This window comes from Patagioenas fasciata, chromosome 24 (assembly GCF_037038585.1).
Source record: "Patagioenas fasciata isolate bPatFas1 chromosome 24, bPatFas1.hap1, whole genome shotgun sequence".
NCBI lineage: Eukaryota > Metazoa > Chordata > Aves > Columbiformes > Columbidae > Patagioenas > Patagioenas fasciata.
This window is the reverse complement of record NC_092543.1, coordinates 5105706-5247753: the sequence shown is the minus strand read 5'-3', so window position 1 is coordinate 5247753 and position 142048 is coordinate 5105706. Positions and strand designations below refer to the sequence as shown.

At 45.1% G+C, this 142048-nt stretch overlaps 4 protein-coding genes, 1 long non-coding RNA gene and 1 pseudogene across 21 annotated transcripts; 3 read left to right on the top strand and 3 right to left on the bottom strand.

Annotated features, from left to right (window-relative positions):
- Positions 1–14091: 14091 nt before the first annotated feature.
- Positions 14092–28419, top strand: LOC136111482 (transmembrane protein 45B-like). Its single transcript, XM_071798766.1, is given in 10 exon segments — positions 14092–14113; positions 14116–14287; positions 14574–14689; positions 14692–14733; positions 15258–15328; positions 24424–24625; positions 24930–25142; positions 25884–26068; positions 26924–27069; positions 27751–28419. Coding segments are annotated over 10 exon segments (1287 nt in total). The 3' UTR covers positions 27869–28419.
- Positions 16881–21856, bottom strand: LOC139825548 (uncharacterized). Its single transcript, XR_011735644.1, has 3 exons — positions 21786–21856; positions 18443–18501; positions 16881–17103 (listed from the first exon to the last, which is right to left on the bottom strand). It is a non-coding gene; the product is annotated as an uncharacterized lncRNA (long non-coding RNA).
- A 7598-nt stretch (positions 28420–36017) lies between the features above and the next one.
- LOC136111524 (transmembrane protein 45B-like) lies at positions 36018–37871 on the top strand. Its single transcript, XM_065855783.2, has 5 exons — positions 36018–36228; positions 36426–36638; positions 36717–36901; positions 37133–37278; positions 37368–37871. The coding sequence occupies exons 1-5, from the start codon at positions 36042–36044 to the stop codon at positions 37492–37494; spliced, it is 858 nt and encodes a 285-aa protein (XP_065711855.2). The 5' UTR covers positions 36018–36041; the 3' UTR covers positions 37495–37871.
- Positions 37872–49892: 12021 nt separating this feature from the next.
- APLP2 (amyloid beta precursor like protein 2) lies at positions 49893–92802 on the bottom strand. 5 transcript variants are annotated; one of them, XM_065855795.2, is made up of 18 exons: positions 92645–92802; positions 71226–71399; positions 70166–70295; positions 68203–68315; positions 66512–66687; positions 66152–66372; positions 64367–64534; positions 62249–62364; positions 61810–61884; positions 60458–60616; positions 59929–60057; positions 57552–57651; positions 56846–57016; positions 56219–56254; positions 53348–53430; positions 52487–52561; positions 52223–52378; positions 49893–51497 (listed from the first exon to the last, which is right to left on the bottom strand). In XM_065855795.2, the coding sequence occupies exons 1-18, from the start codon at positions 92717–92719 to the stop codon at positions 51396–51398; spliced, it is 2259 nt and encodes a 752-aa protein (XP_065711867.1). In that variant the 5' UTR covers positions 92720–92802; the 3' UTR covers positions 49893–51395. The 5 variants fall into 5 exon arrangements, with proteins under 5 accessions (XP_065711867.1, XP_065711868.1, XP_065711869.1 ...); XM_065855796.2 differs by having other exon boundaries at positions 53351–53430; XM_065855797.2 differs by lacking the exon at positions 56219–56254.
- Positions 92803–95007: 2205 nt separating this feature from the next.
- LOC136111386 (uncharacterized) lies at positions 95008–106741 on the bottom strand (annotated as a pseudogene).
- On the top strand, positions 105848–139998 carry PRDM10 (PR/SET domain 10). 13 transcript variants are annotated; one of them, XM_071798894.1, is made up of 25 exons: positions 106840–108706; positions 109060–109182; positions 110480–110633; positions 112749–112935; positions 114707–114871; positions 116017–116076; positions 117778–117909; positions 118765–118972; positions 119349–119590; positions 120639–120842; positions 121650–121722; positions 122380–122497; positions 123253–123382; positions 124823–125050; positions 129824–130171; positions 131981–132136; positions 132869–133048; positions 133785–133895; positions 134958–135158; positions 135582–135725; positions 135914–136084; positions 137168–137308; positions 137934–138102; positions 138705–138817; positions 139403–139998. In XM_071798894.1, exons 4-25 carry the CDS (start codon positions 112846–112848, stop codon positions 139637–139639), a joined length of 3621 nt encoding a protein of 1206 aa, XP_071654995.1. In that variant the 5' UTR covers positions 106840–108706; positions 109060–109182; positions 110480–110633; positions 112749–112845; the 3' UTR covers positions 139640–139998. The 13 variants fall into 13 exon arrangements, with proteins under 13 accessions (XP_071654994.1, XP_065711652.1, XP_071654999.1 ...); XM_071798893.1 differs by lacking the exons at positions 106840–108706; positions 109060–109182 and adding an exon at positions 105848–105956; XM_071798898.1 differs by lacking the exons at positions 106840–108706; positions 109060–109182 and adding an exon at positions 105954–106039 and having other exon boundaries at positions 112749–112896.
- Positions 139999–142048: the final 2050 nt, after the last annotated feature.

Below are 142048 nucleotides of genomic sequence, written 5' to 3'. Positions count from 1 at the left end.
CCCATCTTCACCAACGCCCAGAAGATGAACTCAAGGCTTTGCAATTTAGGAAAGGCTTTAGCAGCCCACCGTGCTCTAGTTTAGCAAGGTGGGTTCCTCCTCATCCTCCTCACCCCTCCCAAACATTGGCACGTTTGCAGAGCAGGGATGAAGGTCAGCAGCCTGCGATCCAGCACGGTGTATCATCGCTGCACCACGATGGACAAGGGATTATGGGCATGCCTCCTAATTCTGCACAGGGAAAATGCTGTTTGTAAGTGTAATTGAGAGGCTGGCTTTAGAGCCCATGACTCTTAAGCTCGTGTTGTCGATGGATCGTGTTTCACCTCGTTTTGAAGCGTTTACGAGCTTACCAGAAAAACAAATGTCATTGCTCAATCTGCAAAGTGTCTACAATGCCACTTGCTCTCTCAGTTCCTCCCCTCCAAGACACAGTGGAAACAGATTTATTAATATTTCACTTTTCGCGCTCTCTGAATGTTACAGTTGCCCTCTCCTTCAGTGCTGGTGCCTATATTTGTATTTATGTACATGTGTAAAGCGATAGCAAGTATGCAGGCAAGTCGTAGGTTACAGGTGCTTTCATCCCCTCTCCAAGTATTCCTGGTGAAAGAAATATTTAGTCCTAGCTGTTTGCAGGAAACCTTTAATCTTGGCTTTGCAATACGTGTGCTCCTGTGAATTGCACAAGGACAGCTTCTCCAACAGCGCGAAGGAACAGATGCTCGGTGCAGCTGAACATCAGTCTGCAGAGCGGTTTTTTCCCCCACCTTGATATTTAGTTATTATTAGCTGAATCCTGATTATTTGCATTTTGGCTTTGCAGCTTGCAAGAATTAAACGGGGATTCAGGGACATGGGGGCCAAACACCTCAAACTGGATGCTGAATTTGCTGCTTGAAGACCATTTGCAAAATTTGGAGGTGAATACATCTCCAGCAAAGGGTAGCACTTCCCGCTAAGACCTTTTTCTGTTCTTTGCACGCATTTGGAAGTAGAAGAGCCCTGATCCAACAGCAAGTTTATCGCGGGTGTCCCTCTTGCACACGCTGCTCTGCATCCAGGGCGAGCTTTGCACACCCAGCACCGCCCTCCCTGCTCCGTCATTACCTCCCTTAATGAAAGAGCACTTTGCTGGCATGCAAATCATCAGGTGAAGCACCCCTGGAGCGGGAGGAATAACAATTGTGAAATAGCACGGAAGGTAAGCAGATAGCAAGCAAAGAGCTTCGCTAATGCTCCCCGGCGTGCCAACAAAAATACATTTTCTACAGTAATACCCCGCGTTTTGCTCGCACATTTCGCCGTGCCTCTCACGACGTTCTGCAAACGCTAATTAATTACAGTCTCATTACGTCTCTGTTAGATCCATTTATTTATTTACGGAGAACTTTCCATCCCCAAGCGCTCTGGAATCTGTTAATCACCTCAAGGCAAACAGCGCGCCGGAGCGGGGAAGCTGCTGGGGATGAGCACAAAGAGGCTCTCATGAGCGAGGCTTTGGGTTGAGATTTCACTCGGGGTTTGATTCCTGCTTCTGTGTTTCTGCAGAGCAAACTTGAACCTGGCCGTGGCATCAACAGCGTGTTTTTTTGGAACGGGGTGTAGAGGATGGAGATGCTTTGTCCCACCTGCTGTCCGAGGCGCTGCGGTGTGTGCTCCTGATATGCACAGATTAAAACAGATTGTTTTAAACCACAACCAGGAAGATTAACTGCCCGAGCATCTGCCTCTGGCTTAGCCCTGGGGTGATGGTTGGTGTGAAAACATCCCTCTTCTCCCCCCATCTCTCGCTTTCCTATTTGCACCTTTTGGGATGGGAAGGGGCCATTTCTCATCCTGTGCTTGCACAACATGGAAAATCGCTTTGATTTGGTTTTATTGTGGTGCTGTTTGCAGCTTTAACCTACCAACTTCAGCACTGGCGGTGGGGAATATCAGCAGGAGAAATGTTTGGATGAAAAGATGCTATGAGGCACCACACAGGAGCAATTAGCTCCCATGAAACGTTCCACCTTTAGGAACAATGGCTGGCTTAGTTCTCATCTGATTCAATTAATGATATTCTAACAAGGGACGTTTTTTTTTTTTTCCTTTTAATATTTTCTCATTTGGAAGGAATTGCTCGTCGTAAATTACGCGTATAAAAATTAGGCCGGTACTTTGTATTGTTTACAACAAGCACTTCAGGGCTATGGATGTTACTCATTGATTTATAATGTTTAATTCTTCTCCCCTCCCCATTCAAGCTCTCCATAAATCAAGCAGAGACGTCAACCCTGTGTCAACATTTCACTCAGCCGGCAAGTTGCGGGCAAGTCGGGACAGCAGATTTGATGGAGAAGGTTGACTCTTCTTCACTGTCTTTCCCATTTGGGTGAAACAATGAGAAGGTGAGGCTGGTGCTTGTCAGTTATTTCTGAGTCACATTTCGTAAGGGCCTCTTTTTTTTTTTAACCACTCCGGAGAACAATGTTGGAGACGAGCGATCCAAACAACTCATGTTCCCGCTTGTGCACTTGTGAGTTAGAGCAGCAGCTGCCATGGAATTATCCTGGGAGGCTCAGCAGGTGTCTGATGGTCCTGGACCGGGTCCGGATGATGTCAGGCAGTTCTCGTCTTGGCAGGCACCTCTTTCCCCCAACCCCAGTGAGCTCCTGGGGTCATCGTTTTGAAAGCTTGAAGAAGTTTTTGGCTTTTATTTTATTGTTTTAAACTTCTTGCGTTTCCCAAGAAGTGCTGGGGCTTCCAGAGCATCCACAGCAAGTTGGGTGCAGCTGGGTAGAGTCACTGGGGATCTGCTGGTTAAAACCCAGAAGAAAGAGGATTTCAGGGGTTTTGATGAGCAATGTAGCACAAGTCTGCAGTGTAAGGGGCTGAGCTGTGAAATTAGTGGGAATTAGGGACCTAAGGATCTCTGAAAGCCTCTGTCAACACCTTTCTTCATCACAGGGTAAGTCATTCCCTTTGGAAAATTGGGAAAAAAAACGTCCTTTCCCCAGCGATTTTACTAAGAAATACCATAAGTCTGGCAAAGAATACCCACAGATGTGGATGGCTCAAAGAGTTCCCTGTGTCACATCAAAACTGAGCGTTTTTTGGACCCTTTGAGGTCAAATGAGCACGGAGCTGCTGAGCCCTCAGCATCGCTGTGCCAGTGTGAGGATTCCCAGCGTCTGCTCACGAGATTGGTGATGGTGCCCCATGGAATCCATCCTATGAGGCTGAACATCCCCGTTTCTGGAAATGAGGTCTTGGGCTGAGCTTAAAATGAACAATGAAGTCACCAGAAATGGTAGCCCTGCATTTTTCTGTACCTGCATCACCAGCAGGCGCTTTAGGAGGAGCCAGGCTTTACATTAAAACGCAAGCGCCTGGTCGATGCAGGTATGTGTGTGTGGGGCTAGCTCACCTAATTCTATAATTCCTGCCTACGCCATGCCCACACTAGGTGTTCTTATCACCCTGCCACTTTCCTAAGCAATAGGGCTCGCCCAGTTGTAATAACAAAAGTAAATAAATACATTTTAATGAACCAATGCTGGTAATTAACCCTGCTGAAAAACAGATGTCTCCCTGAAGAGCTCACAAGGCAGCCGATTGCATAAGCTGGCCCATTATGTGGGTATGAGTTGATTATTAAAAGAAAACATTTAGCAAATGCAGAGCAGGATATTCATCTGCTGTTACATAATGGTAATAAGCATTTGAATTTAAGCAGCGATAGAGTCTTCTTGCCCTTACCAAACGCCGAGTGAAGTGTATTTATGGCCCCCGATGTGAAACAGTCCTCCTTGTTTTTCCAAGAGGAGGAGAGATCTTTCAGGAGATAATAAATAAAATAGACTCTGGTTGCTTTAACATGAAGCAAGATGAGTCCTCCGGATTAGTTTGGATTAGTCTGTTGCTAGTGGCACGGAGGTTTGGCGCTCGGCCATTTATTCACCTAGAATACGTACAGCTAATTGGAAAAGCACCTGCGATGAGATGTAGCTCACCACCTGCACTTTGCTGAAATAAAATAAGCCTACATAATTGACTACATTACCTATTAATGTTATGAAATCACCCCCAGGCATTTTTATGATGATGATTATTATACTCTCCTCCCGTGCCCCCCCTGCCCTCCCCTCCTTCCCCAAGTTTTTATGAATCAAACTTTTGTCTCTTGCTTTGCCGTGGAAGCTCCAGGACTGTGGGGCTGTCTCAGGACCAGGACCGCTCTGACAGCCTCGCTTTTCCCTGCAGGCGAAATCTAGGAAATTAATCCTTCTTGCTGGGGAGGAGAAAGAGCTTGACATTTACTTCCTTGTTCTCATGGGACGCAGCCTCCTCCTGGTCGCTTCTTTCCCCCCCCCCCCCCCCAAAAAAAAGAGTCTTATGATAAAAACCTCTGTTTCTGCCCAGTTTCTGGGGAAATTAAGACAGAGATTGGAAGACTCATGCAGAAAAGCCATAGGAAATTCCTCCTGTTTTATCTTCTCCCCCTTCCACCCCTCCGGGCATCTTAGCCCCAAACTTGAACTGAGCTCAAATCAAACCACCCCCAAAAGAAACCAGCTTAAGAATTTCAGGGCATTTCCTTGGCTTTTGCACATCCTGATTGGAGTGGAAAGAAACCCTGAGCTCCTGTGGTCAGAGACACCACACCAAAATTACCCCATTTCCAAAAGGCCCAAAGTGAGCGGCAGGATGGGGAACAAAATCCAGGAGCCAAGTTCCCAAGTTAGTGCTTAATTATTGTGCCTGGTTTGTAATCACTGCTGCTCCCTGTCGATAATTACTGACGTGACCGCACAAATGATTGCGTCGCTTTTGGATTAAATGACCCTGCTAAAACTACCAATGTGCCTAAAATAATCGGGATCAATGGGAGGATGGATTAAGCCCTTTCAGGCAGCAAAAGAGCAGCAGACGGAGTTTTTCTGCTCATAGTGGTGAGGGGATGTGGTCAGGCCTGAGGTTGGCAAGCAAGGGAAGATGCTGAGGGTGGGATTTGAGTTGAAAACGTAACAAATAGGTCTCAGCAGAGACCTGAGCGCTTTTGAGCACTGATCTTGCCGAAGTGGCCCCACTGGTGCCTGAGCAAAGGAATCTGAAGTTTTTCTTCCCTTGCATTAGAAATAACAGTTACAAGACATCCCTTTGCACAAGTTTGGTACGCGTTTATACCCAAGGGTAAAGCCCAGGCCCAGCTTTAAGGGTTGTAGCCGCAATTTCTCATCGGGGCATCATTTCCACCCCTTTCTGGGAATAGCTCTGGTGGGGAAAAGCCTCCGAATCCAGCAGCCACCTGGAGAGAACTCTTGCCACATAGCCCAAGAGGGCCCCTCTGCCGATGAAATGTGCCTGGGTGCACTCACAGGAGACCTGTTCGGACTTGTTGTTCTCTTCTCTCTTGTTCCCAGTCGCTGCCGTGACGGCCGCGGCTTGGCTGCGCTGCCTGCTCTCCTCCCGATGGGGACATTCATGGGCAATGTGCCACCAGGGATGGAGTTTGGAGTGTCCCTGGGCACAGGCACAAGCTGCAATCTGGAGCTGCATCAAAAAATAGTCCACTTCTTGCATCCCTTTGGGTTTGCATTTCAAGGCTTGCACCTAGGTATACCAGGCAAGGATATCATCCCAAAGCATAGCTAGTCCTGTCCCAGATACTTAGGCAGGACTCAACCCTGGACCTTTTTCCCAGGCAAGGGCTATAAGCTCAGGACCTGCAAAGGACCAGGAGGTCCCGCGGCTCCCGCAGCCAGAGCCTTGGTGTCCTCTGCCGGTCCAGCTACAGTCTCATTCAGCCACAGCAACTCAGTTTCCAGCTTGGTCAAGATTGTTTATTTTTTCTACTTTCCAGGCAAAACAGGAAATCGTTGTTTTTGTCTGCTTGTCCTTGTTTTGAATGCCAGTGAAGTGTTTGTGTGTGTAAGGGAAATCAGGTGCATATCTCAAGAACATATGAGCCAAATACAAGTTTCTCACGATCAAAGCCCATTAAAGCTGCACCTTGCAGACATTGTATGTGCCATGAACCTGAGCGGAGTGTCCTCTGTACAAGACACCAGCGGCGTCTCAGGGTGCATCCAGGCAGGAATCAGAGGTGACGAGGTTTTTGCAGTGCTGAATTACCGAGGTTTAGCACATTACCAGCAAGAAGGTGGCTTCAGCAAATATATTTAATCCTGCATTTGCATCCCGTTGCTGGGATAGAGATGCACACGGCCCGTGTGTGCGTGGCGGCTGATTTATGGGGTCTTGTTGAGCTGCTGTAGCTCTTCCCCATCACTGATGATGCTCTCCTGCATCCCAGGGCAGATCCACAGCTCAGATAAATTCACTTTACTCAGACACACTGAAGCACAGCAATTCACACCAGGGTCTCCCTGCAGCTCACACCCCTGACATTACTGTGGTATTTTGTTTCTTACTGAGGCTCCTAAGTATTTTCACTCTTATTATTTTAATTGACCTCTGAGAAAAGAGCAGTATCAAAACAGGAGCTCAGAGTTATTATCCTATTGTGTACAATGAGTGATTATTTTATATGTATATAGATATGTATAAACTCCTTCTTTTCTGCAAAGGCAGCAGTTCAATAAATAATGAATGCTTCTTAATCCTGTAGCTATTTCTCTTGCTGTAAAAAAGAATTAATTGGTTTTCCATCATCTGTTTCCCTCTGACCCGGAGGTATCTGGCACGGCATTGGTGCCCCTGCTTAAACACGCTCCTTGTAATCTTTGTCATGCCCATGGTACGGAATCTGGGGGATAAACAAACTAATCAGAGATATTAGAGGCACCTCCAGGAAGATTTAGTCATCGTAACACTTTGCGCTTATGCAGCATCCATCCGTCTGGGAATAATTAAGCCTCTCAACCCCTGATGAGGTAAATGCTGCGCTCATCGGAGTGCCGACTGGTAAACAGTGTCACCGGGAGGTTACACGGTTTGCCCCGGACCACACAGTCAGGCAGTGGCACTGCTGGAAAGGGAAGTGTTCCCCATTTTCTCTGTCGCTGTGCAGTCCCGTCACCTCTGAGACGTGCTAGAAATTCAGCGATGAGCATGAAAGGGGCTGTGGTTCATCCACAAGTCCCACAGGAGCGCCTGATGAGTATGAGATGGAAAAATCTTGGCCATGCTAGATTTGGCTCAGGTGAAAGGCGAGGGGCTTGTTTGAGCTTCACATCTGCAGCTCGCTGCTGCTTAATTCTCTTCCCCTTAGCCCCGGTCCTACACCACAGCAACCCCGTGCACGGCCCCAGATCCATCACCAGCAAGAACGCTGGCAGAAAGGTAATATTTACCTAACAACAAGCACATTTGCCATAAAGAGGTGTTTTACAGGAGGGAAACGGGCTTATTCTCGCTGCCTGTCGACTCCTTTTGATGCTTCATGGCTGTGCATCTCTGGTCCCTGCTCTTCTTTTCTAAACACCTCATCCTTTTGGTCTTGTGCATCCTCCAACCTTCGCCCTTTCGGCCCCAGATTTTGCAGGTTGGTGAGAAAAACGCAAAGCCCTTAAAGCTTCTCTGACAACCCTCAGGTGTTTGCTGCGGGGTGACTTTGAGACATGGGGTTTTTTTCCCCTGTTTATTTCTCCTCTCAGCTGTGTGCAGATGCTGAGCATCCCCTTCACCAGGAGAGCGTACGGATCTCATAAATCATCCCCGAGCGCTCTCCCGCAACAGCGGTGCTTTTCCTTAAGCTCTTGCTTTCCCCTGGAGCACATGGGTGAGAGAACAGATTGCTGCAGCAATGAGCTGCTGCCCCCTTTTAACGGGGAAAAACGTGGAACTGCAGAGAGAAACTAACAGCCAGTATGCTGGAAAATGTGACTTTTGCACCTACGATTTCATGCCCTGGCTGCTTTCTGTGGACTGCAGGGAGTTAGACTTGTGGGGTTGTGTGTCCCTTATGTCTTAGTCACTGGTGGTGGCTGAAGCCATCACTGCTGTTGCTTTAGTGGTGTCACAGAGCTGAAAATTGCCACAAAATCTGCTATTTCAGGCTCTCGTGATCTTGCATTTACTTGTGCTCTTGCTCCCATTTTGTGCAGGAGACTGGCAGACCAAGCCAGCTCACTCTGCTTTGCTGGGGGGGATTTAATGGTTGTTTGTGCACAGATTGTGCCCGAAAGAGTTAACTGATGGGGAACAAGAGCCAGTTCAGCCTAGGGGAGCCAGCAAGTACAAGCATTTTCCTAATACGAAGCTTTGTTTAATTGCATCTGATGAAGGCTTCGGCGGGAGCCGTCGTTGCCATTGCATTTTTTTCTGGAGCAAATTCTTTCCCTTTGATTCGTACTCTGCAAACATCCCCACTGGCCAATCTTCCCGAGCAGCCTCCCGGGCTGTACAATCAAATGGAAAATGTGGACTCGCATGGCACAGCTTAAAGTCTGAGCCGAAAGGGTGTGACGGGGAGGCTGGGAGGTTACCAGGTAAAGATTCGCGCTCCAAATTATTTCTGCACATGTCCGGGCTCAACTCTCCCAGATGTCTAGAGATCAGGTCCTGAAGTGTTCCCATGGTTGGCCCCAGTGTCCCCATGGGCAGCTCCAGCACCAGACTTCACAAATGCTTCTTGTCACCCCCGTGCACCAAGCGCACGTTTCTCGGCCGAAGGAAGGCAGACAAGCCTAAAGTTTTGAAAGCCAAAGTGCACAGATTATTTAAGTGCAGCAGCCTCTGCAAACTGCAGATGCCTTTGCCATCCAGTCTGCTCTAAGTGATTAATAGAGTCACAGTGATTTTACAGCCAGAAGCAGATGTAACCACCACCCAGAGTGGATCTTTGCTAAGCCCGGTCCAGTAAGAAAACATATTAATTCCTACATCAAGCCAATAACTTTGGGCTCATTTATAGCACCACGTTTGTAGAGAAGGCTTGTCTGGGAAACCGGAAGAATACCTCTCACTACATGAACTCTTGATCCAGTGGTTAATTATCTCTTCCCGCTTACATCTTACTGCTAATTTTACTAACCCTGCTTTGTGTTGTGTCCTCAGGGGACCCGGATCACGATCCTGCACTGGGTACCGTGCAGAGACGGCAGCATTTCCCGGTAGGAGCCGAGAGATCACAGCATCTCCCCCATGGGAAAACAGGTCTAGGAGACTTCACCAAGATATGGACTTCATAGAATCATCCCTGATATATTTATATATTAAAAAGTAGCAGAAATGACATACGCTGGCATAAATAACTGCAATTACTCATGCTTTGCTTTTGGAATTTTTCTTCTTTTATTGCCGTTTTACAATAGCAGCAGTTAGAGTGGTAGCAGGAAAACTACAGAGCATCTGTCTAATTGTATCTCAATTTAATTATCCTCCTTCTTCATGGCTCTGCTCTAATGAAGTCTCCAGGTTGCCACAGCTGATGATGAACTGGCTGTAGAGGTGTTATGTGCTCTTTGCCTGAATAAAAGCATTCAAGGCAGAGACCAGAAAAGGGCCCTTGAAAGGGCTCAGCCTCGCTCGTTCTGCTTGGTACACAAAACAATCCAGATTGTGAAACGCCTGTTGGAAAGGCAGATAAAAATATTAAACAGCCACAGGGCACCCAGGTTGGTGGATGGGTTCCAAAAACATTAGGTCATAGATTCATTTTTTTCCCCCCTCTCTCCTAAAATACACTCCGGCACTTTTCCAGCAATTATCAAAAGTCACTTTTTATAGCGAGGGTGTCTTCTACGGCACAGTTCTCCAGATTCTCTTCCACTGGCTTCATTCTCGTCCGATTTCAAAGCTTTTCTTTATTTATTTTACATTAAGGTGGAACGGGTCTAGAGGCAGGAACTCAGATTTTCCTCCAGATGATCCCAGCATAAATGACAAGGAACATCTCTGAGGTCGGTAGGTGTCTGCCACAACAAATTGTTCTCCTTGCAAGTGGGGCAGGGACTTCGCTTGCCTTGTGTTCTGGCCTCTGCCACTTGGGACTTGGTTTTTGTTGACATCCTACAGGCTGAAGAGCAACCTGCTCCTTCTCATTTTAATAATTATTTCCCTGGAAAAGTGTGGGCCTGATTAACAGTCATTGCAACAAAATAGCAGGATTTGCTCATGGTGCATTACCGCACCGAGCAAAAAATCTGTGGCAAATTTAGAGCAATCAAGCCTGTCTTACCCAGGCTTCCTTTAGATGTCGTGTTTCCTACACTGCTCATCAATCCTGCTGCTTATTCTGTTGCATAAAACAGACAGACAGTTGTCCTCAATCCACAAACTGAAATTCATTTAAACCTAAGCAGATAATTGAGGCTTGCCAGATCAATATCAGGTGATGATCTAGTATATTGACTAGAGATCCCTATCGGGATAGTAATGGGTTAGTCATCAATATGTGCATAAGTGACAGGGCATCTGTGGCCAGATGAGACCTGGCCTTACAACACCCAATCCAGGTCATCCATGTGCGTGATTTGGGTTCCTTGTGAATCTGAAAACAGTGGCCCAATGATGGGGGATGAACCAAAACCTGACAAATCCTCACGACTCTTCATGGCTTGAACGACAGATCCAGTCGTGCAGCAATTCCGCACTCACGTCATCCGTCATCAGCCCCAAAAGCTGTGGATTTTCACAGTGAAAATCTCCAAAAGTCCCTATTATTTCCATCCTGAGTCCAGGCTGGGCTAAGTTCGTCAAGCACCTTTCCAGAAAAGTTGTGTTGCACGCTTAAAACACCAAATTTAGGTGCTCACAAACCACAAGGTATCTTCTGCCACCTTAAGAAGGTGGTGAGCCATGGGAATCTGAACACGACCCAAATAGCCTGAGATATATCTTATACAGTGACGCGGATTTAAAAGAAAGGGGGAAAAAAATATATTAGCACACAAAATATTAAGTCATTCATATTTTCTGCAATTAATGTATCTGTCATCAATAGGCTCATAAACTATTTGACTCCGTGACAGCTTGGAAAGAGAAGATGCCAACTTTTCCTGCAGGTGTGCATCTGGTTGGGAAGACATCAGCAGTGGTACGTGCAGGGAGGGAGGGTGATAGGAGGGAGGCAGAGGGGTTGTGAAATAGGATGGGAGGGAAAGGGTTGGCAAAAATGCTGGCTAGCTGCGTTTGTCCTCTTCAGAGACGTGAAGAAAGGTTTGCAAAGCCCCGGCTTCCAGCAGCGTTCCCAAAAGTACATTGAGAGCCCTTTGCTGCACGTTTTTATTGGTCTGGCTCCAGGCGATGCACCCGTAAAATGAGCCCAGGGTGCTGTAGAAATGGTTCAGCACGTTTCCAATATTCAGTATGAATCCAGAGCCTGCTATCAGGTGCTTACAGGCCAGTGTGATCATAAATCCTCCTGATTTCACTAGGATGTAGTTTCCATTATGGTTTTTGCACAGCTGCGAGAGAGACCTTGGTGTTTCCAAGTACCTTCAGGTGAAACCCCTCCTATTAAAATGTGCATCAGCACCAGGTTTCTTTTCCTAACAGGGTCAGCTCTACTGCCAGGAAGCTGAAAAAAACTGGTGGAAAAGTGGTTTCTGCCACCAATTTCTAGTATTTAATGAAACCTGGACGAAGCTGTTGCCCAAGAGATTGGTAAAGAGCTGCTGTCTGCTCACCTTGTGCGAAAAGGGGAGAAGCAAAGTCGTTACAGCCACAGAAACAAATAACGTGCGTGGAAATGTGGACAAGTCCTGATTGGAAAGCTTTGATGAGAAAAGAAGCAGGTAAGGAGTCTCAAGGGCTAAGAAAAAGCTGGTAGTAAATAGTCCTGGCCACCTTTTTGCCTGCCTTTTGGCAGAAAATAAAGTGGGGGGGAGATAAGGGCAAAGGACGCTGCTGTGGTTTGGGTACCAGGGGGGAAGGCAGGAAAAAGCGGCAGCGAGAAAAAGTGCAATTAAGATTTGGGCTTGTTAAATAATGAGGATGCTTAAATTCTCCTGAAGTACCAACAAAGCTGAGGATGCTTTAAACCAAAGCCTTTAAAGAATATCAGTCTGCACAAAGTGCTGGCTCTACCATGCACATATATATTATATGTTTGATATGTTGCAGGGTTGTTGCCACCCCCCTCCCTCGCGTGAAGGTTTAATTTTATATGTTAAGTGAGTTTATATCCTTCTGGACCAGAAAACAGTCAGGGATGCAGCCAGGCGGACTCGTGCTGCGCTCTAGTCCCAGCTTTAGCCCTGTTTGTCACCAGGTGTGATGCCATCCCAGCTCCTATCGCAGCACACAGGGACATCTAACGGCCCCGAGACATATTGCAGATGATGATATAGCAATGCATGATGTCATGATGCTACAGGCGAAGCCCAGGTGGGATGGGCAAACGTGTCGCATCGACCGCAGGAACCTGGAGCCAACGGCGGCTTCGTTCGCCCGCTCAGCTCCAGTGGCGCATCCCAAGCAAGAAACTAATTACATTAAATCAAAATGGGGCGAAAGGGGGAAAAAGCGAAGAACAAGCACAAGGAATTTTGCTTCACAAAGAAGGGAAACATCTTGAACGTGCCGCTGGCGTGTTGCTGCAGACAGCTTAAGCCCAGGGAAAATTCTTTGGCAGTGACATCAATTCAGCAATAAGCAATGCATTTGCTAGGGCCGAGATTCAATTTAAGGTCTCTCCAGTGAGTGGAATGATTGAATGGTACTTAAAAAGAAAAAAAAGAAACCAACAAATGAGATTCCTTTTGTTAAGCTCTCATCAGCCCATAATTTCAAAGAGGTTTTTCCCCCCCTTTTTTCCACTTGAACTGTGGTTTATGCACTGAAGTCTGCGAGAGCTGCCTTGAACTTGGCTTTCTCCAGAAATCACACCCCCCGTCCGCCCAATCTAGAAGCTGGCAATGATGGTTTTACATTCTGAGTGATTCAGCCAAGGTTTGAGGATCTTTAGCCCCTCCACACTCACGCTTTTTACCTACAACAGAAACCACAGATTCACAGCAGCGAAGGAGAGCAAGAAAAGGGCAGTTTTGAGCTGAGCATCCTTGAGAAATACGGCACAGATCCATCTTTTTCCTTTCCCCCCCGCCCCTAGTAAATTATGCAACCTTCAGCATTCAGTACTTTATAATCTCCTTAAACCAAAACCTGCCCCCAGACCACTGGGTTTAATAACCCCTAACAAATCTCATCTCCAGAAATTGTCGTATTTTTTTCCCCTCTCCAATGAAAAACAAATTAGAAATATCCATAAGTTCATAGGGAGCTCTCACCGCCTAGGAATTTAAACCTAGCCTGGATAATGCTCTGGTGGAAAGGCAGTAAAGAATAGTTTTAGACCAGCAAGGGAAGGGCTTAAAAGTTTATTTTCTCGCTGAGTGACCGGCAAAACCCATCCCCAAAGGCTCCATTGCTGGTGATGCAGCTGTAGGGATTGCCAAATACATACTCAACAGTGGACTAGTTTTCTAAAAATACTGATTAGATCGTTAACTCCATCTCTCTCTTGATCCAAGTGAAGTCCGAGGGCAGACCCGGGGCTGGTTTGAAGGGAAGGGGGTGCCACTGGCTCAGCACGTTCCACCAGCTCTGTCCTCTCCTGCACACCAGGACTAGGAGGAAACCTCTGTGGTGACACCACCAGATGTCCGTCTTGAAATCTGATGTGGTTTAGGCCAAGGCACTGGTTCATGCTGGGGGAAAGCGGGGAGAACCTCAAATTTGGGTTGTTTTGGGGTTTCCTTCCCTTCTTTGCCTCGCTGGTGACTGCTGAACTTAAAACCCGATAAATGGTAATTCTTGGGGGACAAAAAACGTTACAGTAATACTCCTGCCAGGATTAGGGCAAAAATAAAGTAGGAAAACCCTATTTAGAAGTCAACCACCACTAAATAATTCACCTCTCTCCCATGGACCCCGTTTTCCTGCCTTGGGCTTCAACAATTAAACTTTTTGGTTTGTGGAGTAGTTTGGAAATAAAAGGGTGGAGGGAGAGAAAGATTTGCTCAAAAAGTAAGTCAAAGGCTCCAACATGTGTTCTTGCTGGTTGAATTCAAGATGAGGGTTTTAGGCTTCCCGTGGGAGCTCCCTTTCACAGCTCTCCCCTAATCCTCTGGAAATCGCCTGTTCCCTACAGCTGTTGGTTCACCAGATCAACTATTTGTTCAATTATTCTTGGCCGGGATGGCACGGGCTGCCTCAAAGGCTGCGGCTCCATCCCTCGGCCCGCTTCAATCGCCTTCCGAGGAGCCCCGGCCCCTTTGAAGCCCACGGTCCTCCTCTCAAGACCATCTCCATCCTGCCCCCGCATCCTTTTTTTATCCCGGACGATGCTCCGGAGCGGCTGCCGGTTGGACGGCTCCGGTGTCGGAGCGCCTGGGCGAGAAAATAATTACAAATGAAAAGAGAGATTAGCGAGAAGCCGTCGCGACAAATGCTGCCGAGATGGTTCCTGGAGCGGCGGCAGCCACTTCTGTAACAGGAGAAGTCGGCTGCAGCTGCCACGGCCATGGGGAGAAACACGGGTCCTGCTGGGATCCCCGCATGAAAGCCTGAAACCCGACAAACCGCGGCTGGAGGGGACGAGATGATGGACCGGGGCAGCTTCACGTCATCCAAATGGACTGGTAATTAACAGAATTTCTTTTGTTTTTTCTTTTTTTCAGGCTCAGCTTTTGCAGAAGTGTTCAAACCCATCTAATAAATGGCTCACAGCTGCTGAGAGACGGATATTGCCTGGTGCTGGAAATCATTCTGGGTTCACCTTGTGAGGAGCTCAAGCCTCTCCAAAACATGCAGGTCCTAAATGGTTTATCCTGGCTTTAGGTAAGGCCCTATTTTAGTTTGCAAAACACCCTCCCATTCAACTGAAAGGTCAGGATAACACATTGTGGTCATCCAGAGATGTCTGTTGTACAGGACATGTGGGAAAACCCTCAACGATCTTTGCATGAGACCTTAAATAGGTGATGGAGCCAAGGTCTGAGCAGGATGGATGTCGTTTGACAGCACATGATGAAATACTGCTTTCCTTAATCACATTTTCTTTAGTCACACGGTGGTAGAAGAGCTAATTCAGGCTCAGCAATAGGTGACTGGCAGGACAGTCCTGCTCGCTTGCAGAGTATGAACAAGAGGCCAAGATGGACCCAGCATCCCTGTCTTCTCCCAGCCATCTAGCATCACGCTAACCAAAGGGAACGACAGGCTGGGTTTTGCTTAGGGCTGCCAAGCACAGATAATGCTTTAACCACTCTAGGCAGCAGAAATAGTATTGTTTTTTGGCTACCCAAGGCACGGTCAAAGCTTGGTAGCCCCATGGGATTATATGTGTTTCTCTTTCCCTTCAGACCCTGAGTTTTGTCCTGGCGAGAGGAGATACCGGCTGCATTGCTGGTATGGGACAAGGATAAAAGCTACGGTGAGATCCACGTCTCTTTGGGCTCCCACCTGTTTACCCCTCTGCTTTGGTGTTTTCCCCCTATTTCTAAAATTGAATAGGATGCGCAACCTCTCCGTGGCTGAATCCTTCTCCCAACCTCCCTCTTAACCCCCCAAACCTTCCCCAATCCTCCCTCCATCACTGCCAGGTCCCTCTCAGCTGCTCCCCACATCTCCCCAGCAATTGCTCTTGAAGCCACACGTCAAAACACCATTAGCTGGTCCCAGCCTGGCTCCGCTCCCTGGCCGTGGCGAGGACAGGCTGGCGCTCAAGCATCTCGCTGGGGACTTTGAAGCTCCCGCCCGCGCTCGGCGGGGACAGCTGGGCCTTTGGGCTAAGCCGGGTGTTTTAAAATAGTCCCGTCCCCCCCCCACCTTCCCCTACCCAAGGGTGACAACTGCGCAATTATTTTAGATGCTCTTTAGGGACCCGCGGTGTAACCAGAGCCTGGGGTGGTGGGGAGGAATGGGAGGTGGTGGGTGAAGCGGGAGGGGGGTCTCCCTGAGTGGGTTTCACCCTAATTAGCAGCCCCCTTGTTTCTCAGAGGGGAGGCTGAGTGTGCTGGAAAACCCGTCTGTGCATCCACACAGCAGCACCAAAGAGATCGGTGGCTGAAAACAGGCGCTTTGCTGCAGTTCTCTTTTATTTTAAGGAGGGTTTGAACCCCTTCGTGTTTGTTTTAGGGCTCACCACAACACAGGAGCACCTCCGCGCTGCAAAAGTGATGGTGTTGGGTAGTTTGGGACAGCAAGTGGGCATGGAAACTGCCCTAAGTGATGCCTCACCTTGTGCCTCAGTTTCCCCACTGGTGAAACAGGGATGTGATGTCCAGTACAACCCTAGAAAAGGAGGGGAAGGGCTTGAGTTAGAACCGGTCTTCCTAAAACCAGTGCCACAGCTCAGCTGCTGCAAAGTGCCTTTAGCAGAGGGAGGTGACAAAGTGACACAAGGAGCTTCTCACCAGTAGTGCAGGGCTGGTGGCGAACCAACCCCGAAATGGGGATGCAACCCCGGTCCCGCACCCCTGAGCATCCCTCGGCGGGGATGCAGGAGCCTTTCTGCAGGCCCTCAGCTCCACCTAGTGTTCCCACATTTTTCTGGGGTTCGTTTCTGCACATCGCAGACACGTCTGATCACGTCGTGTGGCATCTGGTCCACAAGACTGGGACAGCAGCACCTGCAGAGATGCTGGTTTGCAGCACATTTGGGCTGGATTTCTATTGCTAAGGTCAATAATTATCAGGGTTTGAATTGGCTCTTGTCGCTGGGTGTGGGATTTTGATGAAACGCAACTTTTAGGGCTGGATGGGATGCTGAGTATTCGCAGAAATTGCCAATCTTTGCTCAGGGAAGAGAGGTGGAGCTGGAGTGCTGGGCAGGCAAAAATTGATGACAAATATGGGAAAGGAGAAAAAGTAAATACCAGTATTAACAATGATACCTCCCAAACCTTCTTTAAAGCCTTTAGCCTGGTGTCAAGACAACAAGTTAATTTTCCCTCTCTCTTTTCAGATGAAAGCACCCACCACATCTGATCCTGCCGGTCCCTCGCAGTTTCACGTCCCCAAAATCCTCCCCAGCAGTCAGAGACATTTAATCCAGCTCCAGATGTTGACGATCAGGGAATCCCCAAAGAAATGCCGCTTGTTTTAATAGGTGAGACGTGGGTATGAACTGCAAGGGTCGGGTGGCTGGGGAGGTGACATTCCTCCCTCTGCCACCGAGGTGTGCCCTTGCTCCACTCTCAATGGCAGCTTGGAGGAGGAAGGAAAAAGGAAAAGAAATAATATATCAAACTCTGGGAAGGTTTATTTATTTGGTGTTCCTCCCTCTGCCTGCAGCAGCTCCCTTTAAATGGGCCTGGGGAAAAAGAAAGGTGATTTATTTAGCCGAGAAGAGCTGCAGTTGTGCAGAGAAATCAGAGCTGACTTTGGTTTTCGACGTGGTTTATTGCAAAATGGTTGCTATGGACCACGTGGAAGTTTTGCTGAGGTTGGGTTCTGTTTCACCTCCAGCTCAGGGATGGTCTTCACTACAATATATACACACCAAGAGGTTATTTGTTCCCTTATAGTAAGATCCACACCCCGTGGTTTGGTTCTGCAAATATTTGATGGTGCAAATTTCCTGGTAGCTGAAAAACACTAACACGATGCAGGAGAGCATATGGTGGGGGCAAATTTCCATTCCAGAGTCAGCTTTAGCCAAAGTTTTCAGTTTATTTAGCTAAACTCAGGCTTTTGAGATGAAAGGAGCTGTGGGATTTATGTACCAAGTCCAGCAACTTCATCAGCAGTGACCAAGAATTTTACATGGCATTTTTGGTGCTCCAGTTGCATTTTTTAACATGCTCTGTTGTTTTGGGGTTTTTTTCCATGGGCTTACACAAAGGCAGCAACTAATTCCTCATGTTTTAAGGTCCTCCATCTCACTACTTGTTTTCCTCCCATTTATTTATCAACCTCAACTTCAGGTGTAGGATTTTGGGGAGGGTAAAGCCTCCCATGTAACCTGCAGCATCCTGATTTATTCCAGGGCTTGCATGACACGCATTAAAATGGCAGCAGGCACCAAGGACGTTCATTAAACCATTGAATGGAGGAGCTGCCTGGCTGGAGAAAAATGCCCACAGCTTTTGCTCTTGGAAAACTTTAATTCCCCCACCTGAATTAAACATGCATGGGTTGGGCATCCAACCCCATGGCTGAATTGAGGATCCCCTCCAGGAGCACTGAGAAAAGATGAATGAATGGATCATTATTTTTACAAGAAGTCACCTGTTCAAGCATCATTTGCAGAAGAGGGTGAGGGAATGGATTTGGTTTTAAATACATCAAAATAATAATAATAATAATTCTAAAAGACAGGGGATTGCCAGACAGCGTTTCTAACCGTGCAGCCATTTATAAACCAGGGTGGATCTATCTAAAACATTAAAATTCAGCTTTCTTACTAGAAATTCCCTGCGGCGGGTGTATTTGCTCTCAGTGATGTAAGTACCTGCGCTGCTCTGTAAAAGTGAGTTAAACCCAGGGCTATTGCACAGGAGGCTTTGTCAGTGCTTCCCTTACAAATAGCGATAATAACACTTACCTCTCTCCCAAGGGCGTCGTGGGGGTTAATTATTGAACATTTGTAAAGCACTTGCAGGCCTGGAGATGAAAGTGGAAAGTATTATTAAGAATAAACCATGTTTTATAGGAGGCCTGGTCAGAAAATTGCGTTCGGAGCTGAAATACGGGCGATGAGACGGGGAATCCCGGAGGATCATCCATCACGACCTGGGAGGCGCAGAAAACGAAGCGCTCGGAAGACATTGTTGTGTTCTGCGGCCAAGGGGTGCGGGGAGCTGGGGTGGGGGTGTCCCCACATGAGGTGGGCGATGGGGGAAACCAATAGAAAGAAATTCAATCGTAATGAATGTGAGAAAATAGATTTTGGGGGGGAGGGGAAAAAAAGGTTGAAATAGTTGTTTCAACACAAGAAGTTGCAGGTGGGGTTTGGGGGAGAAAAATGGTGAATTGGAGCAGGTGGTGCGTGCAGGGGTGGTGTTTTCTTAGGGGTTTGGGGGGTTTGGAGCAGCCGGGGCTGGCAGGGAGGAGGGAGGAGGAGGCAGGAGCTGCGGGCAGGGAGGAGCCCGGCTCACCTGGGCACAGGTGAGCGGCAGCGGGATCAGCGGGGCAGGTAAAGCTCCTCTGGCTGGGGTCGGGAGGGGGTTTCGTGTTGGGAAGGAGGGGAAAAATCGTCCTGCATCATGGGACTCACCCCCCATGGTTTGGGGAGGAAGGGGCTCCACCTGCCCACCCTTCGGGTGGATAAAGGGCGAGGGGACCCCTAAATTGGACATGCAAGCCCTGTAGGGAGGGAGGAGAGGGGTTGGGGTGTCCCGCCACCCTGGGGTCCCGGTGGGGCAGAGCAGAGGAGGGTTTGTTACTGGGAGGTGATGGGGGCAGCCCAGCAACCTTTTTCCAAGGAGGAAGTTGAAAAACAAACAAGATATTGTGGGGCCCAAGAGCAGGTGGAGGGGAAAGCAGGGCAGGCCGGGGGGCCAGGGGTTCCCCCAAAACCCCTCAAACCCCTTGCCAGCTCCCTGCTGCCCAGTGAAATGCCAAAGCTCTGCCCAACAGCCCAAACGAAATCCCTGCTGCGTGCGCTGAACCAGAAACTCCCTCCCTGCCCTCCCTGCCCTCCCCTCCTTGTAAAATTACCCAGAAAAGTCTCTTTTCCCACCCCAAAAATGTGCAGATTAGGAGGAAATCAGAGTTTCCCAGCGCAGGGTGCTGCTGGAGAAGGGCTTCTTAATTTTCCTGCTAGCTTCTCACTTAATAATGAATAATAATGTCTTGCTTTTCCAGCGCTCGTAGCGATTGCTGGGGTTTGTGTCGGCCAGCCACAGTTATCTCATAAACCAAGGGCTGGCTGCAGCACTCAACAGGTTCAGCTTTACGGGTTTAAGCTGAATAACTGAATCTATCTGAGCTGTATTGCAATGCAAATGGTTTCTTTAGTAGTTTGTCTTGGGCAGTTTTCCTCGAGGGCTGTTGAAGGAAGCAGGGTGGGTTGCTTAGCCTGTTGTCACGGGGTAATTGGGACAATTTTAGGGCGAGCAATCATCTCACCTTTGGAAAATAGTGAGTTTTGCAGCATTGCTGGTGGCAGTAATGCCATTTTTGAGTCACTGTGTTGTGCCGGTACCGGTGAGGTAGTAGGGGTTGGTGGAGTCAGGGCTATTCCATCATCACCCATCACAGCAGCGCCCAGTCCCATGGCAACCAGCACCTTTTCAAAGCGCTTTAGTCCCTTGGGCATCACGCAGAGGCAAAGAAAAATGGCTTTTACGGTGGTAAACGCGCGTTTCCCAAAACAGATCATTCTTAAAGTCAGACCTCGTCGCCTCAAAACCACAAATAAACAAATGCAGGTCGTAAAGGGAAGCAAAAGGATGACGAAGCGCCTGCTCTGAGCCCCTGTAATTAAGATGGATTTGGTTAATTTGTTTCATTTCTCTGCTGGGCTGGAGCTTAGAGCTGCTTCTTGCTGCTGCCCTGATGGTGGGGATGGAGAGTCCAAAGCAGAGATTTATAAAATAGGAGCCAAAAAGAGGCAGAGACTGATATAACCCCTCCATCACCAGCTTTTTGGTCCTTCTCTCCCCTGGCGTCTCTTTTCGAGTAGGTCCATTGTGTCTATTAGAAAGATCTGAGGTCCAGCATCTCAAGTTTGAAGCTTTCATCCCAGTTTGAACTTTCCATGGTGAATTTTCCCATCACAGTGGGATTCATGTGTCAATCAGCACAAGCTCCTGCAGCACCTGATGGTCCTTTAGATATTCCCCGGCAATTGAGCCTAATAGGTTCCAATGATGATGATAATTTTAAACCTGAGCCTAAACCCCCTAAGGATCTTTCAGAGGCAGGAAAGTTGCTTTCCTGGTTTGGCAGACACTGCTGGGCTCACGGGTATTAATAACAAATAACACGATTGCTCAGTGTCACCCTCCCCGGTGCAGATGGAGACAGAGAGAGAAGAAAAAACTACGATAATGGGACGAAATGGTTGAGAGTGGGGTTTTAAGCCTGACATTAATGCATTAGGGATCCAGCTCCTACGGGAGGTAATGGAAGTGCTGTTAGGATTCGAAGCGCCTCTGCAGACAAACGCTGGTAATGGAGAGAGGCAGAGCTGATGTTTTTAGGAGATGCCTCTCCTGACGTCTCTTGGGCATCTCCTTTGCCATCTTTCTGGCTGCGGAGCTGCAGATATTTCTACGTCTTCTCCTCGGGTTTTTGGACCTCTGCCTTCCCACATGGGGTATTTGTGCTGTGGGCTTATGCTGGATTCAGAGATGCTCATAGAGAGTGTGAAAAGGGCTGATGGAAGATGGCTTTTTTCGGCCAAAGCTGCTGTCAGCCTGTAGGTCGGGGTTTGGCGCCCTCCTGCAGTCCCAAATTCAGCACGAGGACACCCAAACCACCTCTAGAAGGTTGGAAATAGCTTCATTATTTCCAGACATGCACCTCAGTGGCATTGCCCAGCTCAGACCTTTTACTTTTTGCGCAAGCCAAGCCACTTCCCTTGCTCACTGAGTCAGCCTTTCCCCGGGGCCTGTCCCTGCCACCCACAGACGCTCCAAGGGTCGGGCAGCAGGTCCCAAGGCGAGCAAAACAGCTCTGCTGTGGTGAACTGCCTGATTTGCAGAGATCCAGGGGCAAAGGTATTTGCAGGGGGAGGGACGGCTGCAAAGGGTGAACTTCAGACTGTCATTTCCAACCTGGGGAAAAAACAGAAGCGATGCCCCAATAAATGATGCGCTAATAAAACCTTTACAAAATAAAACCCTTGATAAAGCAAACGAGAGCTTTGGAAAACTCAAAGGGCCCAGGGTTTGGCTGTAAGGAGATTATTTGTGGCTGCAAGAGGAAAAATCTGTCCTTACCATCCTCTCCGCTGCTCCTGGGGTGGTTGGGTGCATTAGTACAAACCCAGAAGAAACCAGCTCCTTCAGGGCTTGATAAGAGCAGAAGAAACAGTAAATCATTAAGCCGGCGCGGTGCCCGGCGTCGTAATAAACAGGGGGCGAAGTGCATTAATTACAAGCCAGCAGGGACGCGGGTGCGTTAGCTGACGTGCAGGTTAGAGGAGAAGGGAACGGGGCAAAGTCAGGGTTTGCAGGGATGCCCAGGAATAGTGGTGCTTGCTGCCAACCCCAGCATCAGCTGGACCTCCAGCTTTTTCTTCTCCCCAGTGCGGTGGATTGTAAAGTCTCGTTGCATTTGGTGCTGTAGGATTAAATGAAGGCTACATTTGCCCCAGGGTACTCACAGTTGAAAACATTTTCCCCCCACGCTCACCTTTTGCATGTTTTCGGAGGAGGAAGAGAAGCAGGAGGAATGGTTTTGCTGAGCGCACATCCCAGATAAACTGCTCTGCTTCCTGCTTGTGAGCAACCGGGAGGGTACAGGCAGCAGGAATGGTCCCTGTCACCCCACCAAGCTCGCCCCGTCCCACATAATTTGACACACATCACTGTGGTAGCGTTATAGTTGTGGCATGAATGTGGCGTGATGTGGCTGCAGTACTTCTGCAGCTGGTTTAGTTCTGCTTTCACTCATTTTCCTGATATTCTGCCATTGCACACACGTGATGGGGTTTGCTGCTCACCCAGAAAATGCAGATTTTGCAGCCATCGCCCTGGCTCAGGTATCTGCTCCCTCAATCACAGGATACAGGTGGACACTGATTCCCCAATTGTCTTTTTCAAAGGACTAAATAAACTATTGTGTTAGCCCACTGGGCTGTGCGAGCATGGCTGGTAAGCGGCGTCTTGCTTTGATTTCATGTTTAATTACCCACTGTCAATAAACCTCTCCTTTTAAGTCGTGAAATAAGGCAGAGCCTTGCAGCGCTGCTGACAGCTGCCTGCAAAGCTGCAAGCCAATATGCTAGAAAATAATATTTCCATGTTTTTCCATCCTTGGATTAAATCCCCTCCTAAATTGTTTTTTGCATGAAAGCCACAACAGCAGCTCATAGGTAAAGGCAGAATAAGCCTGGATTAAACTGCAAGGACATCAGCTGTGCCTGTCGCCGCATGGAGCTGCAGGCACTGTTTGCTTAGTTTGAGTTGCTGGTTTGGTTAAACCAGGTCTGATCTAACCCAGTGGATTTTCCTGCCTGGGGACGGACGCCTCTGGGAGATGGTATCAGACTTCATGGGGTGAAACAAGGTGTCCTGGGGACAAACTGACCTGAAATCAGGTATTTATAAAGCCAAAGCATCCGCTATCCCATCTCAAAGGCTGGCAGCAGCAGGTCACGTCCAACCTTTTGCACAAATTATCATTTATACTTCTGCAAAAGCGGAATAAAAGCATTTTAGGGGGACTGAAGCCCAAAATGGGGAAGGTGGTTTAAGGATAAGAGGGTTGTGGATGTCTGGAATGGGGAGGTCAGGTCCAGCACCAAATTACGGAGCCCCTTGCTACGTGGATGGATGGCACCCACACCATGAGACAGCTGATTTCTGCCCAGCGTTAAGCTCAGCTCAGCATGGAAAGGGGCTTTGCTAAACAGACAAGAAAGTCCCGGATGCCGGCAGCAGAACCATTGCTATCAATTAAAAGAAATCCTAATTGATCAGCCTGCCACAGCAGACCTGCCACTCTGCCAAGGCCAGGCCCCCAAACATATGCTCCAGCCCAGATCAAAGAGCTAATTGTTTCTCCCCACTAATTAAGCAAACCAGCAAATGGCAAACAGGAGCTGGCTGGGGTTTAATTGCTGTAATTCTCCTAGGAAATGTGTCCCCTGGCTCTCCTATGAACCAGGCAGTGTCTGCTCCAGCACGAAGGGGCACGGAGGCTTGAGCAGCTCTGCTGGGATCCCCAGGCTCTGTGTGGAGTAAAGCCCGGCTTAGTGATGCTCTGGAGAGAGAAGGGGTGGGAGGAGGTGGTGAAGCAGGGAGAGAGTTGGTTTCTTTGCCCAGAACCAAAATGGTTTGTTTCCAGCAGCTTTCGGGGGAAGTTGGAAGGTATATTTTTAGCAAAATGCTTTGGCTTTGCAAAATGGGGTGGGTTTGTTGTGGGTTCTTTTTTCAGCAGGCTGAAAACATTCCAGGAATTTAAAAAATGTTTGGACCTGTGGCTGTTTGAGGAGCTAAAGAAACCCACTGACATTTACCCCTAGACCTTACTGTTTTCCCTGTGTATTTTCTGTCCTGCCTGGTTCCGAAAAGCCCATGGTCCGTGGCGGATGCTCTTGCTTGGACCTGCAGAAGGGTCAGAAAAGCCGGAGCTACTGCTGGGAGGGATTGCGGGGGATGCAAAGTTCAGGCTGGGAAGTCTCAGAGATTGCAGCAGATACGGGGCCTCTGCTGAACTAGTCCAGACTCTGGCTTTTTTGGGTATTTCCTACTTTCAGACAGGTCCCAGATGCCCCCACCTCTCAGCCTTGGAGGGTTTCTCAGTGCTCCTCCCCATTTCTATGTGTGTCAAGGGAAACCCCATTTTTTTCCAGCGTTACATCAAATAACCGGTGTAAGTTGTAAAACGACGTTGTTTTTCTTTGCCTCGTAGTCAGAGGAGGTTGTCAGGATGGCGAATTTCAAGGGCCACGCGCTTCCTGGCAGTTTTTTCCTGCTCTTCGGGCTCTGGTGGTCTGTGAAATACCCACTGCAGTATCTCAGCCAGAAAGCCAACAAGAAAGCCAGCAGGATTTATTGTTTCCAGCGTGCGGATGCCATTGAAGGGGGAATCAAAATCACCTTTGCTCTGATAGGTAAGGGCTATATTTTATTAACTGTGCTGGGAATTTCACAGCCTGTAGTGATGTAGTGATGACCTTGCTCCAGATAAACTGGTCCAGATGGATGTTCATCTTGTCTTGAGCTCTAATAGATTTTGATGTGAAAAGCCCAAGTCTCGTACCCCTTCCCAGAGCTGGGAATAGAGTCAGGCCTGACTTTTATATCCAGTTCTCCCTCTTTAACACAAAACCATCAGTTCTTGCTTCCCAACCCGCCCCGCAGAGATGGGTAGCGTCACCCATCGTTCCGTACAAACCACCCCGTGTGTCTGTGCAGGGATGCTGGCCGAGCAGTTCGTCCCGGATGGTCCCCACTTGTACCTGTACAGCGGGGAGAACCGCGACTGGGTGAAGCTGATGAACTGGCAGCACACCACCATGTACCTGTTCTACGGGCTCTCCGGGGTGGTGGACGTCCTCACCTACATCTCCCCGGTGGTTCCACAGGGGCTGGACCGCCTCATGCTCTCCGTGGCCGTGTTTGTGGAAGGTCGGTTGAGGGTGATGCTGAATTTGATGGGGGATGTTGGAGGGTGAGTCAGAGCGGGACCCAAAATTTGCCAGAGTGAGATATTGCTCCGAACGCCCCCAAAGACGGGAGATGTCGATGATGTGTTATCGCAGGGTGGTCTGTAGCAAGATACAGGCATCACTAGGTCCTGGCTTTGGGATTTTGGGGGTGAGTGCAAAGCAGCAGACTGAGATTCCTCGTTATGACAAATGGCCGGTGGATGCTGCATTTATCTTCCATCTGCAGAACTGTTTGCGTGCCCCACGTCCCCCCTCGAGGGCCATTAATTGCACTGCAGGCACCGTCATCCTCATCTGCTTGCATTGCACGTGGCAAATTGGAGCGACTTATTCCGACTTCGGCACATTGTAGATGTCGTTTTGGCTTCAGGCTGTCTCACAAGCCAGGATTTCAGGACCCTCTGGGATCACACAGGGAAAAGGCACTAGGAAACACAGTTCTTGCTTATATAGAAAGCCCTTTAATGAAAGCACATTTGTTATTTTCCCTTCCACAGTATCAAAGTTTTTTAAAGTGGCAGGGGCAGCTCAACAGGCACAATTTGGCTTGTAAGAAAAGGGAAAAAATATCATTTCCAGCTCCAAATAAAATGGTGAAGTTTAGCAATAATGAAGCAGGAGCCTGGCTATGAGAGGAGGGTGATCTGAAAGAGACACCAGCATGGGAAGAGAACTCTAAGCATGGTGCGTATCTCGGCAGGCTGTCTCTTCTATTACCACGTCCTCCACCGCCCGATGTTGGATCAGCACATCCACTCCCTGCTCCTCATCGTCGTCTTCTTGGGGGCCTGCAGCACCATGCTGGAGATCTTCCTCCGTGACAACATCGTCCTGGAGATGTTCCGAGCCGGCGCCACCATCGTCCAAGGCACCTGGTTCTGGCAGGTCGGTTCTACCTCCTCTTGAGGAGCAATGGGGAAAAAAGCGACAACAAGAAGGAAGAAAATGAGCCGTACATCACGTTATCAATCGCTCGTCTCTGAAGGATAATTTCGCCAGGCGTGCTTCATAAATAGATCATAACCCAGGATGAAAATTTACTGATCGCAGGTCACCGCTGCCGACTGCTCCTGCTGAAAGAGCTGTTTGTCTTGGCTTATTGCTTCTCTGGGGGGAACAACAAAAGCGAGCGCTTGCAATGTTTTACAGGAGCTAACGACCAAGTACTAATTGCTTAATGTGTCTAATGCACCCTGCAGCACTCCCTCTGGGTTAGTGGAAAGAGGGAGGCAAACCCCACCAAGCAATAAAATGGTTGAGTAAAAATGCAGCCAGCGATTGCTTTGGTAGGTAGTGGGAGAAGCAAAGAAATCAGTGGATCACCACTCCCAAACTAGGCTGCCGAAAAGAAATGTGAGTTCCCTTCCTCGTTCCCAACCCCTGCGTTAACTCAAATGGAGACGAAAAACTGGGCTGAGCTCATAAAATGCTAAATTTGGGGTGTTTAAAGGATGGCTGGGGGGCTGCAATGCAGAGGGAATATCTGGATATTGTACAGGAAAGAAGAGACTGCAAAATGCAGACTTGCTTTGTGCAGCCTCTGATTGCAAGGCTGGACTTTAATGAGACCAGCACTATCTCAGCAAAACCCCGCTATCCCGGTCAGGGCTCAAGTCGCTTGGTCACCACACGTGTCATGGTGATAACTGAGATGGACAGAGGGACGCTGGAGGCCTTCACTACATTGATTTCTGTTTTCTTCTTTTCCCCTCGAGGTAATAAATTGCTTGTTCCACCCAGATTGGGGTCGTGCTGTTCCAACCCTTCGGAGGTCCTGCATGGGATGAGAAGGACCACAGCAACATCATGTTCCTCACCATGTGCTTCTTCTGGCACTGGGCAGCCGCTGTGGCCATCCTGGCTGTAAACTTCGCCTTCGCTTACTGGTACGGCTGGGGAATCAATCAAAGAGCAGCAGAGAGGGCTGGGGATGGCTGGGGTGAGGTGCAGATGTACTTGAGTTGATCCTGGAGCACAAAGTCGCGGCTGAATAAGCAGCCCCTGCCCGCTGTGAGTTTCAGGGCACGGCGAGAAGCGTGCGCGATATTTGCCGAGTGCACAGAATGCAAAGCAGTGTCAGCCAGAGGCATGGGCATTAAATATGGAGAAGGCAAATAACTGAGCCCCTGGAGCTGCTCCTGCAAGTCACACCACTTCTTTTTTTCCCTCTCTGCATTATTTAATGGCTGGAAGTCAAACTTTAATTTGATAGAGAAATCAAAGCATTACCAGGACCGTCTGACACTGCGTCCCCTCCCTTGCAAGGGTTTCGGAGCGGCTGACAGTCACCGAGTTATTAGAGGTACAACAGCCCCAAGGGGATCTTATCCCACTTTTAAGGGTGCTCCTGCAGCCTGCAAGCATCTCAGGGATGCTGAGACACAGGCTATGGAAGAGCTAGTCCAGCCTCTGCAAGCAAATAGATTTTATACACAATAAAAAACCCCAAACCCCCAGCATTTTAGAACCTTTATAACACTTTATTCCCCTCCGCGTATTCATTCTAAGTGCATTTCACTAGTGTAGGGTTTTGTTAAAGGTGATTTCTTGCTCCTTTGGTGTCCCAGGTGTATCCAGAGGTGCCGGAGGGGCAGCGGGGACCCCTACATCGGGCTGGGCGTCCGGCAGCAGAAGCGCGACACGAGCTCCCAAGCCGCCTTCTTGAACGGGTCCGATGAAGAGTGAGGAAGGTGCAACCTCCTTCTCCAAATACACGAAGAATCTGTTGTCTAGAAGAAAAATAAATAGAGTCTAATGAAATATTTATGTTTTGGAAGAGTGAAGAGAGGTCGCCGTTCTGCTGCTGGGACACACGTTGGGCTCGTGCCCTCCAGAATATCGCCGTCTCTGAAACAAGCACAAAAAAGTGATTTTTAGCAGCAAAATTAAATGCAGAAACTCAGCGTGATGAGATCACTTCGTCCCCCGTGTGTTTCCATAGCGATGGAGGGCGTCCTTTGGCCAGATGACTTTGCCAAGAGCCTGGAGGCTTTGAAATCAGGGAAAGCTCCAGGCTTGAGGTCCCGACCAAGGTGTCATCCCAAGGAGGAAGAGCAAAAGAATGTTAAATGTGAGATTATGTCAAATTTGCAACATCACGGCTTGATTGTGCACAGTACAAATTTTATTAGCGGAGCTTTGAAGAAGGGTTTTGTTACGAGGTTTCATGTTCACTTAAAGGCTGGAAGAGTGAATAAATGTGAAATAAAAATCCTCGCTGAGCCAATATCCTTAAATTTAAGTCTGATAAATTATAGAGTGTGTAATAATAGCTTAGACAAATCCATCCTTCAGACCTGCAAAGCCTGAAGGGCTGTGAGATGCACGGCTGAGCAGCAGGGATTCACAGAACGGCCCAGTTTTCCCTTGAAAATAAACCCCTTGGCTTGGAAAGCGAGATGAAACAGGCACCAGTTTTGTTGTTAGCCTGCCTTTGCCAGCTCATTTCTTGCAAAAAAGTGACTGGAAATGTCACCTAGATAGAAGGGAAATGTGCCGGTAGTGAGTACAGGGACTAAAAAAATATCTATCATCTATCTATCTATCTATCTATCTATCTATCTATCTATCTATCTATCTATCTATCTATCCATCTATCTATTCATTTATCTATCCACCATCTATCCACCATCTATCCACCATCTATCCATCTATCTATCCATCATCTATCTATCTATCCATCTATCTATCCATCATCTATCTATCTATCCATCCATCCATCTATCTATTCATTTATCTATCCATCCATCTATCTATTCATTTATCTATCCACCATCTATCCACCATCTATCCATCTATCTATCTATCCATCATCTATCTATCTATCCATCCATCCATCTATCTATTCATTTATCTATCCACCATCTATCCACCACCTATCCATCTATCTATCCATCCATCTATCTATCCATCCATCTATCTATCCATCATCTATCTATCTATCTATCTATCTATCTATCTATCTATCATCTATCTACTTACCTACCTATCTCTCTCTCTCCCTATCATCTATCATCATCTATCTATGTATCTATGTATCTGTCTATCTATCTATCTATCTACTTACCTACCTATCTCTCTCTCTCTCTCTCTATCATCTATCATCATCTATCTATGTATCTATGTATGTATCTATCTATCTATCTGTCATCTATATCTATCTATCTATATCTATTTATCATCTCTCTCTCTATATATATATAGATATATGTATATGTATCTCACCTTTTAACACCCTTTCTCCTTGTGCAAAGAGCCTGTTGCACACTGAAGGGGCTACACCTGGATTTTATTGCTCATTAACAGCTCTATAAAGATTCTCCTTGAACGCCGCTCCTACATCTCCATCACAGGGCTGGATATCAGGGGTGCAAACAGGCTCGGTTGAGGAGAATTAAGCAGCGCAGCCAAACACCTCCATAAATCCATCTGATAAACACTGCACAATTACACTTCATGAGTTGTAACTGCAGAACACGGCGAGCGTTTTGCAGATATTTCTTTTCTGCCAAGTGGAATAGTTTTGTGAAAAGGCACCAATTCCCCTCGAAAAAGCACTTTTGCGGAGAAAACCCTGTTTGCAAGGTGACAAGCTGAGTTACCTACTGTGCTGTGCGACAGAAATCAGCTTAATTAAACAGTACAAAGGCCTTGCGTGGTGCTCTGAATTATATCTGCATTATTTTCTTGTGGAAAACCACCCAAGCATCGCTATTTCCATTAAACAACCACACGAGGGCAGCACCAGGTGGCAAAGCTGGATGTGCAGGAACCTGCTCCAGGTTGCAGCCACCCCCAAAAATCAGAGGTTATTTCCAGCCGAGATTAGAGCTGACCTTGGTTTATAAAATCACCCCTTGCTTTTGAAGGCGGGAGGGGGTTTATTTAATTCCACACGGTTGCCCTTCATCGAGTCGCCGTCTCCTTTCACCCTGAGGTTTTGCTTTGGCCCCTGTTGTGGCCACAAAACGCTGTTCCCCTCGGTGGCCCGTGGTGTCTGGAATAGTTTCATTCCACCTCATTAACTCCCCGCTCCTACAAACATCCCAGGATCGTCAATATAGCGCTCGCTAATTTGTTTTCCGACTGGGGAGCACATTCTTTCCCCAGGTATGAAGGTCAGTGAAGGAGGAGAGATCCAGCCTGTGATTAAGGGAGAAAACACAGGTGCTGGGATTTCTGGGGGAGAATTAGGGATTTCCGTTGCAGCTAAAACCCACATTTGTAAACAGCTCAGGGACCCAAGCGAGGGTGTGAAGGTTGCTCGGTGAGTTGTGCAGAGATGGTTTATTATAATATATAGTGAGGTGCAATCACAAGCCGCCCTCACGTTTATTCTTGTGTGATAGACATGTCAGGATAGTCCTAAAGGTGTGATAGACATGTCAGGATAGTCCTAAAGGCAGTATTGCCTTTAGCATAACTTTAATAGCCACCAGTCGGCTCGGGTTACGTTTTTCACCCTATAAACTGCATTATTAGATAGCGTCTCGAAACTGGCGGTGCAGCTGGGCTGTACTTGTCACCATATTCACAGCTGGATTTAAATGGATATGGTGACATTTCAGGGGTGGATTTTGTTTTGTGTTCAGCCTGATGTTTTTGGGCGCTGTTGCTCAAGGCGGGGGCTGCCGGCGTTCCCAAAATAAGTGAGGGAGGCAGGAAGGAGCTGCCGACCCTCCCGATGCTCATACCCAACCTGTTCCTGCACAGGAACCCAGCCAAATACCTTGGCAGCCGGCTCTTCCTCCAGACAAGCCCTTCATCAAGGATTCTGGCACAGCCTGACCACAAGCTTGAGCGGAGATAGGATCTCGGATCCGTCCTTGCCACCCTTCCCGGGTTTATGTAAGGCTCAAAGGATGGTGTGGGCAGCAGAACAAGCCCAGCCTGTGCTCATCCCGCCTGCTTCACCTCCTCTTGCTGCCTGTTGATGAAAGCCGGTGTTAGCATTTGTCATAATAATAACAATAATAATAATAATCCTTTGCACTTCCCGAACAACCATCCATCTGCAGCGCTTGAGCTGCTGGCAAACCTTTAATTAGATTGGGCCTCCCACCACCCCCAGGAAGCAGGCGAACATTATCGCGTTTGCTCATTAGCGCCGAGGCCGATGATGCTCTTCAGGGAGAGGATGCTGCAGGTACAGCTGGAGAAAAAAGTGAAAAATAATGAAAAAAAAAAAGAAATCATATACAACAGAGGGTTTAGGGCACAGATCTCAGTCTCTCTGGGAGGAAGACCAAGGCGGGTGTGTGTCGGTACAATCCCATCATACTCCAAACCTCAGCTAAGGATCTGTAATGGAGTCTCATAGCGCAGTGATTTTAGTGACTTTGTGTGTGACTTGGGGGGGTTGCCATTCTCAGGGTACCCCCCATCGGGCTGTTGTTCCCCACAACTTGTCACAGTTTCACCCTCGTTTTTATTGTGGGGGCGGTTTAAGATGCTTGGAAACTCCCTTTCTTCAAGTATTTCACATGCTTAAAACTTTTTTCCACTGTTTGATTAGCAGGTATTTTAATATAAGTTGCCCTTTTAATATAAAACATTCTCTTTGGGCTTTATTTTTTGCTGGCCCTTTAAAGCGCAGGGGAAAAGGCCCCTGCAGCCCCTGAGCAGATGGGGTTCACCTGGGCCTCGTTTCCTCCTCTCCCTTTTCAGCTGCTGCCCTTCCGCTTTGTGTTTGCCCATTTGCCTTAAGAATTTGGCTCATGCTCCTTGGGAAGCAGCTTTGTGCTAAGTTGCCTTTTGGGGTAAAGGTTTGGAGAGAGCTGGGTGGCTGCAGAAAGGCAAACTGAGCTGCTAAGAAGTCCCTGGTGGTGCTTCTGCTCTTTTCCCAGCAAGGTACATACTTTTTGGTTTTCTATATTGTTTTTTAGGGTAGATCTGCAATGAAGAGCTCCTATGGGGGTTGCATTTCTCTCTCTGTGCTTGGGATTCATGTGGTAGCAAGCTCCTAGAGCTTTAGTTTGGGTGAAACTGCCTTTGTTTGTGGAAGTCCCTTTGTTAATGGTGTTACAGAAACTTTTTGCACATGTGCAAATGCATTTTGCTCCCTGAGTGCCTTTGGAGGTGAGCAACGGGTGTACAGCACGGCTGCATGCCAGCTTCGTGTTTTCCTTCCTTCCTCCTACTTGCTGATATGGAGATAATGGGAAGGAAAATAGAAAGCTCCTGGCTATGGCTTGGTGGCTTTGGCTGTGCTGGAGAACAGCCCATCACCTTGGGGAGGGTTGTGCAGGCTGGTTTGCTTCGGTGTTAATCCAGCCTTGGGGTGCTGGCTTGTGTATGGCTCTTGGCAAGGCTGGGCACGGCTTATCCTGTGGTCCTGCTGGGGTTGCTGTTTGGTTGCATGAGGAGTTACGTGCGTGTGGTTGCAACCTGGAGTTGGGAATGCACCGAGAGGTTATTAATGGTCCTCAGGTGGCTGGAGGGTTGAGTGGGGCTCCAGAGTGTTTCTGCATCATCGACTCAGTGCTTTGGAGGGGACATATTTATTTGCAAAGAGGGACTTGTGTTGCTCATCTATGCAGCTGGAGAGGTGCTGAGGATGGGTGTGCAGCAGGTCTGGAGTGCTTGTGTTTGTGGGTGCTTGTTAGATTGGTGAAAAGGAGCAGAAACAGGCTGCTGTGTCCTGCCAACCCCTGTATTTTGGGGGCGCTGGGTCATCGTCCCCCTCCTCTTGGCTGCGGTGGGCTCGGAGATGGCGCTCACAAGGGATTTGATCTGGTTTGCAAGCTCCTGGTCCCAAATACTCCTGCCTGCAGTCACGTTGTGTATAAGACACCCCTAAAAGGTTTGTTGCCTACTTCTCAGCCCAGTTTGGAGATGGCAGAGCCCAGCCACATCGGGTGATGCTGTAGCCTTGTCTCTTCTTGGCTCCTTCCCCAAAAACAGCCAACATAATAACTGAATACACCTTGTTGCCATAGGAACGGGAGTTGGCTGCTCTTCCTGATTTTTGTGGCAAACTCCAGGAGTTTTTTTTTTGGTTAATAGCAGACACGAGGTGTCCCGGGTTGTGAAAGCCGGTTGACTCAGCACCACTTTGAACCGGCCCGCAGGGTGTTTGGCTCTAAACATCCTGTCCGAGGGCCACCTCCCTGGGGTGGCTTCTCCCTTTATCTGCCTCTCCTCAGCAATAACTGCTCCTTTTTGCCACATCTGGAGCCGGGAGAAGGACGGGCAGGAGCCGTAGGTGAACTCTTCATAGAGAGAAATACATTGGTGAGCAGCTGCGATGGGATGGACATGGCTGCTTGAGCTTGGGAAGAGGGGACGTAGGGAGAGTCCGTCTCTGCAAGACAAAGGTTTAGTGTGGTGATGGGGAAGTGCTGCATTCTGCTGGCAATCTGTATTTTTAGCTCCTTTTTGGGGACTTGTGAGGTTTGGAAGTGCATTGATGGCAGAGGATTGGCAGGAGATGGAGCTTGTGCCTTTTCTGTTGGGTGAAGGCTGTTGGTACAAGAGAGATGCGCCTGGGTACCAAGGAGAAACAAAGAGAAGACCCTTCAAATGTGCATGGCCTGGTGCTGAGCTTGTCTTGGGATGATGCTCTCCCTGCCAGGCAGGTGGTTGCACCCATGGGTGCTCATAGGGGATGCTCCAGCATCCGCGCAGCATCCTTCTGGCAGCACCTGTATCAGCAGAAACAAGTCCCCACATGGAGCTAAAAGCTGGATCTGTGATGGCTCTGGGGGGAAAAGCCTGGAAATCGGGTAGAAACAAGGCTGCTGAGGGGCCGTACGGAGAGATGGCAGCTCCCGTGTGGTTATTAAGCAAAAGCATTGCAGGGTGGAAGCTGCGGAGGGAGAAGGGCGGCTGGGGTAATAACTCCTGACTGCAGCCGTATTTCAAGTCCTCTGACAGACAAACCGGCTCGCAGGAAAAATAAATAACCCGGCTGCGGCTCACTTGGAGCTTCATCAGCTTTTATGTGAGTGCGGGCTCGGATGCTGGGGCTGGGGAGAGGTACCAGGTTTGGGCTGTGTGGACGTGGGGAGGTTGTTTTTCTGTCTCTGGAATATGCGAGCTGTGTGAGTGGACTGTTGCTTGGAAACGTGGCTGTTTTTTTGCGAAATAGTGGCTGTTTTTAAAAATAAGGTGTGGGTTTTTTTGAGTGGGCCTTATCCAAGCTGCTGTTTGACAGAAGGGTGGGTTTGGGGCATCTCTGTGAAGTGGGAGATGCCCCAGGATGCCGGGTGGATGCAGAGTGATAAACCTCTGGATGCTGCTGTGGCTTGGGGCTGCAGGTGGGTTGTGTCACTTGTCATTTCTGGTCACCGGGATGTCTCTATTCCTTTTACACACAGAATCACAGAACGTTAGGGATAAGATGTCAAGTTAATGTTCCCGATGTGTATCTTGATCAGGGTGTGCTCCTGACCCCAGCTTCGGGCTGTTGCCCTTGCAGTCACAGTCCCTATAGGACAATGGTTAAATCTGATTATACATCATGCAATTGTGCGTTTGTTCTCAGTCACTTCAGCGTGTGGATGTCTGTGCAGGGAAGATATGTGCCCTGGACTGGGTGTCCAGGCTATAATCAGGGAAGACATGGGGCAGGAGCCATCTCACCCTGATGTAGGCATCCAAAATAGAGCAGAAATCCACCAGTGAGCCCTGAATCAGCGCCTGGGATGGGGCGTTTCTCACTGCACAAAAGGCTATGTAGGAACTTCCCTCCTGAAAGGAAACCTTAATGCGGTGTAAACAGTTCTGAGCGGAGCTCTCCCTCACCTGAGGCGCTTGCTGTGCCGCATCCGACCCCTATTTTTGCAGCACCTAATTACTTTCTAGTGTGGGAGGACTTGGAGAACGTGCTGGAGTTGTTCGTCCAGCCTCCTGCAATTCGCTTTGGTATTTATAAACACAGCGAGGATGTGATTTGTGACGCAAGGGCAGGTTGGTGTGGTAGCTTGGGGATGAGTAATGTCTTTTTCTGTGGACATCTGAGCTGTAGAAAAGGACCAGAAAGAGTGAGACCTCCTTAGGTGGTAGATGCCTACAGAGAGCAAGGAGAGAGGTCTTGCTGGAGGAAACAAGACCATCGCAAGGTGATATCAAAAGCTCGTCGTTATAAGCGTTTAGATTGTGACTTATTCCCTTCTGCGTTTGCTGCTCTGTGTATGGGCTGAAACACTTAGTAGGATATAAATTTGCTCCTCTCCATCCTCACTGGTACTCGGTGGCATTGGTCCAGCTTAGCTCAAAGGCCATTTTCATGCCTTTAGTCCTTGAGCTCTTCCTACTGGAGATGAAATGTCTTTCCCTTGTGTCAAATTGCTGCTCATGTGCGACTCGGAGGTTGTGTGGAATGTGCGTGAGACTCCTTTTGGGGATGTTAAGTGGTTCCTGGGTTGCTCCCTCCTCCTTTTGCGGGCCCAGCAAAGCCTCTGCTGGCTGGAGCTGCTGAACACGCGGGCTGGATTCACACCCTGGTCATTATCTAGTTGGGAGGGAGCTGATGTTCTGAGGAAATAATTGTCGTGTTGCTTTTTATTAGCAAAAGAGCTTTGTTATGGTTCCTCTTCTAATAGCATGTAGCTATTATGCTTTCTTGGGCGCTAATGTATTTTTCTCTTGCACGATGAAGTCCTGATGATTGTAGGTGTGCAACCACACATATCAATATGTATATGCATATATATATAGTTGGGCAGGGCGGCAGCTTCTCCGTGGTGATGTCACGTCTCTGGTATTACCTGTTTGCAGCTGCTGGCAGAGCTGTGCACACCTGCTCTGTTGGGATGCAGCTCCCTAGGGATGCTGAGCAGCCCGACACCTCCCTTGGGGACACTTGGGGTCGGTCCCCAGACCCTGTTTGTCCTTGCAGGTCCAGCGAGCGAGCACGATGCCAACGACTTTCCTCGGCAGCGCCCTCCGGGGCACTTGCTTCTTCATTTTTGGTTTTTGGTGGTCTGTGCGATACCCACTGAAGTATCTCAGGCGGAAAGCGAATGCGGAGAGCCAGCCGAGCCAAGGGGTCCAGCGTGTAGAAGTCTTCGAAGGGGCAGTCAAAGCTTTCTTTGCTCTAGCAGGTAAGATGATGAGTATGCCCCAATATCTACTGGTGCTGCAGCTGCTCTCTCCCACAAAACAGGGGCTGTTTGTGGGGGAAAACAGCTGTGGGCTTGGGGACTTTGGTGGCATGCTCTGTGATGGACCTGGCCACTGTTCCTTTGGACAAACACTGCTCTGACTTCACCATCACAAAGATTTGCGCTCTCTAATGCAGGGATACTGGTGGAGCAGTTCGTGCCGGCCGGTCCCCACCTGCAGCTGTACAGCCCCAAGACGCACAGCTGGACGGACCTCACCCACTGGCACTACACCACCATGTACCTCTTCTTCCTCCTCTCCGGCATTGTGGACATCGTCTCACATTCCCCGCTCAAGCTGCCGCCTGGATTAGATCGGCTCTCGCTCTCTGTGGCTCTGTTCATCGAAGGTGAATCACACACAGTGCCTGGATACGGGTTGGGGCATCCCAGAGCATCCTTTTCCAACACAACGTGAATCTTGGTAGGTTTGCTCTTCTGTTTCCGTGACGACAGCGATGCCGCGCTGGACCACCACGTGCATTCCTTGCTGGCCATTGCTGTCTTCGCTGGAGCCCTCTGTGCCCTCCTGGAGGTGTTTCTCCGTGACCACATCATCCTGGAGATCTTCAGGACCAGCTCCTTCCTTCTCCAGGGCTCTTGGCTTTGGCAGGTCAGTGCATATCCAAATGGTTTTGTCCCCAGGAAGGTAAGCGGAGCGGGGCTGCTCTGCCCTTACGGCACAACTTTTGGGGTTAAACTTATAAACTGCTTGGAATATCTTAAAAAAATAAGAGGAGGACATGAGGCTTAGTACCAGCATCATGGAGATGAGCATCATAGAGAAGCAAGGAGGGGTGTGCTAAATGTGGTGATGTCCGATGTGTCTTCTGTCTGTGACCAGATTGGGTTCGTGCTGTCCCCTCCATGGGGAGGACCGGGCTGGGACCAGACCGACCGCGGCAACTTCGCCTTCCTCACCGTGTGTTTCTGCTGGCACTACGCGGGCGTTCTCGCCGTCCTGGCAGCAAACTCCGCTGCTTCTCGCTGGTACGTGGGTGACAAGGGGGGTCCTGGCACCGTGCACAAGCTGGAGGGGACCGACAGCGATACTTAAATTGTCACTGTCCCTCCTGCAGCTGCAACGAGAACTGCCAGCTGAAATTCGGGGACATCGATGTGGAGCTGGACTGTGGCATGTGCATCCGCAAAAGCAGCAAGAGCTCCGGTGCCCTGCTGCCGGAGAGCCCCTCGGACGACAAATGAGGCCATGAAAACATCTTAGAGCTCTTGAGATGAGGCTTTTAATTATTCTTGGTGAACCACGGAGCATCAGGAGCGGGAGGCAGGACCCCGAGGATGCTGCACGGCGGGAGATGCGAAGCCTTCCCTGTGCATCCTCTGCAAACCAGGCTCATCTGGGGGGCAATTGTTAACTTCTCTCCAGTGCAGCTTGGGCTGTGAACTGCAGGACAGGTCTGCTGGTGGGGTCCAACTGGTGCGGCTGATTTGGCTATTTTTTTTAATATTGTTTTTGCTTCTGCTTGTACAGAAAGGAGCCAAACCAGCATTCAAAGCTCTCGGTGCCTGTCGCTCACTCTGGTGTTAATGGAGGGGGTTTTTGTACAAAGCTTAATGAATATCCATGATCACCAATAAAGTACTTTAATTAACCACCTCGATGGATCTCTTGAATGCGACACCTGGAGATTGAAGGCGTGGTTAAGGCGATGTCCGGCTTCAAAACATTTTGGGGGGGGTGCATAAAATGTTGGAGGGATGGGACCATGTGCAACTTAACGTGGCCAAATCTGCCCTAAAAAAGTGGTTGGTGGGCGAGGTGTTTTTTTTTCCCCCATTAGCACCAGCACGTGGCTGCTTTCCTGCTTGTTTTTCATCAGAAGCTGAAAGGATGAATCAAAACCTTTCACTCAGTGTCACTTTGTGCTTCATGTCCAGGGGGATGTGTTGGTTTTTATTTTCCCTGAGGTCCTTCATGTGGTTTGCAGCAGAACAGCACAGGGAGACGCTTCCTGCCATCAAGATCCAAACCTGATTTAAGAAACATTGTTAAGCAGGATTAGTGAATGAAGAGTAAGTTAATCACTAAGTTCACCATGGACACTTAAATGCTGGTGCTGTGTCCTTTGCTAAGGGCTGGGCTCGGTGAAGGGGGAGCACGAACAGCGTTACTATTATTATCTGTTAATACCTTTGCTCCCCTCCTCCCTGAAGATGCGTGGAAGACAGTGTGAACACCCTGCTGCTGATCTGCACAGCTCCAAAACATCAAGAAGGAGAGAAAAGTCCACCCTGGCTCAGTGGGTGCACATCCCAACCCCACAGGAGGTCCCCGGAGGAGTGAACACTTCGTATCTATATCTTTATTATTATTATTATCTATTTTATTTTTAATTTTTCTAATTATTTTTTGTCCTTTTGGAGCAGGTCTGGAAGGAAACCAATGCTTCGTGCTGCAGTCAAGAAAGGACCTTGAGGAGCACAGAAACCAAAGCAAGTGCAGCATTTTGGGCTCCCCCATTTGCCACCCCCCAGATGACTATAATTTTGGTATGTAAAGTAGGCTGGCATTCTGGGAGCAGCGGTTTCTGCAGGATCTGGTGCCCTTAAGTTGCTGTGGATCTCCTGTGCCAGAGCTTCCCATGTGCTCTGATTATTAATAACCCCCCTGGGATGAGAAGCAAGGTCGTTGGGTCAGCTCATTAGGGATGAGCTGCCATTAACAGGGAGCTCGGTGCATGGGTTATAACGGGATGTACTGCATTTTCATTGAAAACAAAGGGAAAAAAAAATCCCTTTTATCAACTAACGTTACATTTTTCCTGCTTTTTTTCTTGCCCTGGAAATGCTGAATCCCTTTTACTGAGGCCTTTGCTACTTAAAATGTAGGTCTGTAGTGGGGATGTTTCTTTATTCCTTGAATAAATGAGAAGAAGAGCAAATACTGATAATCTAGCTGTGTGTGTTAACAAGCTCAGTGTCATCACACTGAGCCTAAAGCACAAGGGTTTCTTTGAACAGGGTGAGCAAAATCACCTGTAGTCTACCTGGGTGACGGAGGTGCCCCGTATTTGAGATATGACTGACGTCTGCTGGGTCAATAGCCCAGAAAGAAGAAATTAGATTGTTGTGGCTGTGATTGCATTTGTAGAGCAGTTCCCAGCTAGCGTGTGGAATCGATATCCTCTTCAACCCCAAAATGCTCTTTCCTATTGAAGCTGGAAGGTAACAAAGCTCACTGAGGAGGCACAGGGTTATTGAGCAGGAAAACCTGTGCTTTCCACCCAAAACTGTTGCTGTCCATGCTGCTGGTGGGCTATGGACAGGAGCGGGGACCCTGCAGTAGGGTTTGGGGTACAGAGCTGTGACATCCCACTCCATTGCCACCCCACCTCTCCAAGGTGGGTTTAATTATTGAGGACCTCATTATTATGCTCAGACCTAGCCGATGCCGTCCCCTGCTGACGTAGCATTATTTTGTGCAAGAACACTGGATTTCTTGTGAAGCCTCGGTGGTTTATTTGTGCTCTTGGTCCCCAGGGAGGTGACAGCAGTGCAGACGTGCCACTCCAGCACCGATTTTCTTTTGCATAGCCTCTGATCTCCTGGAAATCCCTTGGCCAGAAGGTGAAGCCACATCTCTACAGCAATCCACATATTAACAAGTTGTTAATGTTTAACCAAGCAGTCCGGCAGGAGCCAGGGGCTCAGGTAAATCTGTACCTGCTTTTTATCGTTGTTTCCTGTCTGTTATCACACAGAAACACTAAGACCGGTGTTTCTAACAGCAAACGCTCTCTGCTGCACTATTAAAGCAGGGAGTGGATTGAGCTGTGTGTGTGCTGGAGCGTTCAGAAGGAACAGAGACGCTTGTGCTTGAGATTTAAGTCAATCAGTGAGATCTAAATCAGGGCTGTGAGTTCACTGAAAGGCAGAGATGCAAGTTTCCCCTTTCCACAACCCCTCTGCTGCTGGCCAGTGCCAGCCCGGAGGAGCTGGCCGTGAGATGTACAATACAACCAGTGTGCAACATTTCTTATTTTCATTACTGACAGACTTGCCAGAGATCGATGGTTTAAAGAGAAGTTGAAATTGGCGCTTAAAGCACCACTAAAATCTACCATTTCTGTTGAATTAGTGAATTTTGTTTCCAAACTTACTCCAACTGCCATTCAGTGCACCACTGGATTTTGTACGTCGCTTATATCTTCAAGAACTTTTCTTTTAAGTTTAATCTTGGTGCACTTCTTGCTTATTAACTCAAATGATTTAAATAACAACAGCAAGCAGCACATGCTTATGCATCCTCTATGCATAACTTGAATCTCACCCAAAATTCATGGGTAGGATACACATGTGCACCAATATTCCCATATAGCAGAGTCCCATGAGCTTGTAATTACTCGTCCTACTGTTTTCCATACAGAAGTTTGAAGATGGTTTGTGTGCAATTGCTAAAATCTGGTCAAACTTTAGTCCTTGGTGCACCAAGCAAACCCAAGGTCATGCTTGGATTCCCTAACTGCAATAAGAGTCAGGCTTATCTCTGCAGGTTCTGGCTTAGCGGTTGGGTAAATATTAAGAAAGCTTGTGCTAATGCTTATTATTCTTGTTAGGACTTTCCTTCTTGAGAACCTGGTCTGGTTGCATGTGTTGGGTGGTGCTATTGTGGTGAGGGGATGAGCATGAAATACCTGGAATATTAAATGATGAGTTGCCAGCACTGATTGAAAACGCAGCTCAAGCCCTTAATACTGTATAAAAAACTGGAATAGCTTTTATTAGTATAACAGATCTCCATAACTGATGCTGAAAGATCAGCAGTTGGTTTTATTTGCCTCCTTTTCTCCCCAGTGACTCTATTTGCTCCTCGTCTCTCTAGACAGAGGGTGACACTGTTGGGAAATAAAATGTGGTTTCTACTTTGAATTGTGGGCTTAGAAAGCTGGTTTATTTGGGGGAATCTATTAGATAACTTACTATTTTCCCTTGATTTGCAGTGTCTGTGTGCTACATCTCCTTTGCTGACCTGACTGCCCAGGATGTGCCACTACTGCTCCCTGTGTCACTTCAGCTGCTCTGTCACCCGGTGAGTACCATAACTGATGTGCAAGAGTTGAGAAAATGTCTGTTTTGTTGGGTTTCGGTTGGTTTTTTTACCCTGTGGGCTTATTAGCAGCTGATGGACATAGTGCAGCTCGGTTTGTTCTTCAAGGGAAGGCTCTATTTGCAACCCAATGGATTAAAACCATCTATTTGCTGAATTTCTTAGCAAATATTACGTGGACAAGGTGTTACGTGAACAGCTTGCGGATATCTGGGTCTGAGCTGCAGCTTGGGCCCCAACAGTGCCGCCTAAAAAGACAGGTTTATGTTTAGAAACTCTTATTACAATGAAACTGACTTAGTTTAATTCAAATTTCTTCTCTTAGATCTCATAATTACATAGCCAGGTGTGTTTTAGGCTTGAAAGTTGTGGCTTTCAGGGGTTTCAGTTGTGGTTTTCTAGGACTGAACTTGTGTTCTTCTAGGATGTCTGGGAGGTGTTAAGTTGTGGGTTTTGGGGGGGTTGTGTTTTTGGCTGTTGTTGTTTAAGTTGTGGTTTTGGGGTGTGTGTCTTCTGTATTTAAGTTGTGGTTTTGGGGGGTTTGTGGGGTTTTGGGTGTTTTTCTTCAGGTTGAAGTTTTTACTGCAGTTTTGCTTTATGTTAATGCTGCATTAAATCTCTGTTCCAGGAGCCTTTGGAAGATGCAAGGGTAGAAGAGGACAAGAGAACAATACTGGTGTATCTCCCTCGCCTTTCTGAGAGGACTCAAGGAAGAAGAACAGAGAAAGCTCTGCTGCTGCTTTTTCTTATAGGTTGAAGGAAAACAGTTATTCTGCATGTGTTGTGTCTCCAGTTAAAGTTTGTTTTGTAGCAAAGCGCAAAGTTTAGCTCCAACTGGCAAGACCACCAAGGACTGGAGATGCACCTCAACTTTGTTCCTGGAGCCACATCTGTAGCAGTTAGCTTAATTAGCTAATTGATTAATTATCCCTTGATCTCAAGGGCTGTGACTTTTGTGAGCTCATGTATGACTTGATGAATTTTATAAAGTTATTTATATTTTGGGCCAGGCTTAAGTGCTGGAGCCTGTACTGTCTAACAGCCCGCCCTGGATGGATAAAGGTGACTGTAACACTCTGGGGTTTAGTTCTCATGTTGATAGATTGTGTTCATTCTGTGTTGCATGTTTTATTGTAAGTGCTCTATACTTTATCTTGTTGCTATGATTTTATAGGTAACAGGTGTAAGTGAAGAAGATTCAAAATAAAAGATGACTTAAACCAATTAATTGCATGATGTCTCTTAACTTGGTAGAGTTAAAATAAAACAGAGCTTTAAAGTAATTAAAACAAAAAAACTTAGAGGAAAAAAACCTAAATAACAAAACCTAAAAACTGATTAAAATAAACCACACAAACCCCAACCACCAATTAAAAAACCCACCCCAAACTTGGAAAGCAATTAAAAAATATCATCTCTACCACCAACCAATCAAAACTCACTATGAGTAGTAAATAAAGTTTCAACCAATCAGAATTCAGAACCAACTGTCACTCAAAACTCTCAACCAATCAGAACTCACCATGAGCAGTAAATAAAAAGTTTCAACCAATCAGAATTCAGAACCAACTGTCAATCAAAACTCTCAACCAATCAAAACTCACCATGAGCAGTAAATAAAAAGTTTCAACCAATCAGAATTCAGAACCAACTGTCACTCAAAACTCTCAACCAATCAGAACTCACCATGAGCAGGATAGCAAAAGTTTCAACCAATCAGAATTCAGAACCAACTGTCACTCAAAACTCTCAACCAATCAGAACTCACCATGAGCAGGATAGCAAAAGTTTCAACCAATCAGAATTCAGAACCAACTGTCAATCAAAACTCTCAACCAATCAAAACTCACCATGAGCAGTAAATAAAAAGTTTCAACCAATCAGAATTCAGAACCAACTGTCACTCAAAACTCTCAACCAATCAGAACTCACCATGAGCAGGATAGCAAAAGTTTCAACCAATCAGAATTCAGAACCAACTGTCAATCAAAACTCTCAACCAATCAAAACTCACCATGAGCAGGATAGCAAAAGTTTCAACCAATCAGAATTCAGAACCAACTGTCAATCAAAACTCTCAACCAATCAGAATTCAGAACCAACTGTCAATCAAAACTCTCAACCAATCAGAACTCACCATGAGCAGTAAATAAAAAGTTTCAACCAATCAGAATTCAGAACCAACTGTCACTCAAAACTCTCAACCAATCAGAACTCACCATGAGCAGGATAGCAAAAGTTTCAACCAATCAGAATTCAGAACCAACTGTCAATCAAAACTCTCAACCAATCAGAATTCAGAACCAACTGTCAATCAAAACTCTCAACCAATCAAAACTCTCAACCAATCAAAACTCACCATGAGCAGGATAGCAAAAGTTTCAACCAATCAGAATTCAGAACCAACTGTCAATCAAAACTCTCAACCAATCAGAATTCAGAACCAACTGTCAATCAAAACTCTCAACCAATCAGAACTCACCATGAGCAGTAAATAAAAAGTTTCAACCAATCAGAATTCAGAACCAACTGTCAATCAAAACTCTCAACCAATCAAAATTCACCATGAGCAGGATAGCAAAAGTTTCAACCAATCAGAATTCAAAGCCAACAACCAACCAAATCTCAGAACTCATGACCAATCAAAACTCAAAATTAAAAACCCATCAAAACTCAAAACCCAATAACAATTAAAACCTAATCAAAACTATAAACTAAATACCAATCGAACCTGCAGTCTAACTCCCAATACAAACCAAACCCTAAATCCCCACTGGAAATAGAGTCCCCACTCCCCCCAGGCCCCCCAGCCAGAACAAACACCAGCACATGAGGCATGTTCCAGCTTCATCTTTATTAGCACAGAACACAGACCAAGTCAGCCCTGCTGGGCTATGCAGCTCCCATAGCAAAACCCAAGCAGCACATACAGCCCAGCAGCAGCTATATATATCTATATACATATAGGTACATAATGAAGAGGACTTGCTGCTGAAAGCTCATCACAACTAACAGACTTAGACTTGGGCTGACTTCAAAGAGCTGCAGCATTCTGTGTGGAGATGGCTGTGACTGCTGCAGGGCCAGGGCCAGGCAAAGCTCTAAGTCCTCCATGGTAGAACGTGGTTGCTGGAGCTTCTCTCTGTCTTCATGAAGCTATTTCAAGCATCCTATGCAGTACTGCAGGGCTGAGTGGACTCAACCCCATTCTGTATCTCCTACCAAGGCTACAGAAGTAGAGAACACTTGAATGTATCTCAGTAAGACAAGGTCTAGGTCCTCTCTAACAACAGGACTTGAGAGCAGAGGACAAAAGGCATCACTGAAGCCGAGGGTCAACAATACCCAACTGGCAGCACACTGCTGCTCCGCTGGATCCCAACACTGGAGAAGACTCAACTCCACTCTTCTGGGGAGGATTCAACTCCTCTAACGATTTTGGGCTATAGGAAATTCAAGTGTTCTCTATTTTTTAAATTAAATCTAAGCAAACAAGCCTGAAAGCAAAATCCAGAGACCTTTCCCTTCAGTTTTTTCTCAGCTGTGGCTTGTAGTTCTTGACTCATCACGCTGAAAAACAAAGGATGCTTCATCACGTAGTGTGGTAACATCCTCGGCGATGTTCTTGGCGTTCACCCTTAAAAACAAAGAGACAGCACTAAGAAAAAAAAACTCCCAGAATTATAAGCACAAAATACCAATCATCTTAACAAAAGGGATTAGCACATTAAGCATTTGGAGCTGCTGGAGCTTGGAGCTGTGACTCAGTGGGACAACCGTGCTGTGCCCAGATAGTCTCAGTCTGGCTCCGATTCTCAGCAGCTGGACTGAGCTCCAGTGACTTGCACCAAGATTGTGTCACCAGCAAGGGTTAAAAATACAATTCAGCCCTGAAAAAAACACAAACGGGGCCCAGCAAAGAACAGCCGGGCCACCCCTTTGCCTGCACTTTGTTTCTTTTAGAGCAAGCATTTCCTCCTGCCTGCTGAAAATTCACACCCACAACTGCATCTTTGCAGGATAAGACAGAGTCTCAAAGCCTGTAAAGCAGATTATCCCGCTAGGTCAAAAGAACAGATACTAAAAAGTGAGACAGCAACAGTGACCTGATCTGACTTCAGAGCTGGCCCTTTCTGCAGGATTCAGGCGAGGTGCCCTCCAGAAGTCCCTTCCAACCTCCATTTCTCCCTGCACCAGCTGCAGGATTATTCCCTGCCAAACCACCACGCTGGAGAAAACCATTATTGCTCACCTTGCGCTGGATTGCATGGTGCCATCCCCGAGAGAACCGGCTTCGCTCTGTTCTTGTGCCAGTCGCTGCTGCAGAAACCAGAGACCCTGGTAAATATGCAGAAAAACAACCCTCCCTTCCCAAACACACAAAAAGCCCACCGTGTAACATCTCTTTTTTGAACTTAGATCGCTTTTAGTGTTCAAAGGCACATCCTGGGGGCACCGAGCCCAGCTCCAGATAAAGTCTGGTTCTGGGTCCCCTTCCCTCCAGGAGCAACGACACCAAGCAGGCACCCAGGGAGCAGGCAAGACAATGCATGCTCAGAAAGCCTTCACACCACCTTCTCCCTGCAGGTGTTTTCTCTGAAGCAGCTGCACTTTCAGCTAAAAAAAAAAAAAACGAAAATAAATCCACCCTGGCACTGCCCAACAGACCAGAATTTTCCTGTATTCTGAGCTTGCCATCGCTAGACAGATTCTTTAATCTCAGAGACCTTGCAGGAGGACACACTAAACAATTACTATAATATTCAATCCAACTCAGTCACAACTGCATCTTCCTTTACTTCTCATCTACACCGTACGGTGTGAGTAGCAGAACAAAACAGCACCCTCGGCCTCTTAGACATTAGAGCAATACATTTTACAGGAAGATAATATCCAAACAAACACACAGCCTCCTTCATGGCATCGCCTCCCAGGAAATTTAGGATACAGAACTCAGCCTGACGGGGAAAGCAGTGGGAAGGTTCCGGCCACCGGGCAAGCCCGCAGGGTTTTCTGATGTGGGCAGCACTGCAGCAGCAGTGATACAAAACCTGCCAACACAGACATTCTCAAGGGTCTGGCACCGGAGATGTGTCTCATCAGCCTTCTAGCTATATGCAGGTTACTAGAGTCACTGTGGCTTACAGGTTAAGTACAGTACCTTTCATCTTCCTGATGATAACTTCTTTTCTTGCAGGAAATTCATCTTTCACTTCTTCAGATGGAAGAAACCCTGCAGGTGCTGGTAAAAATCAACGGCATGCTGGAGTCTCCAAGGTTGCCAGGCTTTGCATTGGGGAAAATCTTATCCTTCTCCTCTCTGTGAGCACCCGCACCTGGAAAGAACAGCGATGTGTGAGCAGAGGGTTCGAAGCAAACACCTTCAAAGCCTCAGGTACTCCACTTAGAGCTATGCATGTTTAGAAGCTCCCATACAAGTGCTACCAGCCTTTGAGAGGTTTCTGCATCTGGAGCAGCCCCCAGCCCAGGCTCAGAGGAAGGATTTGGACCATCTTGCATTGCCATGAAGGCTGCAGGGACTTTGAGGATGCTAGGAGGAAAATTCGCAGGTAGAACTGGCTCACCCTGCCCCTTCTGCTCTCCAAAAGGGACCATCTGGGAAGTCTAAAGCACGGCCAACAGAATCATCGGCCAAGTCACGTACCTTCCCAGCACCAGCACAGCCCCTTGGAGCTGCAACAGAGGGAGGATGAGGCCACCCCTTTCCCATCACTCTCCTGAGCGCCACATCTGTTCGGTCAGCGATGGGCAGAGCAGCTCGGACAATCTCCCAGATGCCATCCAGAGGCTGGCTGATGCTATTTAACTACCAAATCCTTCAGCCCTGCAGCCTGAAATTGCTCTCGGGAAAGGAGAGCTGCTTGAAATAAAACAAGAGGTTACATTAAACTGTCCGGGCAGACCGCAGAGAGCCTACAGGGCAGAGGTTAAGTGCTCCTGCAACAAAGCGCTGTGTCCCCACAGGTCACTGGTAAACACAGGAAAACCTCTTGCGTTTTAACACACTTGCTCCTGCAGAATCATAGATACAAGGAGTAACCTTGTCCCTTCCACGCTGCACTCAGCAGAGCCTTCCCACTGCATCTGCAAAGCTACCGGGGCCTGCTGGGATCAAAGGGGGAGTTTGGGGGGGGAGATGTCGGGTCAGCACAGACAAGATTATTATACTGTTTGCTATCCTGTGTACAGCGCGGGGATCAATACTCATTTCCAGCAGCTGACCGTTTTTCAAAGGCTTGACAGAGAGATTTTCACACTTTCCAAACTACCTAACGTCAGCATCGAGCTCCACTCACTCTCGCTTTCCCTGCCTTACTCTTTATTACTCTGCTTGCCAGTTACGTGTTATTACATCCCATAAAAACAGTCTTTCTCCTGGCTCATCGGTGTTTGACCCTCGCTGTGCACATCTAAAAGCCTCTGCCATTGCAATACAGTCACAACACTGCTGCCAAACACCGAGTTGTAACAGCTTGGAGACACGAAGAAATTCCTGTGGGATGACACCAAGCACCGCACTAGAGCTGGACAAACAGCTGGACGACACCTGACATGGAGATCTGCAGCTTGCTCCTAAAAACATGGATGCTCAGAGCTAGAACAGCCCAGATTAGGAGGCTTTATGTGCTCATTCAGATTAATGTTCCCTTTTGATGGAGCTGCACAGGGAAAGGCACCGCATCACCATGCACTTGGGCTCCTCTCCTCACAAGTACCTTCAATCACTCCCATCAGCGAGGGCTGAACATAGAAAACACGCTCCGCATGTATCTTGGTAAGTGTTGCTTTCTACACGAAAGACAAGCGAGGCTGGTGAAATAAATCCGCCCACGCTACATCCACTTAGCGTCGTGCACAGAGCGGTTTCAATGTGCCTTACCTCACTGCACCCTCGGAGAGGGAATATTAAACAGCTTTACAATACGAAGAGACAAACCGACCCAGCGCTTCCTCCTCTGCTCAGCGTCCCCATCACCAAAGGCCTCTCTCTCAAAGATCCTTTTTCCTTAACTTACACAACTCCTCTTCAAAGGTAAGCAGAGGGCTCATTTTGGTTGTTTTTAAATCACAGTTTTCTTCTGAAATGCAGCTCCCCACACCACTCTGCAAAGTCTTCCACCCACCAACTACTCCACATCTAATTTTAACTGTCTTACTGCGATTAAACTTTGTCAATTCCCTCAACCATTCATTTGCACTGCTGGTACCAGTAACGCCTGGGACATGTCTTAGCGCTGATCTCCAAGAGAATACTTTTAAACATTATTTTTCAGAGGCTGCGGTCAAAATCCATCATAAAGAATCGATCCTGAGCACTCGGCAGTCCGCGCCAAAGCATGTAACTAATAGACTTTGATTCCAGCATGACATATTTATTTTGTAAGACTAATAGAATTTACTGAAGGAAAAATCTAATACTCAAATACGTTTCTGGAATTCAATCCACAGCCTCCATAATTTGTTTCTCTTTCAGGTCACCCAACCTGAGGGTGCAGTCCAAGAATCAGCTTTGGACTGAAGACGCGCTCCAGCATCCTTCAAATTAAATTTACACTTTAAAATCAAAACTCTTTCCCAAGTAGCTGTGACAAGCCAACAGACGGGATTTTCTAGGACAGCATCTGTTCTCTCCTGCAGAGCCTGAATAATTTAGCCAGAGCATGGAAGCACCAGTAGAACCAAGGAGCCCGCGTTTAAGGAGAAACAGGACACGCGATTGTTTCCTATTCAAATTTGCTAAACCTTCACGTTCCCTCCTACCCGCTCTTCCTTTCTTCACTCAGATCCATTGGGAACTGCTGGGATCAATGGGAAGGAAGGTTAAGTCTTTGTCTTGGCCTCTGAAAACAGCGTTCAAATGGCAGCGACTCTTCGGTCATTTCAGTGAGACGTGAGAGAGGAGCAATTTGCGTTCGAGGTCACACTTCAGAGAAGGAAAATAGAAGAGGAATGACATACAGGAGCAGAGACAGCTGTGAGCTTCACAGGCTGGTACTTTTAGGTGTTCTGGAAGAGAAAGTTAAATCAAACACTCAAGTTATTTCCCTTCATAAAACAAAAACGTTAGAAGTGATATAGTAAATGCTAACCATAGTTATTAGCCAATTACCGCCTGGGCTCTTCACATCTTCAAAATGTTTTCGATCTGGCCATCCACACCAGGAAACATTCAAGGAAACTGTGTCACTGCATGAGGCCCATGTTCTTCTGTGTCCTCTTATCTATGAATTGGAAGGGTGGCTGCCACTCTAACTGACCTGCACTCCGGTGTGAGGACCGAATGTTATACGGGAGTCCCAGGTGTTGGTTTAGTATCGCGTCTCCTTCTCTCCACAAATCTGGAAACAGCACAAAAGAGTCTGGACACGGTTATACATTCTCAGTACCAGAACCTTCCTTCTCACTGAAGCAATAGTGGACAAAAAAGCAAAGAAATGTCTCTGCATGTTTGGCAAGGACGTGGTGGGAGAAGAGAGGAACTATGTGAGCCCTTGAATAAAGAGAAGAAACGGTCTGGAAGTTAAAGTGTTTATTGATGTGTTTAAACTTTGTACATTCCCCACAGACCACACTAAGGAGTTTGCAGGTAAATCTGTGCATAGTGGGAAGAGACACGGAAAGGGGAAGAGAAAATAAAAGTCACAGGAATAATAGAAAAAATACACCACAGGTTACCAGAACCTCCAGATTTAAAAAAAGCCGTGAGCATTAACACCAACTATACAAGCATTACAAAGACATGATGGTGAGTGGAACAATACCCCTTTTGTTCTTCTCGGGGCCTATGCATCCAATTTCCCTTAGAGCAGGCAGGATCCCTCTCCCAACTTCCCCTCTCTTAACCCCCGTTAAGCAAACTGTTGTTTTAAGCCCTGTTAAAGCAAACTCCGCATTCATCAGCTCCCAAGGTACTGATTACTGTGGCGATTTGTCACGTCTGGGCAAAGACCCAAAGCTGTGCCTACGGCCCAACATCACCAATAGACGCAAAGCGTCCAAAACCTGCGTCTCTCAACTACTTACCATGTTGGCGAGGCAGGAGAGCTGGGGAAAATTAGAAAGTAGTGGCGAGAGGGGGCTGTTAATGCCAGGTGAGTACTGAAGGAAACTGGTTCAGAACGGAGGATTTCAATTCAATACCAGGAACTTCCAAGTCTAGAGCAGAACTGAATGTGGAAGGGGAATGTGCAGACCCCGGGATGCACAAACCATGTTCTAACATTCCACTAGAATAACTATGAACAGAGATGCTAGAAGCCTTTTCACTCCTTGCCTCCAGGGAGTCTGGGTTCCTAGGGCCGCACTGCTGGGCAGCAGGGTGCACACCACTGGCATATGACGATGGGCTTTTTCTCTTTTTTTTTCTTTTTTTTAGTTTTTTTCTCTCATTATAAGGATTTTTGTTAGTTACCATTCCCAATTGCTTCCCTCGCTTACGCTGTCATAGTTCCCTAAGTTATCCCTAAATTAATCTCTTTGCAACTCCCAGTGAAATTCATTTCAAAGGAAAAAAAAAGGAAAAAAAAAAGAATACTGCTTTATATATAAAAGCCAAAATGACCAAAGACCCACAACTGTCTCCTTTTTACAAGGCGGGCTGGTACAAATGACCCTCAATATACAGGTGCTCTATCAGAAATAAAAATCGACATTTCCCATTTTATATATATAGAGCTTGTATCAGACAACAGTACAACGGAACTGGTATTTTTCAGATTATTTAAAAAAAAAAAAAAAAGAAAACTACATCTCAGTCAAATATCTGCAATAGATCCATTTTTCCCATTTAAGGAGATTTATATATCATATTGTTATATTATCATTTCTTCACCCATTTAAAAGAATGGAAATTGCAACTCTACAGTAGTAATTATAGTCTTAATGATCCAGGAGTTCTGAATGTAGGATGAAGTCCTCTCGAAGCAACTGTTGGTCAGTAGTTGATCCAAAACGCTGGACCACTTTGGCCCTCCGCCCCGCGCCTCTCCCGCTCAGGGCTGCTGTATCTTCATCTCTTTTATATCTGCATTTGCTCCAGGTATTTGTAAGTGGGGTTCTCGTAGCCGTGGTTTTGCATCTTGCTCAGATGCCGCTCTTCTGGGGTGAGCATCGGGTCAACCTTTAGAAAGACCAGAGGGGTTACTGGTCAAAGGAGGCACTTGGAGGCTTTATTTCGTAGTAACAAGAGCCAACAAGCAGATGCTGGATGAACACTGTGGCAAGCAGGAAACAGGTGAAAAAAGCCCTTGCCTTTTTGGGGACGTTCTCCACAAATACACTAATAAGTCAGGTAATGTTAGAAATTTGGGACCCACTTCTCTCATTAAAGAGGTAGTTGTAATTTCCCACATCAGTTAAGCAAAGGGGAAAAGGGGCTTTCTCCAGACTCCACTGAGGTGTCATTAGAAACGTGAGTGTTAGGAGCAGAAGGTGGGGGAGAACTGCTCCTCCACGTTCAGCCCATGGCGCTGCCTTCATCGTTGTTACATTAGTTGGGAGAACAAATTGCTAGAGATTGACTGACTTACTCCCCTGCTAAAGATATCGCCTGAAAAGCTCATTTACTGCTAAATCCTATCCTGAGCCAGACAGGGAAGCTTAATTCAATTCCTTGTGATAAGCAAATACCACTGTGAAGTGACAGGTCCCAGCACGCTCATGACTGATACCTGCATACTGATAAACCAGCGACAAAGACGTCGGCATCTACAGAGTTAAGCTCCATCCAGCTGGGAGCAGAGCAGCTGATGGCTTGGCAGCTCCTGCCATCTTCACCCCCCTACACACACCATGTGATTTGGCGCTGACTATTTTCATCCCCGGTTATGGAGCAGGAGTTCTCACCTCCACAATCCCATGGCTGATGGTCCCGTACTGCCTCTTCCTCAGCATCACCAAGCTGATGACTATAACAGTAGCTATGGCAACCGCTATCACCAAGAGACCGATAAGGGCACTGCTGCTGAAACTGAAGTCATCCCGGAGGGAGTTGTCATTATCCTGGAGGGAAGAAAACAACGGAGCGGGTAGAGAAAGAGTGCACAGAAAACGAAATCCGGCTTTAGGAATCTGCTGATTCTCAGCTAGACTCGGTAGCCACATACATACCGGTTCGTCCACCAGCCCACCGACACGCTCCGCGTTGAAAATCATTTCCTTCACGTCAAGGGTTTCATCAATTACCTGAAAACAGTCACAAAAGTGTTTTATGAAAGGAGCCATACAAAACAGGTGGCAGAAGGAATCTGAAGGCAGACAAGAGACCTTTAACGAGTACTAGCAAAGGCTCAGAACCACCTACCATCTCATTCCTGCTCTCAACAGCGTGAGATGTTCTCCAGCTTTTAAAGCTACCTGAGTTAGCTCTGCAAGCATTTGGACATCCAGACTGCCTCCAACTAAAAGCCCAATTGAAAAACCAGGCACTTGCCTCGGACACAGCATTTCTGTTGCATCAGATCTAACCTGTGGCTTTAACACAGTTTTGAAAAGAAACTCTCAGAAGTCCATGTTTTTTCTGACCCAGTGAATTCTTTACGCTGCAGACAGAGCTAACACCTGCTGGGTTGTTTACCTTCAGAAGGCAGTAAGACCTTCCTTGCCATGAAAAATAGGTGAGAAGACAGATGATCACATCAGCATTCGGTATATTCAGACAGCAAGCTACTCAGCTAAAACAAAGGCGTATCAAAGGGTCTCTCTGCTTGGGAAAGCAGTTACTAAATCAACCATTTCTCCAGCTCAGGCTGCCAAAGATCTGGAGCTCTCTCCTTCCCTCACCCTCCCACCCTTCTGATGCTCATCAGTATTAAGAGCCCACAACAGTCAGAAAACTGACTCCCCCACACCATATGGATAATGAATACGCTGACATTCTGTAAGCAGGAAGGAGACATGGAAATAAGCCACCGCTATTAATTAGTGTCCAATGGCAGGCTTTGCTTTACAAAATAAAGGTGGAGGGCTCACCACATTTTCATCCACTTTGTTCTTGCTGTTAATCACTTTTTCTTCAGCGCCAATCAGACCATCCAACTCGGTCATGCCAGAACCTGCATCAAAAGAGCAAGGCAGGGACCGTTAGTCTGCCCTCGGGGACATTTAGGAAGGGTTTACCTACTCTTTGTAGAGCTGCCATGGCTAGCGTGTGTAACCGCATGGACCGCTGATAATTAATCTGTCTTCATGCTGTTGTGTCAGAAGGGGAGCTCATAAGCTATGCTACAGTGACAAGTGATCAGGGGGGTTCTGTTAATGAGGGGAAATGAGGTGGCAATGAGAGAAGCAGACAAGACTCACCAAAAACCAGGCTGAAGTGTAAATCCAGAAATACCATACTGTTAAAGTGCTGCTGTTAGAAAAGGTCCGAGGCAACAAATAACACAAATGGTGAATGCGCAGTTCCCTTCTGCTAACGTCACCCCAGGTCACCACCAGCTGGGTGCGAGCTCTGTGACGGCAGGACGCACGTCCTCTCTGCCCAGGGAACGCTTCCGGCCGCGCCGTCAGCATCGCCCATTCTTTAGAAATCGAGCGCATCAGCCCACACCTCGGGAATGAGAATCCCAAGGTCACCCGGAGCGGCTCCATAATGAGCTGCTGTCCCGTATCTGGCACAAGCCCAGAAACGATAAATCCCAGGGTAAGGGAGGAGCGAAGAACTACGCTCGCCTTTGTACTGGGAACATCACTCACCCACTTCTAGGCTGGAACTAGCATAGGCTCAAGAGAAGAATATCAATTAACAGAAGGCGGCTGCTCTGCATAAACTGTTTTGATCTGAAGCATTTATAAATAGATCAGATCGATAACAGAAGATTCCAATGCAAGACAACTCAGACCAAACGCAACGACAGCAAGTCAGGAGAATGCCAGCTCCCCATGATCAGGAGGGACAACATCACATCCTTCACAACACCTACGCCTCCCTAATGCACGAGTAGAAGGACAGCAAAGGCTCAAAACTACAGCAGAGCCCCTCCAACAATGAGCACGAGGTAGGGGAAATATTACTACAGCACTCAACACTCCGCCGGTGACTGCAAACACCTCTGCAAGCTGCTGAGCTTGCAGGCTGCCCAAGACATTACGGCAACTGCTGCTGGATTGGGCAGCATGTTGTTTGATGACATGCGAGGAAGGGCTACTTGACTCCAAGGCAAGTTTTTATTGCCTGAAAATGCCAAGAAAACGAACGTTTCGCTCCAACCCCTCGCAAAAGAAGCGCCTCGGGTTTTAACGCGTCCCCTTTTCCCCGTACGATTCTCTGGAGACAGCAATCAAATTCCAAGCACGGCCAAGACTGCCAGGCTGACTTCTCACGGCTGTCGAAGCAGGTCGTGTTATTGTGAAAGTCAATGATGGGGATTTTCTGGAGAGACCAGCCACAAATAGTTTTTAGAGAACTACTGTGTCAGCTTTTGGCCTATGGCTGCTTTACTCACTCTCAGGAGCCAGCAGAGCGCAGTCTCCAGGGCCGGGAGCTGAGCTGCTGCACTGCACTCTGCTATTTGTCACGCCGTGCTGTACCGAATACAGACCCAGTTCTGGGCAGCTCCGAGGCCCAGTTTGGATTCTGTACTTCCCAGGGAAAAGATAAAAAACACACGCACAAAAAACAAAAACAAAATTCAACCCCAAAGCTCCCTGGCAGCCCTTGTGAAATTCAGTGCAAAGGGAAGGGAGAGAAGAGGTAAGTGAAGGATACAGATTTTGTCCCCAAGTCATCAGAAACTCTTCCATTGACCTAAATGGGGAGAAATACCTTATACTGATCTTTAAGTCAATAGAGCAATCACAAAAAGAACCCCAAAATCAACAAACTAAAGGCTGTCCCAACTCTTTCCAGGGCAGTGAGCACACTGAGTTAGCTGTACACTGCTCCACAAGAGGGATGAAGGTGACTTACATTTCTAGTTAAACACTGAGAATAGTTTCAAGCTACCTGGCTTTCACCACATTACAGAATGGTTTGTGCTCATATTAAATGGTTATTAGCAAAATCCTTTGCTCTCCTTTGAGATTCTGCATAATATATTTGGAACCAAAAGCAGATTAAAATGCTGGGTTTACTCCCCACACAAAACACATGTACCATTTCTACTCTGGGAAGTAGATCTGCGGGAGCAGATCAGCTGGGCCTGATCTTTACCTGAGACTGTATCTCTAACAGAGGATTTCATTTAGTGCCAACATTTCTACACCGCTCTTAAAGCCCAGGAAGCTTCTTTTTAGCCAGACACTGAGTTACCACAGAATTAACAACAACTTAAAGGAGAAATGGATAATCACACAGAGATGCTACGTTTGAAAAGGTGATGCCAAGGAGACCATGAACACAAAGAAGGAATCTCCGATTTTCCCGGTCTAGCTGCACTCTATAGTATCTATAGGAGCCTGTGTCTGCTGCAGCACTCCTTCTGAGTTCAGTGTTGTCATCGGGCAGTAAGGACACATTCTGCAGGAGGCCCAAGAGCCCCTAGGGTATTTACCATCAGCATCACCAGGTTTATTTTGAGAAGCGTCGAACGTGAGTACACATGGAGAGATGCAAAGTGCTGCACGGCTGCTAAGCTCACGTTTCTCGAGAGCAAAGAAGCTGCTCCATGCACGCCGAGACACCTCGTGAGCCCGTACGGGAGGAACACACACAACTAGATACTCAGACTAACTCGTTTCTTTAACACTAGGCCTAAACAAGCAAACTTGGAAGTTACTGATCTAAATGACAGCAAGGAAATGAAAACAAAGGTGAGTATGAAACTAAAATGAAGCTATCAAACACATTGAGAAGGTAGGAGAGTGATCGAAAGCACTGTGAGGGAGCAGCTTAGAACCAACCTTTTTTCATTGGATGGTACAAATCCGGCTGAGGATCTAGCAGGAGGGAAAACAAAAACAAAAATAGCAGAGAAAGGAGATTAAGAGAGAAAGGAAAAAAGGCTTGCGCATGATTTCTGACTCAGACCCTGGGAAAAGCTTTTAGGCTACAGCTTTCTTTAAGCTCAGGACTCTGTTCAAGCATTTTAAAAATAAATCGACACACGCCAGCTGTCAACACCCGATGAGGCAAAAAATACAAATATGTATTGGAAAAAAAAAAGGAAAATAATTCCTGTAGCCCTTCAGCAGGTCACGGCATAAAGATTTTAACCTTATATGATAGCATTTTGGTTAAAGACTGAAAATTAATTCAAGAGTCAAGCCACACAGTAAAAAGTCAACATTCCCTGCAAAATGGAAAGAGATAAAGCAATTTTGCAAATCAAAACAGTAGCTCAGTGTAAATTACTATCAGCACCACCTCTTTTGCAATGGACAGTTTGAGGGGTTCTGCTGGGGTGGCTGCTTTGCTCTTAAATCACCCAAAGGGACGGAGCGTTTTGTGCCAGCGAGCTGAGCCTACTGGTTAAGAAAAAACACAAATGCTTCGTAAAGCCAGCGAACCCAATTTTCAGTGCCACATACCTTCGCTTTCAGGCAAGGCCGGGAAGGTTTTCACCTGGAACGGACGGAAAGGTTTGCCATCCAGGGGAATTTCTTCGCTCTCCTCGGAGCTCACTCTGACATCCACTTGGGACTCAGAAATGGAGGACGTGAACTGATCCATGTCTGCACGTTGCTCCTGAAGCAGCTCATCTGAAAGGAAGAAGAGGAAATATTCCACAAACGGCGTGAAGCCTGGCAGGAACAGAAAGGGGCAGATGGTTTGGGGAGAGCCGAGGCAGGGCTGCAGGGGAACACGGCTCGGGGCTGCCAGGTTATCTTATCTTGCACGCTCTGAAGTCTCATCTGGAATTCTCAATATAGGCGTTAGCTAGAAACGCACACAAACAAGGGCCAAGAGGTTTGATGTGGTAAGATGGGATTAAACTCCTATAAAGCAGGAAAGCATCTGCTTATTTTTATGGATCTTTTTCATCACCCTTTGAGAGAGAGCTTTGCTATTCTGAATACTGTGCAGTTTTTTTAACGGACAGTGAAAATTCTCAGGAGCAAGCTATTCTGGCTGTGTTGCAAAACCCAGAGAATACCTGCCCCGTGGTACCTAAGCTTAAGCCCAAGTGCTTCTCGCTGAGGATATCCCCTCAAAGGAGCCAGCAGTCCTTCTGGAGCCCACTTCACTCCATATAAAAGCTCATAATCTAACACAGTGACACACAGAGACACTCACCAATCTCATCCTGGATTTCTTCAGCCACATATGGCACCTTGTAGAGCAGAGACAAGCTTTGATTCATCCGCTCCTCAATCACATGGAGATGTGTCATCACCTACAGATGTACAAGAGTGTGTTGGAGTAGGCAAAGACTGTCACTCACTACACTGGTACTGGTATTTCACTTGTTTAATAGAACATCTATGACTGGTGGATCTGTCACAGACAAGAGAAAGTGACATTGGTCCATTTAGTCCAGTTCTCTGGCTGATGCCCTCTAGCGCATCGTGCTTTGTGGGAACTGGCCATGCGTACATGGCGCTCTCAGTATTTTTCGGTATTTCCCAGCTCCCCACTGGAAATACTGAAGCTAGTATTTCCCATATGCCAGACACGGTCATAATTAATTTCCTGCAGCAGCTACAAACAAGTGCTTAATTAAATGGATTATCATTCCTGACTACTAGAAAAGATACACGCAAAAGGAGCAGACAATATTATTTATCAACTCTGGTTGCAGTACAAAGGTGCCTTTCAGAACAACGGTGGCCTTACATTTGTCTTACACCCACGACACCCACCCACTGGTGTTCTCCCTTCAGTGGAGAAATAAATCCAAACTCTACACAACCTCAAATCACTCTTCCCCAGCACATTAAATCCACCAGTGAAGTTAAGCCTGACCTGAAGAGGGTGCTGCATAATCAGGGATCATGTAGACCATGAAAAACATTCATATTGATGGTCAAATATTGGAAAAAGCTAAGGAGTTGAATGGACCTGTTTCACAGTCTGACGTGTACCTGACCTTTAAGAGCAAGGATGAAAGCAATTTAATTTTACATGTGGCAGCCTGTCAATCAAGAGAATCGATCGAGGAGCTTAAAGTGCATCTGAAAAGTAAAGCCAATGGAAATTGAACTGTACCACCCACATCCCTCGCATGTCGATTTGTTGACACTGCAGCCTTCAGAATGAATTAAGGACTGTTTAGGTTTTAGCTTAAGAATACAGTTCACACACACCCTCTTGGGTTTTGGCAGCATCAGAACAAAGGGGCAGGGTGGGCCGTGCTCGACATGCTAAGCTGTCTCTTGAAAAGGTGTTCACATATTGCGCATCATGAGTCAAACAGCAGCTACTGGTCTTTCTGAGGATGCACAGCTCAATGAGAAGGCAAGAATCTGAGAGTCGAGAGTTGAAGGTAGCACCCAGAAACAACATGAAACCCACAGGACCAGGCACCTCTGAGTGTGGAGTTCGCTTCTAGAACATCACTGCACCACCACTCTACACCTCACCAGGTGACACTGACAGAGTCCAGTCCCTGTATGACTCTTAAACCGTGATATTTCCATCTCCTGCTCAGACAGCCAAGTAATAAAGCATTTTCTTTTCAGTGCCTATTTCCTTTCCATTTGGCAGCTCCACCGCATTGTCTCCTTGCAGCTCTCCATTCTTTTCTGTTCTCACATATCTTTCATGCCTTACAGAATTCAAAGAGAATTCAAAGCAGCAGATCAGCCACGAACTGGGACTGGTAAAAAGTAGATTACATTCCTAAAGCTCCTCTCTCTGCATTTGAACAGACCTTTCAATGCTAACAGGCCATTCTTAATTTGCATCTTGGGCCTTCCAGTACATCTTTCACCATTTTAAAATGGGTTTTAAAAAACAAGCATCAGGACATAATTCAGAAGATTTTGGGAATATGTGCAATTACTATTACAAGTACATTGGCCAGGTTTGACACTCGCTACCCCACAGAAGAAAAATTGCTTTCTGGCTGTTCAGGAATAAAATATAGTGCAACAGCACAAAATGAACTCATCAAAACAGACTTTCTAATAAAGCTAGCAATGACGATCAGCGGTTGGCAAGAGTTATGGATTACACTTTGGAAACAAAGCAATAACTCTGCAGAGGTACAAGACATTTCCCACAAACTCAAACCACAGGCATCATGAAGAACGAGCCTAACCAAAGAAACACTTAGCCAAAAAGGTCTTGAAAGAAACGAGAAAGCCTATTCGGGGATGAACAGGTCCCCAGCAAATAATTTCATGAGTGCTTGATAAAAAGAAACACTGAACTGAACTAGTTTTAAACCCCTGGAGTGGTCATTGTGACCAAGAATAATTCGTGGCTACGAGTGGATGTTCCATGGTATCTCAATCCTCAATTTTTGACAGAGTCAAGTGCCAACGAAAACTGTACAGGCAGCACATCTGGTGACAGGCGACACGCACACAGGGTGGGAGATCTCCGCACGAGTATGAGAAGTTGCTATAGTACCCAGCAAATTAACGTGAGGACTTGACACATGGCTTCTAGAGCGTCTGACAGCCAGGGATGGGTAACAATGCCTCCCTTGAGAGAAACACTCTCATACCTGAGATTTCATCTGCGCAGCCTTTTCTGGGTCAACCGCCAGGACGTGCTGGTAGTGGCGGATGGTGTGCAGACGGTCCTTGTTCTCAGCACGAACGTAACGCTTCAGAGCTTGCAGGATGCGGTGGGGCTGCAGGATTGGAGCAGGGCAAGAGTTCAGATCCATAGGATTCAAATATAATTCACAGCTGAAATACAGCACTTTGGATGTGAGCCTGCTTTGTTACTGGACAGATCAATCACCTGCACTAAGCTCTTAGATATTTTCTTTTTAAATTAAATGTTTCACTAAAAACACTATGTCTTCTGAACATTAAACAAAGTGGAGGTTTTTTTAACCAAGGAGAAAAGGGAGTGAGTCAATAGGAGACCCACTGCTAGGTCTTTAGCACAAACTGCCACGGTGGGGAAAGCTTTGCTGGGAACTTGTTCTCCCCTTCTGCCCCGGCAGGTCACAGACAGTCTTCTCACCAAGCCATGCCCACCTCCTACCCTTCCCCGCTGTAAAAATCCATTGCCAAGACACTCACCCGCGGCGGGTCAGCCTGCAGGGCGGCCAGGTAGTTCTCCAGAGCGATCCGACGGCGGTCGTTCAGCATGGCTTCCACGCGAGCCAGGTGAGTTTCCACAAGCTGCTGCTTCTCACTTGCTGCCTCTTTCTCCAGAGATTTAACCATTGCCTGGAAGTGCTGGAACAAAGAAAGGAGTCTGTGAAATGAACTGTATGCAGCAGGGTCACCCATTCTCACTCACGGAACTCCTTAGAACAAATAGTGCCTGTCACACTGCGCGTCCTGGGCGTTTACGGCAGGAGAGAAGGGCACTGACAGATGTTGGTGCAGATTTAATCTCTGCAAATAGTGACAATTTGTCTTCCAAACCTCCTTCATAACACATTTGAAAGGCCTGATGAGGGTATGTGGCCTTAAGATCGAGGTCATGTTGGAGCTGGGAGATCCAGACCGTACTGAACAGTGACACAGCATTAACTCTTTACCTCAACGCTGCCATATGGAAACACGATAGACCCCTTCAGCCTAGAGCCATTAATCTGAATTTGAAAGAGTTTATAAAGGTGTTTCATAGGAGATTTTTCCTCAGCACGCCTTCAGAAAAATATCTCTATATGTTCTATTAGAAAGGTCATAACCCACATCTCCAAGTGAACCAGAAAAGTCCATTAAGTGTTGTTATATTTCAACAGAGATGTTGAAATACTCTCTGGACTTGCATATATTTCCAAACAGTGGCTGACATTAAATCATGTAGAGAGAAAACTGTGTTCCAGGATAAAATCCAAAGCTGGAGTCAGTGACTTAGTTGTATAACGGTTTGAGGGATCTTCATATAGTTGTCACTGCCAGAAGAGCCTGTTCCTAACAATCCCATACACAGAACTCCCCCGATTAACTTCACAGACTAACTGAACTCTCCTCATAAGGTAGAAGATTGGCATTTTGGCAGCAAACCAGCTTTATCTGCTGCCTAAGTGGTTTTCGCTAAGTCTGCCTGAAAAGGAAATGTGTGTCCAGAGAGTCAGGGCCAACCTGAGCTGGGCTGAGGCCACTGGTTAGTACAAAACAGGCCAAAGGTCTGAAGTTACAATTTGGCTCTGCTGTCGCTGTGCTCGAGGCATGAGATAGCTTCCTACTACTGAGTTTAGGAAAGGACCTGGCACAGTATTGGATCATCTCCAGCATTAAGAACAAAGCACGCAATTGAATCAAATCTCCTCTAAAAGGCAGCTGTTGACAGAACAGGAAAGCTGTTCTTCCATCTCGGTCGTCTTTTGGCTTTGAATATTAGCAGCTCTCATTTAGTTTATTCAGAAGATGAAGGCCGAGCACCAGTAACTTTTCTCTTTAGGTCCTTCAACTCTTACCTGAATGAGAGTCTGTCTTTCTGCCTTGGGGAGATTTACAGCCTGGTGTTCTGCTTCCTCCCACTCCTTTTTCACCTGGACAGAAAAAAGACAGAACACATCAACAAGACACCAATTTATGTCTGGTCTTTGCGAGCTAATTTGCCTTCACATGCAGATCCTTGTAAAGCCCAGCTATGTTCTGAAAGCACTATAGAGCTGCTATGGGGTTTAAACCTAGCACGTAAACCCTTTGAGCAGCAAGTTAAGTCTCGCCAGTGACTGGTCTCTCCCAACACCCCAAAGAAATGGAAAGCTAACAGCTACAGTGTGGTCGCCTTGGAGGAGAAACATAGAAGGCTGGAGACTGGCAAATAAGTCAGTTCACCATCAATTTGTCCAGAAAAACACGGTCAGCAACTATGCAACACAGCACAAAAGACTAAAGCCAGATGCTCACCCGGTCCATGCGGTTGTGGTGTCTGACCTCCAGCTGCTCCTTTGCCTTCTGGAAGCGAGCATGCTCGTTGTCATCGGCGGGGGTTTCAAAGTAGACATCCACATCATCGGTTGGCACTGCAAAGAGAGGGTAAGGATCAGCGGAGGGGCAGAAAACTGTGATCTGGAATGTAAAGGGCAGGCAGGGAGAGGAATCTCCATGCCTGTGTAATTAAGAATCTGGCAGACTGAGTTTGTTGAACCACCACCTACCAGAAGTATCTTTAAGCTGCCAATCTACTGCACAACATCACTTAGTTACATCATCCCAAAAACACATCAATGCACCAGCACCTGTTCAGCCTTCTCCTAAGTTCTGAGACGAGCATTATTCAGCTCCAGTAACAGAACGACTTGGATTGCAGAACAAAGGACCTGGTTTCTCTTCCCTTTCACATTAGCTTTGGATAGTTTAAATGACATTTTGTGCATTAGCTGTTCGCTGACAAGCTGGCTCCAGACATCATTAATATGATTAGGAAGCTTGACAATAAATCTGCACAAAACATTACCCAACATTTTACACTTCAAACCTACCTTCCCTACCAGATGCACCATGCAGGACTAACAGGCAATGATATCAGACAAGACAGCAACAGGAGGAGGCCCAGTGTGACAAACTGACTTCTCCAATAAACAGCACGGTTTGTATCTTTAAGTCATTTGAATTCGACAAGGGGAGAACTAGAACTTTAGAACTGACAATTACAATCATCTGCAAAACGCAAACGAGGAGCTCTGTACTCCATATACTGCAGTTCAGGAAACGCTGAACCGCGTATTTGTGGTACAGTTTTAGAAACTACACATCCCAGAGCCCTTTCTGAAAGGATCTACAGCAGACGTGATGCACTCTGTTGTTGCCCTTCAGCAGAGGGAGGGCAGAAATGGAAAGTCAAGGCAATCTTTCAACCATTTTAGTAATCTAAAAAACTCCAACACATCATTGAAAGAAAGAAAAAAAATTAACCTTGCACTTCAGCATGAACACAGGGTAAGAGTTTAACATGTACCTGAATCCACCAACCTTTAACTGGGGAAGGAGGGATAGAGGGGAAAGGATCACTACATGAAATAACAGCAACATAAAACATGGGCAGTATTGTTGCGTGCAAGGGACAACGTCAGACCAGCACTGTATTCTGGGACTGCTCATGGCATTTCTGAACCAGGTTTGGGCACAGAGAACTCTCCTTCCAGCCCCGAATCCCTCTGTAACAGGACAAACTTTTGCACGAAAAGCTCCTGACATCCGCATCTTTTATTTCACCACTTCGGTTAGATCAGCCCAATCTAAAGCACTTGCATGAAGCCCATTTTGTAAACAGGATTATGGCTGTATAGTCAGACTGCCAAGCCCCAGATAGCACAAAAAGCCTTTCAAAAGGCTTTAATGGTAGCTGAAGTGGAAGTGCTGGAGTTCAACAATAAGATTAATAAGGAGGTTAAAATGTTTTTGGTAGTTTTATCATCTGACATAAAACCAGTTGAAACTGGTGCCAAAAACCTCAAGCTCTCAAAAATGCAAGGATTGAGTCATGATTCATATTTCAAATCGAGCTGAAAGTGGGAATCTGAATTCTATACTACTAGTCTGATATTTTTCCAAAATACAATAGCAAGAAAATGCCTACTAGCAGGAGAACGGGGAGCAGGACCAACTGGTTCAAACGCATGCATGGTAACACAACTGAGAAAACAGCAAGAGCTTCCTTCCACATATTTGGAAAAGAAGGCAGTGTTGCAAACAGCACGATATATGTTTTCCCAAGAGGTGCAACACAGCCCCTGGTCCCTGCTACAGATCTGGAAGACGAGAACTAAGCCCTTAGCCAGAGCTGGAAGCCAACGGTGAGCACAGACAGCATGTCGAGAGCCATTTTCCCCAGGAAAGCTCACCCTCACAACCTAGAGAAACGGAGACAAGCTGCAAAAGGACAGACAGAACCGCTGCAGACACCAGAACCAAAAGGATGAGCTACACACGGATCCTCTCTTGACCTAGGCAAGGAGAAGGAGACACCAAACGCCAGACAGACAGAGGCCAGCTGCAAAAGGGCCAGGGGGAGGCAGGACTTACTCATCTTTTTACACACAGCCATACAATACTCCTCTGACTCAAAATTGTTCCTGTTGCCTCCGCAGCCTCCATATATAAAGCGAATGCATTTTCTCTTGTTAGGGTCGAAGTACCAACGAGGCATCACAGCCCGGCAGGGCCCTGTCATCGCCTCCTGGGAGCAGACAGCTGTGTGGAGACGGGGTAGAACGTGAGCTGGTGAGGAGCACAGGCCTCCCCGAGCGACTTACGCAAAGCAGCAGTGGCTCTAGGTCACACCTCCTTCTGGGGCACTAGCGCTGGCATCAGACCAAAGGGTTTTTGTCAGTTTTGGGGGGGTCTATCGCTGCAAAAAGATCCAGCGCTGCTCAGGGAAGCGCCTGCATGTGGTGCTTTGGAGCAAAGGTGCAGCAGCAGTTGTCTTGACATGAAGCTCTCATCTGCTAGAGTGATTTCTCCCTAGCTAAAGGCTGAAACAGCAAGGATCTATTCTGCTGATGCCACAGTGTTATGCCTCAGGTGTCTCAGTGGTAGAGTCTGCACTGTATAAAACCAACATGATGGAAAGAAAACCCATTAGGGCTGCTTAAATTGCTCAAAGATGCCCTGTTCTGCTGCACTCTCTCTGCAGAGACACTTCACATCTCAAAGGTGAGCTAAAAGAGCAAGCGAAAAGGCAGCTTAAGCAAAAGGAATGACCATCATGGCTAGGTTTTTAAGTTTTGGAACATCTACACACTAAATATCAAAATTCTAGGTACCCATGGGTCTAGATTGCTTCACAATAAGCGGGTGATACAAGCAGCTAGATTAATTTGAGACAAGAGAACAGATACGGTGTATAAGTGAGTAACTGTTCATGCTAATTTGAGAAAAAAGATTGCGCACCCCCAAAACAGACACCCCAATCATATTGTTCCAATTCTGTTTCAACACCTGCAGATCTGTAAGAGTCCTGCACATATCTGAGCTAAGCCTTGTTTCAGCAAGTGAAATTATCTGCAGCATGCTGGCACTTTACCAAAAAGATGCAAGAACTGCTGGCAATGATTCAGTGATCTGTAGCTAATTGAATTTCACTCCCTCTCCCCTGCTCCTTCCTCTGCAGCCAATTCCACACGCAAAGTACAGGACATGGTATAGCGCGGAGGCACCACACCATCAGCAGATGCCCTCTGCAGCGGCACCTACCACTTAACAAAAGCAACTGCAAGTCTAATGTATATCACCACTGCAGTAAGCATATATTACTTGCATAATAGAATCAGGCCAATTGTGTTGGCTGATATTCTTTCATGAAAGAGAAGAGTTTATGCAAAGGCTATTAAGGCAGCACCAAGTATCTTTCTCAACCTTTGTGCCACCTCTGCAGTGTGGCCCACCACTTTTAGCTCCCTTTTTGTAAATGAGTATAAAACACCACATCCAAGACAAATCACGCCAAACTAGGATGTTAAATTCTGAGGGTACCCCAAATGTCTCTTTAAGATTTTTCAGAATTAGCCTATGCAGATTTTTTCTGACTCGACGCTGCACCTGCATGGAGGTGCCCGTTTAACGTGCCAAACACTGGGCTTTCTGCCAGCAGAAATGCTGTTTATCTGGAAACATATGGCCCATGCTCTAGAGAGTTAATTTCGACACTTGAAACATAAGCATCATCAGCTTTTCTGTGTTTGCTAACTTATCTGGCAAATAAAACTTTCAAGTGGTATTTATTGACTTGATCAAAACCCCATCAGAACTGACAGCAAATAAAAATACTCTCACGGTAGCAAGAGCTCCATAGGCTAAAATGTGTCTTACATTTCATATCGCTGCTGACTTCTTTTTCGGAAGCCGCCTTCTCGCTGGTAGGCTCTGTGGTGGTCTCTTCATTGTAATCATCGACTTTGTAGCTATCGTAATAGTAGTCGCGGTCTTCCACCACGTCCTCCTCCTCCTCTTCCCCTTCGTCGTCTTCATCCTCATCTTCCTCCACAGCTGTTCCTGTGAAGTCTTCTACACCCGCCTCGGTAGGGAACTCACTGAAGGGATACAGTTCAGTCAGGGAGCTTCAAAAGCACAGGAATTCTCCTCTCAATCCTCACCACAAGGGAGTCGTTGCATTAAACAGGCAACAACAACTTCAAACACTGTTAACACCCATGCCAGTGAGAACCCTACCTTTTATAAAGGTTGTAATCTTCATCCTCGTCTTCATCTTCTTCCTCTTTGGACAGAGCTTCATCCACAACCTTCGTCTGAGGACAACACACGTACTCGGTGCCGTGGAACTGGTCCACCCCGCAGGGCAGCAGCATGCCGTAACTGTGCAGGATCATCCCTTCCGTCAGACAGGCCTGAACGAGAAGCACGGTAACGCCACATCAGCATCGCGTTCTTGCTCTGGATAAAGCTAATGTTTGCCTACCACAGATGCCAAGGATGCTGCCAATGGTCTAAAATACGCAGCAACAGGATAACGGCAACCTACGCCCTTAGTGCGAACAAAGGAAAAAGGATGTGAAACTTGTAGATCAAGCGAAATCCCGAGAAAAGCCCCAGATTCAGAGCCACGTGGTGCCTCCTGGTGTTAACAGACCAAGCACTCCCCAGCCCCTAACAACTGCGGATCTGTCAGCCCGGCTAAGTTCAGCAAAATAACTACATTTTGTGCCAACTCGAGGGAGAGAGCACTCAAAAGAACCAGAACTACTGTTTGCTCTTCTGGGTTGGCCATTTCATTAAACTTTATCTATTAAACTTTACATTGGAGCAAGTGAATAATCGCTCAAACGGGCTTTGTGTCAAGATTATTTTAACATGCTGTAGATGAAAAATCAATCAGATAATTCAAGAAAAAGCCAAACGCAAACTGCGATTAGACGTTATGTCTATACACTTCTCTTAAGCTAAGGAAATACACGGCTTTGTAGTGCCCGAGAAAAGAATGAAGTAAGAAAGACTTTATTATGTACATTGGAACCCTTTTGTACTTTGCTTTGTTACAGCACGGATGTAAGACGAGCCAAATATTTCTGGAAAAGCTCTCCAACTACGTTGAAAACAAGTGGTTTTTAAATTTGCTAGACATTAGCAAGTTTGTCCTCAATTAGAAGGTGATTGCTCTAGCCCAGCTTTATTTAGACAGGCTTTTGCTCCCAGGATGTTAAAAAACGTTTAACCTCATCTTTACTAGCACCATCACAACTGAGCATTGCGTTGCTGTTTCTACAAAATGGAAACCCTACATTTAGTTGTGATCTTGGTTTTATTATCCCCAGTTAAAATGCGTGCAGAGAATTTGCAATATTCTTCCTAGTCAGATAGGAAAAAAACCTAAAACAAAAAACCAAGCACCAACACAAACCCCAAAAAACCCATGGGCTAGATTTATTCTGAGAAGATAATCCATCTCTTATGTAAAACCTCCACTAATCAGTCACAGCGAAACTCAGATTGTCCCCAGGCAAGCACTTCCAACCAAATCCCCAGCAGCAGCAGGTACATTAATGCAAAATGTGCAAGAAAAATAGGAAACATTCTATGATCTCTGTAGCTCTTTACCCTGGAAAGAAGGATGAGCCACTGGTCAAAGCAATATTCTAGAGACCCGATTTCAATTCCTAGCTCCATCCTCGAGTATGATTTTAAGCAAGCTACTTATGACAGCTTCTCAGGGGTGAAGAATAACTCAGCTAGCTACACAGATTTTTTTAAGTCACTTGAATAGTTATAATTCTTTTTCATTGCTCTCTGCCTCAGTCCATAGACTACAACACAGGAATAACAGACCCCAGAGAAATGCTGTTCTGCTCCAGTACTACAAGCAGACAGATCCAGAATAAATACCCCAGCCACAGCAGCTCAATTACCTCTTTTGCCACCGTGTGCCAGTGCTGATGGCTTTCACACATGTCCATGCGCTCCTTGTGGAAGAACCGGCACTTCTCAGGCACCAGCAGGACATCGCTCACAAACTCACCCACTGAAAAACAAGGCACGACTGTAGGTCACTTGTCCCATAACACAAGTTCAACTTCCAACAGAAAACAGAGCTAGCATTTTGTTGCAATTGCCTTAAAGGTTTGGGTTATTCATAATAGCAACAAGTCAGACCAGCAGCCATTTCTGCAAATGTACAAAAAAACAGAGCCTCAGAGCTCCCAAGGTAAAACACAGGAGTAAGGGCTGATCTCTGAACCATCATGTGAACCCGACGGCTGAACTGAAGGCCAGGATTACAGTGCAAGTTAATAAATGGTTGTTCGTGGAACAGACAGGATTGAGCAAAGAGATTTCATGCCAGTCTCTGAAAAGACTGCATCTGCATACGGACGTCTTCAAACCACTTCCTCACCAGTTTCTAAATGAGCTGCACCATACCAAAGCTCGTTCATGCTGTCTGGTGTTGTAACAGGCTGGAAATTCTTATGTGCCACAAGCATTATCTATGTTTTCAGTATCTGGGTATCTGAGCAAGTCTTCTTTGTTTTTGTTTTGTTTCCAGATGGTTTAATTCAGGATCAACTGCAGCACATTCCCTGACTCATACAGTCCTAAGAAAAACAGAGGGCTGAAAAATACAACAACTATACAGCCCCAAACCAGAGCACAACCAGAGGCAGCACATACAGTGCATCCTACCAAACGCCGCCACTGCAATTCAACATCGGAAATTTTCTCAAAGTTGAGATATTTGTTTTCTTTCTCGCAGATTTAAATACCACATCCAGTAATTTTAAAATGAGGAGATATCTAGATACTGCGAGAAGACCAGGAAAACATCTTCAGTCCAAGTGTTTCAAATGACCATACCCTGCACACATGAGTGGCAGCCCTAGGAACCATTTGTTAAAACTGGAGAAACGTTTTTTAAGGTCTTTCTCCCAGGATGTATCCACATCAAATTTCGTTTCTTATGGTGCTTTCTGATCAGCCAGTGGAGGGTATTACACACGGGAGAACAGAACCCACACAGTTCTGCAGATTTGCTCGTGTTTTCTTGCATCGAACCACACGCTAACCTGAGATACCGATACAAATTGCGACAAACGGTTCCCGCTGAACGCTCCCAGCGATCAGACTCCCCGAGATTGCACAAAACTTCTTCTAAAACAAGTCTTTTCCAGCGGATAACTGGGAAGAGATTCAGCCAGCTGAGACTAAGCTTAATACTAAGAACACCCGCAGTGCGGCACAGCATCAGGCACAACCCACGGGTCAAAAGCCGCAGGTAAAACAAGCTAAACATGCTGCCTGATCCAAGTGGGTGGATGGATTCTGGAAAGCACCACGAAATCCATCACAGTTTATCTCATATTCTTTCACAGTTCAAAGTGGGGACATGGGATACAGCTGCAAGAAGCAGAACCTCTTTGAAACAGCAAAATTTAAATATAGTCATTGAAACAGAATAGAGTTCTCTTGCCAAGACCAAAGCAGGAAGCCTGAACACACTGAGTATTTAAGTCTCCAAGGCAACAAAATATTAAAGCTTCACAAAAATAGGATGAGAGTATTAAGTCCCAATGTCTTTGTGATACTCTAATACAATAGCCTTCAGGTTTTTATGGCAGTTGCAGAGAGAATGGGGATTTCTTTTTCACGCCAGGCACCATTATTCCAGCACAGCTGTTATCAAGCTGTCGATCTGTTTGAAAAAGGCAGAGTTCCATCTTGTGGAAACAAAAACGTGTAAGTGGAAGCTGAACGTGGAAATGGCAATCTGATGTGAGAAGAGCCTTATAAACTCAGTTGTTGCCTCTGTAAGAAGCCAGGACGGAACTGTTTGCTCCTCCCACAAGAATGTAGAAACACACCCCACCAGGCACTCACCCAGGCACTTGTAGGGCACGACGATATGAGTGTGGTCCTTGCACTGTTTCTTCCCTCTCTTGCACCAGCTGTCGATGCTGACAGGTTGATTGGCTTCCACAACATTTGTAATCTGAAGGTCTGGATACATCTGTTTAACAAGACCGAGAGAGGTTTCTCTCCGGAAAGGACAAAGAACGTGCAAAGTGGCTCCTAAGCAGGAGTAGCGAGGCTGACCCTCAACCAAAACCAAGTTTGAATTTGCACATGGACACACATTTTCCTCTGGATCAAGCTTACAACAGCTGAAGATATAAAAAAGCCCCCAGCTGACTGTCACACAGGGCTGAGAAATGGAACGTGAGGTGTTTGGCTTTGCATGGTATTGGAGGAGGAGTATTTAACCCTCTGGAAGAGGGCGACCACCAACAAATAGGCTTTAGTAACATCTTCAGACTTTCTCATCACTTGTCAAGGTGATATGCACCCACCTCCTTATGCCTGCTCCATTTATAATGTATTAATATCATCCCTACGTCCTGCTTGAGCTCTTGAGTCCAGACATTGACTTATATTTAGGTTTCTGCTACATGAGCCAAATGTAGCCCCAGTTATATCAGCCTTGTAAAACAGTTTTAAACATTTTCCAGTCCATACATGGTGTGCTCTATCACCTTCCCATTAAAAAAACAAAACAAACAAAACCTCACTGATAACAACACAGTCATATTCTAATCGGAATAGGTGTCAGGTTCCATTCTGCACAGACACGGAGCAACTGCTGGTTAACTGGCTCAAGGGAAGAACATTTGGAGCAACCCCTGCAAAGACAAACACAGATACGTCTCTGACTCACAGATCAGGGACCTTCTGTAGCAGCGTAAGCTGATCTAAATGAGAGGTAGCTCCTAAATCCCACTGCAGTGTCCTCGCTGGGCAGGAATACAGCAAAGCAATTCAGGGCACCGAGCTACTCAGACACTAATTTGTCTTCTGCAGGGTTAATTTGCTATGGACCAGCTAAATTGGAATCCAATTCTTTAGCAGCAGTGAAGATGCAAGATGGCACGGAAACACTCACCTCTTGGCAGTACTGCAGAATCTCTTCCTTTCTTCCAAAGCAGCTCTTGGTCCCAGAAGTGTCAGGTTCCCATTTCCCGGTCTGGATATTCACGTGCATATTCAGCTTCCCACAGAACATGGCAATTTGAGGCTCTGCCACTGCAAAGCCTGTCCCAGCATTGGCTGCGAGCGCCTGTGAAGCCAAACCAAAGCAAAACACGTTGATTATCTGATCAAAAGCAGAATGACTCAAAGCACCAGAAACCTTCTGGCATCTTCTCAGAGAGCTCCCACTGAACCCAGGTATCAGGGGAGTCTTGCAAATTCATTTTGTAACCATATTCCTTAAAGTTGGTGAGCCCACACCAAGTTTTCACCATAGTGTTTATTTTTCCAAACTCTGTTTGGAGTATTGCAATAACAAGTTACCAAACACAAACCCAAGTAATTGATGCTTACAGGTTGCACCCACAAAGGCTAAAATAGATATCTGAAAGACACTAAACTGATATTTGAAGATACATAACTTATACTAATAATTTTCGGTCAAACAGCTCTGTGAGGTTACACACAAAGCGGGTAGTGCTACTATTAATAAAATAACTACTTCCAACTGCACAAAGCCTGCTCAGAGTTTGAAACCACACATTTCTCCCCCAAATCTCCAAATACTTGGTATAGAAATACCTAAGCTTCTTGCCCAAACGTACAAATAAAGATAACTGCTGCTGAATCAGAATAACAGCTTTTGCAACTGACTCCTCAAAGGCCGTCGTGCCTCATTCTGCACACTCCTATGGGTATTTAGTTGCAGTGCCTGGTGCCGATGCGTATTCCGTGTGCTTCCCACAGACAAAACGCGACAACCCAGACCCACACTGGGGTCAAACTGCAGAGCAATCAATGAAAACAAGGTCAGGTTCCCTTTGGGAAATCTTGCTGGCTGACCAAAAGAAGAAAAAGGGGATTAAATTAATTGCAGAGTTAGGGTTTTTCTGAAAAGACTGAGCGGATGCCAGGAGAGTAACACACTCCTACATCAACTACGAGCTGTTGTAAAAGGAAAAGAAGAAAACAAGGTATGAGGCAAAAACCAGATAAACTCCTAAACAGAAAGCTCTTTAAGGTGTTTAGGGGAATGAAATCCATTTCAACTAGTTCAGACAAGGCAGATTAGAATCAGAGGCTCCAGGGCACCGCAGCCCTAAGCTGCTTTTTTCCTGGCAGGCAGCACTACCCTAGGCCACCAGTTCTGCTTCGCATTTAACTTCTCATGCACTCAAAAATGCATATATTACAGTTCATTCCCTCCTGCCTGCAGATCCCCATCAAACTATATCAATACATGTATGCTTCAAGCAAATAAAAGAGCAAAGAGAAGAATTCAACTGGACAAGCCCTGTGTGCAGCTCCTAGCTGCTGGATTTTAGGAAAAAATTAACTCCATTAGAATTAGCTCATTTCTCCTCCGCCCCGTTCACACACAAATTCACTGCCTGGAGATAAGGCATTTCAACACTCAGAGTCAAAGGTTGTTTAATGCTGAACACACAGCTTGTGCTTGGGGGATAAGACCAACTTGAGACACAAAAGCATCAATTCACATTTTAACTACAGAAGAATTACCCACATAGTACATAGTTGTGTACTTCAGGTATAGGAGGTATAGTTGTGTACTTAAGGTATAGGAGGACTCCTGATGAACACCCCGAGGCTGGGTAACAGGGTGCAATAACTTTATTATTTCAGAAATCAAGCCATTTAATAAACATGTGCTTCCAACAAGTGTTGACTGATACCGCTGAGCACAACCTTGGCTTTGCGCTGCCTTCCTCCCTGCCGCATCGTTTCGGAATATAAATGCAAACGTGGAATGATTCTTCATAACTCTAAACACGCAAACTTTGTACGAGGGTCTTTTATCTCTCTCCAAACAAACAGCGCTTTGGTATCAACAATCACTTTCCAGAGAGCACAAGACTTGACACGTTAAAGGAAACAATCCCCAACACAATTGTGTTTTATGACAACAGGGCAACCACATCCAAGAACTCTGAAAAGAACAAAAAGCAACGCAAGATCAAGTATGCAGAAAACATTAACCCTGGTAGGACAGTGCATCAAAAGATAATAAAACGTACGTGTTATGAACGGTTTGGAGATAATTAGCACCGCCTATGCTCGTAATCTGTCTTCTTCAAAGCAAACTTTAAAAGTATGCAGCAAAATAAGGTAACTGCATAGGCAGGAGAGGTGCAGGCTCCATCCCGAGGCAGAAACACCCACCAGAAACCCATTCAGAACAGCTCTTGCATGAGCAAACCCCCTGTTCAAACACATACCAACCTCCCGAAATCACCGCCACCCCCTATTTACATTCTGCTGGGAGCTCCTGTTTATTTTTGCTGTCTCTCCGGTCTGACACCTCGGTGCTGTGGCAAAGGTACCATTCCTGCTCCAAGGGCTGGCGTTATCAGCCCGGTGCTGTTGCCGTAGCTACCAGAACATGCTAAGCCCCAATTCACAGCTGAACAAACGAGACTAATTACTTGCTTGATTTCATCACTTTTAATCAAGTAGAAAAAAAATCTTTTCTTGAATTGCACTGTTGAGTAAGTTAATGAACTTTGCTATCACAAGTTGAATCTTTAACCCCGTGGCCTGCAAGATAAAGAGTTGTGAGTAATCGGTTTCCATTTCTCACCACTGACAATCCATTCCACTCGCTAAACACATCACTTCTATCTAATTTAGCATTTTTATCTCACTCTACCTGTAACGAGAGAATCCAGCACAGCAAAATTTCATCTGTAACGCTGGAGATGACATTTCTAAAACTGCTTAAGGAGTGAAGAAAGTCACTGACAAGAGTATTTTGGGACAGTAATGTTCTGTTGTTCCCCACAGTTGCCTTCGCTGTACCCAAAATAAAAGCAGATCACCCAGGCGTACGACGCCTGAGGTTAGCCAGCCTATGCAAGCACCGCTTTGCAAAAGGAAGGTTGGGGAACATGTAAACCAGCACGAAGCTTGGGCTAAAGCCATGTCCTTAGTTAAGCTCTTCAGCACTTCAGAGAATTCACCCATTCCACATTGCAGAGGGATGAACAAACTGACAGCACATTTCTCTTTGGGAATTTCCCAGCCATAAATGGAAGTTGCCGCCTCTTTTAGTGCCAGGGAGCAACTATTCAGTCTTTTAAATAAGCAGACTAATAGTTTGGGAGGGACATCATAGACATAATGGCAGAGAGTTCATCCCGTTGTGTATGTCCTCAGTAAACATTATTTTAGTAGCTATTATCCTATTAATATATATCCATAACATGAGAGCAAGATGAAAGTTATCTGGGAGAAGACCGGTACATAAACCATCACATTCCTCACCAGCATTTGCATTTACAAGATGTTTCACGATAAATTTGGCTCTGCCTTTTGGTGCAATTCTGTAAATCCTGTCTGCCTCCCAAGACCAAGGAACTATTTGATTCCATTGTACATAAATCTCTGGCCAGTTAATGACAGTTAAATTCCTCACCCTGTCGTACAGTGCCCGATTTATGGTCCCGAAACACTGGAATTCGAACCTCTAAATATTCTTCTTCTCTGATGGAAGTGTCTCTGCCCAAGTATCCAGTCTTTTATCTACTACAGGCCCCTTCAATTTGTGACAGCGGGTTTGATCTGTGAGCGTTATCCATCCAGAAGCCCAGGCTCTGCTCTGAAAAGGGTCATGCCTGTTCTTCCTGGAAATCTCTACCAAAGGAGAGGTTAAGGAGGATTTTTTGTGAATTTAAATCATTTCTGCTCTCTAGAGTGCTCTGCTTCAATGCTGGGAATAGCAGCTTTCCATCAGGCCCCCTCTGCTGCAATACACGAGCAGGCCTGGCCGGATAAAACCACGCAAGATTAAGTCGCTTTAAAACTTAAACTCCAGCCTCTAGTATCTATAAGCTGCTGAAAAAAGCTCAGATTGTGAATTGCATTGACTCGGTGGTCAGAGAACACAGATTAATAGCTGCTGAGGGAATTCGCTGCCTCGAAAGCAAACGCAGGGCCTTTTGGAGGATGGTCTGCAGGTCGGATCGCATTTCCTGCTCAGAAGAGTTAAAAGTATTCCACAACTATTTGCTGCTACACTGACAAAAACTGCCAGGCAGTGCTTTGAAAGATTACTTGTGCTGTTTGTTTTTAATTAAGCAAAGTCCCTTGAAAGTAACATGGCTTATTAAATCAGAATGCACGTGATCTACAACCTGAGGGACCTCAGAACATGCTGTTCAGCACAATCCTTATCTAGATAATTTATGCTTCCCACCTTTACTTAATTAAAGAATTTTTATTTATTATTTTTTTTTTTAAAAAGCTTCTGTGGATTATTTTTTTAAATACACTTCCTATTCGGTCCACTTCAGTTCTTCCTATGTCACTGTAATATCCACAGATATAGAGATATAAATTGAACTCTTTCAAGACCACTGAGGATTTCTAGCAGTTCCTTTGATATAAAAATGAACCTTGCTGCCTTATCAGCCTTCCTGCGAGCATAACCCTTGATGGCTGCCACTTTTAAATGTGTGAACATGCCAACTTTTCACCCTTGGCTGAAAGACTGGTACGTGCATTTGTGCAGGAACTTGACTGCTTCGAAGCCCAGATGCACACCCACGTCAGCGCTGTCCACAGAGCTGAAGTTCATGGGCACTTCTCCTTCCATAAGGAATGGCCAGCCCTTGGCAAAATAAAAGTAATAAAACATCAAGAAGAGATATTGCAGTCACAAAGTCTACAACTGCTGAGGCGAAGCGTTAAGCTCAAGCTTTTGGGAGAACAGTTGGCTGGAACTGTAGAGCTGAGCCTTCCTAGGTCTTAAATCTAATATTCATGGCTTTGAATCTCACCTGAGAATTAATGGTTTATGGCAAGCTAGTGTTCAGGAAACCACCACACTTCAATTAAAAAGCGAGGGTAGTTGGCAAAGGGACTCTATGCACAAGAACTTCTGAATGCAATACTTAAAATTCCCTTGTTTTTGGTTTTATAACTTGTAAACACGAGCAGAGCTTTCAATTTGTGCTTCGAATTGTGTTTCATGCTTTGTTTTCCTTAGCTTCTCTTCCTGCTTTTATCCAGCAGATAGGTGGCTTGAACCCAGGAAGGCTAATGAATGCCTGACACAGCAGGCAGTAAATCTACAGACTAGCAGCTCATCCTAGCTTTATTGCTTTATTTTTTTTTAAATTGCTGATAATTACAATAATGCACATGGGCAGGGGTCCAAGACAGGAAGAATTATTGTCTGCAGGCAGATCTGGTGTGAGCTGATAATACCAGCCTGTGTTTGCTTTTGAATTTCAATGGCAGAAATCTCAGTAAAGCAGTCTTTGGCTTACTTGAACTTGCTGGAAGGGGTGGAGTTCTCGTCTGCTCATCCTTTATCGACTTCTGTGGCAGAGGATTCTGCACCAGCAGAAAACTGGAAAGCGATGCAGGAGCTGCAGAGCCTGCTCGGGCGCAGTTTATATTTAGATCGTCGCTGTTTATGGCCAACATGGGGCCTCCAATGCTCCCAAGTTCCGCGACGATAATCCATGGATTTTCAGATGTGCCGACAGCAACCGGAGCACTACATTGACCAAAAGGCTGCCGAGGCCTGAAGCATTCCTTCCTGCTTTTTGCACTTTCCTCTGCCTTCCTACAGAGAAAAGGGGAGGTCTCCAAGTACCTGTGAGTCATGGGCAGCCTTTTCGCCCTTATGACTTGTACTAATGAGGCAGCAGGTTATTTCCCCCTCCTCCTCTAGTTTATCATGCACCATAAAACAAGTCCACATGAGTCATTGGGCAGATAATCTGCCCGTCAGACATGAGGACGCAGGAACGGCCACGTTCAGATAGGGAAAGCAAGACTGCAGGCAGCGCTGGTACTTAGCTCGTCTAAGGCAGCAGCGATCAGATTCAGTCAAGCCACAATCCAGCACAGTTTTGGCTTCCCGAAGTTGTTTGTGTAACACGGTTGCCTTTGGCGTCCTCTTTTCTACCCCCAGAGAGACAAAGTTCAGAACAAATCAGTTGGAACATTCCCTGAACAAATGTTACTGTACGCAGAACAGTGTCCTGTAAAAAAGATTAATTGATTGGCCTCAAGCTTTCAAAACCAAAGCTCATGTGTACAATGGCTGGGACTGGAACATTTCGCCACAAAAGCCACCCTAAAAATATAAGGGCGAGAGAAGAGGTGGGCAGTACTACATGAGAGTTAGTGAATATATTCACTGTGGTTACCAGGATACCGAGATTCCATAATATACAGGAAAGTACATTTGCAAAATCTTTCATCACTTCAAAACAATTTGTCCTGGAAGCAGAAATAACTTCTGGACTAAAACTCATCACAACCCACATCCACACACACTTGTCCACGAGCTTTCGTGGTGCACAAAACGGGCAGAAAGAGGCCGAGAGAATCATTTATTAACATCAGGCAGGCAAAAACCAAACCCTTACTAACGATTCTAAGTGATTTAGCATTCCAGGGGGAAACAAAACCAAAAATCTTGCCCCAAACCAGCGTGAATATTTAGTTTAGAGATCTTGTCAAAAAAGCTTGTGAAGGAGAGATCGCTGCAGGAACCTGTGGTTACTCAGTCCAACCATGCATCCAACCACTCGCAGGCCTTGAGATCAAAAGACTGCACAGATTGTGTTTTTATCTAACACACAACCATCCAAAAAGCAAGCAGGAAATTGAAGGGCATATTTTAACAGAGAATCTGGAATTTGAAGTGGAAACTACCTGAAAAAAACGCAAGATAAAGACAACAAGTGGGAATGCAGTTTGGGTTTGGTTTCAACCATTGGTGACATCAACTAGCCGTCCCTTTATAGATGCTGTTCCGTATCACAGATTGGCTATTTATGTGCACAGACCGCAATTGTTTTGGAACATGATAAAATACTCATTTGGTATCTTAGAAGTCCTGCAAATAGGCTACACATGACCTTCCTTAGAGCACATAGGAATAATTCCAGAGGGATGTTCTAACCACACTGAAGCTCTTCCAATCTGGAAGAGGAAACCATGAGGTTTGAAAGTCCTGGCTTTCCAAACCATGCTTATGGCCACCCTTTAAAATAGGAAACCCACAGCTAAAGTACTTTCATATTTGCTGCTCTGCCCTGAGCTGTGCCAAGCGTATGCTGATCCAGACCAAAATTAACCTCACCAAGATAATTACGGAACAGCCTTGCTGGTGTAAGTGTCCAAACTGAGCACGTGTTTATACTCCAAAGTTCCACAGCTCTGTCAAAAACACGGGTTAATTCTATAAATTACAGGTCTATGAAAACAACCAGCAGTTAGTTGATATTACCAAGAATGGGGAACTTAACTCTAGCTATTAAATGTATTTAGGGAATAATGTAAATTGGGATCTGAAACCAAAACCACCTCCCCACGCATCTTCCCACACACCTCCTCCTGTTATTTATTCTGAGAACTCCTTATGGTTTGTTATGGAGCATCTTCCAGGCAGCACCTTGTATCATTGCTCACATGCAAAACAAAATCTTTTAAGAACATTTTAGCTCCAGAGATCCAGAAATCAGTGCTTAATAAAACCCAAAACACTCTGGATTTTGCTGTTTAAATTCCCATATTGATATTTTAGGTTTATTCAGCTAGAGTAAATAATTTTCTGTTAAATAGAACACTTCAATGTGAGCATTGCTCCAAGAAAGTTTAGTTTTCAGCTAGCTGCTTATTAGGAAATGTTCCAACAACAAGAATTAACTTGGAGCAAAGAGGCTGAAGTGCAGCAAGATGGCAAAAGCCTTATTTATTTTTAAGCTTGTCACCCAACAGCCAAACGTCACTCAGAAGGATCCAGGCACTATTAGCAGAATTCAGGCTCAAAGCTCACAACTAACTTCCTTCCTTCTTCCAAAGTAGAGGATAAAAGGTGGAATTCTATCTATCCCCTAGAGCTCAAACATCTAGATTTAGGGATCTGGTCCAAGAGAGAGGTCAAATGACAAAATGCCTCTTCACAGAATCCCAGAATGTCAGGGGCTGGAAGGGACCTGGAAAGCTCATCCAGTGCAATCCCCCATGGAGCAGGAACACCCAGCTGAGGTTCCACAGGAAGGGGTCCAGGCGGGTTTGAATGTCTGCAGAGAAGGAGACTCCACAACCTCCCTGGGCAGCCTGGGCCAGGCTCTGACACCCTCACCCCCAACAAGTTGCTTCTCCTCTTTCAGTGGAACCTCCTGTGTTCCGGTTTGCACCCATTGCCCCTTGTCCTGTCACTGGTTGTCACTGAGAAGAGCCTGGCTCCATCCTCCTGACACTGCCCCTTTCCATATTGATCCCCAGGAATGAGTCCCCCCTCAGTCTCCTCTTGTCCAGCTCCAGAGCCCCAGCTCCCTCAGCCTTTCCTCACACGGGAGATGCTCCACTCCCTTCAGCATCTTGGTGGCTGCGCTGGACTCTCTGCAGCAGTTCCCTGTCCTTCTGGAGCTGAGGGGCCACAACTGGACACAAGATTCCACGTGTGGTCTCCCCAGGGCAGAGCAGAGGGGCAGGAGAACCTCTCTGACCTACTGACCACCCCTGGGTCCTCCTTCTTGCCCTTTTTGAAGACTGCAGTGACATTTGCTTTCCTCCAGTCCTCAGGCACCTCTCCTGTTTCCCAAGACTTGGCAAAGATGATGGAGAGCGGTCCAGCAATGAGCTCAGCCAGCTCCCTCAGCACCCGCGGGTGCATCCCATCCGGACCCATGGATTTATGGGTGTCCAGATTGCCTAATTGCTCCCTAACCCAGTCCTCATTAGCCCAGGCAAACTCCTCCATTGTCCTGCGTTCCTCTGTGGCCTCAGCAGTGCGGGGCTCCTCAGGACAGCCCCTGGCAGAGCACACAGATCTAGAAACTCTCCTCTTCCACCTGAGCATACCCAGCAGTTCCCTGTTTAACCACACAGGTCTCCTGGTTCCCTTCCTTGACGTCCTACGTGTCGGGATGCTCTGATCTTGTGCCCGGTAGAAACAGTCTCTGAACACTGACCAAGTACCCCTAAAGTTCTGATAGCAACAGGGTCATAGAAAGTGAAGAAAGGACCTCAATAATGGCTTAATGGATTGTAATTTTTTACTCTTTAAAAGCAATCCTGACTAATTTAGTGGCATTTCATTTCAGAAGCATTAATTTATCAGCTGGGGTTTATAGTCACAGTGTCATATCATAGCCAGGCTAACACACTGAAACTCTAATGGATGTATTAAACAGTTCCTTTAAGGGAAGCAACAGATCTCTACTTAGAATAACTCCTTAATGCTATTAGAAAATTAAGTATTCATTTATAGCACAGCCTACAGCTGGCTAGGGTCAGATCCCCTGTAGTGATTTTGCTGATCCAGAAAGTAAATCTAGTCCAAGAGAAGCTAACCTAGAACCTCCAATATAGCGTTGCACAGGCTTTGTATGTTGTACAAACACACCTCATTTTCATATGCTGAGTTTTACAGCTCTGCAGCCTATTGATTGTGTAGCATTGCACGGAAATAAAAACAAACAGGAGAACTGGTTTTTATCTTTGATCAAATGAGACTTCAACTTGTTTGCAATTTCTTCTGGGTTTCCGTGGGAAGAACAAACTCTGTAACACTGATACTTATTTCCCTGGGGTTTCCTTAAGCATTTTTCTAGAAATTTTCAAGGTAGCGGATAGAAAGCAGCACTTTCTTCTTTTCTGTCTACTTATTTGAGCTGCAATTGAACATTAGAATGGTGGTAGAATTTGAATCCTGCAGCTGCATGTGTCTGATGGTCAGTTCTTTGGTGAGTTTTAAGAAACGTGACACTTCAGTACGGTCTTTTGAATCACAAAACCATCATGAGCTGAAAGTTTTATTACAAATGGGGAAGCAAAAACTGCCTGTTCGGCAACAGTGAAGGAAATTGCTCTTCAAAAAAGAGCAGGCAGAACAGTTTTAGTCAATTTAGTTCTGTCTTAAAGAGCAAGGACAGGATACACAGAGAACTTCCATCATCTCAAGAGAAATTCCTCTTCAAGGTCTCTGAAAGGTATTACAGATATTACTATTTTATTTCTTTAAACCCCTTGTCCAATTCTTTATTTTCCTGTTTGCAAAAGGCCGTTAAACAGGATAAGAGGGGGACCATTTACTTTCTCTTCGAGAAGCTTTTCTGCCTGGTCAGATGCTCTTGTTCAACGCCATAGGCACTTGGGAGAGAGAGAAATCCTTTCCTTGACACTACAAACAGATAGGGGCAGCAAGGGAATCGCTGACTTAACATGTAAATCCCATCAGTAGGGCAGCGATGGGAGGGCAGATTGATTTGTGTATTGATGCAATAGGCCACTCACCATTTTCCTAGCCATAGGCTGAGTAGCTTCAATAGAGCTTTCTCAAAGTCAAAGGATGAAAATGTTGTGTTACGTTGCAACCCCAGGGAGCGGCGGTTCTGTTGTTCACTAGTTGACTTCAGCCATGGCCCACCTAAGGGTGTTTGTTTTAAACTCAGACACACAGCTGTGTACATATCTCAGCTGTAAATATTAACCCCACCAGAACGTGGCAAATCACTGTTGTGGATTAGCCCTATGGACCTATGCAGGTGTCTCACATCATAACAGATCAACACCCAAGAGAGCCTTGTTGAAATTACAGCTTGATGATGCAACAGGACAAGACAGCCAGAAACACTTCTCCTTCTCACAGCCTTATTTTGGACATCTAAAAAAGAAAAGAGCCCAAACAAGCTCCTTAGCAGACTAAGCCTTAATTATCTTGAAGGCTGCCTCTCCCTGCACAATCCTGGCTGGCCTAGACAGCAGTGATTCCAGTTCTAGCTGAATTTGTGTTATGAGGCCAGGAACATTTAGAAGACTCTGAGAATATTACACTGAGAATTCTTGTATCTGATTGTAATACCAGTTTGAGACGAAAAACAGGTTAGGTAACCGGTGCAAAATGAATTCGTGTGGGTCAAGGCTGCGTGGCAATTCCAAAGCCTGGACAGCCAAGACAAACGGACTAACTACCCAGTCTCACAATTCCATTACAGGTTGTCTATATTTTTGTAGTTATACCTATCAATAAAAGGGATGTGAATATTAGCCCAGAGAGGCAGGAACAATGAGCAGAGTCCTCTGCTTTGCAGCCACTGTTTGTTCCCAAAGTTCCTTCTCCCCTTTACAGGATGTATTCTAACAAATACTGCTGAGCACACAACTTTAAGTTTCTCTCAGAAGCCAATGTGTTGCTGGGGGGATCAACTATCAACACATGAGAGGAGGGGTGGGAGAAAATGTGTGTGCAGACACCAACAGGCCAAGCGTTTCCAAACGCAAACTCAGCCCCAGTTTCATCATTCTGCAATATGAGCATTTGAAATGTGGCTCGAGTCAAAGATGTTCACATCCTGATGCATTCCAACAGACTGTACTGCCCCAGTATGTGCAGTCTGTCTGTATCTTTATTTTGTACTTCACATGGCATGTGGTGTATTTTGCAGGCTCAGAACTATTTTAAGCTTCTTCATCACTGAAGAACGTCACCCTAGATGTGAGGTAGGTACGGTCAGATGGGTGCTGCTCAGAGATGTATTTGAAGCGATACTGCAACATGCAGAAGTTATTCCAAGGCAAATACTTCAAACCAAAAATCTCCGCTTTACTTGATCTGGAGTATTTAAAGCTAGTTCCTATAAAGAGTAAAAATCTACCAGCTCCCTGTTACGGCACAAGCAACAGCTTACAGGTAGGTCAGTAGTATCCTCTTTAAAAGTAGATAAATATGTACATGGCAATGCATGTCGAAGTCAGCACCAGGGAATAGCTGCTCAAGTTTAGCTACAAACAGCTGTGCACATTAAGCCCATCTTAGGCATTTGACTTCGCTGCCAGCTGTAGCGAAATGTTTGTTATCTCCTCACTTATATGATCAAAATAAATTTAATAATCACAGACTATTAAATAAAGTAACAGAACAGTATGAGTAAAGCTATCAGCCACTTACATAATGGGGAATAACGATTTAACTTGTTGCAAAAATCTTTAAAGATAGTGACAGGAAACCTGAAAAGCCAAATTGAAACCAAGGACAATCAGGCAAATGAAGTCACGTAGTTTTTGCTTCCGCCTGAAGTAAAAGGGCATTTAGAGTCTCAGAAAGCTGTGCTCCTCACTTCATCTCTTCTACAGTACCAAAGGAGCTTGCAGCCCAAAATTTCATGGATATCTTCATAATTTTCTTCTCTGGAGCAACCAATTTAGCTGTTTCCATACACACGACTAGTAAGTATGACACTGGCCATTTCAGAACAGTAATGCTCTTCAAATACATCAGCATCTATTACAGAGGGACTACAATGCTGGATTCTAGTCAGTGCCCTGCAATGAAAGAGGGAATTATCATGCTATAGATGCCCTGTGGAAAACCTCCCACACGGTTATACTTTGAAAAGTATTCTTCTCATCACGCTAATTCCCATGTGAAGCGAGTTGCAAAAGCTTGCTCAATATAATTAAGTGCAACAAATCCATCCAAATCTAGGAATTCGAGCCTCAACTTCAAAATGCCTTTTGTCTCCATTGCGGATTTTACATTTTAGCAAATTTGAAAGACTTCCTGCCATCGTAACAGCCCCGCTCCATTAGGAATCCAGCTCTTCTCAGCCCTCCTTGGGGCTGCATTGCTGAGCAAAGGACCTGGCGGACAGAGATAAGGCAAAAGGACTTCGAGACCATCAGGTGGTTGATGTTTATTAGTCTCTTAACCTGAGAAATTAAGACATTCTGAAGCAAGATGCAAACATTTTAAATGACACACTGTGCACAGAACACCGTACTACAGATTCAAACATATATAACAGATTCCAGCTCTTGTGATTAGTGTAAATTCTTATTCACAAGCTCAAATACATCTTGTGTCTGCACACAATGAATAGACCAATAAAAACAAAAGCATAAACACGCAGACAGAAGGTGAAGGACCTGAGCAAACCCCAAGCTGTGATTCCAACCACCAAGGCAGCTGCAGACAGCACGGGGATCCAGCAGTGCAGAACATGCCATTGCATCAAGCCTGCGCTCCGGCAGCCCATTCATCTCCCGCCTTTGTTACTGCGAAATTGCTTCCGAGAAAGCGGCTGTTGCCCTAAACAGAATACCCACATAGTGACTAGCTTTGTTGCAGACCAAGTATTGATGCAATTTGAACAAGACAGCATTTATCTGGAGCAACAGAGGCAGAAACACTTTTTTCCTTGTTTTTAAAGCCTCCAGGGAGCCTCTTCTGCTGTGAAACGATGCTGTGTCCCCAGCGCAAGCTTCACACATCCGCGGGGATACCCGAACTTCATTCCGTGACCTCCATCGAGAATTTACGTGGCCTCTTCTGGGGTCTGGCTCTTGCCCAGGTAGGTCCACACCACCGTGGACGTTCACGTCCAAAGGCTGAGCTCTAACGCACCAATATGCGTCACAAATAAGTCACAATCGCAAAAGCTCAGCGCTTCTTTTGACCGGCTACCAAGTAAAAAACCTTTTCCACTGCTTGACATTTCCAGTGCTGGGGCTACCAGGCTCTACTGGAAGACTCTGGAAACAAAGCAGTCATTTGAAACACTGCAACTCTGACTGCTTAGAGGCACTTCATCTATTCCAATCGAATCTTACTCCAACAGTCCAAACGGGAGCCGTGAGCATCCTGCTCCATTCAACAGTAGGAACCGGTTTCCACAATAACACGCACGCTCAACAGAGATTTCTCCCGAGGAGCAGCAACATTTAAGTACATGCACAAGCACTGCCATACCCTCCTCTAGTGAACTAATCTTTGGCCAGGACCGTTACAGAGGCTAACGTGCTTAGCTTGCATCCCAACACTGTTTTATTCTTTAGGGTTGCTAAACGCGTATGTGATTTTCCTGCGTAAAACGAAGCAGACATCCAATTCAATTTCTTCAGCAAGAGCTTTGATAAATTATGCAGAGAAAGACTCGCGTTCTAATGCCGATATACTCACTGGGAACTCAAACCACAGGTTTGAATCAACATTTTGCATTTAATCTTTTGAGAGGAATACTTAGCAGATTAAAGCAAATCTGCCCCTCTCTATTTCAGGCCACAATTATTGTAAGTCTACCAGACTAAGAAGTCAACCAGTGTTTGGTATTAGTGAATTATACTAATTCATGCAGATTCCTCTAGGGTCATTTTTGGCAAGTTATTAGTCTCAATATGACTGGAAAAACAAATGAAACACTGATAAAAATCCCTACCACTACACTTAGAGCTGGCAACGTGTCATGGCAAGTTCAAAACCATACAGGGAATTTGGTGATTAAAAGCTTTATGCTGGAGGTTACCGTACATCTAAGCAGAGACCGGCTTCTGTTGTGAATATGCAATCCAAATCCGTTTGAAATCTAACACGAGTGCATAATGTTTATTGTAACAGATGGTATCGGCAGGATTTTTTCTTTGTTGCTGTCGCCTCACACTACGCAATGACACCATAACTAGTGGGATTCATCAACCCGAAATCCAAACCAAAAGGGACAAAGCTTTTGGCAGGGAGCTGGAGCTAAAAATAACCTAAGAGCCTTTAAAGAAAAGCCCAAAGATTAAAAATGCAAATGTTTGGCTTTTGATTTAAGCATCTCAGTACTGCAGTTAGCGCAGGGCAACTCCTGGAAAACACCAAGTAGTTTCCCAAACCTCTGTTTCATCTTCGCAACAACCCCATCAGAAGAGGATTTCTGAGGTCTCATCAATGACTATTTTAGTGCTTTGAGGTGGTAGATTAAAGCACCCAAGCACAGCACCTGTGTGAGAAAACGCAAGTCCTTGTTACAGCAGTGTTATCACACTCTCTGCCACAAGAACTGAAAAACCCTGAATGCTGACCAACACCTTGAAACATGTCAGATGTTTGAATACATAACCAAAGTCGCAAATGCTTGTTGGAAGAAAAGACCTAAATGAGGAAGGGAACTTTCAAGGTTAAACACTACTTTTCTTTAAACATGAAGATATGGGTAAGGAGATGATAATTAGCTACTCTTAAAAGGAAACTTCACTAAGTATCAACTCCTGCTACAGGGAGGAGGAACCACTGCCCAGCCATCCCTGCGTGTTTGCCTCTCTCTGTCCTTGACCTAAATCAAAACACACTTTTGACTCTCGTAATTTCGTTAGAGAGAAGCTTACTGTCTGAAATTACCTAAATGCATCCCTGTCACCGAGCCAAAGCCTGGGATCCGAGTGCTGAAGCAGTTACCATCCACGCTGCACCTTCGCGTGATGCCACGGGTCAGCCACACTGTCAACGCGAGGTGAACCGTAACGCAGCCCGCGACTCGGTGCCTTACTCGCAGCTACAGCACACCAAGCTTACCCAGACTACCAGCAAAGAGGAGTCACTTCCCACCTTCTGTGGCTCTTGGCTTTGCTTTTTTTCAGGCTGCATCTAAATTACGCTGGCAATTTTTAAGCCCTTCATATTTGGTGACCTGAAGAACTTGAACTCAAAGTCATCATTTCATAATGATTTTCAGTTAGCCTCAAAACACAGAAAAGCCATCCAAGCCAAACGATTATCGATTTTGTCTCCTCTGTAAACTTCTCTGAAGCTCATGCACTGCACAGAATAACAACTTCAGGCCCCGCGACGTGAACCGAAGGGCCTGTCTGCCCACAGCAACCTGCTGTACTGACCTAGGCAGGAAATCCCAGTGGTTGAAGTAACTGGTGAAACTTTCCAGGGTTCAAAAGAGGAATCCCCCAAAAAGGCACCCGCAAAGATCACACTAAACTCTGCAGCCAGACACTGCTCAGCAGGCTTGAGAGCTAAGAATTCCCCCAAACCATTGCTAATATGTACATATTCAGAACCAAATTTGGCTGCAACAGAACATACAAGACTTTCTGGATCATGCCTCATCCATACTCCCTTAAGAAATGCAGAGAACCAACACATGATTTGACTTTCCAAAATGAAATAAAACATCGAATAACACAGAAAGCAGCAACATTTGACTGCGCACACTAGTTCAGAGTCACAAGCACACTGCTAAAGATATAAACCAAAATGAGCCTGCAATGTATAACTTTGTACAATTACGTGATCATTGCTGACAGCACAAAATATGACAATTTTGTAACTAAATACACACATGGGTCTATCTCTCAAAACCAGTGAACACGTCCTTTTCTGTACCAGCTATAAACAAAACACCCGCTGTAATACTTCAGAATGAAGCCCTGTAAGCAGCTTAGCCGCATGCGTTTCTGATCAGGTGGACACCTGATTACGTCAAGCCATGGTTTTTGCTGCTGGAAAGATGAGTTTAACACCATTTGCAGAACATCAGTATTTTGATCATCCCTCTCAAGTTAAACTTCAACTTTTACAAACATACGTAAAGATGAAATTTTGCGTTTTAACCATCAGCCCAATCAGACGGTTGAGCAAGAATGAGGATTTATTGACCATTTCAAAGCCACACTGGAAGGTTAATTTGACTTCTGCCTTTTTTTGTATGTGGATTTTCCATGTTCTCGCATGTAGTAGTATAGCTTAGAGAAGGCGCAATCAGAAATACGTTGAACTACAACTGAGAAGGCGGATGGGGGTGAATATTCCCACAGGAATTCCAAAATTAGAAGAAGCAAAAATCTAACATTAAGAAATCACTGTAAAACTACCCAGTCAAACTACTTCTCTTTGTGCACCGTCTCTTAGGAGCAAAGGCTCATTTCTTTATTCTCCATATAGCACCCAACTAGCCCTCTTTAAATAAGAGCAGTAATATCCTAAAGGTGCCTTTTAGCCTAGAACTAGGGGAAAAAAATAAGCATGCCATTTTGGTCAAACGATGATAAAGAGAAACCTTGCAATGTACTCCACTCACATCTTCATTCTTAGTGCTTTATAAGCCACACTAGTAAGCATACAATAAATATTTGCAACAGATATTTATACAGAAGAGTTACAATGTTGTCAATCGATTTCCTCTCCCTCTCCCCACAAACCTGAGACTCATTGGCACCTACAGAAAGATGAAAATTAGAATATTGGAATGCAAATTACAAAACTGATACAGTCAAAGCGCCTTAAGGACTCCATTTAAGACAAAACCTGCGATAGGATGTGTTATTTGCCTGTGATAAACTCGCTGCTAGCAGGGAATGCAAAGCATGCCCATTAGAGAAAAAAGGGGCAATCTTGCAAGTTCAAGTACCCTTTGGAATTAGAAGCCTTCCAGAAGGTTTCTAGGCCATCACAAGTATTTGAAGCATTCCAATTAAGAGCGAGCACCACCTTAAATTAACGTGTTTCAGAGGTGCTGACCGCATGCACTAAAAATCAATGACACTGAGTTTTACTGCACCTAAGTAGCAGGAGTGCAAGCAGCTGAAGGATTACGTCAACCCGGAAAACCTAAGCAGTTAATGAGAAGAGTCTGAAATGCCAAAGTGTAGAAAAGACCCCGGTAAACCCTTTGTTATTCTAACAAGAAAGAGATAATAGGGGATTGTGTATTTCTCTGAAGATCAAGGTTATGGTTTAAGCACATTTGTAGAGGCAGATGCTGCAGTCAAAATAACTTCTGTATACAAGATCAAGTCCATGTATCTCCAAAAGACAGAGGAAAAAAATATCACAGGCAGAATTTTTCTAAGTAACATCTAGAAAGGTGCATAACTGGTCTCTAGAACACAGTGCACTAATCCTTCCTTGCACTCTAACATTATGAAGGAGGAGCACTATATACTCATAAAGCTCACATCCAGCTAAAGCCACCTACAGAACAGGTTTTGAATCACTCTCAGGCGATGCAATGAACATATTAACAAAAAAATCCTATCATTCCTAGTAGAGATATTAATGTCTAAATAACATTTAAGAGAGGCGATAAATACTTCACATATGCAACAAGGAGAGCTGAAGACGTTCTCCAAAGAGCAGAGCTTATCTTCACACGGCATTCTACAAAGCAGCAGGAATTCCAGAGCCTCCCTGCAATATCAGATGTCCATCTGATTTGCTGTATTTCCCTATACGTGCCTCTGCTTCACAGCAGCTTTTGTTGAGGCTTCCAAGAAGTATTGCACATAATGGCTTTCCTACAAAAGCGTATTTCCCAACACTCATTGGGAAGTGAAATTTCAAGAACTGAAAATAAGCTGAAGGCCAGAGGCTCAGGACTGGAATTTTACTGAGCTGTTTCTACCCAGGGTTTAAACACAGAAGTGGAAATTTCCCCTAGGTGGAGTTCTTTTGTTCAATGCAGCAGGCAATTAGAAGTCCCTGAGGTCTGCAGAAATGGCACAAGACTGATATTTTTGTCAGTAAGAATTTAAGCACACAATACAAAAATCATGCCATGAAATGCATGTTTCTGCTGTCAAACACACTGCTGGGTTTTTTTCCTCATCCCAAATCCTGGTCACTTGAAACAGGCAGGTAAGAGGCACAAGCATTCCAGATCGCTTTGGAAAAAGCCCACTCAAGCCAAACGTGATTAAAAAAAGCACTATCGAGTCTGCATGGCCTCAGATTTGATTATACAAAAAGGTCAAGTGATAAAAAAGAAACTTTGCATCTTTAAAGGCCTTGAGGGCACAGCAGAGGTACTTTATCATTGGAACACAGATCAAATTAGAACAGATTTATTTTCTTTTTCCAGTTGGCATCAGTGCCCTATTTGAAGTTCTCAGGGACTTCACAACCAGAACATGGCAGCCACTGAATTCAGACACAACCCTAGGACACGTATTACTATGGAAAGAAAACAACATTAATCGCTGGGTATCACTGATTTCTCTAAGCTCTTCTATTCAAATTCATTTGGAAGAGAGACTGTGAAAGGTTATCTGCCACCAACACGATGATCTGAAAGGGAGACTGACTGTCACCAGCACAAGCCATTGGGAAAGCCTATTCAAAGGTTTACATACCGATAATTTAAGGAGAAAAAAAAATCCACCACTCCCCTTCCTCTGTGCAGGCAAGAAAAACAAATTGTAGTCGATAAGAAGATTATCGGGTGTTCTAGGGACAGGGACTGGTAGCTAAGATAATCAAGCAAAAGAAAATCCACCTAATGGAACCGTGCCAATCCTACTAAACTAATAATTGCAGACATCACTACGCATTTTCCTTAACTCCAGTACACTTTCAAACATCATTTTTATTATTAAAAAAAAACCAACACAACCCTCTTGCATCTTTTTCCATTGCAATACTTGATATCGTTCAGTAACTATCACAGCATAAAAAAAACAAGTAACCATTTCACCTCCAAGCTCTGCATGAAGATACTATCCTGGCAGTAATAAAGACTCATGAGCTGCAGTCCCCCCCAGAGAAGACAATGGGGGAGGATGCAGCAAAAAATCAGAATTCAAATGTCACAGTTGACACTTGATGTTAGCAAGAAGGGCTGAACAGACCGGAGACGCACTGAGGACAGCCCGCTGCACTGATATAACCCCACACTAGCACCGATCACCATCCTCCGCAAAAGGAGGGGGCAGGAACAGCTTCACTTTAATCCTTTTCCAAGAGGTCGACACCCTCATTCTCAGGAGGTGCCGAGGGGTGACACTGCTGCTGTCCCCTCTCTGCCAAACCCTGCGATCTGCTCCATCTGATAGACACAAGGCTTCGGAATAAAATTACAGATAGATTTATTTTCCAACTTGGCGTTTTGTAACACGCGTCCATAAGCGGCGGCAGCTTCCAGAAGGGACATGCATAGCAGCCGAATTTGTCTCGGATGTGACAGAGGAAGTGACCTACAGCTGGAGGAGTTTCCAAACAGGTGGAAGAGATTAATTAGATTTTACCCAGCCACCCAGGACCGTCCCCTACCACCAAGGCAATGACGAGGAACCTGATCTGGGCTTTAGCTCCACACCCTCGGAGCAGCCTTACCAGTCTTAAGTTCTCTTTCCTGCAAGATAACCTCCCCAGAAGTTTTTCCAAAGCCAATTATCGCCACGTTCCATCGATTTATAGAAATTTAACAGAAAGGCTGGTATGAAGTAGGCAGAATGCTATTCCTCAAGAGCAGCCGCGTACACAAGTCATCAACTAAACCAATTTCACAAGACGTATTTAAAAATATTAAAGAACCATGCTTATTGCCAGTTAGTAGTTACTGAAGGCTTCAGATTTTTGCATCACACTGAGGTCGATGTTCTGCTTAACTAAGCTTAGTAAATTTTACTATAAACTGTCAAATCGAGCTATTCACAAATAGCCACAAGTCTGCTATTCACCAGTAACCCAGAACCTGAACAAGACGGACGCAGCCGCTTTGCATTTCCAAACAACGTCCAGGCGTAGATCACTCAACTCTATTCCTGTGCCATGTTTAAAGCTCAGGGTGCACTTTGCTCTTTGTTTTGCTGTTTCACTCTGGTGTAAAGTTTTTAAGCAGCCCAGGTTTTTTCCCTATTCGTCTTGTCATTGAGATCGCTAAATTACACAGAATTTCAATTTTTAGGGGATAAAATCAGAATTTCCCCCCTCTAGTTACTTTCATATATAGAGATAAAACTGTAATATCTATTCATATAGATATATAGATGTGTATACATATGAATTGCGCCATCCAATCCATTTCTGTGTTAAATGCACACCCTTTACACTTGGCAGAAGCATCCCCTTGCAAAGATAATCCTTCAAACCTCCACATTTATTGGGGATCTAGCAAGCAAATGGGTTCGTTTAAGCGAGGCTTATTTTTCCCTGCGAAATCGCCCTCTGATATCTTCTAAGCTTCTAGACCAATCTGAAGCTCACGGCTCTTGCTACCGTGCCAAGAATGCAGAGGTCACTTCTCCAAACACAAATTAACAAAAACAATAAATAAAAAGAAACAGGGATCCTAGCGAAACGAAGCTGCTAAATCATGCGATTTTGGGCCAGATAAGAAACCTGTTTGGGAGTGTTTTCCTGAAAACCAGAAGAAAACACGATCCCACCACCCCTTACCCCTAGAAGGTCTCGCAGAAGCTGCTCAACCTCTGGGCTGCAATAGGAGACACCTTGAACACGCCATTTACCGCCCTCCTCCACAACCGCAACCCAGCTGCAGGTCGCCCCCGGGCGATAACGCAGCACCCCCCGGGCAGGGAGGGGAAAAAACACCCCGGGAAAACGGCGAGAGAGCCCCAACCTCGGCCCCGTTTCTCCCCGCGGCCGCTCCTTCCAACCTGCAGACAATACCCGGCCCCCCCACCGCCCCCGCGGGTACTCCCGGGGGAGCCGGGGCCGCACCCGCCGCCGCCTGAGGAGAACCGGGCAGCCACACGCAGCCCCCAACGGCCGCCCGCGTGCTCCCACCGGCCGCCCGCTCACCCTCCCAACAGCCGCTACCCTCCCCAACCCCTGCGCACCTCGATATAACCGGCGAGGGTGACCGCGGGGCCGGCGAGCCCCAGGAGGAGCAGGAACGCGGAGCCGGAGCCCATCGCAGCCGCCGCTCTCCGCCGCCGCCCAAAGCGCGACTGCGGCCTCGGCGGCGCGCCGGGAGCCGCCTCACCCAAGCCCCGCCCCACCGCCCCTACGCCAATCGCGGAGAAGGCGGAGGAGTGACGCCCCGCTATCCCCGGCTAGCGGCCAATCGCCGCGCCGCCGCGGCTCGCCGGCCCCGCCCCCGGGCGAGGAAGGACGTCTGGGCAACAAGCCACGCCCCCTTTTTACTACCAGCCAATAGCAGGCTCAGGGCGCGTTGCCCCGCCCACGGGGGCGGCTCATGGGAGAAATGGCGGCCAGAGCTGGGGCCATGAGGGGAAACACCCCCCGGGGGTTTCACCCCTTTTTTATTTTTAGGCTGCTATGGAAATTAACCACCCACGTCCAGTTCGTGACATCCAAGAGCCTAAAGGGCTATGGGGTGGTGTAGCCAGCATCTATGGTGGTCTATGGACCCAGAGACCTTCAGTCTCATTGCTTCAGGGGGTTTGCTTGGGTCAGAACAGGAAAATGTGGCAATTTCCTCATAAAAAAAAAAAAGAAAAAAACCGGGAAATTTCCCAACCAACAAATAAAACTGTCTTAACATTAATCCCACATTTCTTAACAGCCTTAAGCCACGGTGCTATCGGCAGGCTCTGAGAGCTTCTTGCTTTCCAATAAAAACCAACACACTTGTGCTTTTTAGTACTGTTTTCTCTTCAAATGCAGCTCTAGCATAATAACCGTGAGTTGCTCCATCCCGTCACCAATGCTGAGAGCAGGCCTTGCTGGGCGCTACCTTGAAGAGACGACGTAATCTCTGTAAACACAGCAAAGCTCTCCCTAAACTGTAATTAAACAACGCGATTTATCGCTGTGATCCATCATCTTCGTCACCACTTTCTCCAGTGGGGTGGCAAATGGCCGTGCCTCCCGTTTACTTGGAACATCGCTACTTATAAAACCAACTTAAACGATATCAAGCCCTTCAGGAACTGCAGAGCTACCAAGCACAGCTAGAAAACATTCATAAATTAGTCCCTTTTTATTATTTTCTTTGGCTTTTACAATGAGAACGTACATCAATCAGTTCAGGGATGACAAGTTCCCATCTTCAACATGTAACCACTAAAGCTCCCACTGGTTCAGTGGCCAGAATATTTTTAGACATAACACCTTTAAAAACATTATATAAATCAATATATTCTAGATTTGTGCTTGGTTTTTTAAGCAACATCAATCAGTGAACATATTAGAATGACATCGGAAAAATATTACGTATATATTCACTTCCATTTTTGTATGAAAATACATAAAATGCTTAACGTGGAGTGAAAAAAAAATGTCGCATAGTTATAAAACACTTCCATTCTCAACTTTCAAATTCTTTAGTGTCTCTTACAAGCCCTATTTTCTGAAATAGTTGAAGGGAATATTGCTGAAATGTTGCAGATGGGGGTAAATCTGTCCGATAGATCAATAAGCTGCCCAGTTTTAATTAAAGCAGCTGACTGGTCCACTAGTCACTTATTACAGTCTCTTTTTTATGGTATTTGAAAACACTTAAATCTCTTTTACTGCAGTCCTCTGGCATATATAATTTTCTTTCCAACTTGGCCAAATTCAGTTGGAAAATGGAGTTAACAAACCCTTTTTCGAAAACTGATACATTTAAATGTAAATATTTTATTGTGCAATATGAATACCTGGGTAAATAACAGGATATTCTGAGTTAAGCTTTTCCCTTTTCTTAAAAAAGGGAAGTATTTTTCTTTCTCCCTGGGCCAAAATGTACAAGCTCTTTATACATCTTTAAATAGAGGCTTTCAATTGACATTGAATTTATATAGTATCTAGAATACTATATAAATTAATGCACTTTTAATACTTAATATTTACATTGTGCTTGGCAAGTATAAATGTTCACAGCCCCTCCGAGCTAATGCATTTGTAGGATGGTGAAAAAGCTGAAAAACACACCCAAAGAAGATTGTTACTTGGGGGTATATGAAGACCTGAATTTTGGGGCACAGCAGAAACTGAAGGAATTGGCTGCAGGTTACCAAATACCCACTGAAATCAAGACACAAATGTCCACGTGCAGAGGGTGTGCAACGTTTGGGGGCACTCGGAGTCTGAATTTCCACAGCCATGTGGTGCCAGTGTCAGAGCAACCAAAATAAACCCCATCTTCTGCCTCCACGTATCCAGATACACTAATTTTTGGTAGGATGGTGGCTGTTAACACAATAAAAAGCAACATACCCCTAACATAGGCATGATGTACCAAACAGATACTCGATTCACTTTGGAATACCTTTACTGAGACAGCTTTGGTTACAAGCATCATCCTTATTTTTCCAAAAAGTCCATCAGCAACGAGAGGAATGAAGGAAACCATGGAAGAAACTGGGCTTAAGGTACAAGGTGTGCGCAGAGGGTGAAAACATTCCATAGAATAAGTGTAACAGGAAGGGTGGAGAGACCTTCTGAGCAACAGGAGTTTAAAAGAGGAAGGTGATTCTTATGGGAATACTGTGGAGTTTAGAAAAGCAAAAGGATGGAGAATAAATACGAGTGGATGCATTGCAAGTGGAGTCGTACCTTAAAAATGGGAATAAAAGGAGTAATTGCAGGAACGAGGAAAACCAGCAAAGGAACCTGTGAAAAGAAAGGGACACAGTCAATAGTGGTTGACAACAAACCTTCCTGATTCTGCTCAAAGACTTATTTAAATGGGCTTGGCAGGGAAGCAGAAAAGCCCATCCTTTATCGTATCGATGAATCCCTAACTTCTGATGGTAATTTTCTGCGATTTTATCAGCAGTTTGTGCTGTGTTCATCTCAACAGCGTGTAACAGGAACCGGTTATACTATTAATTCCCCTTCTTTTAGGTTTAGAAATATTACTGCTTTGCTGAAGCACGTTAGCACAGAAAAGGTGGTAACGGACTGGAAAATGAAAAATATACTACATTAATCGAGGGTGCTGAAGGTGAGCACAACAAGAACGTGGCTGCTTGAGGAAGCTGCTGCTCCTTCAGTGCTCTGAAAATGAATCGTAGCATCGGGAAAACACGCTAAGTCTGTGATCTCCTCTCATTTTCGAGATGGAGGGCAAAATCAATGATCACAGTGAATTTAACTGGACAATTTGTTTGTCTGAAGAGCAGTATTACCCAAGACAAACGCAGCATCTGAAAGACACAAGCAATCCTTTTCAGAATAGATTTGCACATCTGAAGGATTCACTATCCAGGAAAGGAAATTACCTCTAATACATAATTCAATAGAGTAACGATGAGCCCACGCTCAGATTTAGGATCCCAAATGCAAGAACAGAAGGGAGTGTAACCACCTTTTTAGCTAACGATCAGTTTGCAGAATATAGAGTCTGGGTATTTACGCTGCTCATTTCTTCTCTCCAGATGGATCCAAGGCTTTGGGCACTGGCAGGATCTCGATGGTGAAAAACGCCTGGTGCTTTTTCAAAAAGCTGTAGCAAACACTAACCACAGCCTCTGAAGGTGGCAGGATCAGTTGTTCCCCTATCAACCCAAGCAAATAATTCCAACTTCAGTGAGCTGAGCAGCACAGTTTGTGGTAGAGAAGCCATGCAAGAGCTAAAAGATAAAAAACAACCCACAATTAAAAAGAATCCACCAACAACCGAGCGTATTTTCCACAGATATTGGCTCATTATGATGCTGAGATTTCTTCTGTTGTCCTTGGGCAACGTTTCTTTCCTCTCCCCGCATCTGCTTGCCAGTCTCATTTCAGCGGTGTGAAAGGTCGTTCATTTTATAGAGGTCTCCCATGAAAGATGAAAATTCAAATATGTTCTAATTAGCTGCGGTTCCACATAAGTCAGTATTATTGCAGCTTTTATATTACCTCTGAATTTGTCCCACAAATGTGCGTGTCAAATATTACAGTAGAATGATACATGGTATCACACATAATGGAAGGATTAAGCGTTGATGCAGGGGAGTTGCTCCAAAGGAACAATTTTCACTTCTTTCCACTCATAATTTATTTTTGTCCCACGCTGTAAAAGAAACCTGAAATTGAAAATAAAAATGGCTTGTGCTACTGGCAAGCAAAAGAAGAGATCTGATTCACGATTGAATTCTTCATTCAGTATTCACTGGCAGATTAAAAGCCAAATCATCTTAAACAAACGGCACGGCAATGAGCAACATCGAATCTAAAAACCTCAGGACTTGTCCTGCTGAATAAACGTAGAATCATTTCCAGCAGCTTTGAAGATAAGTGCAATTCAATAACAAAAAGAAGTACCCCTCCCTCTGTAATCAGGGGTGATTCAGAGCCTGTTACATCAGGTATCGTGGAATAACCTGCGCTGACAAGCTCATTTGTGGCAGTCACCGGAGCCACCTTTGATTTCGCGCCCCTCCATCGCTCATTTGCACAGTTACTCAGTTTGCAAGCAAGGGTGTGTTAGGAAGCAACTTATGGATAATACGGAATTGTAAAATATGTCTAAGAGACATGTCATGCCTGATACTGCAAAGCTTCATTACTGGGAACTGTTGTTTTCCATCAGCTGTGCAATACTTCCAAGTCCTTATTTTTCTGATGCACTTAAAAGCAAATTAACCCCACCAAAAATCCCCTCCTTACTCATTGTGATTTCAGCATGGCCAGCTGCAGGTTGCATCATTCCATTTAAACAATCATTAAGGCACAATTTCCTGTTGCAATCATCATTAGAAGGCTCGTGGCTCCCAACCACCCCATCGTCTTTCTTATGCCAGCATAGGAATATTTACTTTAGTTTCCTGAAGTGCACAGCCTGGAGACACAGGTATCACCAGACCACACTTTGGGAAGGAGCTGAGGGGTCTTGTGCTGATTAACAGCCAGGTCTTCACCACAAAAAGGGGGAAAAAAAGGCATAAAAATAAAAAAAATCAGTGGGATTTGGAATTGCCATGCACAGGAATTCATATTTGCTCTACAGCTTTTAATTTCAACGCCCCAAATACAGCTTGCTCCCTAGCGCTATTTATTTGTAAACTCATTTAACCTTGGGCACAGTTCTTTGGAGCTTTGGAGTTTTACACCTGATTTTTGACTATAATTTTCTCCCACTCATGGGGAGAGAGCTGCCATCCATGTTTGCTAAAGGTTGAAGGTCCTTTTCCCCCACAATACTGAAAAGGCCAGTTTACAGGAGAGCTTCTCAGCAATACCAGCGTATTCTGCATTTTATGAAGCAAATTACAAAGCTCCTTCCAAGTCCAGGTTTTCCAGCCTCACCTCAAGTCATTAGGTCGACTCCCTGAGGTCTCTCCCGAGATGCAGCTCATTGGCCAAGTTATGTAAAAGGCGTCTTAAGTCAAGCACTCTACTGAGGTTTGAGTTTTCCCTTTAAAATGCAAATGGCCGGTAGTTAATTCCCTTTCAGGATTTAGGAGCTGAATTTAAAATGGGAAATGATGATACAAAAATATACTTCAGAAAGCACTGCAGTATGAGCAATGAAACATTCACCACATGAATAGAGATTCTTCTGGTCAGCCGGCTATCTTCATTTATCTGCATTTTAACAGTTTCCCTCAAAACTGCTGTTGGCCACAGTTTTCCTCAATGTTACCCAGTGTAGTCTCAGTGAACTACAATGAGGGCAAAATTTGACCTTTTCTATTTTTTTTAAATGTCATATATCAGCACACTTAAATATATCAATATTCTATCAGGTATTACAGATATCTCCCTCTTCTCTGCTATAAAGCCTATTGAGACCTTTTCCACATAGCTGAAAATACAGCTGGATACCAGACCTGTTCGCCAGCTCCTTTGGTGAGTGGAAAGGCTAAAAAGCTACCCAAAGAAGCGTTTACTTAGAAAATACATTCAAGTTGATATTTACTTACCAATTTCAAACAGAATGTCTTCCTTTTCTAAAGGAACTTCAGAATGAATGTCTTTCTTTTTCATAATTACTGGTTTACTTCTAGGGAGTGGGGGGAAATAACCACATGTAATTATGTCCTTAATTTATGCTTAGACACACAGAATTATCCCTACAACCTTACAGGGACCTGGGGGATGTGAAAAGCTTTAACCTGCATTTCAAATTCCAAGCACTCCACTCCTTGTGTGATCAGAGCTCAAGTATCTCAGCTGGGCTCCTTCTATTTGTTCTGTCTCCTGGAAAATATACCTTTACATAACCCTTCCAAAGGCTTCGTTTCTCTGCACACAGACACCGGAGCAAACGCATACACCAGTTTTAATACACCTTATCCTGGTAAAGGATGGAACCGTGTCATCGTGATACAAACCCCACAGCTCACATGTCTAAACTGCAAAGCTTCCAGCCTACACTTGGAAGGGCTGAATGCTGTGATCTAGCTGAAAAACTGGAAATTATTTATATTTGGAGATAAGTTTTTTCCTCTGTCTATACAAGAAGAGATAGAATGCACCAAATATCCAAACTTTTCCTTTTTGCCCTTCTTTTGTTTCTGTGTTTTTCTGCAAATCGCATACTGTCCAAGTTCACTCTTTTTTTTGTTCCAGACTGACTTTAATCAAAGCCCAGATCTAAAAGTCCCCAAACAACCAACAAAGAATGCATTTCAGTACGTTAAATTTGAGAAGTCACAATAAGGGCTGTGGTATAATACTGTGATATCACTCACAAAGGACTGTTACTCCATTGTGAAGGAAAACAGCATCTGGCACAGGGCAGGAAATAATTTCCCAAAAAAAAGCATTTGAGAAGTGTAGCAATGAAAAATAAGTTTACGGCTACATAAATTGTTCTCTTTATTAAAGGTTTTTGTATTGTGAAAATATTTCTTTGAAGTAAGGGAAGGAAAAATGCCACACACGTTAAGTCTTTTTTCCGCCTTCGACTCAAACGTCTGCCAGTAGTTTACAACAATTGCGTGATTCACTATTGAGTATTTAATCCTGAAAGATGCCTGTGCTCTGTAGACGGCTCCTTTATTCACAGGATGTCAGGGGTTGGAAGGGACCTGGAAAGCTCATCCAGTGCAATCCCCCCATGGAGCAGGAACACCCAGCTGAGGTTCCACAGGAAGGGGTCCAGGCGGGTTTGAATGTCTGCAGAGAAGGAGACTCCACAACCTCCCTGGGCAGCCTGGGCCAGGCTCTGACACCCTCACCCCCAACAAGTTTCTTCTCAAATTTAAGTGGAACCTCCTGTGTTCCAGTTTGCACCCATTGCCCCTTGTCCTGTCACTGGGTGTCACCGAGAAGAGCCTGGCTCCATCCTCCTGACACTCACCCTTTATATATCTGTAAACATGAATGAGGTCACCCCTCAGTCTCCTCTTCTCCAGCTCCAGAGCCCCAGCTCCCTCAGCCTTTCCTCACACGGGAGATGCTCCACTCCCTTCAGCATCTTGGTGGCTGCGCTGGACTCTCTGCAGCAGTTCCCTGTCCTTCTGGAGCTGAGGGGCCACAACTGGACACAATATTCCAGGTGTGGTCTCCCCAGGGCAGAGCAGAGGGGCAGGAGAACCTCTCTGACCTACTGACCACCCCCTTCTAACCCACCCCAGGTCCCATTGGCTTCCTGGCCACAAGGGCCCAGTGCTGGCTCATGGTCACCCTGCTGTCCCCAGGACCCCCAGGTCCCTTTCTCCTATGCTGCTCTCTAATAATTCTTTTTTATTTTGTATTTTTAATGCTATCAACCAACACATCAGCTGTTAAAGAATACCTGGTGAAAAACTATGAACAGACATAAATCCCCAGCAGGTGTTATAGAAATACTGAATTATCTTTTGGTCTTAATTACACTTTTTATGTGCTTTTTCTGTGTTGCACTTGCTTTATATTGAATGAAATGCTATTTTGTAAAAATATTTTTTCTGTCCTTGTTACTGCTGTGATCTTTTATTATTCAGGTATGTTCACCAAGTGGCCAATTCCAGAGCATTTTGAAAATCAGGGGTCAAATTTGGGGATAAAACTTTCAGTCCAGCCCTTACCTGAGCTCCCGCAGTAGCTTTAAATACAGCATTCCCAAGCAATTGGGTTTTATAGCACTGGGAAACATCAACTCTACTCCGAGAGCAAAACTCTTGAAACAAATTTCCAGAATAGTCCCTGCAAAATTCCAGCAGAGCAAACCTGACAGGAGACGCACAAGCACTCTCAGCTGGAACTGCAGCGAGTATTCACGCTCAGGCAAGCAAATCCCGCATTTTTCCACTGCACGCAGGGTTACAAGAGTTCAAAGCAACAGTTGAACAATTGCAGAATAACAGGGAAATTTTAAGTCCTGTGTTGGAAAGAACACTCTCACCTTACTCTGGCAATCCACCTGTGTTTTGAGTCACACTGGCCAGGTGCCCAGGCACACCTGGAATATGTAACATTCATGCACCTGAATAACATCACAGGAGCCCTGACAATGAGCAATATTTCCTGCAAGAAAAGAAAACCAATGCAACTGAGTGAAAATAATTGGGTTATGTTGCATTCACTGAAGGATTTTGGGGAAGCAGAGCGAGGTGTTGTTTCTTCTGTCTTCACCCCTCCTCCGGTGTCATTAGTCTGACACACAGTGGAAGATCCACCAGAATTCTCTGCTCCATACAGCAATTTTTCACGTTTTCTGCCCAGCAGCAGGAGTTTTTCATTTGTAGCCACCTGCACCAGGGCAGAGGCTGCAGCTTCAACCCTGCCAGCTGTCTCCAATGATACCCTTCTCTTTTTGTCCCCTGGAGAGATAAGGCAGCATTGAATTCACTGACAAATCCTGGCACTTGCTATACATTCATTTTATTTGATACCTATGACACTTGTTTTCGAAGGCATTCAGGTATCAGCCTCAAGCGTGGGTGGAATAGACTTACTTTTCAGGCTTAGTTTAGTTTTAAAACATCTCCTCCTTTAAACACATCAGTCACTAAAGCAAAGATTCCTCTTTAACTGAAACAACGATCCTCTTGAACACAACTTCCAACTGCCGAGAACTGCTCTGCAAGAACACTTTGAATGTACTCTGAGGTTACATTAAAATTAACACAGCCCCACACTACTGCAGGTCAGGCACTCAAAGAGGACATGAGGTGTTAATAATAATGCAACACCACTAATGGTATAAACATGTATTTTCTTTTCTTTTCTTCTACTCAAGAACAAAAACCCTAGAACCCTAGGAAAAAGTTTCAGCAATATTTTTATCTTAATATCTTAACCTAACTTCATAATTGTTATGCTAGAAGATTAACACAAAACTTGAAAATGCAGCAAGGAGAGACTCAAATGCCAAGAGAAAAGCTATGTATACAACCTCCTTTAATATTGGAAATTGATTTTTATCTAAATCTATTGGATTTTAATCACTATAATAAGAGCACAAACACAATATTCAGGACCAACTCTAAAAGAAAACCCCAAAACTTTACCTAAAACCAAAAAGGGACAGAGCTTGAGCTGTGGCACCTAAGGAGCCACAAAAAGCTTTAGGAAGGACCTGAGGCCACTAATAAACCCTCCTGATCCTGAGCAGCTTCACCTGGAGCCCCCACCCATGGGCGCAGCAGCTCTATTTAAGCCGAGCTCAGGGACCTCACTCTTTATTTAAAAGAACCCAGAGAAGCCTTAGGGTCTGGCTTAAGGATGATTATACCTGGATGTGGTTTTTAAATCGTGCTTCCTAGCTTTATCTTGAGTATATCTCATTGTTCTGGCCTTAGTAAGTGTTTATTGGATTTTTGTCTAGTTTTCCTTGTACTTACCAGCCTGTGTTGTGATTTGTAGGTTTAATTCTTGCCGGGAGCTTAAACCTGTCTCATCCTCTTGAATTTGCCTGATGATCTAGATTCTTAAGTCATCCTTAATGTCTTCTCTAGACCAACTTTCTTCAACTGTTGTTGGTGAGTGTTTTTACAGCCTTGGAAATCCCAATTTTTGGGTAAGAGCTAAAAACATTTTAGGAAAAGCTTTTCACCCTTAAAGGGCAAATAATGGTCTCTAAAGCTCTTTTTGAAAATGTATTGCATAATATAGAAGCTGCCTTTTAAAAGCTGTGTTGCTCTACTCTACCAGAGTGAAACAGATGGGGAATGGGGAGTACCTTATACAGGAAAATATAAAGGAAATAAGGTTTGTTTAAGCAAAGAAAATAAACTTTAGGAGAGGTTATGACTGTTGCCTATAAATATATCAGAAGAATAAACACTAGGGAAATAAAAGTCCCCTATTTAAACTGCATAAGAATGTTGGCATCAGAACAGATAAGTCAGAAAAGGCCCTAAAAAAACCCAGATTTGTGTTCAGTGACATTTTTAGTCTCTTGTTCAAGGCTACAAGAACAGAACTCTCCGCATTGATGTACCTATAAGATGTTTCTTATTAAATAGTGGGGATAAACGGCATTTGGGTAGCAGGTAAAAGGGCAGTCAGTAGTGCGTACATGCGATTAAATGTCTTCTCTAATGGTCTGTGTCATTTAGCTTGAAGTAACACCACTTTTAAAATTTTAAGATAATTAGATAGATGCTATTAAAACACAGTAACATGCAAAGTTCTTTTAGCTACGCCTTTCCTTGCAGTACAAGGGTATTAATTCAGCTTGTTTAAAAAAACCCCAAACTTTCTGGTGCGGAAATGGCCCTGAGAACCAATAGAGGTTAGCTTTGTATGTGTTTTACATGATGATATTTAACTAAATACACTGTGGCTTGCTTAAAATCAGTAAAGTCATATCACTACTTCTACCTTGTTCTGTGTTCTCTATGCAGCAGGCAAAGTAATTACGTTTTGGCTGTTATAATTTCGCAGGTTTGAACAGAGATGTGGAGAGAGCTGAAGTTTTTCCATCTTCAGGCATCACCTGCTTCTATAAATCCAATGAGTTTACAGAGCTGGAGTATTTCTCTTTGTGTTCTGTTCTATGTGCTTCTCAAAAGGAGATAATGTCATGAAGAAAAAAATCAAATAACCCCAAGAAAATTGGAAACCAAGAGGTACAGACAGGGAAAAAGAAATAGAAAAGCTTTCTAGGAAGGAAGGGAAGAGATAAAACAGGCAAGAAGGGATATGGGCTGTGCTGAAATAGTAAAATACAAACAAGGTGATGCAGAAATGGATATAGAGGCCTGGGAGATGGCGGGGGGAAGCAAGATTTAATGAAGGGTTGCAGTGCTGTTCCAGACATATGGAGAAATGATTTTATGTAGCGTATTTGAATTATGAAGATTAGAAATAAATTAACCTAATGTGAAGGCTTTTTTTTCTCTGACAGCAGGAGGCTGTTGGAAAAACAAAGCCTGTGCCGGAGCATCAGAAACAAGACATGAAATGTGGGGAATACAATAGGCATTACATCAGAGCCCAGATACTGCAGGGGGATGAATCAGAGCAGCACCATTTTTCTGCAGCTGGTGGTTTGTTGCATCCACCACACACTTGAACTGGATTGGTGTTTCCAAATAAGAGAGGAAAAAAACCCCATCAACCTGTGGAGTAACTTTTGGAACATGTCCCATGTATGAGGACAGCACAGCCCTGAGGTCCTGCGCTGGTTTGTGCCCAATTACCTGAAAACATGGCACAACAGCCTGTTTGTGTCACAGCCAGGACACCTTCAAACCGGTAGGGAGAGTCAATAAAGCAGTTTTGTTTGGTCTTGCATATTTTCTTGTGCTATTTGTTAATCACAATGTTTCAGCATGGGATAATGAAATTGAAACTGTTTCTATAGGTTAGAGGAATAAATTGGCTCCATAACTTTCTCATTCAAATCTAGAGAGTCAAGCAATATTGTGGAGCAAAACAATCTGTGTAACTAATTCTGCTCACTTTGGTTTCCAAATTCTTTCTTGTCTAACAACTTCAGCTTATTAAGCACAAGTTACAAATCAAGATGCAAGTTTTCTAACTTGATTGCTCATGGAAGGGATGGGTCAGTATGATGGGATGATTTAAATATACACCTGCACCTCTTAATTTAAAAGATTAGATCAGGCTTTTAAAAGACAGGCCTAGTGGAGAAGTGCACTTAATTGCATTGAGATCTGACTCTCTTGCTTTTCTCCCAGGGCAGAGTGTGAGCAGAAGGGGTTTTTGTAAGAATGGTGATTTCTCTTTAACCAAAATTTACCCTTTCTCCATTGCTGGGTTCTGGGTCAGTTTTATTATGTATGTGCACAAGTGCATCTCATGAAGCCATTTGGAATAAACTCTAAAGGTACAAAACACAGTCTTACTTAAGAAATATTACACTGAATAGCTTTCTGAGCATATGCTAATCACAAATAAGGAATAAGAAAAGCAGTATTTTTCCATGCCACTGTAACACAAACACCTCTTTAAGAAGAACATCAAGAACTGTACAGCAATAACCCCACTGGAATGATCAATTAGTTACATTTCTGAATAACAGTAATTATTATCCTCCTCTGAACTGACATTTAGGACTTGGACACAAATACCACACACACACACCAAAAAAAGTGCCAGCCTGAGTCACTTGAAGCAGAAGGAGCCCTTTTGGGGCATTTCCTCAGGGGTTGACCCTTGATAAATATTAATAGCCCCTTCATTTGTTAAACTATATCAGTAAAATTACAGTGAAATGTGCTGGGCTCCTATTTTTGATGCATTTTTAAATAATTATACTGGGGGAGGGAGGACAGAGGGGGCTCTGGAGCATCTCGGCTGAGTGCCCAGGAGGCATCTAGGGCAGATAGACCTGGTCCCTCCCCTGCCGTGTAAAAGGGGGGATACGGCCGCCCCCCAAACCCCGATCAATCACTGCACGTCACTCGGAGACCGCCCCTCCGCTCCTCCCCGCCGGCAGGGGGCGCCCCGCCCCGCCCTCCCCTCCGCCCTCCCAGCAGGGGGCGCCGCTCGCGTCTCCCTCCCGTTCCTCCACCAGTAGGGGGGCGGAGCGCCGCGATAAGAGGCGCACTCTGATTGGTGGCAAGGCTCCCTGAGGAGCAAAGCGGGGATGAGAGCGGCGCTCTGATTGGTCGCGGGCACCCAAGGCGGGGAGTAAAGACCCGGGCAGGGGTTCCCCCCCCCTCCCCTCCCCGTGGATCAGGGCTTCCCCCTTGCTCCCAGACCCCCTGACCTGGCTGCTTCCGAGTCTTTTCTCGAGGACTTTTGTGCCCCATCTTCGTAGGCGGAGGCGTTTCAGCCAATCAGCGTGCGGCGCCGCGGCCTGTTGCTAGGCAGAATATGGTAATGAGGACTGGGCGGCCGCCCCCCCTCCCGCTCTGCAGCTACCATTGTGAGGTGAGGACAGGTGGGGGGGTTTGGGGCCGCAGCGGGGCCGGCGGCGGCGGCCGGGACGCGGCACCCGCATGGGACCCCCTCAGGTAACGCGATGGGACGGTCCGGGAGGGAAGCCCGATACAGGGACACCGCGGGGACCCGCCGGGGGTTTTTGGACTTGTTGTTTTAGTCGCACCCAAGATGGCGCCCAGAGCTGGCGGCTCCTTAGAGCTGGGGACGGGATAAACCGTTCGCTCCCGCGAGTGGGGGGCGGGGGAAGCAGGGCGCAGTCCCCCCCCGCGGGAGAGGTACAATCCGCTTCCCCCCGCTTCCCGCCCCAGCTGGGATCCCCTACCCGCCCCGGACAGAGGGAGAAGGGGCTGCCCCCACCCTTGTTTCCCCCCCTCTCTGGATGGTACAGTCCGGACCCCGGCACCTCAGTGGCGGGGGGGTGCCGGAGCCATTTTGTTCCCCCCCCCATTACTCTGGGCCGCTCGCTCCCCTCGCCCCGTGCTTAGACCAGCTCCCCTACTCTCGGCTGCTGGGCCGTCCCTTCTCCTCCGCCCGTCCTGCGCGGCCTCTCGCCGCCAAACCCTGTGTTTCTCCCCAGCTCGCCCCAGGGCCGGAGTGGTTGGGGCTGACTGACCGTTGGGCGCGCAATCGGGGGGAACAAATGGCGCCTCGCGCTGCCTCGAGGCCCTGGGGGGGGCTGCGGTGGTTTCTCACAACGGGGAGCGGTAGCGGGGAGGGTGAGGAGGCACCTGCGCCTCCTGATTGGCCGCCTGCCTCGCGCCCCTGCCTCTCATTGGCCTAGTTAGGGGAGGGGGGCGTCGCACCCCCTCCCCGGATTGGCTGCTGTTGATGGCGGCGGTGGGCACGAAGGTATATAAGCGGGAGAAGGTAGAATGGGGCTTTTAGTTGGGCCTGAGAGGGGTTGTGGTGGCTTGTGCAGCGGAGAGCTGTGTTATGTGCCAATGTCGGCTCCAGTAGGGAAAAGCTCCAAGCCTGGGTGTTCCTGGGGCATGTTGAGGTGGCAGGGAGGGCCTTGTGTGGATGGGTTCATCTGAGGGCAGAGCAGGACCAGGGCGATGGGTTCAGGCCTTTTGCAGGCCTGTTCTGTGTGAGGGGTTACCATCCATCGAGGGCCTGAAGGAAGAAGTAGGTCTGCTAGTGTTGGTCTTAGTACCAGTGGTGGTGGTTGCCTGTGCCAAAAATACCTGTTGTAGTGGTCTGAGATATGGTTATAGCATGTGGCTGTTTGATCTTGTGGGCTCGTTGCTACCCAGGTTTTGGTATTGTCATGTCACCTTTGCTGTACCACTGTTGAATTAAAAATTGCTTAATGGGAGCTTGTTAAATCAGTGTAATGGAAGCAGGAGGCCCTGGTGTTTTCTCTTTCAGAACTATTAATCCTAAACTATTAACCCCATTGATAGGGTTAGTTTCCATGTACGAGACATTTCAAGCTGTGCACAGTCACCTCTTACCTCTCAACTGCTCATTGCAGATTCTCAGAAGGGGTTTTGTAGGGGTCTGTAGACCAGAGTTAAAAACCTGGTTTACACTGCTGAGCTAACAAACAGTCAGTATTTGCAATGTGCTTTTTTTTGCATCGGTGAACCAGCCTGTTTAGCGTATCACTCGTGTATTTGTGGTTCTTACAGGCTTTTAAAGAATGAATGAGCACAAAGCTGGTTGTCTGTAAGATGCAAGTCAATGTTTCTCTTTCAGAGTTTCAGTGGGAATAGCGACTGTTCTGAACTTTAGTGTTTCTTCTGTTATTTTATCAATGATTGAATTTTATTTTCTTTCTATTGGTTAACTTCCAAGATGAGATGCTAATGAATCATCAACTGATTTTATAAGAGGGTTCTTGGCATCTTTTGTGGAAGCAAAGTAATTGTCAGTCTCCAGCCTAGTAATACTTTAATTTCTAGGGAAAAAAATAAAAAGAGGGTATATTTCTTGAGTCCGTCCTTAAATGGAGAACTTATGTCCCAGATTGTGATGCTTTTTGGCACTTTGCTGTGTGCTTCTCCTGTGTGTTAGGTATTACCTTGGTTCTAGGATGAGATATTGATGTAATTATTATCTGATGGAATAATTGTTTGTTTCTAGAGAGAAGTGGGTACATGGTGTTGCTTGCTCTCTGGCACCCTCGCTACTGACCTGCATGGGAAATCCTGAGTGAGCGCTATGAAGTAATTTGCTCTGCACTCAGCAGCTACTCAGAGTGCATTTCTGGCCACCTGCAGCTGCTGCCAGCTGTGTAAACTGAATTTTAATTGGCTTATAAGTGTAGCTAATTACAGAGGTTGTGTTAGTGTTGTGAATTTTGTTTTGACTTAAACATGAGGTCGGGTCAATTTGTCACTTTTATTTCAGGCTGGTGAAACACACAGAAATGGAACTTGTGTTGAAGCCCTTAACTGGTGTTATATGTTAAATCCCCACCTGTTTTAATGTACAGATAGTTTGTTTTCCATGGCCTGTAGTATTGCAGGGAAGCAGCTATTCTACAAGAGAGAAGTTGGAGTCCTTTTATGTGCAGAAACAATGTCTTTTGAATTTTAAGAGCTTGGAGCAGAGGGTTGATTTAATGCAAAGGGCTGGGAGAGGGAAGGAAGAAGCTGCACCATCATCCTGCAGGAAGGGGAATAACTGTTTCTGCTAATTGGTAGTAACTTTTGGAAGAGTGACCTGAGTAGGAGAATGGATAAGAGACAAAAAACTGGCGAGAGGAAGCTGGAGAGGAACCGAGAGATGTGTTGGTAGGGTTTTGTTTTCTTTTGGTAAAACCTGAGAGTGCTTGGGCTCTGTCCCTTTAGCAACAGGACGGTGGCACACATTGAGCACGGTAGCAGAGGGCTGGCCTTGATGATCTAAGAAATCTCTTCCAGCTTATTGTTGCTTTGATAGATGTGCCATAAGGATATAGATATATTGATTAATTATGCACAATTTGAGTAAAGAGCAATTTTGTTTGGCTGAGCTCTTCTGTTACATGACTAAATAAATTGAAGCCATTTTTCCTTTTGTGGAAATAAATTATCCTTGCTGGCCCAGCCCTAGGTATGATCTCCATTTCTAATTTGCCACTAAAAGAGAAATATTGTGGTTATAGATTACCTGATTGTTAGTGTTCAGCCAAAATGCACCGGAGCCAGAGTTCCTTGAAACAATCTGTGCTGTTGGTGGATGGGAGCGCAGAGGAGGAGCCGGCAGTGGTGACTCAGTCCTCAACGAGGTTAGAAACCTTCTTGCTGCAATGAAAGCGCCGCCTTGCCAAGGGATCTCAGGAAATGCGCCGGCTCTGCCTTCTAGGCGAGCTGGGGTAATTAACTTAAGTGTGGGACAGAGCTTTTTGCAGACACGTGTGATGTTCCGTTTGAGCGTCATCAATCATGTTCATATTAAAAGCTGGAGGAAGACCCATAGTCGTAAAAACCCCCTTTTGTAACAATTCTTGCTGTCCTTGCATATGGTTGGTGGTGGAAGAGAGTGGTCAGTGAGCTCAGTACTTAAAGGATTAAGCTAATAGCTCCGGTTATTATTGCTGCAGGGAACCCCGATCTGTATGCAAGCCCGTTTTACACTGGGGAGTAAATCACATTAGCTGGTTTATGCACCATTATTGTAAAATGGATTCTCATTTGAGATCCTGCAGTGGCTTTATGGCTCCCTGAGCAGGGAGCTGGACTCTTCCCCTTGCCCAGCTTTAATATTCCCCCATTCTTGTTGCCTCAGAAGGGACAAAAAGGAATATTTGGCAGGCCCTGGCTTGGATTCTTTCTCAGCAAAATGTCCTTAATTAGACTTGGAGAGGCTGTTGCAGGTGAAGTCCCCAGAGATTTTGTCTGTGTATATTCTTGTGTAGTCCCAGCATTGAAAGAAATTGTCATTCCTTAGCAGCAGGTATGCCAAGAAAATCTGATTATTGTTGATCTTATTTTTTTGGTGGTGCTTCTCTCTGAATTTCAGAGATGAGTTTTCTTTTGAAGCACCGTGTGGGTTCACTATATTCAACCAGTGTCAAAAATTTGTGCACGCCAAATATGAAATAAGAGGGCCTTGGGCCCTCTCTGGGATGCGTCCTGTCTGCTCTTGCACTGAGTTCACACTCAGCACCTCCATGTTTCCAAGGAAATGTGCTTCTCTCTGTATTTTGGTGCTGACAGAAACGAGAATTCACGGAGATCTAGTGTTGGGCAGGAATGCTTACCCGAGGGGCAGATCCCAGCCTGTCTTTTGAATTTACAGAAGCTGAAAGCATCAGCAAATCCTGCAGCTCCTAATATTGTCTGATTGTTATTGCCACACAATTGGCTGGGTTGAGCAGTCTATTTTCTTTATTTCTGTGAAGAACAGCAATAAAAATGCCACTTATAGAAACTGCACCACCAAGCCACTGAATTTGGCTCAACTTTGTGCTTTTTTTCCCTGAGATTTGAAATCACTGTTAACCTCTAGAGGCATGGCAACACTTGAAATGAATGACTTCTGCTTTCTTTTCCAGCTTTCTGGTACTATTTTTTTTTTTGCAGGTATGAATTCAAATGCCCAGTTTCATCTGTTAAAGACCTCTTTGAACCCTTGGGTCCCCTTTCCACTGAAGTTCTAAGTTATTTGTGCCAAAATGAGTCTGCAGGAGTGAGTCAGCATCTTCCTTCAGACCTTCAATATCTGCTGGTGGGGAAGGTCAGCCAAAAATTCTGCTACTTGTTGCACCATGTGCAATTAGCCAGAACCATGCCTTTCTCTTAATTCAGTCACTGTTTAATCTAATTACATTCTTATTAGCAGGATAATTATATTTTTTAAAACCCAAACCACCCCAACTTGAAACCTCTAGTATTCATTTTTATTTTTCTAAGCATTAGGTAGTTGATTGAAGTACTGGCTATTAGTGCAATTACCTGAATTGGCTCCTGATTAATAATGGCAGTCAAGAAGGAGCTGTTTGGGATAAACCAGCCAAAGAATATCAACAGGATAGGCATGTAGAAGTTGTTTAGATTATGTTACTGACATAAACGCTGTGACATTTCACACAAGCAGTTTGGACCCCTTGGTGATCATATATCTGATAAAATGAGCAACGGAATTGAGTGAAACTGGTAGGATTAGGTATGAGAAAATCCCTCAGTTAATCCTTAATAACAAGTAGCTTTGCGGTAGCTGGATGGAAGGTGCTTTGTAGGGATGCATGATATTTATTTAAAGATCAGAGCTTGCGTGTGCTGTATTGTACAAATAAATAACATTTATTTGTAAACAACCCTGGTTTCAGCACTTGGTGAGTAAGGCTGGTGTTTGTCAGCCCTGGTTGTTTGCTGCAGTTGTTTTGTATTAATGAGATGCCCTAGCTAAAATGTTGTGCACAGGTATATGGAGTTCTTTTTTCTTTTTCTGGGTATTTTCTCTCAAGTATTGTTAATGTAGATAGGATATCTGTGCCTTTATTCCCATAATGTAATGTTGTATGAGTCTAATCTGAAGTCAGAACTGTTCCTCACTCTCTACTTGTGGGGGGGGACCTCATGAGATGGCAATTTTTAGGCTCTAGTCCCCCATGATGGCATGACTTACTGTCTAGCGATGCCCAGAATTATCTTTCCCACAGTTTTTCTGTGTATATGTGGAAGTAATGTGATTTTTTTCCCCACCACGCAATTCGGTGACATGAGCTTGTGACTTTTCTGTACTATTGATTTAGACATTCTGGCCAGGACCAGTGCTACAGTCAGTGTTCGGGTCTGCAAAGCTTATTTGTTGCTGGCAAAATTAGCACAAGGCAAAAGTGCCTGCTGCTTTTTTTTCCTTCCTCCTTATCTTTTTTTAGTTTGTCAGTGACAAGCTAACTGCTAGCATTTAGGGGAATGAATTATGACTAAAATAATTTGCATTTCAAATGCAAATGAATGAAAGTGTCAGCAAGGAGCCTTCTGCTTTCTTCCCAGTGCACAGGCAGGGACTGATGTTGGATCAGCGCTTGGTATCAAATAAAGTTAATTGAACTAGCTGAAAAATGAAATGGGCTCAGCCTCATGCTAATTCCTGGGCTCGTGATTTAATGTGACATGAGAGCCCAAGGATTGGGAAGGTGCTGAACCATGCACCAGAGCTGTAAATTACCCGTCTGAGATTCCCCGTGGCAGATTGAGAGGCCCCAATAAAATTGAGAGAGATGAATAAAAGCTCACTTGGAAGCAATTTGTCAGGATCTTCAGGCTCGCGTCAATTGGAGTTTAAGTTTCATTATTCGTTTTCTAAAAGTTGTCTATTGTAACGCTGCCTTGATACCAACTGGTGCTGCACTTTTGTACAAGGTGAAAGCTGCCCGTAGATGTAAAGCCAGTTGTTTCTTGAACAAAACCTCTTTCAGACGAAACTAGAAACTGGTGATGCATCTCTGAATGTAGCGTGTTCTTGTTGGAAGCTTAAGGTTAATTTTCTGCATCATTTATTTATTTCTGGGCTTGTAGGTGCCAGGAGAACAATGTGAAGAATATTTCATGGGCTGCCTGTGGCCAAGGAAAGCAGAGCAGGAGGAATTCAGTCTAATTTTTCAGTGCAGGAGGCATTCAGTGTAATCCTGCAGTGCGATTGTAGCGATGGTTGTCTTGTTTCCTCCTTAACAGAATATGGGAAGTGTAATACAGCAGAACTTGAGCACAATAAATGTGGATGTGCATGTTTGTAAAGCCAAACCTGCTTTAGTCTGGCAGTGTGTTCCTATAGCGCAATAGCTGATGATAATACCTCATGTGTCACGCTTGTTTTAATATCTCCATCCTCTGTTTGTTTTAATAGCCATGTTACTGAAGATCACCTTGTCTTCTGGAAGCAGAAACACGGTGAACAGATGAATCTCTTCAGCTGGACATTCCTTCAGTAGATCTCTCTCATCATGGAGCACCACAGCAGGGAGGAGATGGACTCGAAAGAGGAAAGTCCTCAGGTGTGGGCTGACTCTGAGCAGGAACAGAATGCTGCTCAGGTGACTAGTGCCTTCAGGAGCGCTTGGGTTCTGCTCAGACTAAATTAGGCTTGGTGTGGTGCCTTAGCAAGCAGGCGTTCTCAGTCGACTGGTTCTTATAGTCTGGAAACTCAGCTTTCATTTGAGAAAAAACACAAGCGTGTCTGCGATGATACTTTGGATTAAAGCTTCAGAAAATGAGCTATGCAAACCACAGCAGTGAGCACACAGACATCTGAAACAAGCTAAACGAAACCTGCTGGTGGCTAGAGAAGTTTCAGTGTCCAAATAGATGTAGAACCATGTGTGAAAGTGAAAGGGTGTTCAGATTAATGAATATTAACAAAACGTGTGGTCTGTGGCAGCCCAGTTTGATGGCATCAGTGGACCTTGGAGAAAGTAATGTGAATAATTTTTTCCAGTCGGACATCTGAGTAGTGGGGAAGGGAGAAATGTTAATTGTTAGTGACTAATACAGCCAGATTCTGCTGTATGCAGCTTGTCTCTGAGACAATGCAGCTGAGAATTTCTACAAGACCGTAAATGGATTTATTCTTTTGAATATGTTATAAAGAGGGTGCTGTGTGTCATTTGACCCACAAGCTGAGAAATTCTGTCTCTTCTGGTAATTTCCAGCTTTGAAATTTGCTAAGACAGTTTTCCATGGCCTGTGTCCTGTTGTCTATACAACGACATAGCCATACTGTTGTTTGCACTTGGCAGTTATAAAGCTTAACTAGTATTTGCCGAGCGCTCTCCAAATGTGAAACGCTGCTTGCATCCTTACTGGAGTGTTTGCGTAAGATTTAAGTGTACGGAATCAGCACTTAGCATCTGCGGGGGAGTATCAGGTGTCATGTGAAGCATAAGCTGAAAGGTGAAACAAAGTAAATAAAATGGGTAGCTGTGGTGGTGTTTTATGTGGAAATGAATATGGTTTTATGCTAGCTGTCTTATTTTTCCCATGGGCTGAAAAAATGGTTTTCAGCATGTAAAGGACGTCGAATGATAAACATGTTCCTGTTGCAGCTGGAATTAAGTATTCTACCTTGTTTAAGGTAGGCAGCTAATCGTCATTTAAGATCATAATGTTCTGTCAGAATCAACTTGTTTGGACTTAAACTGCTGCCCTAGATGGAACTTGTTCCCGTAGTCCTTTGAACGGTTGCTTAAAGCTTTCAGTTATATGTTTCTCTGTTTAAATAGTTGCATTTTCTACTGATACTGCATGTAGCTACTACAGAGAAGCAATCTATAATAACAGACGCTATTGCTGCCTCATGATAGGTGCAATGCTATTACTTGAAGCAGAATCAAAGTTAATAGATTCTGTTAGCTGTTCATCAAAGAGAATAAATTACCTCCAACTACAGAAGTAGCTGAATGAAGTAATTATCATAAATCCAGAAAAGAATATGAGGATAAAGGGAAACAGTATACTAATAAATCCCATAGATAGACCAGTTCAAATCCCAACTTTTTCTCTTATGGCCTTTTGAAGCATCATGCAGGAATTAAGTATGGCAAGGTGCCCTTTATACCCACTGGGCCTTGAATTAGAAATGCAGAGGAAAACCAGAAATGGCTGGTAGTTCTTATGTCCAGATTTCCGAGTTGCCAGCGTGATTCAGATGATATTTTAAATGTACATTTTCAAAACAATTGACTAAATACTTGGAACACAGTATACTCTCTGCTTTCCAAGGCACCTCTGCAACTGCTGTGTTTTGTCTCATTTCCCACAGCTCTGTGGCTGCAGAAGTTTTGATACACGATGTGTTTTCTCTTCCAGGTGCACTTTGTCCCCGAGGGGGGGACAGTGGCACAGATCGTGTACAGCGATGAGCAGGACCGGCCCTCGCAGCAGGTGGTTTACACGGCGGACGGCACCTCCTACACCTCTGTGGACACCTCGGAGCACACTCTCGTTTACATCCATCCCGTGGAAGCTACGCAGGCACGTGTAGTTCTGAGCCCACCCTCTTTTGGCACCTAGAAAATGAAGTTATCTAGTTGGAGATTAAAGCCAGCTACCGGCCAAGTGATACAGCTGGAAAATAGCAGGCGGTTGCTCCTAACACTTATTTTTTTCCACCTCTTGCTGAACAGGGACTTTGTGCTGTTCATTTGTCTGATATGCAAATATGGTAATCGAAGGATATTGAGGCCATGAATTATAAAATGCTGCTTATTTCACTGAAGGTGAATGAGATTATAATTAAATCAAAAGTGTTCTCCAAAACACAGATAATCTCTCCAGAAATTCTGCCTCTGTTATATTCAGTGAAATAGATTCAGGGCACTCTATGTCGTCTGGAAGAGTCCTCGTTTTGCATAGTACAGTGCTCATAGTTGATAGTTACAATAACGGGCCTTTTTGCAAAGGATCTCAGTGTATTCAATCTAATTTTGTAGTCTCTCTTCAGTGAAATTGTTGATTTTTACGGACCTAGGTTCTTTTTCTTCATAGTTATATCAAATAGCTTTTCCTCTCTGACAGCATGTGTTTATATGGGGTTAATATAGTATGCATCCTTTTATCTGTGTAGACAGATAAAAAAGAGGAACGGGCACACTTTGAATGTTTTATAATGTCTTTGCTGACAGGACAGATCAGCAATGCTGCAGAGTGCACGTACTTGACACCCGCAGCAGCGCAGGCACAGCCATGTCATCTCTCTTGTGCAGTTCTTAGCTGCTACAGAAAGACCATTCCTACGTGGTGGAATGTTCTGAGAGGATATTTTGAGAGGATATCTCTCAGGAAGTTACTCACCAAGTAACTCCTAGACTCTGAACACCATTGTTCTGTCAAAAAAAGGCAGCATTAAGACACTATCATGCAACTGACGTGAAATTATCAAAGTGCTAATGGCATTTGTATCATGCCACGTTTTTATGGAGCGCTACCTAATTTTAGTTTAATTTCTATGCATTTAGGTTCACAGGGATAAGTTGAATTAGTCTGCTGTGGCAATAGGCGCATTACAAGTTAGCAAAGGATCAAATGTGGGTGACTTCGTGGTTGCAGGGTAATTTTTGTGTGAGTTGGGATTAAACAGCCCCCAGGCCGGTTTGATAAGCCTTTTTCACTTTGTCTAGACTCTGTTTACAGATCCGTCCCAAGTGGCGTACGTCCAGCAGGATGCTACCACCCAGCAGGTAAGAAAGAGATGTTAATATTTCCTTGCATTAAGAAGCCAAAAAAATCCTATTTGTCTTAAAGCTCATTCAGCAAATATATGATCTAATTAAAGGTAGAGATGACTTAGATGTGTAGTGCAAATGGACTCTGACAGCAGACAGTGGACTGTTAGTATCCTGTGTGGAGTATCAAGGGCATGAGCACTTGTCTGTGTGTCCTCAGCCCGTCCTTCCTTGCAACACTGACAGCAGTTCCAGCAGAGATGTTCATTTGCTTGTTAATTGTCAGTCCCTCATTACGGCAGCTCCTGCCTTTGCAGGTGCTCTTACGTCAGCATTTCATGTGGGACATCCCTGAACTGACAACAAATGTTAAAATAATAATTAAAGCTCCTCTTCGCTTTCAAAAGAAACTTTATTCTAAAAAGAAATGGAAAGGTTTTAAAAATAACGCTTATATTCCTTGCAGCATCTGACACGGAAATGCAAGTAAGGATCTGTTTGAAGTGTGACTAGTAGTAGGAAATGCTAGTATGAGGTATGAATAGACACAAGCTTGTGTGAACCTTGGATTACTGGCAGACCTGGAGCTGTGCCAGGGAAGAACGATGCCTTTTTGGTTGCCACTTGGCATCAGAAATGTCAATACCAGACAGCTCAGTTCAGCTGTCATCTTGGTGGTTTGTTCCTCACTGTCGCGTGGGTCCCTGAAGTCTTTTTGCTGTAGTTTTTAAGCAGTTTCATAAATTACTCTTAATGCTTTTTAAAAGAACTAGGTTTGAAGTTTGAAGACTTGCCTGTCCGCTTATGTTATAGGTTTTCTTGTCTGCTCCTTCACTGTTGGCACAATTCACTGTTCTCAGTTTTATCTGATATTTATTAAACACTCTGTAGAGGGGCAGGGGATTTAATTTTAGCCTCAAATCTGCTTGACAGTCAGAGGCACAAACTAGAAGCTGTGTGATGTCAGGAAAATAGTGCAGGATAGTGGTGCAAATTCCTGTATAGATAAATAGGAAACAACAGACAGGAAAGGTGATTCCTAGGATCTTAATTCTGCTTTATTGCCGAATGGATGGGAGCAGTATGGTAATACAAATTAAATTTCTTGTTACTACACAAAAAGAAGTGTAGGAAAACCAATAATCTATAGCGTGACCAAATAATGTAAAGAAAAAATAATTGCTGACATACTCTTATTTGAGTGCTTGGTCTTCAGTGAGGTTAGTATACCTTTTTGTTTCTGCAATGGATCTTGGTTGGCTTGAGAAAAAGAAAGATGGGCATAAAGAGGAGATGCTGCTTTTTCCTTCTTTACCTTCTCCCTTAAAAAGAAGAAAGAAAAATAAAAAGGTAGATTTGGAGATAGAAGAGAAAAAGACCCTAAATCACTGTTTTTGCCAAGAGCTAAGTTGCTCCTCACAACCCTGGCAGACTGGATAGAATTAGAATTTAAAGTGAAAAGTGGGAGATAAGAAAGTCAGAAGTTGCAAAATCTAGACTGAGTTTTGAAGCTTTTTTCTTTGTCCCTGGATCTGCAGGTTTTGTCCAAGTCCATCATCCCTACTAAAAAAATATAGATAGATAGATAAAAAGCATTAAAATGCTGCAGTTTTGGACCTGGTGTAGTATTCCAGGGAGCTTTGCATGCAGGGCGCTGCCTGTGTTAGGTGACTGATGGAAATGCTGCAGCGCTAAAACGAGTGCCTATAATTTTAGGTAACTGTGCTCTTGCCTGCTGCTGCTCAGAGCATGAACCCCACCATGAATCCCACCAACCTGTCCGTGCTCGGCAGCGTTGCCGAATCCCCCCAGCAAATGGCTCTGGAGCAGGGTCCACAAGCAGATAGAGTAAGTTGCCAGGCACCCTTTTTATTTTTTAATGTGCAAGTCCACCAATTTCATTGCTCCATTGTCCCAGGTGGTGAAACGTGACTGAGTGACACAGGATGAGATGCGAGAAAGCTGGAGCATAGATTTGTACTGTCTTTCATAGTCTCACCATGGAATGTGTGTTGTGGTGTTTTGGTTTTTAAGAGAGATCATGTATTTAATATGCAGAGAAACCCGTTCTGCAGATTGTTCCGTCTGAGCAACAGCCTTGAAATGCTCTTCTCAGCTTTGAAAAGCAAACTTAACGGGAGGTGTAACGCTGGCTGTCACATTGGACCAACAGCCACTGGGTCTCTGTGCCTGTCTTTTCAAACGGCTTTACTGCGCGTAGTACTTCTTGTTCTCTACCTGAAAACCTGTGTGGGTGATTGAATATCCTGTGCAGTGCACTTCAGCTAATTTTTCCCCCCTTTTTTTTTTGTGTGTGCCAAAATGCAGGATTCTCTCACTTGTACAGAAGAAGTTAAATATGGCTTTAGGCTCTAGATAATTTTGACAGAGCCTGAACTTTGTTTCAGGCATTCTGTGAGGGTCCAAAACTTCTCTAATTCCAGTTTTCTCTCCTGAGAAGTCAGTCCTTGACAGGGTAGAGCTCAGAAGTACCACAGAGCTGTCCTGAGTGAGGCTGTCAGCAGCAGCACTGTGAAACATCCCTCAGCAATCGTTTATCATGCCACTTCACTGTCCCTTGTCCTTCTTTCCGTTGCCAAAGGAAGCAGAAAAGGATAGACAAGCAAGAACCTTCATTGCTCATCTTTGCCAGAGTGTTTTTCCTTGTGAATCCATTTTAATTGCTGTGAATTCTCTCCTCAGGCATCATTACAGGTGCACAACCAGGTGTTACCTCCTATGGAGGCAGTGGATGGTTCTGACCCTTTAGCACCTCTGCAGAATCAAATGGGAGGCATGGAAGCAAAAGAGGAAGATGATGAGGATGAAGATGAGGATGAAGAAGGGGAAGACACTGACATGGATGAATGGGACCCAGATCCGCCTCGACCTTTTGATCCCAATGATTTGTGTAAGCATATGAAGCAGTATGTAGTCTATGTGCTGCTCTCCATTAATTTCCCCTTCATCTCTCCTTCAGTAAATTGGAGTGAAAAAAAATCAGATTTTAGCAGTAATAATTAAACCCCTTTATACCCAGAAATGTATACTCATATTGGGCTGCCCCACTAAAAAGACAGGCATCTATCTTCGCTGGAGTCTCTGAGCTTCTTTGTTCTTGATTTTGCAGGCTGCCCTCTCTAATATTTTAAAATGTAGACAGGTTATTGGAATAAATGTTCCCACAGCTGAGCCAAAGATGTTTCAAGAGAGATAAGGCTTCGTGTTCTGAGCTGGCTCGTGAGTGTCTGCCTGACAGTCGCGTCCTCTCTGACTTTGCATTGTAGGGTGTGAAGAGTGTAATAACGCGCATCCCTCGGTGTGTCCCAAACATGGACCTTTGCATCCCATCCCCAACCGGCCGGTGCTGACCAGGGCAAGAGCCAGCCTCCCCTTGGTGCTCTACATAGACAGGTTTTTGGGAGGGGTGTTCTCCAAAAGGCGGATCCCAAAACGCACCCAGTTTGGACCCGTGGAAGGACCCCTGGTTAGACAAACGGAACTCAAAGACTGCTATATCCATTTGAAGGTAAGGAAGGGAGGAAATGTGAGGGAAGAAGAGGAATCAATTTATGCTTAAACTTGGATTTTCATGACTTTTGGCACTCTGCCTTGATCAGTGACTTCACTGGAAATGTTCTTTTGTTACTTCCATCTCTGTAACTTGAAAATATCTGGATTACTTTGGCTTGAAATCTACTCTGTTATTCAGGGAGACCCAATAATCCTGAAGAATATTTTGGCACTATGGTGTTATGATCTATAGGACTGAGAACATGGAATGCTGTGAATCACTCTCACATGGGCTGGAGCAGCATCTGGACATAAAAATAGCAGCCCTGTCTGAGGATGTTTTGCTACCATTATCTTGTGTCATGCTGTAACTTAAGTTAAAAATATTTTTCTTCCCCTTTCCCTCTTCTCACCCACAAGATATAGGGAAAAAGAGAGTTTTTTCTCCCCTTCTTCATGCCAACTCCTTAGCCTGAAGTATAATGTATTTGGCTCACTTTTATCCATTTATTTCCGGGTTTCATTGTAGGAATTGGTCCTTTATTTGCTGGACATTAGGTCTGCAGTCTTAGTAGCGCTGGTCTCTGATCAGTGTCTGACAAGGATGTTGTGACTACAGGCAGATTCAGTCACCTAACACAAGTTCAGCTAAAAAAGCAGCAGTGTCACAAGTCAGGAAATGAAAGGAAAAGCAGGTCTGCCAATTGAAAACATCTGAAAACCTGTATCCTATAACCTGCTAAAGCTACAGCTCCTTGTGCCTTGTTTATAGGCTCCTGTCGAGCACTGTGCCTGACCCTTTGCATCAATGCTGCTTACCCTTGAAACCCTTGAAAGGGTCCCTCATGTCTCCCTAATTAAATCTCTACTTGTTTTAAGTATTTTTTCCAGTGCTGCTTGTTTCTGGATCCCTATTAGCAAAGAGAAAATTAGGTATGTCTTCATGCTTTCCTAATGTCAAAGTTGCAAGGTCACAGTGTGTTGGTTTTGATTTTTAGAAACTAAACTTCTTTTGAAACTGCTGCCAGACAGTCACAGTCATATGTAATTGGATTTTCCTACAGGTTTCCCTTGATAAGGGTGACAGAAAAGACAGAGACTTGCAAGAGGACCTGTGGTTTGAACTTTCTAGCGAGGCTCTTTGTAACTGGATGATGTTTGTGCGTCCAGCGCAAAACCATTTGGAGCAGAACCTGGTAGCGTATCAGTATGGCCACCACATTTATTACACAACCATTAAAAACGTGGAGCCCAAGCAGGAACTCAAGGTATGGCATTGCTCGTGTTTCATGACTCACTTTTCACAGAATCCCAGAATGTCAGGGGTTGAAGGGCCCTGGAAAGCTCATCCAGTGCAATCCCTTCATGGAGCAGGAACACCCAGCTGAGGTTCCACAGGAAGGGGTCCAGGCGGGTTTGAATTTCTGCAGAGAAGGAGACTCCACAACCTCCCTGGGCAGCCTGGTCCAGTGTCTGTTACCCTTACTGAGAAGAATTTCTTCTCAAATTTAAGTGGAACCTCTTGTGTTCCAGTTTGAACCCATTACCCCTTGTCCTATCATTGGTTGTCACCGTGAAGAGCCTGGCTCCATCCTCCTGACACTCACACTTTATATATCTGTAAACATTAATGAGGTCACCCCTCAGTCTCCTCTTCTCCAAGCTCAAGAGCCCCAGCTCCAGAAATGGGAAATCCCCCAAGTTAAAAGCTTTGTCGTTCCTCTTGGTACAAGTAACAGTACTCTGCTGACGTACATCCTTCACAATCATACAGTTGGGTCTAAAGAGATTAATCTTACTTCCTTTAGAGCCACTCGTAGCTGTGTGTGAGATTAACATTCATATTAGGAGGCTATACCTTAAAATTAAATGAATATGCTTTCTGAGCAAAGGTCTTTCATTCCTTAGTGGGGGCATATTGATCTCCCAGGCTTTATTATTGAGGATGAAAAGAGCAATAAGGGTTAGTGGTTGAGGCAAGTGAAGTAAATGTGTTGTTTAAATACCAATTTCAAAAGAATTCCCTTTAGTTCTGGTTCCATCTGAGTCTTTTGTTGTCTTGTGTCCTGCTGCAGGTGTGGTACGCTGCCTCCTATGCAGAGTTTGTGAACCAGAAGATCCATGACATATCTGAGGAGGAAAGGAAGGGTAACTTGAACTCTTCTGCTCCCAGTTTTTGCAGTGTGATGGTAGTTGGGTGTTGTAATTCTTAGTTTTAAGTATATGGCTTGTATAGTGCTCCCAAATTTCTGCTAGGTTAAGAAAAGTTAAACCAGATCTAGATTGAATAATTGGGACTTATTTCTACTAACTCTTCTCATGGTAATATTGTAATCAATTAACCTTTTGCCTCAGTTTCTGGGACACATGAGTTTGCTGCCAGAAAGAGCTGCATTTCTGTACTCAATGTCTAATTTTGAGTCTGTGTTAGAAACCTATGTCCTACTGCTTTAGCTTCAGAAATTTCTCTTGACCTTCCATAATTTATGCCAGAGACACAATCCTGTAGGTATTCTTTCATACAAGGATATATTTCAAAATCTCCCTGAATTTCAAGCAGTGTATATTGTCCATGTGAATTGTCCCCAGCGACCTTTTTGTCTTTCTGTGAGGAGCTGTTGTCATGCCACAGTGCAGAGGGGATAAAAGCAAAGCCAAGTGGAGCAGTGCTGGGTATTCTGCTGGCTATCTGACCATCGGGGAGAAATACAGCCCACGGAGGACAGAAAGGCTTGGGGGAGAAAAATGAGGCATTTAATTGGCAGTGACTGAAATGCTTTTATTGACATTTCCCATTGAACATAGTTCTCCGAGAGCAAGAGAAGAACTGGCCATGTTACGAGTGCAACCGTCGATTCATGAGCTCCGAGCAACTCCAGCAGCACCTCAACTCCCATGATGAGAAGCTGGACTTCTTCAGCAGGTACTGAAAGCTTTGATTTTTGACTGAGTGTCACTGTGGTGCTTCCCCAAACTTGCAGAAAGGAGGGTCTTTGCCCTACAGAACTTATTGACCAACTTGGGTACCCACAAGAGAACCGCTCAGCACCACAAGCTATCAATATGGCACCAGGAAGCTGAGGGGTGTAGGAGACTTTGTGAAAAAAAGTAGCTTGGGGAAAATAAATACCCTGTTGAAACTGTTAAGATTTCTTTGTTGTTTGCGTTTGGTCTTTTGCCAATGACTTAAAAAAAATAGCCATATTTTAGTACCACAGTATTGAAATATTGGTGCTTCTTGGAGATATGCAGCTGCGGAGCTTGGCGAACAAAACTTGTGGTGCTTTGGCTCCTCATTGCACTGTCAAGAGAATTTATCCTGACCTATTAAAAGCTGAATCTCCAAACATCCCTCAGGGACCAGGACACATTGGTGCTGCCTTTTTCCCGGAACTTAGCAAGTGGCTGCATTTTGTTTCCCTTATTTTTTGACACAGAAAATTGTTCCCTTCACTTTACTGCCTGACATCAATGGCTAAATGCCTTTTTGGGGAGGAATGCTATGGCTTCGGCTTTTAAATTGGTTTCCTTGTGCACTTGTTCCATCTAGCTGAAAAATGCTTTCCAGCACACCGTACGCTGCGATGCTGGAAGTAGGAGAGTTGCCACAGCAGTGAACTTGCTAGAAGCCAGTAGTCCTCTTTTTGTCTCTAACATGGAGCACTGTGTATTCTGCAGAGCCAGAGGCCGAGGTCGTGGGCGAGGAAAGAGGAGGTTTGGACCAGGGAGGCGCCCGGGGCGCCCTCCCAAATTCATGCGTGTGGAAGTAACCAGTGAAAATGGGGAAAAGTGTGAAGAAGGGACACAGGTACATTTTTTGGGAATGAGGAAGAGGGGAAAAAAAGTCATGTGGGTTGTAAACCCTTGACTAAAAGAATTTGGGGCATCAGTGCAAACTGAGGGTGTGCTTGGGATTTGTACCTGAGTCATTATTGGTTTTCTAGCTGTGATGCTCTGCGATGCTCTCCTTCTATAAAAACTGTAAAATCACGTGCATTTGTACAGCAACTTTCATCCCAAAGCACTTAGCAGTGAGATAGGTTATTGCGGCAGTTTAGCAGCAGCACAAAAGTAATTCAGACAGTAAAACTGTAATGGGAATTTAGGTTCATATTTGTCCTTTCTGTAACGTGAGGTCAGAGTCTGCTCTTAGAACTGTTGCTGGTGGAATTAAATCAGTTTGAGCTATGATTCTTTATGATGTTTTAATATTAACAAAAGGGCCTCCTGTAGGGCATACTTATTGCAAAATGCTCTTTTGCTTGTGGCTGTTGGTTATATAGGGACCTAATGTGATGCATTTATTTAAGTAAAATGCTAAGTTCTCTCTGCCAACCATGCTTAGGTTACCACCAAGTCCTTTTAGGAAAGGTGCCACAAGGGATCAGTAGCTCTGTTTTATGACTTAGCTGAAAGCTGACATCTGGAGTGGTAATTTTCCTCTGGCATCTCACTGGGTCGTGGTTTAGTCCTGACTCGGGGAGGAATCTATATGTTGCCTATGGATTCCTGCTGCTCGTGTTCTGAGCATGCAGAATTGCTCTGAACATTGCATTAAGTGCAGACAGATTTTTGTTGTGTGCTTCCTGCTCCCAACACTCTCCCGTTTCTTTTATGTTAATGCAAAAAGGGAGGAAACCAGCTTTGTGTGATTAAATATAAGCGATGTACATAGCTGGGTAGGCAAGAGCATGTAGAGCTTAGAAACTGGATGGCAAAACACACAGCGCACAGTACAATGATCTTGTTTGTCACTCTTCAGCACTCCAGCTAGTTTGTTGGAGTAGGCACTGCATAACAATATATGGTAATCTCTCCAAGTGACAGCAACTTCAAGACAGAAATTCTCTGCTTTCCCTGCTCTGTTCTAGTTGCTTTGGTTGTAAAGTTTCTCACTCATTAGCATAGGACATCTTTGGTTAAAGCAGTAGTAAGGTCACGAGTGCAGAAGAACTTGCTTGGCTATTAACAGCTGGGTCATTTAAATTGTGTGAGTCCCCTTAGACAATATGATGGGCAAGAGGGTCACCTACCTGCAGTGCTTGTTTGCTGCTGCTCTGAATGTTGCAGCTGCAGGTGGAGGTGATCTGCTGAGAGCATCAGTGCAACACAGGGGAGCGTTAGCATAGACACATTTTTGATAATTTCTGACTGAATATTTAGAAGTCTCGTTATCTGCTGAGTGTTATCAAAGTGTTTTTCAGTGGGTGGGGGGAATAATCACTGGTTGTATGATTTGCGATTTCAGGACTTGCTGCATTTTTCCAGCAAGGGGCAGTTTGATGAGGCCGGACAAGCCGCGCTGAATGGGTTGGAGCAGCAGGAACAGACTCCGGTGCCACCAGAGACGCAACCGGCACTGGAGCAGCAGTCGGAAAACCACCCGCTCCAAATCCAGCCGCAGCACGACGAGAGTGCGGTGCCTACGCAGAGCACCATGACGGCAGATGACATGAGGCGAGCAAAGCGTATCAGGGTAAGCTAAGAGGACGGCAGGTCACGTCTTCCCTCACCCTCTCCGTTTGCTGTAACCCAGTGAGTGCCAGACCTGCCTGCCAGGACCAGCTGGTCTCTTTTCCTCCCGCTGTTGTATTTCCAAATCCCGAATAAAGCATCTCATTCTTAGCAATTTTCTTTGCTCTGAGAGGAAGACAAATCACATGTAAAGAGCTAGTATCTTGTGAGATGCGAGTGAGAATTGCTCACCAATTGGAGCTGATTCAATTCCAGCGCAGTAATTCTTTGATAGAAACGCCGTCCGTCCAGGCTGGCAAGCAGGAGTGTTTCAAACAGCCGGCTGAATCGCAGCACTGTGGCACAGACTGATGACTTGTTCACAGCACCATCTGTGTCTCTCGGAACTCTTGTCTTGCAAATAGTTGCCAAAGAGGAACCATGACCTCGGTTTAGATCCACTTAGTTGGTGATGATGATGGTGATATTTAGTGATGAAGTCCTTTGTTGGGGTAGAGAAACCTGCCTTTTTTTTAAATTAAAACCTGTACTAAGAGCTTTGTGTACTGATAGCAAACACTTTTGAGTCTGAGCTCTGTGTCAGCTGGGTGAGCCGTTTTGTTTTGGTTTTTTCTACAATGTGTGGGAGGGAAGTGATTCAAGCACATAATCCTTCAAGCTGTGTAACTGTGAGATTGGTTTATTTAGCCTAAAATCTTTTTCTTGTTCTTCCATGTGTAAAATTTTGATTACAGAAAAGAACAGCTGCAATTGGGGTAAGCCTTCATTTTTAGGGGAGGAGGAAGGATTAGAGAAGAGTAACTGTTCTGTATAGGAAGCTACTGAGCCAAATTTTTCTCAGTTTTTAGCATTATGTGTGTGAGACCAGTGGTAGTGTTACCAATTAAATGCAACAGCATATCTTGAAGGAAGAATTTGGCAAAGGCACATGAAAGCTTCTCTGCACTTTGGAACCCAAGATGTGAGCTTAAGTGCATCTAAAACAGTAAATGTGGAAAGGAAGGGCCAGAAATCCTGAAATTACTTCTTTGTCTTGTGACTTAGCTCTTGTTCCCTGGAAATTTGTCACAAATGGATGGCAACTAAAGAGGAGTGCAGTGGTGGTTTAGTCCTTGCTGACATGTCTGTATCTCCAGATCTCTCTGACCTTTCAGTTTGTGTTCAGCAGAGTCCTGGAGATATTTTGAGATGAGGGCACTGGCAGAATGGCAGGTGGATGGTTGCACAGCACCTTTCTAAATTGCATCAGACTCTGAGCAATGAGAACCTGAGATAAGAGTAAACTAGCAAGTATTTCTAAGCACTGAAAAAGTCACAGCAAGCTCCAGCACCCTGTGAGCACCTACTCAGTTCATCAGCACCTTCTTACAATAACAGGCACTCAACATTATAAACAAGCAAACGTTTGGTACCCAGGTAGAAAGTCTTGACTCGTGATTATGATCTGGAGATCTGTGTAGCTCTAGTTCTTCCTTATGTAGGATTTAATTTTCAGAAACAATAATTCTTTGTGAATTGCTTCCACTTTTCTAATGTTTAAGACAGAGATGCTCTGAGAGCACTTGTGTTGTTGCTGGAAGCCCTGATCTCTGGTGCCTCAGGGTTCTGGTAGGATCAGTTCATTTTTCAGCCTGTGGAGTTTCCCTGGAGATAAGAACATAAATACTTTGAAAAGATATACACCTACCCTTCAAAATACTCTTGAAACAAATAGAGGAATGTTTGGTCCCCAGCCAGAATGAGTATTTGTTTTTAATTCTGTTCTGGGCAGTGTCCAGGGTACCTATGGGCTGATCCCAGAAACATCTGCATTTCCAAATGCTTTTTCTTGTAGGTTTTGGTTTTGGTTTTTTTTTAATATGCAGACCTGATCTTAAAATGTTCCTCGTGTAGGTGACTGCTTTACTCAGAGGAAGCCGCTGGCAGGGGTAGGGATATGATTTGGAAAGCACAGTCGCTTCATGCTGGAAGAAAAGCAACTAATTGTTTAACAAAAAGTATAAACAGTAAGATTAAGTTGAAAAAGGAGTAGGGACTTCTTTTTTACTTTTCTGATCCTTGCCCTGTTGTCATCCTGTCCTAATTATTCCCTTCTTCTAAAAGCACTTCATTCTCACTGTGGCTCTGCAGTACGTGTTACATCATTATTAATCAAGCCTGAGAAAACACTAAAGGTCACAAAACACCTTCAAGATTGTCTGTGGTTTTTATCTTTGCCCTTTAACTCCCCTTGGGCAGTTATTAACTACAGGGTAAACCCTGAAGATCTGGTTACTGTTTCCTGAGGCAAAAAAGCAGTTTTGCCCAAGTAAAGAGCAAACTCCGGCTGGAGGAGCCGGCCCTGGTGGTGACCTGCAGAAGCGTGACTGTCGCAGAAGTCAAGGCTTCTGTTTTAAAGTCCATTGCATAACCCGAGTATTTTTCTCTCCCCCAATGCTGCCTGCTCAGCTGGAGCTGCAGGTAGGTTTGGTTTTTTTTGTTTTGTCGGGTTTTTTGCTGTATCTAATCGAATGGTACGTAACGATATCAAATTCGGTGTTGTTTTGTCCAGCTTCTGTTCAGTGTCTCCTGATTGACCCTGCATCGTAAATTGTCACGTTTGTTCTTCTTTAAGCAACCAGTGTCCAGAACTAAATTTGCATTCTTCTAGTTTTTTCCATACTAATGAATTGCAAGTTTAAGGTGAATATTATAGCAGTAAAGTGCTTCAATGAAATACTACAATATCCATCTTAAAGTTTTGGAGGATTTGTTTACACAATTGTTTGCACCAGATCAATGTTATCAGTTAATGAGACAACAGTTCTTTTTTTTTTTCTGTTTTTATTTGATAGTTTATCTAACCCAAGAGCAGTAAAAATGTTTTTCCCTTCTGTAGCCTTCGAGACAGCAGCAGGACTATGGTGATTTACGTGGAGTTGAAGTCTGGCCTGATCTCTTAGTCAGATGGTTGGAAGTTACAAATAGTGAAGTACAGAACTAGTGGAGTTAAGAACTTGAAGCACATCTCTTCAACTACTTGGTTTATTAGCATATCCCTGTAGTTCAGGGGAAGTTTATATACTTGTGACTCCAAGCAACACGTTAATTTTTACACTGCACGTGCCTATCGTTCAAACTCACAGTGTGACCCCTGTATTTCCCATTGTCTCCCCTTCTTCACTGGAGCAATGGAGAACAGAGGTGATGGCAATTCCTGGGAGGGCTCATTTGGGGCTCTTGTGCGAAACTCTTAGCTTTTTTTAATAGCAAAACAGATGCTCTTGTGTTCCTTTTTTTCTGGAATGGAAGTATAGGTTTCCCTCTGCAGTTCAGATGGTGAAAAGGATCGTTTGGGTTCACTGATTTAATCTCTAGCACAGCAGTTCACAGTATTCCCAAGCTGTTCCCTCATTCCAGCAGTAAAGCTCCTGGCTTTACTTTCTCAGCGTCAGCTGTTGGCACACGCGTAAGGGACACAGCGAATGTCAGCCCAGACATTCCCACCAGACAAGGAGAGAGGAAACCGGGGAAATCTGTTGGCAGAACGTGTGTGAGCGTAGGTGCCAGCAATGTTCTAGCACTATTTCTTGAACTTGTGACACATACTCTGTGTGTAACATCTGAAAAGAGAAGGCGTTGATAAATGCTGATGTACAGATCTTACTTTTGCCGATTTCTACAGGCAACGTGTCCAGCAGCATCTGTTCTTCCAGCAGACGTGCTGGTGTCAGGACTGGGATGGGCCTGTAACATTAATCTGAAGGGGAAGAAGGGAAGAAATAACAGATGTAAAATATTACAGAGAAGGTAGACTGGAGGAAAGCACACACCAAACCAAAGCAGAGGCAGACAAAAGAAATTGTGCACAATGGGAGTGGAGAAAAACAGAGCAGCCCAGTACATTAAATTCTAAAATCAATGTTTGCACAATCCGCATTGTGCTCAAGTCACAATATTCTTAAAATTTCTTGCAATACCAAGAAAAGCAATTTTAAGTTTAACTGTGTCTAATCAACTACCCTTTAAGTAGACAGCAGAATCTATCGGAGTTCCTCTTGATTTAGCGCCAGTGTGTTTTGCCTTTCATTTTTCATCTTCATTTTCAGGCTCTCACACAAGATATGTGCTAAATAGTGAAGACAGGCACACTGCTCACAAGTTCCTACCTGTTGCTTGTACACCTGCCATTCTGCCCCTGCTGTCATGTGTTGAAACTCTGTTCTTTTTTATAATAAAAAAAGGTTGAATATATGTTCCACCACAGGTTTTCCAGGCAATGCTAAACCACTGCTGCGCATCCTGTGGTGATATGTGATGCAGAAGCTGATTTTGTAAAGGCCTGTGGAATTTCATAAGCCCTGTCACTGCCTGAAAGGGCATTAGCCTCCCCTTTTTTTGTATGGTGGCTGAATTTTTGACCCAATCTCCAAAAATCACCTTGAATTGCAGCTTTTCTTAGGCCCTGGTCTGTACTTCAGACTGGGCTTAGTTTTATTTTACAGAAAAATGCCAAGGTAAAGACAGAAATTAGGTAAATCAGCAGAAAACAGGGACTGGAGGGGAAACTCCTGCATTGTTTTCTCCTAACTCAGTGTGTAACTGCAGGTATAACCCTTAACTTCTGCCTGTCACACCATCCTCTACTGTAAAATGGAGACAGCATCTATAATGCAAAAGCCTTTTTTGAAATTTAGCTTCACTGATCATCTGGTCTGTTTAATCTTGCAAATATTTAGATGCATAATCTGTACAGAATAAGAAAAACTAAAGATATCTCTGATGTTTCTTTCAGAACGCAGCTCTTCAGCACCTGTTCATCCGGAAATCCTTCCGCCCATTCAAATGCCTCCAGTGTGGGAAAGCTTTCCGTGAAAAGGACAAACTGGATCAGCATTTGCGCTTTCACGGCCGGGAAGGGAACTGCCCTTTGACTTGTGACATCTGCAACAAGGGCTTCATCAACAGCGGGGCTCTTGAGAGCCACATGAAGTTCCACATGGACCAGAAAACATACTCCTGCATTTTCTGTCCCGAGTCCTTTGACCGCTTGGATCTGCTTAAAGACCACGTGGCCATCCATGTCAATGATGGCTATTTCACCTGCCCTACCTGCAAAAAACGCTTTCCTGATTTTATCCAGGTGAGATGCCACACTGATTTGAAGCACTGCCAGGTCTCTGGCAAGCACTGTGTTTATGGATTTTTTCAGTACCGTTTTTGTGTAACGCTGCACATCGGTTCATTCTCACAAAATAAAGGGGTCCCTGTCAGAAATGAAAAAGGAAGAGTGATCAGGCATTGCTAGACCTTGTCTTATGCCATTGGAGTGCTCTTTCCACTAAATGATCAGATGTGGTAGTTCAGCTTGGCAGTAGAAGGCACCGTTCTGCAGAAGGGATGATCTGTTATTCCCAAAAAATGCCTAAAGCAAAGGTCCTGGCTGCTTTTGGTCTGTACAGATCCATGGCACAAAAAGGAATTGTCTCTTCCTGGATGCAGCTTGTGCTCGAATGCACCTTGTCCTTTGTCGTTAAAAGTCTGAACCAAAAAAAAATTGTAGTTTTACATGATACAAATATCTTTGAATCCCTTGACTGTATTTGTCAGGGTGATTTATTTGAAGACCTTGCACAAATGCCAGAACACATCAGGATATTCTGCATCCCGAATTTCCCTCTGGGCTTCAGCTGGGTACTTTATTCCCCTTCTTTCATGCACACTACTTAGGAGAGGTTGAACAGGAGTAGTGAGTAATGTAACTGCAGCCTGCAGAGCCATTGGAGAAGATCATTAATAGCATTTAAGGGGGCTGTTTCCATGTTCAATAAGAACAAAACGGAGCTGTGCCATGTACATATTCATTATCCTTTATATGGATAAAGAGCTAGTTGTCTTGCTGAGCTGCCCGACTGAAATTGAAATGTAGAAATTTAGTGTATGTCAAGTAATAGGAACTGATAGACTACCCAATAGGCTGAAGAGGAGAGGATGAGGAAAAGTGATTTGCTAATATAATTCTATCCTGACTAAACCCCTTTATCTTCTGTAAATGTTGAATAAGGAAAAATGTTGATGATTCAGAAATGCTGTACTGCAGCCTAATTCCCCATAAACATTCCTGTGAAGCTGATGAAGTCAGAAGAAGATCCCATGGCTTTTTTCTACCTGTTCAACTCTATTTTGAAATTTAAAGACTTTTTTCAATTGAAGCTATGTGAATAATTAAGTCCAGTCATCATGAATTGCTGCCTACTTAAAAACTTTCATATGGAACAGATAAAGAGACCAAGTTGTCCCATGTATGATCAGTATTAGAAGATAGTAAAGATACAATTAGAGATCCATTTCTTGAGTGGTGCTTGGATTTCAAATGTCAAACCTCATTAGTTCCTTTATTGGGGAAAAAAGCCCCACTAGATGCTTGAAGAGGTCAAGGGTAGTCCCAAAGCATGCAAGAGGAATCACTGTTCAGAAATGGCCTGCAAATGCTTTTTGGTCTGAAGTTTGGGGTTTTTTTGGCATTTGTAATTGCAAATTCTTTCTCTCTGATTCAAAGAGATTAGTCCCTGCATTTGAATTTCTTACAAATAAAGTCAAGATAATGAACCTCAAATGAACGTGTTAACTCAAGGGTGATTCAGTAAAACTTGTACTTCATGGACTTCTGGTGCATGTTAAGTGCCCGACTGCGCAATACCTGATGCCGTCAAGAATCAGTCTTGAGGAAATCAAATCATCCGGCCAGATGTATAATAAAGATGTTATGGCTTCATAGAAACTACTCGCAAGACATTACCTGTTCTGGTAAAACACTCTTTAAACCAAAGCAGATTAGAGAAGTCTTAGAATCTTTTTCCTTTCTTCTTTTTGCTAAGAGTTTCTGAGACTGTTTTAGCACACACTCTTCTCTTTTGAATAAATTCCATTTTTCTGTGATCTGCCATTCTAGGTCAAGAAACACGTACGCAGTTTCCATTCAGAGAAGATTTACCAGTGCACGGAATGCGACAAGGCTTTCTGTCGCCCCGACAAGCTGCGGCTCCATATGTTGCGACACTCGGACCGCAAAGACTTCTTGTGCTCCACATGTGGCAAGCAGTTCAAGGTAAGATGACTCTGGACTGGATCCTTTCTGATACAGGCGGAGAACAACATTCTTTGCCCTCCTTTAAGTAGACAAGCTCATATTCTCAAAGGTGGAAGAAATTACCATGTGTTAATGCGCTAGATATGCCTGCAAGTTGCTCGCACCACTTTGTGTCATATGTGAGCTATGAGGCTCCCTCCAGAACACATGGAGTAGGCTGAGCCAGGTAAACTGTGGTGGCAGCAGCCTCCTCGTCACTGAGTTTCTTATGAGGTACCAAGGCATTGGATGCTTTTGGGTGAAGAAGCGCTTTCTAGACAGTGTGTCCAGAGAGGGTGGATTTCATCTGGGCAGTAGGTTCAGTATCATTATAGGACATGGGGTTCTCCTCAGTCAAGAGCATTATTTGATGCAAGTTTCCAGCTATAAAGAGCTGAGCAGTAATATTTTAGATGAATTCAAAGAAAAGCCAGAGTGAAAGGGTTTATTCTCACAGTGACTGCAAAATTAGCGTTAGTTTAGTTTTTGTTTTTGTGGCTGAGCAACCTCAGCTTGGTTTGAAGGATAAACCTGAGGCCAAATGGTTCTTGTTAGACCCAAGTCCAATACTGAGCATGCGACTGTCTCGTGGCAGCAGTGGAGAGGAAAAGCTGAAGAGATCTTTGAACAACTTATGTGGCTCTTCCTTGTAACAGGGAGCAAGGCAATAAGCAGTGCTGATATTTTTCTCTGCCATTGCTCTTTCTCTAGAGGAAAGACAAACTGCGAGAGCACATGCAGAGGATGCACAACCCAGAGAGGGAGGCCAAGAAAGCCGATCGAATCAGCCGCTCCAAAACGTTCAAGCCTCGGATAGCTTCCACTGACTACGAGAGCTTCATGTTCAAGTGCCGACTCTGCATGATGGGTTTCCGCCGGAGGGGGATGTTGGTGAGTGTGTGCTCGAGCTTGTCTTACAACTTCTGTACTCAGTCTTGATGAATAGCTAAGGAATAAAGATAGAATTGTAATGTTGGAACACAAAGATGCCATGAAACCGGGAGAATTTTGAAGATGAGGTCATGTATCTTTTAAAACTTTCTCTCTTTAACAAATGCGTGCCTTTGCGTTTTCTTAATTGCCTGTGTTGTACGTCTGGTTGTTACCACATCTCAACAATAATGCTGATAGATGTATAATGTGTTTAGCAGAACATGAGATTTGTTTATTGCCTAGTTCAACCTTACTGCCTCGGTTTTCCTGACTTTTTCCTGTTTTCTTGTTTCTGTCCCTTCTTGAGGGGCCTCTCCTGGCCATGCCCTGTAACTGCCGCTGTGTGAAGGGTGTCACACAGCCAGGAGATCTTACTTGCAAATATTTTGAGGGTTGTGATCTCTGCTAGCAAAGGCCTCTCTGGGCGGATGGCTTTTACATTACCTCACTCTTAACTTGCAAATTATTTTAACCCTTTCCATCTTATTTTGATTAGAGAAACTGTGAGTTCTAGCAAGGCCACGTTTAACTTCAGCAGCTGGCTGTGAGTTGACAATAACCCTTGCAGCAGCAAATGCATCCAGTGCTGCTGGCTAACGTCATTACAGTTTTGGTTTGGCTCTTATCCATGTCTAGGAGAAGATGCAATTTCTTGGCTTCCATCTGTAATATGCTCTCTTGTTCTCTTTGTAAGGTGAATCATTTATCAAAGAGACATCCAGACATGAAAATAGAAGAGGTGCCAGAGCTCACGTTGCCCATCATCAAACCCAACAGAGATTACTTCTGTCAGTACTGTGATAAGGTATGTAAGGAAGTCACCGCTTGGAGTCAGTCCTAGACTTGGATGCAACAAATATGTCTCTGCATAGAAACATCTGGTAGGGTTTGTAGGTGCTTGTCAGCAACAATTCTGCAGCACTATCCAAAAGAAATTAAGATGAAATGCACTTAGGCCAAAGCAGCTGAATACAAATTGAAAACTGCAGTTCTCCTTTTCTGCAGTCTTTGGATCCAGCAAGCAGCCACCCACCTTTAGTCCTGCATCACTTTTTGCAACCCAGGACTACGTATTCTGTGTATCTATAATTCCTAATTTATTAACACTAATTTATTTTGGTTTCTCTATCACTTCTAGAAGTTAGTCTCTAACTCCTATTTTAAGCTGTGTGCTTAGTCACGTGCCAGTAATTCCCAGTGTTCAGTGGAGCCTGAAGCTGCTTCTGTGCTGCCTCTGGGTTCCTGTTCTCACTCCCTGGCTTTTGCTTTTTATGCATGTTGGCCTTTATTTACCAGGGAGTGTATTTTGACTGACTCTTCTTATCTTCAATACATTCTTCTGTGATGCCTCCTTCCTTTTGTTTAAAGGGGAAAAAAATAGGTAGTTCTAAGTATTACAGAATATCTGTTTGATGTGCATAAATAGAATTTAAAAATAAGTTGATTGCTGAAGGCTTTTAAAACAGTTTGATGCCTTGTCCAAGAGTGGAGGCATCAACCCTCATGACAAAGTAATATTGGACAAATTACAGCTTTGGTGATCAGTGGCTTCTCTGACATTTGGCCTTCAAATATCAGGCAAAAAAAGGTTTTCATCTTACCTTCCTGTCCTGCTTTGATGTTTTGTTGTGACATACATGTTTGCAAATGGCTTTTGCATGCTGCTCAAGGAGTTGCTTTTACAGGTTGATTAAACACTGGAAGGTGTATGTATTAATATATTCATGCCTTATGTTGTAATTACTTGGGGATTTAACTAATGCCATCTAAAGCAACACGCAGATGTTGCAGATAAAGGCAACTGGTAGCTGTTTTCTGTGCTGACATCAGCATTACACCGTTTTTGTTCCAAATCTTGACCCCGCAGGTGTACAAGAGTGCCAGTAAACGCAAAGCACACATCCTGAAGAACCATCCCGGTGCTGAGCTACCTCCAAGCATCCGGAAACTGCGTCCTGCAGGCCCAGGAGAGCCGGACCCCATGCTGAGCACCCACACCCAGCTGACGGGCACCATCGCCACCCCTCCGGTCTGCTGTCCTCACTGTTCCAAGCAGTACAGCAGCAAGGTACGGGGGTTGTCTCAGCCTCTCTTTCTTGTTTTTAGGGTAAAAAGGTTCCCTAAATAGAGGATGGGAGCTTGAAAGAAGAAATGGAAATGTTAGAGTGCTGTTGCAAATGGAAAAGCTTGGAAACTGCTCACTGACAGTGGCAAAGGAGAGCAGCAGGGCAATCAAATGCAGAGAAGGTGACATCTGGAAAAGGTCCCCAAAATATTTGACTGTGTGGTAAAAAGCTTATGGGTGTGTTGTTTGGGGCAATATTTCAATATCAGAGAGCTCAGCAGTGACTTTGTGATCCTTATTTCTTTCTTGCTGAGCAGAGCATCCCATAGTGTGAATCCTGATGCTGCCTTAGTGAGGAAAACCTAAAAGCCGCAGTCTGTGGAGCTACTGACAGTCTCTCTAATGCTCTCGTCCATCTCTCTGCAGACGAAGATGGTCCAGCACATTCGCAAGAAGCACCCGGAGTTTGCTCAGCTCCCTAACACGATACACGCCCCGCTGACAACAGCTGTCATCAGTTCCACTCCTGCCGTTCTAACCACTGACAGCACCACCGGAGAAACCGTTGTGGTAAGGAGTCAGGACACCCTGTCCTCTGCACACATTAAGCTCTTATAATATGTTAAGCCCTAATAAATGATCCTTAGGCTCAATGGTGTACATGTAGATTCAATATGATGAAAGAATTACAGCCCTACAAAAGTATTCAGTCTGGTAGACAATAAATGGTAATGGTCGGTGTCTCTCTGCCTGCTCAGACAACAGATTTACTGACACAAGCCATGACGGAGATATCCCAGACCCTCACAACAGACTATCGGACTCCCCAGGGGGATTACCAGCGAATCCAGTACATCCCAGTGTCACAGTCCACAACCGGCTTGCAGCAGCCTCAGCACATACAGCTGCAGGTTGTTCAAGTGGCCCAGGTGAGTAACCTGATGTGGTTTTGACCATCACCATATCAAGCCTCTGCTTCAGAAATAGTCCTCCCAGTCTAGATCAGCTTCCTGGAGACATTTCTACACAGTCCTAATTTAGTTCTACCCATCTGGGTACCTTTGCTGGAGTCTGCTTTAGGCAGGTTTTCTAGCAACTGGAAAAGTGGGTTAATGGGTGACCCTTTTTTTGTGCAGCTGAGAAGACTCATTTGTACTTCCTTGTTCTCAGTGAAGTACAGAAAGCACTTGCCTTTCCCCTTCATATCATCTGTTAGAATATTCATTCTCTATGATGCTCAACAGCCTCCTAAAGATAAAAGCAGAGTGTAACTAGAGCAACCGAGCTGAGGAAAGGAAAATAACTCGGGCAGCTGTAAGAAATCACCATAGCCTTCAAATCTATTATCTGCTGGGTGAAGCTGAAATTACCATGTGTTTGTATTGGAATCTGAAATTTCATTTTCTTTCTGTCCCCTCATTACAAATCAAATTATGAATTTGGTTAATAAAGGCCTAAACAATGGCCTCAGTTAATATTGACTATAGCTGTTCTAATGATACAGGAGAATGAATACAGATTCCTGCAGCTAATATTGATTTTATCAAGATCTGAGACTTGTAATTAAATTACTCCAATTGGTATCATTAACAAGTGTTGCTCAAAAAAGCCTTTACTCAGAAAGACTTAAAGCACTTGTCTTGATACAGAGCAATGTCAAACTACAGTATTGGATCTGCAGATCTTGAGTATGTTTACATTTTATAGAAAGGTGCTTACAAAGAAGGGTTGTCCAGTGGTTGACACTAATCCTGGTTTTCTGACTCTTTGATTTGAGTCCATCCTGCAGGATGTCCTTTCCATTGATATCACAGACATGGAACCATCTCAGTACCATTACATCTGTTCAATGTACTTCTTTATCTCCCAGGAGTGCTCCATGGCCTCACTAAGGCTCATACCTTATTGTTCCTGACCTTGTATCACATAAGAGGTTTACACAGCAGCTTCTGCAAAGAATTTGAAGTACACGCCTCTGCTTTGGTTTGATTTTTTTGTGTGTTTTTTTCCAGGCTACCTCACCTCACCAGTCCCAGCACTCCACCGTGGATGTTGGGCAGCTTCACGATCCCCAGACGTACACCCAACATGCCATCCAGGTGCAGCACATCCAGGTCACAGAGCCATCGCCAGCAGCTCAGTCATCATCACAGGTATTTCACTCCTCTCTTGTAGGAAACTTTTCCCTTACCAGCCAGCTCAGCTGGCGCATTGTGCGTGCTGATCTAGGACGTCGCCTTTTCCATGTCATTTAAAAGAAGACCATGCATGCAATGACTCTCACAGAAACGTCTCTGAGATCGTGAGATAGTTCCCAGATGTTCCTCGGGTGCATGGGGGTGTTTTGTTGTGGTTTTGTTTGGGTTTTTTGTTCCTAACAGCATATACAAGGTAGAGAGAGATGGCTGGGAACAGACAAATCTGCAGCTTCAATAAAGTTAGCCAACTGAAAGATGCAATTGGATTGGCACTCCTCAAATAATTGAAGTTCAGCTCTTCATGCTGTTGGGTCATATTTAGCCTCTCATCTGTTTTCTGCCACAGACTCACTCTGTAACCTTTGGCAAACAGTGTCTCCATTTCATTTTCCTGACCTTTGCTTATGAAACACAAAGTGAAGCAAGTTGGGGGAGAGGGAGGAGAGCTTTGTATTTCTTGTGTTCAATACGCTGTAGAAACTCCTTGTGGTGTTTTCCCTTCCTAAGAAGGAATGTTTCTAACAGTACAATCCTAAGTACACGGAGAACACTTATTTCCCCCCACTTCTTTTTTTTCTAGGTTGGGGCTCAGCCTTTGAGTCCCTCCTCACAACAATCTCAGCAGGAGCTCAGTCCCTCGCAGATGCAGACAACTCCATCTACACCAACCCAAGCCCTCCAGCAGCAGCAAGGCTCTTCAGTCCAGCACACGTATCTCCCCAGCACGTGGAACTCATTTCGGAGCTATTGTGAGTGTCAGCGGGAGCTCTCACTAATAGCCTGGCTTGTGTGTGGGACTAGGATGTGCTCCATTTCTCCAACTACTAAATGAGATCATATTTTCAGAGTTCATTAAGCTTTGTGGTTAATATTCAGAGAGGTCTGGGAAGATAAAACAGTTTTACACAAATGAAAACGGCTGTACTAGCTTTTCTAGTGCAGATCTGTAATTCTCTGGTGCATGGTCTGGGCAGGCAGACTGGGCTATTTTATTCCAAAGAACTTGGATTCTGCAAGTATCCCTGTGTTGGGTAGCAGGTTGTTGGAATTTGCATGGATTCTTGCAACAATCATACAGAAGATGGGGGTGACAGGAAATGATTTTTCACGTTCATGCAGCTCTGGATGGTAATTCTGTGATTTCTTGGGCCAGCACAGGATGTGTTTTCTATGAGTGAGTTGCCAAATCTGCAGCTGATGTTAGACCTGTCGAGTTTTACAAGGCTTTACCTGAATGTCTATTCAACAACTGCTATTACAAGCCTGAAATCTTTCTAACATAAGGCCTTATCTTTCAAGGTGGCCTTTGAGTTTACCTGAAGCTTTTCATTCTTCAATTTCTGTTTTTTAGCATCTGAAATTCAGATGATGACCATTCCCCAAGGCCAGTATGTGATCACAGAGACCGCTGTGGGTACACCAGTCACCACCGTCAACACAGGGCAAGTAAAAGCAGTTACTCAGGTAAGGAAAACAATCATCATGTGGGTTTTTTAATCCAGAATAACGCATCAGGCTTAAAGCCTAAAGTTTGAAGGCTAAAGGAATGCCAAAATGATGACTGGGACACAGAGAGGAGAGAATTATGGTGTACTTAGAGATCTGGACTGTATAGTCCAGAAGGAAATAATCTCATGAATTTAAAGGAAAATATGTGATTTGTTTTTTTTCTGATGTACATCATAGTCCTTTATGTGGTGATTACAAATGGATTTCTGCATCCGTCCCCTGTATATGTGACTTTAAGTCAAAAGTGTTCATTCAGTCGTGTTTGCAGGATAAGGGATGATTTAGTGGTATCAGTTAGTCTTAAAAATGTTCATGGCTAAGCTGTATGCATTAAACCACATTTCAGAACAGTTTCTGGAAGTATTTTGATAGCTTTTTGTTACCTGTACAATTGCAAAATAAGAAGAGTTGCTGCTGTCTTAGGCTTCTGCTGCTCTCAAATTCATTTAAATGAAATACAACTTCATTTCAAAATCTTCCAGCACAGCACCAGGAAAAAGACGAAACAATTATTCCTTATTTTTCCTCTTCCCCATGCAGACTCACTATGTGATATCTGAAGGTCAGCCCGATCTGGAGGTGAAACAAAACTCTTCGCTCTCCAGCGAGGTCCCGGTCGGCGTTTCGCAGCCGCCAGCCCACACGGAGCCCCTGGAATCGCAGCCGAGTGGCCAGCAGCAAAGCGCCCAGTACATCATCACCACGACCACCAACGGCAGCGGTGGCAGCGAGGTCCACATCGCCAAACCCAGAACTTTCTCAGCAGAACACGAGTGAAGAAGGCTCGTGGTGTCACTTGTCACCTCCCCCAAAAAGCCCAGGTACACGGGCATCCTGGAGCTCTATATATTTTAAATTATATACTCACTTAATGTCAACTAAAGTCTTGGAGCTCTAGTTAATGCTTTAAGAGGGTTTAAGTCCCCTGTGACCGTGAAGAAGTACCCTCCAAATCATTCTGGGATGCTATTTTATGCAGCTTTTAACAAAACGAACGAGAAGCAAAAGCTCTGCTTGCTCTGGACTTTATTTTTTGGCATGTCTGCTGACCCTTATTTTTCCGTTTTGGAAGTGTCTCCAGTAAACAACTTTTAATTTCAATTGTATGGGGAAAAGCTTGCCTGACTGAAGGCTAACTGGCTGATTACGTTGTATGTATATTTTTAATAGGAGCTGTTAAAGAGGAGGACGTGGTGTAAATTGCCAAAACGTGGCAGAATTCATTCCTCTGTCCTTGTTTGAGCAGCCAGGGTGAAAGGGAGTAAAGCAGCTCGATGCGAGCAGACCACCTGGAGAAAAAGAGCAGCAGCAGGAAAGCGGTAGCTCCTCGTGTGCGGGGATGGATAGAACAATGAAGCTGTGAAGATGCGCTGAAGCAGTCCATTAAATTATTATTATTGTTTTTCCAACCCTAGAGAACTGTTTACATGCTGTCTGCCCTGTTTTACCAACCAGTTCCAGAAAGAAAAAAAGGTGCAGTCTTAAACCCGTATTTGGAACAAACTGATTGAAATAGTAGCACAGAATGGTAGAATTGAGTCGCTGTTATCTCCTTTCCCCTCCAGTATTTGCAGGGAAAATTGCACTTTTGCCTGTAAATTAAGAAAGACTCAGCTTAGTCTGCGTAGCAGCTTCTGCTGAGACCTAAAGATAATTTTGCCCGGAGAAAATGAGGGTACAGGTGCACACCTCTGAAGAGACAGGGTAGTTGTCTCTGTTCTCACCTCCAAGTGGATGTATTTTTCCCCTTGAAGACTGGATGGAGAATTAATAACTCTGATTTTCCAAATACCTTGTTAATGATGCACTGTAATTCCTTTGGACAGTTCTGTGAAGTGACTGGCCCTGGACTCAGGACACACAAGGAACATTTTCGTGGACCACTATTGACGGGACGCAGAAAGCCACGGCAGGGTTGTCTCCTTTGCTAGACCTGGTCTATGTACAGAATTCACGTCACTTTTAGGGACCAGGAGAAAGGGAAAGAGAAGGTTTTACCTTTTAAGGCAGCATATTTTATTTTTCTTGTGTATTTCTCCTTCACAGATCTTGTCGGTTGGTTATTTAATGCATTCTGGTATTTGCAAGAATATGACTACGACTCCACAGATATACTGTGTATGTCTAAACCTTAAACCTCCATTCACTCTGCTTGAAAACTCGTTCTGGAATGTCTGTGTCTAGCAGAACACCTTTATTTATAAAAGGAAGAGCAAAGAAGCATGTTCTCTCTTAATGGCCCTTGAGATCGAGGAACTGAGGGAGGTTTGTTTCGTTGGTTTTAAATTTGTTTTCTCCTGTGCTGCACTGAGTGTGAATCCAGGATTCTCTTTCCTAAGTACTCGCACAGACTGAGATGAGAATAACCCGTGTGAGTAAGCCCTACGGATGTTTACACGTCATAGTATCGGGCCTTGCGGAGTTAAAGCTTTTAGACACAAATTTCGTATTCAGAGCGGACAGGTGGAAGTTGGGTTCCATGTAGGCAAAGCCTCGTAGCAGGTATTGCTTTGGTAATTAACGTATCTGTTAATACGGCGTGGAAATAGCGACTGCACGTGATGAGATCAAAATGTAGATAAATTTGTTCCTGGGATTTTGCTTCTCTTGCTGTACCACCATAGTGAGGCACTAATGAGATTGCCAAAGTTGATGAGGACCATTAAAACAGGAGCCCATCCCACTAATTGACGTAAAGTCATGTTGCCAAGGGCTTCTGAATTGTGATGTTGGGTGATGCGATGTTGTTCGTGTGAGAGAGGTTTTGTCTTGGCTTTGTTTTCAGGCTGCTAAATTATTTAGTAACAAGTAAAAAATGGTTTGGGCAATAGGAAAACAGAAGTCTTGGAAATAGGGATATTCCAGGTGGATCCTGCCCCACAGGAGCAGTTTTAAAGTCTTAAAAGGGCTGTAGTCTTAGATGAACATCAAGCTTTTTCCACTTAATGATATTGCAAGTAGGGGGTTTAAAAATATTGCTCTATTTAGGAAAGGATCACAGGATGAGGACCCTTGTACCAGTTATTTAAACCTAAAAACTACACTGTGTTCCCGGAAACTATCTTAAAGCAGCCTCTGTGAACTCAAATCTTAAGGAAGTTTTTATTCTGTCCCACAGCAAGAGCAGTTTATTGGTACCCATGTTAATTCACAGTGTCTTGAGTTAAACCAATGCCTCGGTGTGAG

What these genes read in the sequence shown, in the direction of transcription:
- LOC136111524 (XM_065855783.2), top strand. Translation starts at nt 36,042, where the DNA reads ATGCCAACGACTTTCCTCGGCAGCGCCCTCCGGGGCACTTGCTTCTTC. An exon ending in AGGGCTCTTGGCTTTGGCAG is followed by an intron (nt 36,902 to 37,132) that starts GTCAGTGCATAT and finishes GTCTGTGACCAG; the next exon opens with ATTGGGTTCGTGCTGTCCCC. An exon ending in AACTCCGCTGCTTCTCGCTG is followed by an intron (nt 37,279 to 37,367) that starts GTACGTGGGTGA and finishes TCCCTCCTGCAG; the next exon opens with CTGCAACGAGAACTGCCAGC.
- APLP2 (XM_065855795.2), bottom strand. Translation starts at nt 92,719, where the DNA reads ATGGGCTCCGGCTCCGCGTTCCTGCTCCTCCTGGGGCTCGCCGGCCCC. An exon ending in CCCTCGCCGGTTATATCGAG is followed by an intron (nt 71,400 to 92,644) that starts GTGCGCAGGGGT and finishes TTGGCTTCACAG; the next exon opens with GCGCTCGCAGCCAATGCTGG. An exon ending in CGTGCCCTACAAGTGCCTGG is followed by an intron (nt 68,316 to 70,165) that starts GTGAGTGCCTGG and finishes CTTGTTTTTCAG; the next exon opens with TGGGTGAGTTTGTGAGCGAT.
- PRDM10 (XM_071798893.1), top strand. Translation starts at nt 112,846, where the DNA reads ATGGAGCACCACAGCAGGGAGGAGATGGACTCGAAAGAGGAAAGTCCT. An exon ending in AGGAACAGAATGCTGCTCAG is followed by an intron (nt 112,936 to 114,706) that starts GTGACTAGTGCC and finishes TTTCTCTTCCAG; the next exon opens with GTGCACTTTGTCCCCGAGGG. An exon ending in CCACCGGAGAAACCGTTGTG is followed by an intron (nt 135,726 to 135,913) that starts GTAAGGAGTCAG and finishes CTGCCTGCTCAG; the next exon opens with ACAACAGATTTACTGACACA.